Raw genomic sequence first — 144179 nt, 5'->3', positions numbered from 1 at the left:
CATAAAGTTCACAGGCTGGCTGTTGAATAAAAGCTGTACAGTTCAGTATCTGGAACAGCAACAATCTTTTAAATTTATATTCCCCAAAGCTCAAAGTTGGTGCAAGACATTTTGCTTACTCAAAACGCAGTGACAAAGGGTGCCACTCTCCCCAAGTCAAGCCATAGTACCCATGAGCAGTGCCCGAGGCAAGAAAATCTCACAACCACCTCCCCCTTTCTGGCAGGAAAAATCCAAGAACAATACATTTGCTCCTCTTTCATGACACCCAAAATCAACTGCCCGAGGCAATTGCCTCACGCTACCTAATGATAGAGCCGATCCTAGTATTCTTTAATAGAGGATGATATTGAAGAACAAAGATACTGGAGAAGGTTAAGTTGAGGAAGCAGAGTGAAGAATGGCATGGAAATTTAGACATTGGCATGATAGCTACCGAAGCATTGTATGCTCTGGCATTTGTTTCCCAGTAAAAGCTGCTGCCTTTTGCAGTTATCAATCCTAGTTTGTTTGGCAAGAGCTTCTTTACTGCAGCCTTCCTCAACCTGTTGCCGTCAAGATAATGTTGGACCTCAACTCTCATCAGCCCCAGCCAGCATGCTTAGTAAAATATCTGTGTAGCTAGTTTATAGCAGCAGTGGGGAATATTTTTCCACTCATAGGACCATATTCATTAATGGGGAGTGCATGCCAGGGGTTGCTCAGGGCCAGAGGTAAAAGTGAGCAGGGCAATGGTTGAGACTCTTGCATCTGTGCAGTTGACTAATTTCCAAATATATGAATGATAAGGGTTCCTGGGCATAGCCTGGGGGTGGGCCTAGAGTGAGTCCTGGGGCCAGATATAAAGGCCTGGGGGCCACATCCAACCCCAGGTCTTAGGTTCCCTACTCCTGGTTTATTAGTAAGGAAATACACAGAGAAATGTAGCTAGGTGATTTCAGTGCACTCCTCTCGAAGGCAACGACAGAAGGTTTGGGTTGCCTGAATTTCAGCTCAGTACCCAGGGTAGCCATTTTGTGCTGGCATCCATGACTCTTTTATCAATGTATGTGTACCGGCACCTCATTTTCTACCCAAAAAGGGGGGGAAGCACTGTCAGTACCTGACACATTGTATTGTTCTGACTTCTTTTATGTGACAATAGTGCATTTGCCATATATTGGTGGGGTAAAATTTCACCAAAGCAGGATGCACTGCACTTAAATAATCAAGACAACATTACCTCTCTTGCCTCACCGTTGCCACCATCAGGTTCTGCATTGCCTAACAATGTGAGAAAAAACATTATTGATTAGAAATCCACTCTACCTCTAGCAGAGACTGTAACCTCGGCTGGTTGTGTTATAGCTGCATCAAATCAGTCTAATTTTTTTAAACAACAACAACATTTAAACATTTAACAAAAATACATTCATTTGACAAGGGTGCATATTTCAAAGGTGGATCTAGGGGAACGTGACCTGTTCGGTCACCCTGGGTGTGGAGCTTTTGGGGGGCGCTGCAGCAGATGCCATGATATGAAGTCCAATGCAAAGCGAGAGGCAAGGTTCAGATTTTGGCTTCACACAGGGTGCCATGGAAATTTGAGGTGTCAAGGTCTGCTGCTGCATATTTAGACCTTAAAAATAGAATAATCTTTAAATCTTGGATTTTTAAAAGAGAACATTTAATTTTGACTAACATATATGTTTTGGTGAAGCAATTTCCTGTAATATAATGCATTTTTGTATGTTATTTTCACTAATGCGCTTCCTTTAATGGAAACTACCATAGTATATGAATTTTACACACATTACCTGACTGCAGAACTGCAATACAAAATCTGGAGAAGATCTAAAACGTAGATCTGGTTCCTTTTTAGTTCTCATCAAAGTCACTCAAACACCTTTCCTCTCTGTTCTTTTTTCCCCTCAGCCCCAAAATAAAACTCTATCCCATCATAGAGGTGCATGTTTTCCTATACTCTCCTTTGTCAGGAGCATATAGGAAATTGACTGAACAATTATACTGGGAATTTTAGCATCTGCAAGGAAAAAGACGTGAATTCTATGTAGCCCTTACCTGAGGAACAGAAGATCCCCACTGCAAGGAGAAGGAATATGCTAGTTACTCTCATTGTAGAGCTGCTTATTCACATTAAAAGAATAATCCTTTTGAAGAAGCTATGTCTCAAGATTCCAAAAGAAACTTTTTTATATGACCTGTTTGTGGCACCTCAGACTCCCCCTCCTCCTTGACGTCATTGTCCAAACAAGCGTGTGCTATGGGAAAGGTATTTTTGAAGGGAAAGAGGGCGGTGAAGTAATAGCCAACACAGCACAAACCATATGAGATAATTTGTCCGGGTGGGTTCAAAGATCTGTGTTATCACAGAACTAGACGCTAGAAATCATGAATGCCAGGACACTTTAAGGAGCATATTCATATACAAGCTGCCACTTTTGAATGCCACAATAAGTAATTCAGACTATTATCTGTTGACTCTGCTTCATATCTCTAGCCTTGCTATAAACACATGCTGTAAGATTGAAAGGAACTATATTTTATTGCTCTATTTTTTATTGTCAACAGTTTATATGGCAGCTTTCTATTGACTCACCCAAGGCCATATTAAAACAGAAGCAAATGACTAACAGCATTGGCAAGATTAAATATTAAAAGTTCTGATAACTGTGACAAGCCAAGGTGTTCTTTGACATGTTTACTGTATTTTTGTAGGCAGAGAGAATGCTCTTCTCAGGGCCAGTACCACCATGAGACAACCACCTCAGGTGGCAGGTGCAAAAGGCACAAGGAGCGAGCAGAGCTGTGTGTGAACTTTGGCCTTCTCTTTGGCCCCTAATTTAGTCTACTGCCCTCAGATGCAGTGGGAGGTGCTGTCCCATTACCAGTGTTGAAGAAAGTGTTTCTCAAACCTGGGTTCCCAGCTGTTCTTGGACTACAACTCCCATCACCCCTAGCTAGCAGGACCAGGGGCTAGGGATGATGGGAGTTGTAGTGCATGGACAGTTGGGAACCCAAGTTTGAGAAACACTGATAGGCCCCATCTTCACAATACATTTAAAGCACTATCATACTACTTTACACAGTCACAGCTTCCCCCAAAGACTCCGGGGAACTGTAGTTTGTTAAGAATGCTGCGAGTTGTTACGAAACACCTATTCCTCCCAGGGAGCTACAACTCTCAAAGTGGTTTAGCAGTCAATTCCTCTTCCCTGGGAAGTCTGTGAGGGGAATAGGGGTCTCCTAACAACTTCCACACCCTTTCTTCACTTCCCAGGATTCTTTGAGGGAAGTCATGATTATTTAAAGTGGACATAATAGTGCTTTAAATGTGTGGTGCACATGAGATCTCAGTTTCAGCTACCAGCCTGGTGGACTTTGGAACATGGGGGGGTGGGGGGTTTGCTGGGAAGGTGCCATTTTGTCCTTTGCCTCAGGCAGCAAAAGATCTTGAGCTGTCTCTTTTCAAAGCTTCAGACATTACCACAGAGGAGTGTCTGGCCTGCAAAGGGAACATAGGGTGCCATTGATCTTTTGCTGCACTGTGTGAAGCAGCCTTTGTTATCATGTGGCATTCTTCCTTGATGGAGGCAGCTTGGGATGCCTTGAGAGAGCCAAGAGGGAAGCATAGACCAAGAGGAAAATATTTTGCGTTTTCCAAAGCATGACTTGAGCATACAAATGGAGAACACGTCCAAGGCTGCTAAGGACAGGAATGATTGAATATGGTTGAACAAGTATGAGAACAACCAAGAAACATATCAAGCCAGCACAGGGCAAAAAGCCCAGAATTAAGTTTAAGATACTTACCGATTCTAAAGATAGAGGGGGGTTTGCCCTGCCGGACTTGAGACTGTACTATGAATCGGCAGCTTTCTGCTGGTTAAAAGATTGGCTACTTCTTGAGAACGCAGATATTCTAGATTTGGAAGGATTTGATAATAACTTTGGTTGGCATGCATATATCTGGTACGACAAGGTTAAAGTGTACAAGGGTTTTAAAAATCACATTGTCAGGAAAGCGCTATATAATGTTTGGATACGGTACAAAGATTTATTGGAAAATAAAACTCCCAGGTGGCTGTCACCTATGGAGGCCAAGAAGGTAAAGAAACTCAATATGAGAACTAATTGGCCGAAATATTCTGAAATTTTAGAACATGAAGGTGGTGAATTTAAATTACAAAGTTATGAGAAAATAAAGTCCAAGGTACGAGATTGGCTCCATTATTTTCAAATAATGGAGGCTTACAAACAAGACAGGAAAATTGGTTTCCAGGTGGAGAAATCGAAACTAGAAACAGAACTGTTAGAACCCAATACTAAGAATTTATGAAGAATGTATAACTTGCTGCTGAAGTGGAATACAATTGATGAGACAGTGAAGTCAGCTATGGTTAAATGGGCACAGGATATAGGTCATGACATTATGTTTGTTGACTGGGAGCAGTTATGGACCACAGGTATTAAATTTACGGCATGCAATGCCTTGCGAGAAAACATTATGAAAATGATTTACAGGTGGTACATGACCCCAGTCAAACTTGCGAAGATTTATCATTTGCCCAATAATAAATGTTGGAAATGTAAAGAGACTGAAGGTACCTTTTTCCACCTTTGGTGGACCTGCCCAAAGATTAAGGCCTTCTGGGAAATGATTTATAATGAAATTAAGAAAGTGCTTAAGTGCACCTTTAACAAGAAACCAGAGGCATTTCTCTTGGGTATGGTCGGCCAGCTGGTGCCGAAGAAGGATAAGAATTTCTTTTTGTACGCTACTACGGCAGCAAGGATTCTCCTAGCAAAGTATTGGAAGATACAAGAGTTACCCACGCTGGAGGAATGGCAGGCGAAAGTGATTGACTTTATGGGACTGGCAGAAATGACCGGCAGAATCCGCGACCAAGAGAAAGAGACTGTGGAAGAAGATTGGAAGAAGTTTAAAATATATCTTAAGAGTTACTATAAAATTGAGGAGTGCTAAAATGCAGAGGGAGAGGAAGACGTAGAATTACAGCGATAAATTGTGTTAAGTTAAGGGTGAAATCGAAAAGGAGAATGAATTTATTTTTAATTGGCTAAGAAGGGTTGCTGAACAATTGTTTAAAATAAAGGATGCAAAAAGGGGAAGGTATGGGGAAGTCCGGGAAAAGAGGCTTATGGAAATGAGGTAAAGAAAGTATGACCTTTTATGTTTGGTTTTATGTTGTTTTTGTGTTTGTTAAAAATTTGGAAACTAATAAAAATTTTTATTAAAAAAAAAAAAGAAACATATCAAGCCAGCAAATGAAAAAGAATTGAGAAACAGAAGAAGAAATAGAAGGGTTGCAAGCCAACTGCTTTGCCAAGGCCAAATGATGCAGTCCAGATAAGAAGGAGGGTCTTTGTGCTCCACTGGAAGACCCCCAAAGAAAGGGGCAAAACACACTTCCCTAGGCAAGATTTCCAAAGCTAAGCGGAAGAGAGAAAAAGATATCTCCCATTTTTCCAAACAAAGGTGGGGTTGGGACCATTAAATGGGCCTCTGCGAATGGTAATGACAAGAAGGCTTATATGGGAAGAAACAGTCCTTCAGATATCCTTGCCACCACTGGCACTTTGAATTGGGCCCAGAAACACGTGGGGAGGAGATGTGGTTGTTGCAGCAGTGGAAGTGGCACACTCCTGATACGAGCTCCATCTGAAGTTTCAGAACACTTTTCAAATACAGGACAATTGTAGTGAAGTAGTAGTTTCAATAAATAAACAAATCCATTGCTTTTTATAGGAAAAAGTCTCAAAGCAGCTTATAACAAGTTAAGAACGCAAAGATGTGGTAGAATAACCAAATAATGGCTTAGGCATCTATCACCAGGGCTAGATCTACCTTCCTCAGAAACAGGCATAACTAGACCTAGACTAAGCTAGGAAAAGGCACTTTTCGCCATGGCTATTATCCAGGGTTAAAGTTGGGTCTAGGACCCTAGACCAGGGGCCAGCAACCTTTTTCAGCCATGGGCTGGTCCACTGTCCCTCAGACCATGTGGTGGGCCAGACTATATTTTGAAAAGAAATATGAACGAATTCCTATGTGCCACAAATAACCCAGAGATGTATTTTAAATAAAAGCACATATTCTACTCATGTAAAAACACACTGATTCCTGGACCGTCCGTGGGTCGGATTGAGAAGGAGATTGGGCCACATCCGGCCTGCGGACCTTAGGTTGCCTACCTCTGCCCTAGAATATGAACCTGTGCTTTCAAAGGGGTTGCTGAGCCACCCAGCACAGGCTAAAGGACCTGTTTATAGACTGTGTATCCTGTGGAATAAGTTTCAGTTGATTAGCCCTCCTCCAGCTCCTTATTGACTCCATACACTGGCTCAGAATGCCCACAGCTTCTCTGAACTAGATGGGAAAGAAATATAGACTTGGGTGTCATTCACCTATCACAGTGATGGGGGAGAAAATGGATCCAGTGAACCTCTGAATTCACACTTTCTGAAACAAGCTTGCTTTCTCCTGCTCTAGAGGGCAGGACTCAAACCAATGGAACTGCACAGATCAATGCAGCAAGTGATAGACCCTGGCACCGGGTTCTGGAATTGCCCCTCCAAGAAACTCTGGAAGCAGCATTAAACAATGGCTCCAAGTCCCATCCTCCCAGGCAATGCAGACTCCTCCTTTCCAGTTTCTAGAGTAGGTAATTAGCTAGGGTTATCAAACCTGTCCTTGTCACCAAGGATGAAGCCAGGCTGAAATGAATCCAGATGAGCTGAGAGGCTGCAACCATCAAGAGGTAGCAAGAACCAGGGCCTCTACAAAACAGGGGTTTATGAAGTGTAATCTAGAGTGTGTCATGGTATGGAAAGGGCAAGCTAAAATTATTCACAAAGGGCAGGGGCAAACAGATCAAAAGCACACTGGGCCATATAGAATTGTCAAAGGCATTTGACTGATTTTACAACATTCAATCTTTAACTAGTTGCTATCAGACACAAATCATGCATAGACATTTGTAACGAATGCTTAACCACATAAGAACATAAGCAGATCCGAGCAAGGGCTCCTCATAGTCTGGTATCTGCTCTCACTGTGGCCAACAAAATGCCTATGGGGTGCCCACAAGCAAGACAAGACCTGAGTCCAGCAGCCCTTGCAGAGGTATTTGGCTTTGTCAACATGGCAGAGATACCACCTGCACATTTCACAGGGCAAAATTTGGAACAGGTAAGATGTAGGCAGAAGGTGGGCAGCCTGTAATCCTGGTATAACTCGATTAGTTTATTAAAGTTTGGCAAGAGATAAATGTGTCGGTTTGCAGCAGCCACCTAATAATCAAACACCCTATACAAATATTTGCCACCAGGTGTCATGTTATCAGAGGCTTAGCATCTAGAAAGGCTTCGTTCCCGTCCCTTTTTATTTACTATGCACCTGTGAAGTCCCCGTGAGTCCAATATAAGTGCAAGACTTGACAATAACACTTTGTTCTTCTTTTGAGTCTCGCCTTTCCGCATTCCCACCTGTCTTGTAGCTCTACCAGCATTTTAATCAATTTGGTTTAACTACATGGAAAAAGACATGGCAGGCATTTGTCAAGGAAATATTACAACACTTTCATTGTTGCTGTTTTTTAAAAAACCTTTTAGGTGTGAACACAAGGCGGCCAGGCCAGGGAATTAGGATTGCAAATTAGGATAAATGTCAGATTGTAGGATCAGGTCCTGGCGTCTCCAGTTAAAAGGGTCTTAGGATACAGGGGTGGGACAGATCTGAGGCTTTGAAAGATGCTGTCGCTCACAGTGTAAATATTCCTATGCTAGATGGACTAGTGACTTGACTATAAGGTATAAAACATTATAAGATAGCTTTGTATGAAAGAATAAAGTGAGGATAATAGAACACACTTATTCTGAAAATTATCGAACATAATGTTTCATATTCAAAAAGCCTTGCTTGAAAGTAATCCTATTGCTGAAATGATCTATAATGAACTAAAAAAGGTATTCAAATATACCTTCCCCAAGAAACCAGAGGCCTTCCTTCTGGGCATTGTCGGCCAAATGGTGTTAAAGAAAGATAGAACACTTTTTATGTACGCAACAACCGCAGCAAGAATACTTATCGCAAAGTATTGGAAGACACAAGACTTGCCCACTCTGGAAGAATGGCAGATGCAAGTGATAGACTATATGGAACTGGCAGAAATGACTGGCAGAATCCGAGACCTGGGAGAAGAGTCGGTGGAAGAGGACTGGAAGAAGTTCAAAGAATATCTCCAAAAACATTGTAAAATGTTTGAATGTTAAAATGATGTTGGATATAAAGATAATATGGCATCAGTGACATAGTAAAAAGAGACATGCAAAAAAGTTTTAAGAAAAAAGGGTATGACCAGAGTAAAATTATGTCGAAGCTAAATAAATGATATAAGGGATTAAGTTATAAAGAACAGGTGATAAATTGGATTTAAAAGGAAAGGAAAACCGAAGACATAATAGGTTGAAATGTATAATATTAAATAAGATTGGAAAGAGGGTAAGGAACTGCTGAATTTGATTGTGTAAAGGGGAACGCAGAAAAGGGAGATGTGAGGAAGTCAGGAAAGAGGGTTATGAAGATGGTTAGTAAAAAACTGGATTTTTATGTTTTTTTTGTTTGTTTTTTCTGTTATGCCTTTTATTGTGTTTAAATGTTTATGTTGAATATTTGTTTTATTATGTAAAATCTTAATAAATATTTCATAAAAAATGAAAGTAATCCTATTGCTATTAATAAGCACGAATATTTTCTTTTTAAAAGTTGGAAACTCCACTTTTGACTAGTTCTAAAACATTACTTGGCTAACAGTATATCTGTGCTGTCTCATCCATGCAACAGGATCATGTTGGTTGGCTAATCAGTTAATTAGCTTTCCTACAGCCCTTTGATTTCTCTCTCACGAATCCCTAGAGAAGTGGAGATCAAAGCGTTAACAACAGGTGCTTGGGAAGACAAGACAGTTATTCTTAATTAGCTAAGCACAGAGCCATAATTGCTAAATTCAATTAGTGAAAGTGTTTGCAGAAAGGGGGTGTGCTCTGAAGCACAAAACAGTGACTTAATTCTGCACTGAATTGTCACAGGGTTCAGCTTTCAGTGCTAAAATAATTGCTGTTCAGTGTTCACAGTTGCTGCTTCAATTGAATTCATTAAAAAAAAAAGTTTCCTTCCACTTGGAACTAGTGAGGTCATCACCATGTCACCAGTTTGGTTTGACTGGGTAATGTCGTCACTGAATACAAATGAATGAGGTCATTGCCCACAAGATTGGATTGCTGTCATCACCTGATCCAAACATGATTGGTTGACAGCCTTTAGCAGTCAGCAGAGGGGGCGGAGCTGCATTATTATCCTAGCTTTCCAATGCCACATCTTGTTGCAAGGTGTGGAGAGGTGGAGGAGCAAGGTGGTGGGGAGCTTGGTCTGGTGGGTTCAGCATCAGATACCACTGTGCACACACAGCACTGTGGTCTAAACCACTGAGCCTCTTGGGCTTGCTGATCAGAAGGTCAGCGGTTCAAATCCTCGCAAGGGGGTGAGCTCCCGTTGCTCAGTCCCAGTACCTGCCAACCTAGCAGTTTGAAAGCATGCCAGTGCAAGTAGATGAACAGGTACCACTACGGTGGGAAGGTAAATGGTGTTTCCGTGGGTTCTGGTTTCTGTCACGGTGTTCCGTTGCACCAGAAGCTGTTTAGTCATGCTGGCCACATGACCCGGAAAACTGTCTGTGAACAAACGCTGGCTCCCTCGGCCTGAAAGTGAGATGAGCGCCACAACCCCATAGTTGCCTTGGACTGGACTTAACTGTCCAGGAGTCCCTTATCTTTACCTTGCTTGTAGGATGGAGGAGGCTGTTTTAAAAATAAACAAATAAATGCAACCAAAGCAGGAGGTAATCGTGCTGCAAACAGGTTTTAGAAAGGGCAGCGTTCCAAAGAAAGTGTGGTCATGGGGGGAGGAGAGAGCATACTGAACCTGGAAGGATGGTGGTGCATGGCAGTACCTGGGGGGGGGGGAACATGTCATTTTAAGTGCACACCCTAGACCAGGGGTGTCAAACTCAAATTCATTGGGGGCCACGGCGCCTCTAGAGGGCAGACATTCTCAGGCTTGTAGGCTGCCGCGCATGTGCTGAAGAGGCGGCTTTCTTGTGTAAAAAAAAAAAAGCGAGAATAAAAGGTGAAGGCTGGTGGCCGGCGGCGGCTACACGGGCCACATGACGAGGTCTGGCGGGCCAGATTCGGCCCGCGGGCCTTGTGTTTGACACCCGTGCCCTAGATGCTTGACAACTGAAGCTTTCCGTAGCATTTTCAAGATCACAAATAAGTCTCTGCGGAGACTGGATTAGAAGGAACAATATTTTCTTAGCACTATGCTGCTAGTAACCTATATATAAAACAGGAACTAGTCAGAGCTTCTTCATTTCATTTCCCTGCTGGTGTCACTCAGAATTGTGTGAGGTGTATAGGGTGTTGGGGAAGTGATAGTACTTCTGGTGTTCCTTCTGGGGTAGTTCATCCACCTTTGGTCCCTACCCTGCACCTGTGGCTCCCAGAAGCTATCAGCATGTGACAGTGACCACACGGGAATGGCTTTGACTGGCCTGCTAAACCAGGTGAGGTAGCCAATGGGTCTCAAACCCTCAGTGAGATAGGAACTTCCTCTGCATGCAAAGACAGACTCCGGTGGGTTAAGCAGATGAAACCATTAGTGGTTCAATAGTCAAGAAGATGGTTTCTGCAAAGGCTATTGAGGGAAATTAGGGGCCTGCCAACCTGGGAAGTTAGCCCATGTAGGAGAAGGAAAACTCTGATCCTAAACTCCTTGGGAGAAGAAAAGGCTAGGAAGTGGAATCCCAAAGTCAGTTGGGTAACACCACCTTGTGACAACTGCTGCAGCCAATCTGGTGCCAAACATTTCACTTTCCTTTCCTTTGGACCATATCAGCAAGGCCAATTATCTGGGCAGCACAGGACCTCCATGCACACTGCCCAGTCTTTTCCTCCAGGGAGGTCACACCAGTGCTGCTGACACAGCAGTTTGACTTCACCCACCCACCCCGCCGAGGCACACTCCACTGTTTCTCAAGACAGACAGAGGCCAAAAATAATCAGATCTTCCCTATTGGTGTCACCCAGAACTAATTCTCCCCATGCTTTTAAATCGCTTTAGTTCCTGCTCACATCACATTTTACTGTTGGCATGTGATTATGCCAAGAAAGGGCTTGTGCAAGCAGGACAGAAGGAAATAATGGTGCACACTAGCTTCTCTTGTAAACAGGAGGTGGGTTTAACCACATTTCTTAAGCCTTAGTATGTATGCAAATGCTTTATACCAGGGGACACCAACCTGTCTCCTGAAGCCACCAGTGTGCTTGCCAGTACTCCCTATATCATCTCAGTAAATATATGCTAAGAAATCCACAATGCATGAGAGACTACATTGAACTCACACATCTCTTAAGCATGCCCATATTTCATCAGATGCCAGGACTGGACATCTATCCTTCCTTTTGTTCTGAGCAGAAGCAAGGTGCAAAAAGGTGCAATGAACTTATCTTCATGAGCGAGTGTGGCACTAGCTGATGTAGGCACCTCCCCAAGATGGAAGTGGCAAATGGTGGTGGCATACCTGCAACGTTTTGTGGTCCTGTCTCTGCTTTGGCTTTTTAAGATGTGGCAGATATTAGACATTATGCCACACACCTAACCTGAGGGATAGTTGGTAGAACAGCAATCATTTTGTGACTGGCACCCACGGAACTCCACAGAGGCAGTAAGTTGTGTGTGCTGTTCTACGATAATGCTGTGTATTTTCTCTCTGTGTGCATCCACTGGTATCAGCCAGCAACCAGCTGACGCATTTGCTTTATTGCAAGGAAAACAATTAAGTCATACCCTTTACTTTGAAGGGAACAGCTGTGCTGCTGCTGCTTTTGCCCTTAGTATTTCTTTGCCTGTTTGATAAATGTTAAGCCCTTGGTTTTTTTTGCAAATCTCCAGAATCTGCCATTTATCACAATGCAATTTAGATTGTACATTTAGGAGACAAGCATATTTCAGATCAGAAAGGAAGTCTAGATCATGTTTCTTTAAACTTTTAAGATGTTCAGGTATTTACTTCAGTTCCCAAACCTACAATCTTTCCATTTGTCTGGATATACAAATGGGGGGTGCGGTGGGGAATCTGAAGGTTCAGTGAAATCTGAATCATTGGCCTGCTTCTCCTGGAGTGGAATCCAGTAGTCCCACCTGGTTATATCTATCCTCATTTTATGGAAGATTAAGGTTGCAGTCCTGGCCTACACATACTTCCCCTGCGAGTAAGCCCCATTGTACTTCTTAGTAGTCAAGTATAGGATTGCCCTGCCAGAAACAAGGATTTGACCCAGACAAACTGCAGCCTATCAAATTGCATCATGGTCACTCATAGGCGAGGGGCTCCCCTTCCTTCTGCCCTTTGTGCCAAAGTGTCCTTACCCTCAGACTACAATAGTTGCTGATGGACGTATGGAGATATGGAAAGAACAGCAAAGGTATTAGCTACTGAGAATTAAGAGAGCCAGGTATTAACATCACCAGGAGATGGCAGCAGGTGAATGAAAAAGAGATTACCGTATTATATTCTGAAAATATACAATGATCCATGAAGTCAACAATGAATCATGAAACATTCATAGTAAACTGAACCCAAGCTATCACAAGTTGTGCTTGTGTTTTTGGAAGTCTTCTACTTTCTTTGTCCCTGTAAGTTTTCCTTTCCTACATGCTTATTCTGGAGGAAAGAGTGGAACCATTTAATCCAGCATCTAGTTCTCACAGTCACCAACCAGATGTCTTAAGAAACCTGCAAGCAGGATCTGAGTGCAATTGCACAGAAATATGTAAGCATTAAGGCCCTCAAATTCTTCTCCAGCCTGGATTTTACTCTGGTAATCCTGCTAATGCTGCAAAAGACAGAATCAGGATTCAAGATGACCTTAACAGATTGGAGAACTGGGCCCAAACTAACAAACTGTATTTTATTAGACACAAATATAAAATTCTACACTTACGCAGGAATAACCATCTGCACAAATATAAGATAGATTGCCAGTAGTACAAGTGAAAAGGATCTAGGAGCCTTAGTAGATCACAACAGAGTGATGCAGCACCAAAAAAGCTAATGCTATTCTAGGCTATATCAAAAGAAGTACAGTGGTACCTCGGGTTACATATGCTTCAGGTTACATACGCTTCAAGTTATAGACTCTGCTAACCCAGAAATAGTACCTTGGGTTAAGAACTTTGCTTCAGGATGAGAACAGAAATCGTGCTCCAGCGGTGCGGCGGCAGCAGGAGGCCCCATTAGCTAAAGTGGTGCTTCAGGTTAAGAACAGTTTTAGGTTAAGAACGGACCTCCAGAACGAATTAAGTTCTTAACCCAAGGTACCACTGTATAGTATACAGATCAAGTGAAGTAATAGTACCACTCTATTCTGCCTTGATCAGACCACATCTGGAGTACTGTGTCCAGTTCTGGGCATCATTTAATAAGGATGTTGACAAGCTGGAACGTGTGCAGAGGAGGGTGACCAAGTTGATCAGGGTTCTGGAAACGAAGCCTTATGAGAAATGGGTATGTTAGCCTGGAAAAGAGAAGACCGAGAGGAGATATGATAGGCATTTTCAAATATCTCAAGGGCTGTCACATGGAAGATGGAGCAAGCTTGTTTTCTCCTGCTCCGGAGGTTAAGACCCGAACCCATGGATTCAAGTTACAAGAAAGGAAATTGTGACTAAATATCAGAATACCGTCAGATCTTTTTGACAGTAAGAGCTGTTTGAAAGTGGAATGGACTCCCTCAGAAGGTGGTGGACTCCTTCCTTGGAGGTTTTAAAGCAGAGGCTGGATGGCTATTTGTCATAGATGCTTTAGATTCCTGCATTGCAAGGGGTTGGACTAGAAGACGCTTGGGTTCTCTTCCAACTCTACACTTCTATGATTCTGAACCAGAAAACAATCTCCCATCCCGCTAGTTCCCAAACCCACCCATCTCCCTTGACCCCCAGAAACTGCTTCCCCTTTTGACCCAATCTGACAGTAGCAAGCTGGAGGGAGGGGGGGTATCTCCTGCCTCATCTCTTCAGGCTCTGGCATGTTGCTGCCACTCAACACACCAAACCACAAACAGCCCATGTCAGCAGACCTTGGGCAGGGGAAAAACATTGCCCAAGGTGGACTTCTGGCCTGACATGCTGCCATGTATCATGTGAATATCGTGTGAATATTCAACATCAATATTTGCAGAAGAGAAGTGTGAGAGTTGTTGAGAGCAAGTTTGCTTCAGCGCTAAAATGTTGCTCTTATATAGCCACTTATCTTGCAAAGTGAAGGAAAGAAAATCCCCACATTTCAACAACAGATTACACATAAATTATTATTATTATTACAATTAATTTATTAATTACCCTATAAACCACCATCTGAAGGCGATTGCCACATAATATAATTTAAAACACAAATATAATAAATGGACATCTTGCATCCCTTGCATCACCCAGACCCAAAACCACGCTCACATATTGCTGCCTCATGACCCGATGGAAAATGACTAACACTGGTTTATATTATTCCCTCTGTGTGTTCCTCTGTTGCTACTTTACATCCCAGTTCCCGCCACCACCTGCCAGGAATTGCCTTGCAATCCCACCCTTTCAAGTGGTTGCTTCCCATTCCAAAAGAATCCTTTTCCAGTTTCTGCTAGTCAGCTGCAGATTCCTCCATCAAAGCAAACAAGATGGGATAAACAGGATGTGGTGAAAGCGTCAGGACCCTTGTCAAGAAGGAAGGATGTTGAATCAGCACCCCCTTGTTTGCGTTCAGCCTTCCAAGGCACACCTAAGCTGGCAGAAAATATGGAGACAATAAATTAATTCATGGCTGTGTAATATCCATGAGAAAACAAACACTGACCTACACCTACTGTCTCTATGCAAACTGCTGTTGAAATAAATGCTTTACACTGCCTTTATAAGACTAAGAAAGTGGAAGGGATTCCCCTAATGAACCCCATCCACAGAAGTCCCCCTCTCCTTCCCTTGCACCTCCTGAAATTAGCATGGGGAGCTAGGAGTGCCCCCATCAGAGCATGCAAGGGGAGAGAGATTGTTCTAGCTGGCATTTCTAGCTGAAACGCTTGCACAGGTGGAACATTTGCACCAGGGCAACATTAAATTCCACCCACTGTCCTTTAATATAGAGTAAGAGATGGTTGAGGCTTCAGGTTCTCCAGGCCATGATGGTTGCAAAGTTTTAGCACGTTGGTTTCCGTGTCTTTGATTTTCCTAACCCAACACACCCAACACCCACAGCTACAGGCAAGGATAGAAATTGCCATTCATCAGGACACAAACATTAAGACCCAAACCCACACTTTCTCAGACCCAATAGGATATTGAGCAATGCCTTTCCCAACTGCAATATGGTCGAAGCAGTTTTCATCTTTAAATATGGTTCTCTGAGCGAATGATGTGGGGTTTACTTTCCAGATATATGATATATGTTGTTCATGATCCCCACCCTTCCAGACTGGAATGGGAGGGAGTGTGGAGGGGCAGGAATGGCACTGTACATGGCACCATTGTCAGGTTTATGCATCTTTATGATATAGGAACATGGAGTTGGAGGGTGGGTGGGTGGCCTTTTCATCACGGGGGTTTCTTTGCCTGGCTAGAGACACACCAGAAGGGATGACTGATCTCAGAAAGATAAAAAGCTAATGACTTTTACACAGTCATCTAATTCCTTCCAGTAATGCAGGATAAAGGGTAATGCAGTTGCACAAGTGCATTATTTTTACTTGATTTCAAGTTCTTACGAAAAACTTAGGAAAACCCCAGTGCCAATGGGACAGGCATATGGCAAATATCTCCTGATGGATTTCTTTGAGCTTATCTGTGGAGGTTCTGGGTGGGTGGCAAATGTATGAATTAAAAAGTAAACATTAAGTAAGATTAATGAGACCTGCCAATACTGCCAGGTCACATTGGTCTGATGAAATGATAAAGTAAATAAATAGTACACCACTTGCCAGCTGTGCTCATGGTGAGGTCCTTTTGAAACACGAGAGGAAGGAAATTTATATTATTATTGCTAGTAGAAGTAGCAGTGTCTATACCACTTATATGCCAAAGCGGCTTCTAAGCAGCTGACAACTATAAAATCGAAACAGAATTAAAATGCACAATAAACAGTCCATTAGGTCATTAAAGCATCCTTTATTAAAATCTACACTAAAACAATCAATTAAAAAACATAACCATTAAAACAGTTTAAAAACAGATAAAACAGATTGTGGAGGAATGTGAAATTCAAAGGAAAACGGCATCCTGATCCATGTGTGAGTCCGTGAGTTGTGGATCAAATCAGTTTTTATCAGAATTCACCCCCAAAATATTAATAAATTAATTCCTCATGTATCCTTACCAGCTATTTGATTGCTCAAAACTCACCCTTTCCTCCAAAACATACCACCCTAAAGAGAAAAGATGTGTGGTGCCTATCTTTTCTATCAACACACTGTTGGCACATATCCCCATGGGTGCAGAAACTAAACCCTTCTAACAATGCATAGAGCATTCCCTCCAACATGTTGGTGTGAAAAACCAGGATGCGTTTCTGCGTGAATCATGTGACCCACACAAAATTGTGGCCCCCAGAAAAGTGCTTTCTTTGGGGTGAGATCACAATGCCCCAAATGACTGCCATGCTCTTGCACACAAAAAAGGAAAAAGGAATGTCCCACTTTTACTGGGCTAGCTGAGGGGTATGGTACAGAGACTTGCTAGTCCCAGATTTAGTAAGACTAGCAGAAAGGAAATGGCCTGTACTGTAGTCAAAAGAGGCAATCAGAACATTACTATTCTGTGAATGGTTGTTTTTCAATAGCAGGCACTTCCTCTCAGTCGTATGCAAATTGGTTTCCAGCTGCTTTAGCCTAAAAGGAAATACAATGAATAAAGAGTACTTAAGCAATAATACTGGGCAGCAAGGCCCACCCCACATTCCCAACCCAATCCATGATTTAATGGGTATCATTATAATTAGAGTATATTGTTTTCAGTTAAAGTCACAGAAATGTGATGCATATAATGGGTGTTTACTCTTCTTCTCTCATTTGACAAAGCAATTACAAGTGTTTTGAAGCTCAGTGGGTTAGCAATTTTCTCTTAGAATTGACTAGAATAGCTGGTGCACTTGAAAAATAGCCATTAACTCAGGCAATATTCCACCCACAAACTGGGCAGTTATTAAATACTGAGAACTGTGATCAACTGGCAGACAGGTCATAGGGACCTAAATGCCCCTCTTTCCCACAGACCACCATCACCGGAGATCTGGAAACCATTCCCTGTTTGAATGCCTCTTCAGGTATTAAGGCCCAAGTCTGGGGGAGGAGGGTGCCCTATTCCGTGCATAGCTACTTGACCTATGACTAGAAGTTGGAAGGACCAAACTACTTTTTGATAGTAGTTGGCTAAATGGCTTAAAAGCCACCTCACAATCCGGAGAGATTTCACTTAAAAGCTTCCTCACAATCAGGAATCCTGAGAGTGCAGCATTTCAAATCTTTGGGAACATTTAGCTGAATGCTCTTAGAAGTCTGCTTCTGACCTTCCCAGTCAAGTCGAGAAGGTCAGGATTGAGTGTGCCCTCTGCATATAGGTATCTTGGGTGCAGGATTGGGGTGTGAACCCCTCCTTGGAGCAACAATAGACTGTTTTTATAGGGTGAAGATAGGGCAGGGATATGGGGGACTTATGGTCCTTCAGTTGTCATTGGATTACAACAGTTGGCCATGCTCTCTGGGGTTGATAGGAGCTTGAGTCTATCAACATCTAAAGGGCCAGATGTTCTCATCCCTGAATTAATGGATAGGCACAGAAGACCAACTCAAAAGACCAGGGATGTGATTTAAGAAAGCCAGAGAGGGTTATCCAAGGACAGAGGTAGGAATGGCCACAGGGGTTATCAAGTCCATTCCTACCACCATTTAGGTAATGTATCCCAAAATAACAATGATAGATATGAATCTAGCTTCCTCTCGGCTCCTACCAGTTATCATTAAACAAGACAGGCAAGAAACTCAAGGGGAAAGCTTGAGTTTCTGGAGCAGAAGGGAGTGTGGATGAGAGGGAAACAGGGATGCAATTGCTGCATTAAAGACAGCTTCAGTTGTGCCTGATTTCAGTTTTGATGTTTTCAGGGTTGATTAGTACAGTAATGTTAATTACTTGCAAACAGCAATCATGCAAATATAAGTAGCAATTCATGACACTTAATTAAGGCCAGTCTCCTAAGTAAGGCCATCCCATTCAAGTTTGGAAAGACTGCAAGTGAAGCACAACTGGTTGCCCCCCAGCTTTTAATAAGAAATGGGAATGGGAAGGTGTAGCCCCATCTGCAGCACTCTGGCACATGCACTAAGTGATGGTGGCATCAGGCAATGAGGCTGCAGTCCTGCTACACAGGTGCTGTGCATCCTTGGAGTTCCCACCTGGATGGTATTCGAGTTAAAAGCAGCTTTAACATTCACAAGGTCCTTCAGCAGAATCGAAATTCTCCTAAGAGGTAAGATGAGGATGATCTAGGCTGCAGCTATTGCAGTTAAGAGGACAGGCTAACCCTGCTAGAAATGATGGTTGGAGGGAACCCCCCGCGAAAGAAAGTGAAGGTGAAAAAAGGCCACTTTTTTCCCCTCCGATGTACCATGCTGTGTGCAGCCTCTCTCTAGCAGTTTCCTCATCAGTGGAACTACGCTTAACTTGCCTGGGGTGTGGAAAGGATTAATTAGTTTGAGTTAGTAAATCACTTTGAAGATTTAAAAGTCTTAACTGCTAAGCATTATTGCTATTAATTATTACAGATGGGTGGTGTCTGATGACAGCACAGAGCATGCCAGGAATGCACTTCTAAGCCTTTCCTTTCTCTGAAATGTTTGAGGTGAAAAGTTTCATCACAATGAGCTGGATTGTTGCACTTCAGAGAAGCCGTGAGGCTCAAAAGAGTGGGTCCTGGTGGTTGGACGAGGGAAAGTACAAGCTTAGTGTTCCACTCAGTGGGACTGTGCCATTGGTCACTTAATGGGTCATGCCTTTGGAAGAATAGGAATGGCACAGAATTTTATTTATTGATCTTGTTTAATGCAATGAAGTGGCATGTACATTTCAAGAAAACCTCTAAGCCAGTGTTTCCCAAACCTGGGTCTCCAGCTGTTTTTGAACGATAACTTCCACCATCCCTAGCTAGCAGAACCAGTGGTCAGGGATGATGGGAATTGTAGCTCAAAAACAACTGGAGCTTGGATCTAAACCAGCGGTTCTCAACCTGTGGGTCCCCAGATGTTGTTGGACTAGACTACAACTCCCATCATCCCTGAGCTCTGGTCTTGCTAGCTAGGGGTGATGGGAGTTGTAGTTCAACAACATCTGGGGACCCACAGGTTGAGAAAGGCTGATGACGAAGTTGAATTAAAGACATGACTTGAGCCTAATTGACTTCAATGAGAATGAAGTTCAACTAACTTAGTCTGGATCCAACCCAATGACACTGAAATAGTATAATAGTATGTCTTTAAAAATGTGAGCTGTTTGTATTCATGAGCAACTAAGAAGGTAGCATTGTTTGAAATGGCATTTATAAGGCAGATACAATGCCATCTTGCACAATGAGGGATTCTCTGTCAGGGGAGGAGTATGTGAATCCATGTGCCCAAAGCTGGAATGTGTTTTGGGATGTGAGTGACACATTGCAGATGGAGGCGGTAGTAGTTAAGAGTTGCAGTTAGCATGGGTGTGTGTCTGCCCACTCGGTCTTACTTAATAGCCTACAACATTAAGCAATATGTGAAGCAGGCTCTCTAAGCAACTGAGTTGCCACCAACAGAGCTGTGGTGTCTTTTAGATAACCTAGAAATGGTCCAAGCTGTAACAAGAGAAAACAACATTTTTTTTCAAGGCATGTAGAATTCAAGGCACCACCTTGTTGCATGTGTTGATCTTGCCCATCACAGATGGCTTGATGCTCATCATCAGGTTAGCAACAAAGGAAGGATCATCCAATAATTAGATAGCAACCGCAGAGTCAGGAGACCACAGGCATTTGATGTGGACACACCCTTGAACCTTTATATATCTATAAGTCTATTGCAATGGACATGATGGTTTCACTCAGCAACTATGAGACTAGCTGTGTCCCAATGACTGCTTCATTAGTAACAAAGCTCAGACTCCTTACTTTGGAGAGGTTTCTCTTTGGGAATTAGGTGTATTCTCTGTGGCAGAACACATGTATTGTTTGCAAAGGTCCCAGGTTCAATTCCTGGTGATTCCTGGAAGGGCTGGAAAAGACTCCAGTCTGTAAACCTGAGGAGCTGAAGTCAGTGTAAACCAGTGTAGGCTACAAGTCCCATAATCCCTGACCACTGGCTGTGCTTGGTGGTGCTGGTGGGAGTTGAGCAATGTCTGGAGGGCTGCAGGTTCCCTAATTTCGTGGGATCTGTTTTGATAGCAAACATTTGTTTGGGGCATTTCTCTGAAACTCAAGGCAGCAGAGAGTCTGTCTGAAGTTGGAAGTGGTTCCAAGCATAGTATTTCCCCAATCCCTAATCCCTTGCTCTGCCCTGCCATGCAGGTTTCACTCTCACTTCTTAGCTAGTAACTCAGGAGTCTGGATTTCATCCAGTGTCAGCTGCTTGCAACACAGCAGGTATGCACCTGTGCAGCCTGCTTGCTGCTCTTTGTCATGTCAAACAGACACCTCCGTAGTGATAAACTCATGAACCTCCTAATCCCTCTCTGAAGTGTAGCTCATCTAATTTCCTACAAGTTCCTCCTCAGCTTTCCCCCCCTCATCTGTCTCAGCCACCATGGCCAATAGTCAGGAAAGATGAGCATTATATAGGGGCGTGCAGCCCACAAGATTAGTCTTGTACCTGTGCTTTAAAAACAAAACAAAACTGATCTCTTTTTGATTCACTCTATGCTGTTTCCATATGGATCTGGAATTTGGGCTCTAAACTGCTGTGTATAAAAATAAACTGTGCCCCCCCCCCGCCATTCATTACAATATGTCTGTGTCCAGAGAAAGGAATGAGGGTGATATGATAGCCATGTTCAAATATATAAAAGGATCTCACATAGAGGAGGGAGAAAGGTTGTTTTCTGCTGCTCCAGAGAAGCGGACACGGAGCAATGGTTCCAAACTACAAGAAAAAAGATTCCACCTAAACATTAGGAAGAACTTCCTGACAGTAAGAGCTGTTCGACAGTGGAATTTGCTGCCAAGGAGTGTGGTGGAGTCTCCTTCTTTGGAGGTCTTTAAGCAGAGGCTTGACAACCATATGTCAGGAGTGCTCTGATGGTGTTTCCTGCTTGGCAGGGGGTTGGACTCGATGGCCCTTGTGGTCTCTTCCAACTCTATGATTCTATGATTCTATGATTCAATAGGGAGTCTAAAAATGGCTATAATCGTCTCTCTTTTTGACCAAAGTGAATGAAATTTACAGGCATGGGAAACTCTCCAAGTGGATTAATCCTGACAAATTACAGACAAATGAACCCAGGGGCTTTTTGTGGGTAAGGTAAAAGGGATTCGCTACCCTCCATAATCTTACCTGTCTGGACCCTTCTGGACAGGAAGGGTTATAAAGGGCTTTCTTCTTGGGCCAAGCATTTGCCTGATTAGCAATGATCTTTCTGGTGCATTTCTCTTATTCCTTAACAGAACTCCTGCTTCCTTGCTTTCCTTGGGCATCTCCCTGTGGCTGAGTCCCATCAAGCTGTAACACTGGCTTTCATACCAGAGGTTAACCTAAGAAATGGGCCCTTCCTTTTCCTTTATCTGGCCCAAATCCCCCCTTTGACTCTTGTTTTCCTTAATCACAGCTTAGAGTTACATCTAAATCTAAATCTAAATCTAAATCTAAATCTAAATCTAAATCTAAATCTAAATCTAAATCTAAATCTAAATCTAAATCTAAATCTAAATCTAAATCTAAATCTAAATCATGGTTAATGTTAACTGGCTTCCCTCTTGACCAGGGTTTACAAATGCAGCTCAAACCCTCATTTGAAATTGGGGCCAGGATGAGATGCCAACAGTACCCATAGGTAGCACTGGTATGAAAATAGTGCTAAAACTACAGTTCAGGCAAATATCTGTCTGTTCTAAGTATTGACATGGGGGTGTTAAAATCAACAGAAATATAAAGATATGTAGCTGCCTTGTCCAAGTTGTTGTTTAGTCATTTAGTCGTGTCTGACTCTTCGCGACCCATGGACCAGAGCACGCCAGGCACTTCTGTCTTCCACCCTTGTCCAAGTAGGTCCCTCTAAACGATTAATGTCTGCTCTGAATGACAATGTCGTGGCAGAGTCTTTCCTTGGGATCTTTTAAAGTGCATTAAACATGAGGCTCCCTGCATCTGTTCTCCAACTGATCTGAGGTCCAACTTGCAAATTCTGTGACTTTAATATCATTTGCATCACCTAAGAAGATAAGGAGACAGACACTGACAGGTAGACGGTGAATTGTCTGGGATAAAATGGGAGCAAATTTACATAGGCGGCCTGTTCCTGCTCCCAACCCACTGGAATTTTTTAAAACTAGAACACCAGTGATTGAAATTGAGGTCTTCTGCATGCAAAGCATGTCCTCTAGCTACTGGTCTATGGTCCCACCCAAAGATTTGAACCTGGGGCTTCTCAGTTCACACTCTTAGTAATCTAAAGTAGAGTGAGTAGACAAGGGTGGAAGATTAGTAAGGTGTGGTGGAATGTGTAAGTAGGGAACTGAGATAAGTGAGCAGATGGCATGATGGGGACAGCTAGGTGGCTGGACCAAGATGACTGATGACTCCATCTCCTTGTGGCTCCTGCTCAGTGGCTTTAAAATCAGCTGCATCAGCTGGAAAATGGGGAGACAGTGACTGGGAAACAATGACTCAAGTCTGGACTAAACAAAAGGGAACAAATTTACATAGGCTGCCTACTCCTCCTCCACACCCCCTGTCTGTGTCCAGAGAAAGGAATGAGGGTGGGCGATCAATCAATTAGCTTTGTGAGCTATGCAGCAGAGACCAGGAGTCTGCACTTAATGAAAACAAGGAAGTAAAAAGGAAACAGCATAGAGTCAAGTGTAAGAGACAGACAGGTGGTGTTGTCATGGAATTTTACTTACAGTGAATTTTGAAGATTGCTGCTTGGGTAAAAGATTGATTATAAAAAGCTTAGAGGAAGCTCTCCAAGGGTTCTGCACAATCTGGAGATACCTTTAATAGTGAGATGTGGACCCAAGGGCCTGGAAGTGCAATGACCACACATGTACATACACGCAATACAGTAGATCACGGCTGTCAAACATAAGAGCTACAGGTCTTTTCAAGTCCTTTGAGGTCCCTTAATGGATGGAAGAGAGGACTCTTGGCTGCTTTCTCTTCTCTTCCACCCTAGGCATGTGGAAAGCAAATGCCAAGGCCATGTGCAAAACTAAGTGAAAGGAGAGTGTCCCAATGGCAGTGGAAATGGTAGGGCAGGTGGGGCTCCACCTCTTGCACTTTCACCGCTTCAGGCAGCTGCTTTACCCCATCACATGGATGGGCTGGCTCTGATCAAGATATTTTGCGGAGTATCAACAAACAACATACTGTACCATAAGGGAAATACTGTAAAGGACATAGAGCTGCAGCAGTTTCATGGGGGAGATCTGGGGTATGAGGAGCTATGCTAGATTTTCTGCCTGCCTCTTCTTCTATGAACTGTACAAATAGTTTATGGAAAGGACCCACCAGACAAGCCGAAGACATTTCACTGCCTAAGGTGAAATACAAGAAGGCACCTGCTTGAAGATCATAGGAATGTAAAGGGAGCCCTACTGGATCACACCAAAGACCCATCTAGTCCAGCATCCTGTTCCCACAGTAGCCAACCAGATGCCTGTGGAAAACCCACAAGCTGTATATGAACACAGCAGCAGTTGCTGCAATTCCCAGCTGGTATTCAGATGCTGGAAGGAAGTACATAGTCATTGTGACTAGTAGCTACCAACTACCTTCTCCTCCATAAATTTATCTAACCTATCTTTAAAGCCATTCAAGTTGTTGACCATCACTTGTAGCTCACGTTGTGGCAGTAAATTCCATAGTGGTGGAGATAGTCAAGCTAACTAAACTGGTAGTCAAATGGTTCATCACCACTGAAGAGGGGGAAACACCCTCTGTTGCTCCTGAGGAGAGCAGGCTAGCTTAAGGGGTGCAGAGCAGGTCACAAAGCACACACAACTCTGCCTCCCAACACCTTGCTGCCACTCTCCACCCTTCAGCAACTGCTGCCCAAGGTGGCCACCTCACTCTGCCAAACAGTAGGTTTGGCCCTGGGACCCACTTTCCTACTGAAAGTCCCAGACACTCCCACTGTCTCTCACAGAATAAAAGGCAGCTTGAGGATTGGAGAGAGTATTAGCTCTTCCACTACCACCTTCTGCCTCCACCTCTTTGGCCCCTTCATCACCAGTGTGAATGCACACAGTCTGGGGTCCCAGGTTTGTCCCGGGGTACCGTACCCAACAAAACAAAACAACAAAACAACAACAACAAAAAACAACAACAAAAAACAAAGATCATGGCCACTGGTCCCATCACCTCCTGGCAAATAGAAGGGGAAGAAATGGAGGCAGTGAGAGATTTTACTTTCTTGGGCTCCATGATCACTGCAGATGGTGACAGCAGTCACAAAATTAAAAGACGCCTGCTCCTTGGGAGAAAGGCGATGGCAAACCTAGACAGCATCTTAAAAAGCAGAGACATCACCTTACCAACAAAGGTCTGTATAGTTAAAGCCATGGTTTTCCCAGTAGTGATGTATGGAAGTGAGAGCTGGACCATAAAGAAGGCTGATCGCCGAAGAATTGATGCTTTTGAATTATGGTGCTGGAGGAGACTCTTGAGAGTCCCATGGACTGCAAAAAGATCAAACGCATCCATTCTTAAGGAAATTAGCCCTGAGTGCTCACTGGAAGGACAGATCGTGAAGTTGAGGCTCCAATACTTCGGCCACCTCATGAGAAGAGAAGACTCCCTGGAAAAGACCCTAATGTTGGGAAAGATGGAGGGCACAAGGAGAAGGGGACGACAGAGGACGAGATGGTTGGACAGTGTTCTCGAAGCTAACAACATGAGTCTGACCAAACTGCGGGAGGCAGTGGAAGACAGGAGTGCCTGGCGTGCTCTGGTTCATGGGGTCACGAAGAGCCGGACACGACTAAGTGACTAAACGACAACAACAACAACCATACCCATATGAACTGCAGGCTCTTGTCTCCGACATTGTGCGCTAGACAAACACCACTTTCTTGGGCTGCTTACAGATGTGTAAGGAGCAGCTTTGTACTGATGCAATCAAAGTCCGTCTAACATCTAACATGACCGGCAGCCATTACTGAAAGTCTCAGGAGGCAATCTGATATATACAAGTCATGTTCTTTTCCTGCTGTGCCAATGTTATACCATGCAATTGATCTTGGTTTTGTAAATGTAGATGTTTTAATTATTGTGTCACATTTTATGCTTCCCACTGTCCTGCGCTCTTTAAGGGGGAAGGACAGTATATAAAAATGATTAATTATCATCTTCACCCTTTTCCTTTCAAAATCCTTTTTCAGCCTGGTTTTCTTTGAGGAACCATATTACACATGAGATGAACACGATTCCTAATATGAAAACCACATCCTTTCCTTTCAAAGATACAACTGGCCTCTTCCAATAACAAGGAAACTGCTGAACTTCTTTTTTTCCTGCACTTACTTTCTTTCTTTAGAAGACCTACAATATGATAGCTTAAAATCCTCTATTAAGGTATATTGAAATAACTTAATTGGAATCTCTGATATAGCTGGCGTTCACATTTGACACCAGCTGAAAATTACATAAGAAAACCTTTTCTTTTTAGGAAGAAGAGGCCTGGCTAATTTCACCTGATTTCCCCATACTCAAACTCTAAAAAATTGTTATGAAATCAAAATAAAAAATAAAAAATAAAAGAATGCTCCCCTCTGTTTTCACAACACTTTCCCAAACCAAAGCTTTTTCTCCAATGGCTGGCTAACACTGTGAAGAATATTCTGGAAGGCAATGTGAAACCACAACATCTGCAACATATGGTTGCTAGCCACAAACAATATGTATTGTATTAAAATGAATGTGAAGATGAATATTTTAGTTAAACCCATATGATGACTTTCCTCCCTTCATTATTGGGCAGTCAGTGGGCTTGCACAATGGTTGCCTCAGCACTTGTGACCAAATGAGGCTGTAAAAACTCCACCCCCGAAACGCATGATCTCCATTTTATCTCAGTCATGAAGGTGACATCCTGGTTAAGCAAAGTCAGTAGGAGGTTTGGCTGTGAATGTAATTAAGTTAGGCTTTCCCCTATTGTATGTTTCTCTCTCCCCCCCCATGTGTTTTTTCACCAAAGCAATAAAGGTTCTTTCACAATGCATAAAAAGATGAGATGTGAAATTCCCATATTGCAAGGAAGCTCTGAAAATGCTTCCCTTCAATACTGGGACCATGTGACTCATGCTAGCTTCCCAGCAGGTGCATCACCGTTGCTGACCAGGAGGGGTGAGGCAGTGGGCAGGTCAGCATGGTGCAAACGCACCAGCAGAGTAACCTCCCACCACCTCACCCCTCTATCTCATGGGAAGCAACCACGAAGCTAGCGTAGCAGTTCCACCCCACCCAGTGAGCTGCTTCTGCTCACCGCTCATTCTTTTGTGAGAAGTCAGTTGCATACTCCTAATCCAGTGCAATAATAATAATAACTCAGATTCCTTCCCCTGGAAAATTAGGAGGAGAGCAACAGAGCTAGAGGAGAAGGAGGGGGGTCACAGAAGATATGGGTTGCATCCAGAAAAGTCATCCCAAGGATGTTTGTCTGCACAACTGGACTTCCTCTCCTCTCCCCTTGAACCTCCACGCCCACCCAACCTAATCAACTCTACAAGGTCTGAGGAAAACCCAGTTCAGTTCCAGCAGGCAGTGAACATAAGAGCCCATCTAGTCCAACATCATGTTCTGACAGTGGCCAACCAGATGCCTGGGGGGAACCCCACAAGCAGGCTTTGAGCACAAGAGCATTCTCCCCACCTGTGGGTTCCAGCAAATGCTATTCAGAGACATCATTGCCTCCACGACAACTGTGGTGCGTTTAGTAAATATTAGACTTAGGACTTAATGGATTCTCTTGTGTTTTAATGCCACTCAACATTGGGTCTGCTTTTCACTGCATCATTGATTGTCCGTTTCAGTTCTTGCCATTGTTTCAACAGCTTTCATTGTATCGTTTTATTGCGATTGTCTATGCAGCCTCATAAATCTGTATATATAGAACATTTTCAATAACTAATGGAATAAATCAAACTGTTGGGACTTCCCAAGGTATTAGTTTGAGAATTACTGATAGAATGTATGTGACTCACTTTGAAATTTGAATAATACTCTTTCAACCATAATAAAGGGTGAATTATTATTACTACTTATGTGAGCAAGACAAATGTTACATGAATATACTCTGCACACGGTTCAATATAAAAGTATGACCAACAGGCTGTGACGTGTTTGTTACACTGCTCATGGATTTATTAGGACCTCTTGATGAAGATTGTACCTATTCATTTCCGTAAGCCTGATCTTATTTCCTGTCCACATAAACCTTATTGTAGACTTATGATTCTGCAGGTATATTTTGGTATATTTTTCATAAAGAGTTTTGGCCAGGGCTAGCTTTTGGGGGTGGGGGTGGGGAGGGTAAGCAACTGGCCATCATTGTATATTATTTTCATAAAACCGCATTCAAGCCATGTATTTCTTCCCAAACATGTGTTATCCTGGATGTGATCTTGCCCCAGACTGCTGCAAGAGAAGTTAGTCAATAGTACATTCAGAATACAATCACAGCTGGAGAGAGTTATGCAATATGTAACTGTTGGGTATTTCTGGGTTTGAAATAAATTGGTGGCCTTAATCCAGCTTTTAAATTGAGTTACTTCCATTATATCCATTATATCTTGAGCTCTAGATGTAAGATTACATGGCAAGATGTTGTCTTCTTTCTTGAAGAAGGCAGCATCTTCCGTTGAGACTAGTTAGTCAGCCAGAGGTTAGTCCCTAAAGCCAACACAAAAAGACAATAGCCTGGGGGAATCAGAGGGCAATAGTTGTAGCTAAATTAAAATGGTTTAATCTCAGCACTTAATTGCATCTTGCACTGGAGTCAGACACTGGGGGTGAGGATGTCTCGCTTGATAATAGCTGAGGTGTGCCAAAGCTGAGTGTAAGCTGAGGTCAAATAAAGGTAAATAGATACCAGGAAGAAACAAAGGACCATTACTAAATTGTTCAGACTAGATGCAAAGGGGCTTAAGCACTAATTTTTTCCCCAAATAAATATTTACAAACATTCCAAATCTATGGTGTGATTCCTCATGTTGACATTTGGCGCTTTTAATAAAAATTCAAAACATGTTGTTTAAATGTAAAATCATTGACTCAGAAGTAGAATTAAAATGTTTTAGGCTTGTTGATATCTCTTGGTGGTTTTTATTTCGTTAGCTATGAAACTGCATAAACTGTCAGCTATCAAACACTGCTCACCATGGCATGTGATCTACTAATACAGTTAGTGGCAGATGAAGATGTTGGACTTTCTGGAGCTGGCAGACCTTACTGGAAGAATCTGCGATCAGAAGGAGGAGAAATACCAAGAAGATTGGAAGAAATTTGAAGATTATCTAGCTAATTATTATAATATTTTATAAGTAGATATACTTGTAAGTATTAAATTGGCCTAGGATTTAAGATATGTGGAATTGTATAATATTATGGATTGAGAACATGATGAAAAGTAAGGAAGTTAGTAATTTCAATTAGGTAATTATATTAGAAAATGAATATTGCAAAATTGCTAAAATGAGACTTAATGAAAATCAGTCAGGAAGGATCTGAGGAAGTCACTTAACAATGGATATTAGGTTGGACTTGGATTGGAAGAAATTTTTTATGTTTGTTTGTTTTCTATATGTTTTGTTTTTTCTGTGTTATGTTGTATCTGTTAAAAATTTGGAAAATTAATTTAAAAAAATTTGGGGGAAAAAAACTATTGTAATACAATTAGTTACATGACTGCCATCAAATATTACCTACTGCTTCATTCTGCTGCAGGTCAGTAGTCAAATATTGGCAAGTATGGTATAGCCATGGTTTTCAAGTGATGTCCTGGATAAATTATTTGGAATCTTGTCAGTGGTTCATTGAAAATAAACAGCTAAGGAAGAGCTTGCTCATAGCTACTGATTTACCTCTATAACATGAAGCCACAAGGGAATATTGGGGGTGTGAACCAGTGTGGTGTAGAGTGTGGTTAGATTGTTGGTTCAAATCCCCTCTCAGCCATGAAACTCACAGAGTGACCTTGGGCCAGTCTCAATCTCTCAGCCTAAACTGCCTCACAGGGTTGTTGTGAAGATAAAATAAGGAAGAGAAGAACCATGTATGCCTTATTGATCTCCTTAGAGGAAAGGTGGGATATAAATGTGATAAATAAATAAATAGATTCTAGGTTGAACACTCAGTTAAAACTTGGTGAGACAGTGAGACCCAACACTGATGCTCATGAAAACCACTATGATATACAACTGAAAGGCAGCTATCACAAATAGTAAATAGCAGTGTATGTTGACTACTAAGCACCATTAAGTATCAACTGTCAGATACCAAATATTGAAATAAACATCACTGGCTGTCAAATACAGGCATCAAATATTCAAAGACTTTAATTGTATGCAAACAATATCTTTTTTTGGGGGGGGTGATTTGTAAGTGTTATTTAACACTTTAAAATGCAAAGCTATACATCTCACATGCATAAAGACTAATCAACTCAACTCTTGCAACATGGCCTGTATGTTCAACACTACAATTTCTTTCTATCTAATCTGGTTCCAGTATTGTGCAGATTCAAAAGGATCTCTCCTAGCTGCAAGGATGGACATTAAAATAACAAATGCAGTTCAGTGTAAGCAAGTGTTAATTGAAGCAGAATAAGGCAGAATAAATAAACCCCAAGTTCTCATTTGCATCGAAAGTGATTCACCAGGAAAAGAATCTTGGTTTTGTGGTGGAGAAGGTGGAGAAATGAAAATGTTGACTCAATATGTGGCTGTTGTGAACAAGATGAATTCAGTGTTGGGAATCATTAGTAAAGGATCTTTACAAATCCAGGTAGTGTATGAGTGTATGGTCCTTTCCTTTGCACAGCTGCTTATAACACATGAACTCATTCCCAGACATGATTTTCCAGATTCTTCTTCCCTCCAAATTTCCATAGGTGGAAAGTGAACTGTTCTCCATGCTTCCTCCCACAAAATCCAGTTTGTTGTTAACGTATCAGTAAATAGCCATAATCACACCTATGGGGAATACTTAATGTCAAAAAGTATTAAAAACCTTTTCCAGGATGATTTTTGTTTGATTCAGCATTAATATTGGTTAGATTGCAATTTGTCTTCCGGAGGTGATGCATACAATCCCATTGACACTGACATGTGGTAAATTAATCACTGGAAAAATATGTCACACGTTACAATTTAAAGTTTACTCTCAGGTAAATTTAGGGAGGGAAATATTAAGGGAAATATAGATGGTTGCTTAGGCTGGAATTGGACACTGCTGAACATGCAGCTCAATACCTCCTCCATCTCCCCTTTCACCTCTGGCAACATCAGTTATTACAAAATGTGTGATTGATATCATTAGGTAGATAGCACTGGCAGGCAATGAAGTTGAACCAGGGGTAGAAGCAAGCTGCGCCATGTTGATTTCATGTTGCATATTCTGTAATAGTAGGTAGATGTTACAGAGCAGGGAGGGTTGCTGTTTTCGGTGGCAGACACAGAAGCTCTGGAATATCTAGGTCACCAGTACATACAAGATACATTGCCATATTTTGTAAAACCAATCATCTGAACTTCACATTAGGCAATAAAACCTGAGAAACTATTATTACTTTGACCTATTGAATACCCCACCTGTGGTGTATGATCTGATTAATACTTACTCTAATCTTGCTCTAGAGCAAGGCTGAAGCCTTACACTAGGGATAGTTAACATGGTACCTTTCAGGTATCATTGGACTCCAACTCCCATCAGCCCCAGCCAGCATGGCCTATGGCAGGGGTTGGCAGCCTAAGGCCCATGGGCCACAAGCAGCCCACTGGGGTCGTTTAACCAGCCCACTAGCTGTCCCCAAACCAAGCCGCCAGCTTGGCGAGTCCCCGCGCACTGTGCTAAACTGGCGCAGCGTGGTTCAGGGACTTGCTTCCGCAGTGCTGGAAATCGCATCTGTGCATGCACAGAGGCCGGAAATTTCATCTGTGCAGACGCAAATGCCAGAAATCACAGGCGTGTGCGCGATCCAGCCCACAGAGGGATCTCCACTGGAGTGAACCGGCCCAGGCAAGGTAAACCTTGCCAACCCCTGGCCTATGGTCAGGCATAATGGGCTTTGTGTTAACAGAGATGTTGCCTTGGCTGAATACAAAAGCACTGTGACAGAACTGAGTGTCTCTGAGGATGGGTGGGTGGTTACTTATGATTAGGAATGGCAAATACACCAATTTTTGTTTCTCTCCGTTTATCATTTTCCCAATCCTAAGCTCACTTCTCCACAGTTGCACATCAGTTTGCAAATCATGGGTGGGATTCAAGGTAGCACTAAGCGCAGGGAATGAGGTCTGCTTGCACAATGGGGCTTTCCACTTCTCCTTCCCCCACGTGTCCTCTAAAGGTGTTGCGTGGTTCACCAAGACTCCAGAGCAGATTTAGGAGTGTGAGGGCACACACAGGGAGGAGGCAGGGAAGTCCCATTGTGCAAGCAGACCTCAGTCCAAGCACACAACTTAACTGAATCCTGCCCTCAGAAAAAGTCTCATAAAATTCATACAAATTTTAGTGTGACTTCCCCCTAATATACACATATACAGTGGTGCCTCGCAAGACGAAATTAATTCGTTCCGCGAGTTTTTTCATCTTGCGATTTTTTCGTCTTGCGAAGCACGGACTTTGGAAAAGCTTCAAAAATACCAAAGTCTTCAAAAACCTCAAAAAAGGCTACCACACCACGTGCTATGAGTTGCTCCTCGAAGTGAATGCACGGTTTTAAGAAAAAGGAAACAAACTTGCAAGACAAAGGAAACAAACTTGCAAGATGTTTCCGTCTTGCGAAGCAAGCCCATAGGGAAATCTGTCTTGCGAAGCAACTCAATAAACGGAAAACTTTTTTCGTTTTTCGTCTTTCGAGGCATTCGTCTTGCGAGGTACCACTGTAGTAATTTTGCCTAATATACCCACTTACACAAAACAATTTTCCTTAGTATAGTGCACTTTCATGTGATATTTTCATTAATATATGCTTTTAATACAAGCTTTGTCCTAGCATTTTTGTACACATTACTTACATGGAAAATTGCACTTCAAAATTCAGAGACGTGCGAATTTTGAAGAAAAGGCTGTTGTGACTTGTTTTGGAAAGTGTGAATTAGATAAATTTGCTTTTAAATACAAACTGCTTTGAAGTTCTCCACCATACCTACTTGGCAAAGGGCCTTTTCAGTGGTTATGATCTTAGCATGGAGCTCCCTCTCTTGGTGCAGTCACCTAAAGAGACTATACGAGACAATATCTGTTACATCTTCCAGGGCCATTTTTTATTGTGGTTTCTACACTAGGCCAGAGGCACAGGGAGCTGCAAGTGGAAGGAAGCAAATCTGCTCTGGATGGTTGAAACAGTATCAGAAGTGGCGCTGGGGGCTGCGAAAGGAAGGTGGAATCAGCAATTTTTTTTAAAAAAAAGATCTCCCCACTTCCTCCTGTGAACATTGTTTTCCTACCCACCCTGTTCTGCCATCAGAATGTTTTGTTGGATCAGAATCCTTTCACTTTGAGGCAAGGGCTGTTGCTCAGTGGCAGAGCATTTGCTTTCCATGCAGAAGGTCCCAGGTCCAGTCTCTGGCATTTCCAGGTATGGCTGAGAGAGAACCCTGCCTGGAACTCAGGAAAGTTAGTTTGGACAATACTGAGCTAGATGAAGCAATGGTCCACCTTGATATTTGACAGCTAGTTATGTTCCATGCAAAAAAGGAGAAATATAACTCATAACCCAAGCTAATGGGTCCAGTTTAGAAACAATGTTTCTCCTCCAGTAATCTGAAGTGGGACAATCCATTCTGTCATCTCAGCACTTTATCCCTTCAGTTTTGTCTCATTCTGCTGCATGCATAGACTCTACCAAAATCTATGTCACATGGTTCTAAAATCACTTTACTACACTGTATATTTTCATGTCATTTCTGTTCTGTTCAGAAACCCAGACTCTTGGTGTGACTTTGCCATGCCTACATTTAAATGGCCCAGTTCTTTGACTAGCTTTGGGAGTTTCTATAAGTAAGTTTCAAAATGGCTGTACAGCACCCCAAGACACTAAGTAAGAATAGGGTGTGGTGGCGATACCATTTTCTGAGACTTGCTTATATACAGATTGATTATATCTTGGCTTTCTGCCACTGCTTTAGATATGGTGATTGGCAGCTCAGCCTACACACAGACCTACACACAAATGATTGTTTTGTTTAAGGAGGTTTTCCATGGATAAAGCACCAATGATTGTGTAGAGAGGCAACCAGCAAAACATTTTCATTTGCCTTAAGGAGTGAATTGATCACACATTATGTTCCACAGCAGGACATGGAAGGGGAGAGAAAGAACAGTCAGTTTATTATCTTTTAGCTTGTTATTCACAACACTTCTTCCCAACACCATGACGTGAAGTTAAGAGTCAAGGGTAGGCCATGAGAAGCAGAAGTAAAAAGGAAGAGTCATCAGCACTTCAGAAAAGTTGCACTAATTCACACACACAAAAAAACTTATCTCCTAGTCAGACTGTGCCAAGTGGCTCCAGGCTCACAAGAAATGTTCAGCTAAAATTCTCACCATTGATGAAAGCCTGTCATTTTAGCCAATAGGTGATACACTTTTCATTTCCTTGAGGGAAAGGGGATAAGATCTAAAAAGGATCAAGATCAAGAATGGCAGAATGTTTATATTCTGGCCAGTTACCACTTCCCAGAAGTGCCCTCTACCTGATGTTCTGTGCATCATGCGTAAAATACCCCAATGTGCTGGGAGGATTGTGCAATGCCATGAATGGAATGCAATCCCTTCTTAACCCCCGCAGGTGATCAGTTTACACCCTGAATTATGAGATTTTGATTACTCTTATCTAAGATAGAGATGCTGTTAGATACAATGAAATTAACCCACTCTTGCAAATGAGTCAGTAGTCTCCTGAGGCAGTGAATATTGCACACTGTCTAGATATTGCACTGATTTTTCTCAGAAACACTTATGTTTCATCCAAAGCTGTGGTTGACTTTTATTCACAGGCATGTTCCAAAATTAGAGTGCCCCTAAACATTTTTAAAGAAAAAAACCTGGTTCCTCAACAAGCTAGGAATACACACTTTATTTCTCCTTCAACAGATATTGTCTACCAGCTGGATCAGAACAATATTGTATATATATTATTTTCCTGCATGGGTTTAGAATTAGTATGGATTTCTTTGGTATCCTATAAATATGACGTAAATGTAAATCTGAAAACAAATTATTTGGGCATCTCTGTCTCATCTCCATAGAGTTTTGTGGAAGAATAGCATAGGGATGTATCATCCTAGTCTAGTTCTCACTGTTAGCCATTAGTACCTTGTAAAATATAATGTTACAGGATGTCCCTGGCATGTTTAAAGCCCATAATAATGCTGACTTACATATTTTCCTGAACATCACCCCATCTCTGTCTCCATCAAAAATTGCATCACTCTGAACCAATAAAGTTGCAAATGACTGTTGTGAATTAGAACATGACAGTAGCCAAACCAAAATTAAAGTAGCATGAATGAACACTAATTAGTGGTTTTGCCTTTATTGGAAAGCTATTTTTTGCATGAAATCTGGATAGTAGGGGGCATACTCCTTAAGGCAAACCAGATTTTGGAGTGGTTCGCCACAACTGTAAGGTTGCTCCCTAACCTGAGTTGAGCTGATATACCATATGATTTGAACTTCTGCACATGGTTGCCAATAAATCTGTGCTCATCAGATTCTCCACCACTGATGATCTCGGAGTTTGGCAGACTAGTTCAACCACATCGAAAAGGTTGTGTGATTTAGTTCTAAGAAATTATATTTTACATGTAATAAGAGGACTATCTCAGATCTGGCTAACTGGTCCACCCCCTACCCTTCAGCACAGAAAGCCCGCTCTTTATAGCTGAAGTGCAACAAATGGCAATTCAGGTTTTCCATGGGTAGCTGTTTGCTCCAATTCAGTGGCAAAGAGTACGTTTTTGCAGAGTGAAAAAAAGGAGAACTAGGATAGGGAACTTTAAAGAGGAAAGTTAAGTGTAAATAAGCCCTTACTGACAGTGGCTCTTGGGGGTTTCAGACTGCTAGAATTTGTTACAGCAGGAGCTCCTAAAACAAAGTTAAACACTTTTCAGTTTAGCTAGCTGTACTTATACAGTTTATTCAGTTTAGCTGAGTACTTATACAGCTGCAATGCCTTGGGATCCACACCTTTGCAAGGGAGGAAGAAAACCAGAACAGCTTGGCCCCACTCATGTGACTCCCCTTTGTTCCACCCCTGTGGCTTTATTGGCCCTGCCTACATGACCTCCTTGGCCACAGGCCACCCCACCAAGTCCAGGGGCTACCAGCTGCCATCGCAGGTAAAGTCTGCAACATGTTGGTTGTGTGAAACCATGGGGGCTGCTTCCCACCATGTGCTTGTTCTTTTCTTTATTATCACAAAGCATTCCAACTAGAAATTTGTGTGGCAGAACACAACCCTCCATGCAGGTGAGTTGCAGTTGATCTATAAAGCACACTGTTGTAGGTGAAACAGCTCATTGTGCAGAGCAGCTGCCCCACCAGCGCTATTTCGTTCATGCCTTCAGAATGCCATCACTTGTTTGAGCCTGTGAGGAATGAAAGAAGTAAACGGAGTGAAATCTGTTGGTGAAAGGAGTGGGCCTCCTTCCAAGCTGGGCAAAAATGCAGTATGCGCCAGGGAAGAAAAATAGAAATTCAATTAGCTCTCAGCAATCAAAGAAGAAGAAGAACAAAAATCAATGCTGGTTGCCAATCCACCTTTTAAAAATACAATTTTTAGATTGATCAGAAAGCATAGAGAGTTGCTATGGACAAAATTATGTATAAGGATTTAATAGCCTTACTACTGGCTGCAGTTTGTCTGGAATTAGCCAAGCATTGGTGGTACAAAACTCCATTTTTGTTGCAGTGGTAAACCAAGGTCTGGAACACAGCACTGGCTGAAAAACTTACAAACTGAGTGTGTAGGGGAGCCAAACATAAAGATTTGTTTGCAAATATGTGTTATCCCCTATGTCTCTGTACAACATGGACTTTTGAAATCTCCAGAGACACAAAAATCATTTTGGTATTATTTATATCTGAAGTATTTGTCGTCTTAGCCTTATTCCAAATGAACCCTGGACATTGTAATACGAGCTAGGGTGCATCTTTTTCCTATGTCAGTTTGAGCTTCCACTGGATATGTTTCATGATATAGCTGGTGTGGACTGAACTTTGAAACTCACTGAAACAGCAGTTTCTGAATATATTTCCATGCCAATGTTCTTCCACAATGGTATAACATACATTTCAGCATAACAGCCCAAATTTTCATTTTTTTCAGTTTGTTATTCGCAAGCTTGGACAGCAAAAGAAGTGAAAATTGCACAGTGACCCTCACTGGTTGTGCACTTAGCTGGTATTTCAAAACAGCAGTGATAGCTGTCAGTGTAGGAACCTGGAAGATAAGCAGATGTCATCCAGAAAATCATTTGATCTTATTTATCTGTTTTTCAAATGGGAATAATACTTGGAGAGATCCGATATAGATTAGTTAGAACTTGGAAACCAGGAAGTCTTAAGTACTATTATTATTGCTGTCATCATCCAAAGGCACTTAGACCAAACCTTGAGACATTCATCTGTCACTATTGTTCTCCTGATTCACATTTTCCCCAAACAAAATCAGCCATTCAGGAATCCTGCAAACAGCAGGCTAACTGAAGGGTAAATTGGAAGCTGGGATGAGACTAGCACTGCAATCCTGTCCTCGAGTTATGCCAGCTGGATGAAGATAGGCTTGCTCACTACTAACTCTATTGTACTGGTGGAACAAAAGGTTACAGCTGTATAATACATTCTGTTTTGTTCCACCAATAATAGGTTATGCCAGAGTAGAGATACTATTGTGCTGGCAATAGTCCTTTTTTAGCCTACCTGAAGATGCTGGGAATTGGAACCTGGGACTTTTTGTATGCAAAGCATGTAGCTGAACTCTGTGCAGAAGCAATTTGTAAAGTCTGAAAAATACTGTCATGCTACTAGACTCACTATTGTTATATTTGAGAGCTTCCAGCTAGGAATGTAATTCCTTATTAGCAACATTATTAGCTTGGAGTTGTAGCCAACTAAATTCTGCTCAGACTCGCTGAAACTAAGGGCCCCAAGTTAAATGGGTCTACTAGCATTGAATGCAGCCCACAAAGTCTAGCAATGCTGAGCTATTCAGATATTGCATCTGGGTGGCTCTGTTTGCTGGTAATAGAAGTATTTTTATACTGCCCTTCAGATATAGTCCCAGGAAGGTCTTTGATTTGAGCATACCTCTTGGATCCAGCATCCTGCAGCCAGGATGCTCTGCTGCTGATGAAAAATGAGCTGACCGATTGGTAAATGTCTCATTTTGACAAAATCCAGGGTGTGGCTCCCAGCCAGTCCCATCCTGATGAAAGTTACGTTGAAGGAATCATTAGAATTCAAACCATCCCTCATCAGACTGGTTTTCGTGGCTAATGATGGCTGTTCTGAAGGTTATGTCACAAGGAAGGCGGAGAAACCTGTCTCCTATATGTACATATGCAATCAGAGCTTCATCTGTGTGGCTTCTTGTGAGCAATGAGCTAAGAGAATCAAAACACGTTTACCACCATTATCCTTACCATGAAGGTAGCAGGGGTCTTTGTGGCCCTGGCACTTTTCAGCTACTTTGAAGGTAAGCTACATTTGTCATAACCAATGTCTGTGGTGGGGGATGTCATCTTTGCCTAAATAGTGGGCACCATGTAGTCCTTTAAAAATAATGATAACTAAGACATTACCTAACAAGAGAACTAGCTTATTTGAAGAGAAAACTCAGGAAAGCCAAGGACTAGGAAATACCAAGCACTTTTATTTCATTTATGATAATATCAATGTTTAAAATATGATTTATGGAACTGGTGGTGGGCATACCTTTGTTGTTGTCAAATACCTTGAAGGTTTGCAACTGAAGAAGGTAGAGAGCTTCCTTGTTTTGGTGAAAGCAATATCTATTTTCATCTATTTTGCCTTTTGGGTGGACAAGTCAAATGGACTGTCTGATGAAATGACATTCTTCTGTCAAAACGTGGTTGAGTGTTTGTATCCATGTATAGGGCAGACTTGGAATTCTTCAACTCATTCAACAGAGTTGACATTAAACAGGAATGAAGATAAAGATAGGGTGATTCTGCAGAGAGAGGGAGAGAGCGCAAATATGGACCAACCAATCAGGGCTCAGTATGGCTGTTATTGTATGTATATATAAATAGAATTCTGTATTCATTGTCATAAAATCTAGAGAATCCTGCCATCTGCAAGTAGTTGAACTTAATGTGTCTGGAATTTTTTTCCTTGCTCTTTTGAGTTTTTATCCCAATGCCTATCAGTGCCTCTTGGGCAAGTTATTATCAGCTGGTTGATTTGCCAGAGCAATTGCAGAAGCAGTGGCTATAAGTGGCAGGATGTAACAATGGACAGCACTGGACAAGACAAGTAGACTGATAGTGATCCAGTCTGAAGGACCTGTCACCTCCAGTGACATGCAGATTGGACATTCTGTGCTAGTTTTCAGTAAAGCTTGATTTGCTTTCAGTTCTCATTGGCATCAGGGGGTGTCTGCTGTTTGTGGCCTGTGGAGTCTCCTTATCTAGCAGACTTGCGGTGTGGGGGAGGCAGCAAATTTTTCTGTGCAACCATTGCATCTTAACCACTACAGCTTCCCAGGTGGTCCCAAAATTGTGGTAAGTGGCAAGATGTGCCCATCACAAAGTGACTTCAGAAGGAAGATGACTTGACATTATTAACCGGACCAGCATAGGTCACCTCTGCTCCATGGACCAAAGTGGAAACAAGCAGTGGCACCAAAGATTGCTTACTGAGGTGGGGTGTAAAAGAGAGGTGGTAATCTTCAGATCTGTGGTTTAGTTAGGGCAGGGATGAGAAACCTCTAGCCCTCCAGATGTGGGTAGACTTCAACTCCCATCATTCCTTATTATTAGCCACACTGGCAGGAAGGCCACAAGTTCTCTACCCCCGAGTTAGGGTATTTCGTATAGAGAGCTCCCTGCTTTATATTGACTTGTTGTTGTTGGCATCTGTCTGTCTTGAGAGACAATGGAGAGCACCTTTGAGGCTGAAGTCAAACTACTTCATTAGCAGCACCAAAGTGAATGTACAGGGTGCAAACCTGGGCAGTGTGTATAAAGGTCCTGGGCTGCCCAGATGACAAGTCGCCCCTCTTGGCCTCACTGATGTGGTTCAAAGGAAAGCAGAGTAATATGTTTGGCACCAGCTGCAGGAATTGCCAGAAGGAGGCATACAAGGCCCCATCAAACTGTCTTATGGACTCTACTTTGGATTTGTGTAGGGTTTATGCCTTAGCCTTTTCTTCTTCTGAAGATATCACACAAGGCAGCAGAGGTTTAGGATCAGAGTTTTCTTCTCCTAGATGGGCTACTTTCCCAGGCTGACAAACCCCACCTGCCCCTCACTTCCCTCTACATCATATGCAGAAACTGCCTTCTTGACCATTGGACCCACTATTGGTCTTGTCCACTCAATCCACTGGAGTCTGTCTTTTCATGTAGAGGAGTCCCTAATTCACTGAGGGTTTGAGACTCAGCAGCCACCCTCACCTGGTTTAGCCAGCCAGTCAAAGCCGTTCCTGGGGTGTGGTTCTGTCACTTGCTGACAGCTTCTAGGAACCACAGTGGAGAGCTAAGTGCAGGGTGGGGACCAAAAGTGGACTAACTACCCCAAAAGGAGCATGATGTGTCCCCCACCAGATGCAATATTCCTCCCCAAACACCCCATATATTGACTAGGCTGCTTTATATGAAATACTAGAATCAAACAGTATAAGTTCCATTAAAAAGAAATGTAAAAGAGGAGAAAGGAAGAAAAAGAAACAAAAAAAGAGGCTGTACGACATGCTGTTCTAAATATCTAAATCAGTTTAGTTAAGGACAGTATTCTAGGCTTGGATTTGGGTTGTAAGATGTTTCTGACAAATGTTACATTAACTAATCCTTGTTAAGAACTTCCTATAGCTCAGTCCCAACATTTTGGGAACCGCACAGAAATATCTGGGTGGTATGAATCAAGGAATTTGCAGTTAGTAGTAGTATTATATAATTAGTTTAGTGGGCAACCAGCCCAATGCACAATCTCATTAAATAAAAGTGCTTACATTTAACACAGCTGCCATTGAAAGACATGCTCAGGACTGTGCACCATCATCATCACTTGCAGAGAGAGGAGAGACCTATATGATCATAATGTGCACAAAGTGTCACTACAAGCCTGACAAGTAACTCAGGCAAGCATGGGCCTCAAAATTATAGAAAGCAGGACTGCAAGCCCAAACCATATTTATTGAGAAATAAGTCCCTCTGATTTCAATAAGGTTTATTTCTAATGCTTAGGATTACAGGGTAATTCAGTGTAAATAATTTTCACATCAACCCAGCAAGTGTGTTCTGTGCAAGCAGCTGGTCTGAGTTTGCATTATGAGGCTCATCTGACCCCCTTTGAAGTCCACTGGTACATCTGGTGGGGATGGCTATGCAGATCTTTATCAAGGACCACTAACCATATGCAAGAAAGGAGAAAGCTATAGGGATCAGGGAAATTCAGATTAACTGAAACCATCTCCTTTTTAAAAAGTAATTTTTATTAAAGATTTTCTTGGTTTACAAAAGTACATGCATTTGAAATGCTGAAACAAAGAAAATCACCAAACCATTAATTCTAGCATACAGCATCTCCATGATTGCTATTATTAATTGTATTATAATTTGGTATTGTTATAATGAGGCTATTATTGGATTGCTGTAACTGAAAACAAATAAAAATTACTATCAAAAGTATGTGCATTGTCTCTTTTTCAGGTTGTAAAGTCTTTTCCATAGATCAGTTACATTTGTTATGAGATGTTAGTGTTGAGTACAGTATATGGTAGGAGAAAGAGAGTGGGGGAGAGGAGGGGTGGGGTGGTGAAATTTATATTCTTTTTTATAGTGTATGTGTGGGGTTTTGTGTCAGTGTCAACTGGATACAGTAGGTTCTCTTTCTATTCACTTGTTACATTTCCTTTGTAGTGAGAGGGATTGGGGGGCAGGGTGTAGTTGGTTGTCTGTGGTTGTCTGTAGTGGGGTTTGTTTGCATTTGTGAGGGGGTAGGGTTTGTTGGGTCACGTAACTGTAACCACCTCTTTGATTGAGTCATCGTCTTTTTAAAACTTGAATTTGTACAATGACAATGCAAGAATTTACAGTCTGTGTATTTTTGTTGCAGGTGTTGCCAGTCAAATGAGATACCAGGTTAGTTCAGACTTTTCTCTTATTTTTCCTAAATCAGGCTGTGTACACACCATACATTTAAAACACCCCACCAAGAATTCTGGGAACTGTAGTTTGTTAAAGGTGCTGAGAATTTACTTGCATTTGGAAATGAATTTTCACGTGTTATCTGTGAAATGAATAACATTGTTGGAGTTTAACTGTTGCAGTTCAGCCAACATCTCTGTTGCCCAATATTTCCAAAAGGCCTGCAACCTAGGACAGGATTCTGCCCCCCACCAGGGGGGGCAAAAATGCACCTGGAAACTACATAATGGCCTGGTTGATACTGCCTCCTGGCAACCCATCTTCCCCATTGCCCAGTCATTGTGATAATGCTTTCTAATTAATGGAGATCCTTCTGGCTAGATTGCATTAAGAAATCCTGGTGGATTCTTAGTGCTACTCCCCAGTCTCTGCCCAGTATTAGTAGGTTGGAGGGGGAATCAATGCTCTATGGGGCCTCCCTGCTCTAACCAACATAGAATAGTGGTAGAAATATCCAACATGGTGGCACATGTTTTTTAAGGAGTATATGGCTTAGTAGAAGGGCATACGCTTTGCGTGAAGAAGGTCCCAGGTTCCTTCCTGGCATATTCAGGTATAGTTGAGAAAGACTGAAACCCTGGAGAACTGTTGCCAGTCATTGTAAACAACGAGCAGCAGTAGACAGTGTGGTGGGGCTATGCCATCCACTTGATCTCTATTCAGCTGAGTTGCAGCAGCAAACTGGGATGGAGAAGGGAAGAATGTGGTGGTGGTGAAGTCAGTGTGGTGTAAATGCACTGACATAGCACCAGATTGCTCCTGTTGGTGTGTTTGCAGTGCACCAGTCCCACCACTGCCATACCCCACTCCACCACAACCTTGACTGCTGGTGAAGAATAACCAATGTGATGCCCTCCGTGTGTCGTTGGACTACATCTCCAATTATCTTTGACAATTGGCCATGTGGGCTGGGGATGAAGGGAGTTGGAGTCTAACCACATTTGGAGGGCATCACTTTGGCTAGTTCTGGTGTAAACGGTACTGAGCTAGGTGGATCAATGGTCCAGCTTGGTCTAAGGTAGCTTCCAGTGTTACACTAGCATTAAACACAAGGCTTACAGAATCCCTGCCTCAGCTACCTATGACCATCATATTGAAATGCCCAGGTAACAGAGGGCTCCATCTATCTGCAAGTTCACCTTCACCCATTTTAATGAGATTGCAGTGCTAAACCTCTTGGTGGATTGTGTTCAGAGTTTGACTATCACCTGAGCTCCATTTTTGTTACCACTCCCCTCCAGAAATTTGAGTGGGATTTTCCATTCAAATCAAATAAACATTGAAATTCAGTGACAGAGCAAGCGAAAGTGAAAACTAGAAGAGGGTTACATCCCCCACCTTCATATTACTCACTTCCATTCCATATAAACATACAGAACTGAAGCAATTTAAGGATTGCAGAAGCAGAAAAAGGCAAGCAAGCCTCATTAAGCGTTCCTTTATCCCTTTAGGAGGGCATGTGCCGTGAATTCCAACCATTTTTAGAGGATGGGAATTTATACTGCAACAGAGATATAGACCCTGTTTTCGGTCCTGATGGCAGGAGACATATGAACAAGTGTGTCATGTGCCGTGAAGTCTTGTGAGTATTAGAAACAACCACTTGTTTCAGAGATGCTAATGCCATGATGAGAGCTGTTATACTGGTTGTTTTCCCTATGTCTTCTCCTCCTACAGACAATTTCCTAGTTCCATCTCTATGGCAGAAACCCCTTGGCTGAGGCAAACACTGCAACTTATAACCCCCAGAACAGAGAGGTCAGTTTCGTGCCCTGCTGTTCCCCCAGACCATCAAGATCAACACCAAAAGTGGATCCAAAAATCAAGGCAGCAGGGAAGATCTAGCACACATTAGAAAGCACACAGGGCTTTAGTTTCAATGCATGCAAGATTCCTTCCATGAAGGAGAAGCTATTTGGATTTAGTGAGCAGGAGTCTGCATCAATATTAAGATGAGACATGTGCTCATTCCCTAAGATTCATTTCAGATTTGGAAGGTGCTCAGGGATGAGTGGTTTAATCAGTCTCCATGAATATGATTCTCAGCAATACAAATGGGCTCTGAAATATCCTTTTCATACCAGTGGTTTGTGTAAATGGCCATCTAGGCAATATTTCATAGAAGGTTGGTAACATTTCAGTACCATCAAGTTGTATTCAATTCTGCCCATGTACACGTAGAACAGACTTCCTCTTTGTGCAATGGGACTTCCTTGCCTCCTGTGCACCCACAAAATCTCCTTGGGAGGACTGAGAAATACTCTGGGGCAAAATTTGGAAGTGTATGGTGGAACTGCAGAGAGAAGGAGAGGAAAACGAAGTCCTGGTACATGAGAGGAAATCCATTGGTGCAACAATGGTTTCTGTCCATTGAAATGAGTAGGATACATTAGTTACATGAGCAAGACTGATTGATTTTAATGGGATTTCTATGAATTGGGGCTATAAATGATTGAAGGCACTTGTTATCAGATCCTATTTAAATACATCATGGAAGACTCAATAGAGAAAAGTCCTTAGATTAGAGATTCTAAGCAAATAACATTCCTTACCTACTTTACGCCTTGATTTCTTCTGTTCTCTTTTATGTGAGCAGTTCTCTTGCATTCCAAGAACCTCTTGTGTGAAAAAAGATTGCGGGGTTTGTATTGAACTTTATATCACCCTACACTAATGTGTTGCACCATTTACATTTTCCATTCATAATTTCTTCTCTGTTTTTGTTTATTATCTTCATTAATAGGAGAAGGAGAGCAATTACTGGTTGGCCCAAAAATCCTTCTTCAGCAAAGGTGAGGAGAAATTTTAAAGCTATCCAATGGCATCTAATAGCGTTGATTCCATTGGTGTTACAAGGAGGAAATCAATTTTAGATTATTTCAGGAGTTTGAAGGAGATGGAGAATAACTGAAAATTACTCCTCTTCTTATGTGGCTTTACCATCACCTGAGGAACGTTGTTGGCTACAACCTGCAATTCTTGCTAACAGTGCTATCCTGTGCAAACTTCCCTGGGAGTAAGCCCCATTGAGGCTAATGGATCGTATTTTCATGCTCAGGCACAGCGAGCCCGCCACCTGGTGCCTCACAACATGTATAAAGATACACAGACCTACATTCATGGATCCAAAAAGGAAAAAAAGGCCACAACTTTATTGATTAAAGATGTAGGAGATTTGTCTCAGGCTCTGGGTGATTTCCCACTTGGTCAGCTGGTCTGCTTCCTGCTTCCTAGGGTATCCATTCCAGGAAAAGATTGCCCTATGGTTTCCATCAAATAGAAGCAGCCCATGGAAATTGCCTTGGGGAGTACTATGGTCCTCAGCCCCCCCTTCTCGATTTATGGGTAGAAACACCTCTCCTAGGATTCCTTTAATGGGATACCCCAATTCCTGGAAGGGGAAGTTGAAGCAATATACTCCCCTTATGAGTAATTACTATGAATCTGACCTAATGATTTGACCACTAAAGTTGTGATGGTTGCTGTAAGACAAAAACCGCAAGACCAGCCAATTTGTCTGGATATAAAATTTCTTCCTGCCCCAAATACAGCAACCAAAAAATTACATAGCAAAGTCATTAACAAGGGTGGGAGACCAAAAGGGTGACTGTAGTGCCAAGGGAGAAGGTGGGCCCCTTTTTATCCTGAAGAAGAGGACCCAAGTGGAAACCAGCACAAAGTTTCCACCTGACTCTGCTCCCCGCTGCTGCCACCTCCTAAAGCCCATTCACAATTGGCCAGTTATTGTGAGTGCGTAAATTTGGATTTCCCCATGGCAGAAAGGTGAGAGGAATTTCTGAGTAGACATGTGCAGGATTGCATGTGAGGCATGAAAAATGGTATACCTGAAATATGATGATATTATGTGTTTAAGCCCTGCATTTGACCCAGTGGCTTAGCAATTGGCTTTTGCTTTTGTGCTGGAAGATATCAGACTTCATTGACACTTGGATTGTAGCCCAATCTAATTTTACTAAATGAGATTAGAGTTACAATGCTGATACTATATGTAATTATAGTGAACACACTTCTGGAACAAAAATTGCACAAGTGGAGACCTGCTACATTTCATGGAAATTTGGGATGGTGTCCTCCTCCACAGCACATTGCTGGTTCACTAGAAATATGGTTCAGGAAGAGTTGATTTTCATCATACACCCTCTGGTTGCTTCTTATATGTACAAATATGCTTCATTACACCAACAGTAGCAGTTTCCATTCTCCTTCTGTTTTATCCTCACAACAACCTGGTAGATTGACCTAAGAGATTGTGATGGGTCAAAGTCATCCAGTAAAGTTAACCACTCACCAGGAATTTCAACCCAAGCATCCCTGGTCCTAGCTTAACCAAAGGGTGAGGAACCTAGGGATGGGGCCCTCCAGAAGTTGCTGGACTACAACTCCCACAATCATTTAGCCATGATGTCTAGGACTGGTGGGAAATTGAGTCCAACAATATCTAGAAGGCCACAGGCTCACCAGCCCTGCTCTAAGCATTGTACCACTCTGATTCTCCAAACCTGTTCCTGCCTGTATTAATAGCAATCCTAGTTTCCGGTTTGGCTCCAGACTTGGAGGGCAGATAGAACAGTGCCCCCCCCCAAAAAAAACCACGTTATCAGGTATGGCCTAAAAGAAGTAAAGCTCATTACTTATCTAAAGAAGGTATTCATGAGACCATTAAGTCCAGGGTCTAAAATTATCCAAGTTCACCCACTGCAGGGTCTCATTGAAAACCACAATTGAACCGTTACGAGTACTATGTGTTTTGGTTTCTGACAGGCCCAAGTTAGTGTGCCATGATGAGTTTGTATCTTTTCCTTCTTGTGTTTCTGAGACTGAAATAGTAAACTCTCCAGGGCGGGTCCTGGGCTGCCTTCCCTGTTTGGAACATTCCAAGCACGTTGTTGGCACTCAATTACTGCTTAATGGGGTAATAACACCCAAGAGCGCTCCAGCTAGGGCAAGGTGTGGGACCAGGCATAAGCAAGCCTTAATTGCACCTTGTTTATCTTGGCCAATCCATTTCTTGCACACCTCTTTCTCTAGGCAGCAAATCTTGTCATTGACAGGCTTTTCTTTCCCAAATGATATCTTTGTTTCTTGGTCAAATTGCTTGGCTTAATTCGTCATCATAATGCTTGCTTCTGTGTGACTTACACTTGTGCAGGTTAGACTTCATAAGGTTGTGTCTAGCATTCCAGCTGAGAGGGGAGTGTTCAGAGGGAGAAGCTGCTAAGAGAAAGGGTGGGAGAAGGGTAAAGCACAAACTCTGCTGCTTTTCCCATTAAGTTTGTTCCCACCCAGGAGCAGAGGAAAAGACAAACACAAGCTGGCAACATGGCAAGCAGTTCTGTTGTTAGTGTGTCTACTATGTTTTTGAAATCTAATGTGTCTAATGTATTTTTAAAAATCTTGCTTAATATAAAGTCCAAAATAGACGTTACACATCTACAAAGAAAACAGAATCTCAAGTGCTAGACATAATGTATTGGCTATTAAGCACATTTGCTGTATTGATTTATTTACATGGGAAAGAATTCTGGGTGGACAATTCCCCACTGAAACCAATGCTACCATTTGGTTGGTTTTGTGGCACCTTTAAAGACTAACACGTTTATGACAAACACAAGCTTTCATGGACTGTAGTCCACTTCATCAGATGCATCTTATAAAAGAAACATCTGATAAAGTAGAATGTAGTCTGCAAAAGCTCATAACATCATAAATTTGTTAGTCTTGAAGGTGCTACAAAACTGCTGTATTTGCTGCAACAGATGAACACAGCTACACCTCTGGAAACTTTCAGGTTTGTGCTCATTCTCTTAATTACTTCCAATGAAGATTACTTCCAGGGTGCTTCATTCCTCATAAAAGACTTATTCCATTGGGTTTGGTTCAGACAAAAGTGATTGAACATTCTGCTAATCACATGATTTTCTAAGGGACCTTAAACACTGGATATGGGCATCCTGTTGATGACTCATGATGAACTTTATCTTCAGCGAGACTTCAAGGAGGAAAATTGATCTTCTTCTTCCACTGTAGGATGACGACTGCAGTGAATATTGGCCTTATTTCAGAGATGGGTCATTTTCCTGCACCAGAGAGAATAATCCAGTTCGTGATGCTTCTGGCAAGCAGCATAGCAATAAATGCATAATGTGTCTACAGAAGTTGTGAGTATACCATAATATATTTGCTTTTTAATTAAATTGGGCCTCTCTGTCTGCAGCAAAGTAAAACTTTATCCATTGTTTCTTGCAGCAAAAATGGAGGTACGATGAATTCTGTTGGAAAGGACCAACCACAAAATGGAAAAAATGAGGTGAAATAAAGCTTTATCCAAATTTGTATCTGACCATTTAAATTCTGCATTTCTTGCCCATGGTGACCAAGAATGAGAAGAATCAGTTTTACTCCAAACAGGTTCCAACTCTGTTCATCCAAGGGTTTGTTGCATCCTGAACGTACATGCACAGTTTAGCCTCTTGTTCCATATGCAAAAAGTCATGTGTGTGGTAGAGTACCGCATTATGCACAGAATTAGGAAGTCCACCCTCATGTTCCACAGGTACCTCTTTATGCAGCACATTGTTAATTATGGAGCTCACTGCCACAGAAGGCAACAATGGCCACCGACTTGGATGGCTTTAAAAGAGGATTAGACAAAAACAAGGAGGAAAAGGCTTTCAATGGCAACTAGCCATGATGGCTATGCTGTGATTCCATGATCAGAGGCAGTAATGCTCCTGAACACTTGTTGCTGGAAATCACTGGATGGAAGAGTGTTCTTGTGCTTGGGTCCTACTTGTGGGTTTCCCACAGGCAACTGATTGGCCACTGTGAGAACGGCATGCTGGAGTAGAGGGGCCATTGGCCTGATCCAGCATGTTATTGTTATGTTCTCACTGTATATTGACCTGCATTATCTCTGCCCAAATAATAAAAAATACATTTGTCTGTAATGTCATTTTAAAAAATTGTGTTCAGCATTTCAGTCATTGGATTAGGCATTTTCACTGAAATCATTAAAAGCTAGAAAGCGGTAGACTTTAAGGTTATATTTCAGGCCTAGCCAAATTCATATCTGCATTAACTGATAATGTTCATCCCTGGATAACAGTTTTAGACCATAAAGAGGTTATCTTAATATGCATAATGTTTAAAATACTATTTCACATTTGAGCACAATGTCCATTTTAGAGATTATTTTTATCTGTAAGCTGTCTTGAGTCAGGTATAAATAATGACGATCATGATGAAGTTTTATATTGACTATAATGGAATGTGAATTATGCCCATCCTGTAATTAAGCATGTTGGGGAAAGTGAGAGAGAGAACTTTTGAGATCAGCTGCGTCCAGATCTATTGCATACTTAGAATGTACCTTTCAATGACTCATAAAGAAGAAATAGTTCAAGGAGACTTTAATGAAAGGTCCTCTACCCATCTAACTGAACAAGCAAACAAAATAGTAAAGAACCTTCCAGATAAAAGTTGGTTATTGCAGAAACTTTTTTTTAAAAAAAACCCTTATACTTACCTTCCTTTTAACCTGAAAGGTTTGCGACTCATGCCTTGTTTTGAGTTGGCAAAGTCAGTTCATCCTCATAGATTTATTTATTTATGTTTCATTCACTCACTTTACCCTTGATCCATCATGTGGACCCAGCTAGGAGAGTATACGGGTTGTTGGTGCACATGTTCACATCATTCTTTTGCCTTCATTAAAGCTAAAGAGAATCTATAGGAAAAGTTTCTCGCTGGTGAGATGTCTAAGCAACACCAGTTCATGAAATAGTATTGAGGAATCAAGGGCAGGCCCTTTCTTGCCAGCTTTCCAGCCACCTTTGTTGGCTTTATTCACTATTGATTGAAAGCATGTTGCAACTTTTTAGAAGTTTTCATCATGCTCCACAGCAATTGGTGCAGGGACCTGAGTATTCTCTGAATTGTTCTGGTGCAGTTGTCTGCCTGTGATCTGGTAAGGTGTTGACAGTATTTTAAGCACATTGTTGGGAAAAGTGGGGGAGATCGCTTTTATCATCCAGATCAATTGCATGCTTTGAATATCCCTGCTAAAGAATGATAATTAGGCCGGCCGTAGAGGGCAACACCCAACAAATGTTTCTAAGACAGAGGCACTCAGGATTCCTCTGACTAACACCTCCGTCAGACACAAGGTAGTAGGTGACATGGTTCACCCTGTCACACCCTGACACCATCTGTGTCTGTGTGATTCGTTTGCTGTGAATGAAGATCCTCCAGAGTTTCCAAAAATCAGACCAGCAAAGCAAACCATGTTCTTTCTCTGCAGAGGAATGATGGATGCGATGAATATCGATCAGAGATGGGACCCAACGGAGAACTCACTTGCACCCGTGAGAATGCTCCAGTGCGGGATGCAACTGGCTACACATACAACAACAAGTGTATCATGTGCTCAGAGAAATTGTGAGTGCTCTAACTCAAAGATGAAATGATGTGCTGTCATGAATAGCAAACTTCGGCATGTAGGGTACTCTCCAAAGTTTATGGGCAGTCATTGAACACAAGAAGAAATGCCTTGTGTTTAATGTATAAAGTTTATGTAATGTTAGCTATTTAGGCCAGGGTTTTATCCCCAGGGCCACATTCCCCAGTGGGCAGCCTTCCGGGGGCCACATGCCAGTGGTGGGTGCAGCAACTGGTGTGACATTTTCCATAGGCTGCTGACCAGCCATGCAATGTCAGAGGTTTCCACATATACTGTTTTCCATCCAGGCAAGCAAGGGGCATTAGAACAGTCAGCTAAAACCTCTTGAGGAAGATGCACATTTGAAGAAGGTGTATTAGTCCTTCCTCCCTTCACTAAATTTGCATTATAAAAAAATTGGCCAGCCAGCACGACCAATGGTCAGGGAAGATGCTTGCCGTAGTCCAGTAGCATATGGAAGGTGACAGGTCCCCCCCACCCAGGATCTAGGGAGTACCAGGTTGGTATAGGTTGCAGTATACCAGGTGTGGTAAACTTTTGTCCTTCCAGGTGTTGCTGAAGTATAACTCCCATCATTCCTGACCATGCTGGCTGGGACTGAGGGGAGTTGTAGCTCAACAACATCTGGAAGACCAAAGGTTCCACATTTCTGATATATTAAAACAAAGCAGCTTCTCACTTCTTTGTACATGCCTGTGGGTTTGTTCTCTCCTTATGTTTTCATTTTTGTTTTACTGTCCTTGGTTTTCTTTTCTTCTTTCAATCTTCTCCTGAATGTTCAAGTTCTAACAAGTGTTTGAACATAAGAACTCCAGTTTCCAATTCCTGTTACTCACGTTGTTCTGCATTCCATGCCTCTTAGCAAAAAAGAAGTCCGAGAAGGCAGGATCGTTGGAGGAGGAAGAGGAGGAGGAGGCGGTGGTGGTGCTGTGGATACTTATGGGAACAGAATTGTTCAAGGGAATTTCAACCCAGGGAACAGCAACGAGGTGAGGAAAAATGTCGGGCAAGCTGCTACCTGAGCACTACTTTCCTACTCAAGGAAAGGGATGTTTTATCCTGTCTCTGATACTGTGCTGTAATGTTCATTGCCTAGAAAGCATGATTGGGAAGAGAGATCACATTCTCATAGCAAATCAGAAACATGAACGTAAAACATCCAGGCTGAGCTCGTTCCAAAGGCTTTAACAGCCTGGGATAACATAATAGAAAGCAACATGCAAATAATTTCTGAACACAAGCCACAGCTTCTGTGTGGTGTGGGAGTTGCCTGATAGGTATTGGTAGATCAGAGCCAGGAAGACAGCAAATCCATGATTGCAACATGTCATGGAGATGGCTCAATCACAGAGAGGTCTCTGATGTTAAAGAAGAATGCCATGAGATGGAGAATGAAGGAAGCTCCAGATTTATAGGGTACGATCTAGGCTGCAGTGCCAGTCCTGAGAATCCAGCTGGGCCTCAGAGTTAGCTCCTTGGTTTGAACAACTTGTTAGTGGTCTGAGGAGGAATCTTCCCCTGAGTGCTGCCTTAGATCTAGCCCAGCTTTCAGTAATATTGCTTACAAATTAAATAGCCAAACAAGTCAAAATTATCCTTCCTTTAAGGAAAGCCATTATTAGAACAATAAAAATATTAATGAAAGGAATAACTATAAACCAAACGAGTAAAAACATCCTACAGAGATAACCACACAAGCAATGAAAACTTGCTTTCACACATGACATGTTGGCATTTAGGTTCTAATGTGCCAAATATGTGGGCCCTAGTCCAGCTTTAGTCACACAAAACTAGTGGCCTTTGTTGGGGATGTATAGCAAGAGATGCTTCTGGACAATTCGGTAATGTATTAGCTGGGCTTCCCATTGTTGGGTCAGGCTAGTGGTCTTCACATTGTTTGCTTACTAATTAATTATACTTCATTTAGAAGAGTTTATATAGTTTCCATGAGACTCCCAGTGGTTTCCTAACCAGGCTCTGATCTGGCCCACATCCAATCATGAATGAGTCATTCCCATCCATGGGGTGGGGAGCTTACGCATGTTAAACTTATCCCTAATCATGCCCATCAACAATTCATATAGATCAACCAGAGATATGATTAGGGTGGCCATGCATCTTGCTTTAAAGAGGACAACTCTCTATTTGAAATGCTAACAGAGGATAGCCCTCTATTTGAAGGAGTCCTCTGTTTGAAGGGCTGTCTGGTCCAAGCCTGGTTTAAGGATGAAGAACCCTAAGGGAAAGCAGCAGAGACCTTGAAGTTACCACCAACAGTTAGCAGCAGCTCACCTGTTCACAGCCTTCATCACTATGGTGAGATGTATTTTCATTTGAATTTGCATTAGCCAGCCTGTCTAAATTTGCATTCATACATATAAATCAGTACATGCTAATATTATTCATACCTTTGTCATATTTTGGGGTGATGCATAAGTGGCCACCCCAGAGAGGTGTCTTAAATTGTAAATAAACAGTTCTTATATTTTTAATATAAGGCTTTCATGATTTGACTAACATCAGCAACTGTTTAAGAATGAAAAGAAAAGATGCAATCTCTCCTCATGGTTTTCAATGGGAAGACCATTCATTAACCTAGCTCTGCAGTAAAAAACAAAAAACAAAACAAAACAAAACAAAACTCCTTTGTCTCAGGATAAAACTTTGCAGCCAACAGGTTTTTTCGACATGTTAAGACATGTAAGAAAATCCTTTTGAATTCACTGGGGCTTACTTGTGAATAAACAAGGTTAGGCCTGTGTTGTTGAATGGTGGCCCAGAGATTATAGCTGCGAAGCCCTTCCACATGTTAGGGGAGCCAGTACTGTGTGCTACATTAGTCCTGTTACTCTTTTCTTGTGCTAGCTGCTTTCAATATGGGAGGATTGCCAACAGTTTCGGGGGTGGGGTGGGGCTGCAATGCAGTGGCATTGCTTGGAAGGGGCCACAGAGGTAGTTGCCCTGGGAGCAAAATTCTTAGGGGCGCAAAATTTCAACACCCAGTGCTGCCTCAATACAATTGCATGCTTCCGTCTCTGGGTTCCATTGAAAATGGCTTCTCCAGGAAGTGACCTCTCCAGAGAATGGAATGACTCTTATCATTGTAGCTGTGATCTCCCAGGTGACACGGATGCCATTAGGCCAGTGGTTTTCAACCAGTATGCCGCAGCACCCTGAGATGCCTTGAATGATGGTCAGGAGTGCAGCTGGCAACACTGGCCTCTGTCCCTCTTTCCTCCCCTCCCTCCTCTGATGCCCTCTTGCATCTCTGCCTCCCCAAGGCTTGTGTGGCTGTTTGTTGCAGCAGCCCTGGCTACAAGCTCCACAGGCGAATGATGCTTCTTGGGCTAGCCAGGGGGGGGTGCTTCCCAGACCCCTGTGGGGCAGTGTGAGGAGGCACCTCTCTTTGGGGCAGGATGGGCAGTTCAGAATCCAGGGGTGACAACCCTGGCTGCCCAGAGGACTCCCAAGTGGAGGGGAGAGGAGAGGAGGCTGAGGGAACACTCTACAAAAAGTGGTGAGGGGCCACTGGTTGTGTAGGCAAGGGATGACATAGCTGGGCTCCTGAGCCCCACAGGGGTGCTGCAGAAAGAATGTACTAGGTCAAGGGAGCTGTGGGCCCCAAAAGATTGAAAACCTCTGTGTTAGGCAGTTGAATGTGCATGTGTACTCAATCCATTTCGCTTGCTCCCACCCCCTGCTCCATGCTGCCCAGAGCTCTGGCAACCCCCACTATGCCACTGGTGCAGTGCCAAAATCTCTGATGATGTAGGTTCCAATCAATTCAGTTCCAGCAAAGGTGGTTTCAAATACCGTGCCTCCTCTGGTCCAAAGAATCACGCATGGTGCCGCTTTTTGTCTTGCACCAACTGGTTCCAGTTTGACAAAATCTGGTGGTTCAAAAAATTGACCCTCTTCATGTTTTAAAGAATACATCATTATTTTGTAACACCCAAATTACAAGACATTCAAGCATAATGACCCCCCATTTTCAAAGCACCGTGTTTCATCTCATTGTGATCCTTGCCTGTCACTTAGATGTATCAAAATGTAAGAATGTAATAAGGCATCATTTCCTATTCTGCCCTGTATGGTCACACGCAGCATTGCTTCTGTCTCGCAGCAGTTTGTCTGTCACCAAATACTATGGTATTTGTATCACTGTCCACTGTGGTAAAATTATGTAATTTATGTAAATTACATGGTCATTGCATGATTCCACGCCCTTCATTTTGATATGAAGGAAACACAATGCAAATGGAGGGAAAACCTAATCATTTGTGCACTGAAAGCAACAACATCAGCAAATACTGATAGTATTTCCTGAGTGGATTTCTGTTCATATGTGGATGAGTAAATTTACATATCTCTTTTCATTTCCAACTGAATTTTCTAATATCTCTACTCAAAGGTCTGTCTCTTTCTCTGACGAGGGCTTGATCCTTTGCCTTCCACAAAGCACATTCCTGAGTACATTGATTGTTCCAGAAACTTCTCGTGGTTCCAGACACTTCTCATGGTTCAGCATTGCTGCATCTTTCCTCAGATTTGCCTGCATCACCCAGGACAGGCAATAAGTGGACTGATATCCTCATCAGTACTTGCTGTAACCTCTGCCTTAGGATTAATACTGTGTTTGATTGTTTTGCTCTCCAGTTCCCATCATTTTATTTAATACTGTAATGCTTGTGGTAATTTCTGTCACTGAGCCTTTCTTTAAAATACCACCAGAAGTGCCAGCTCCAGCTCAGCAAGAGTTTGTGAAAAGAGAAAAGAGTGTGTAAAACCAAAATATGCACACATTCTGGCTATCCCACAATAGTGATGACACTAGAAACAACTGTCATAAAGTTTATTCTCCGCTGCCTCAACGCTGTGTATAGTTCATTATCAAAAAGTGAGGTGCATTCCAGCTCAATAGCATTCTGTGACAAAGTGATCAGGCAGGCTTGACAGCTGGGCCTGGTGAGCTGCCTGTCAAGTCGGAGAGCCCTCCTCTTTAATCAAATCTAGAAAGGGATGGGGGGGGAGAGAAAAAGCACACCTTCACTGGCAGTTGGGACTTGTCAGCTGGGAGAGAAGACAGCCTGAGAGAATGGGAGGGTGGGGTGGGGTGGGGGGAAGGAGAGGAAGAGGGAGAAGCTAAGCTAGGAGATTCCTTCTAAACCTGTCCTTGTCACACTTGCAATGGATCTAACCCACTTAATGATTCTAATGATGGGAATAAGGTAGTTAGAAATGGTAACAAATCTGTTTCTATTGGACTTGAGTTTAAGTACACCATCTGAGCCATTGTTTTCCATTAGTTCCATTAGAAAGTGTTGTGCCTTCATATTGCAGAAACTTTTTCTTGTGTCCTTCCCCATGACCTTTGACCTAGCTTATTTTGTTCTGATTTATATGAGTTTAAGGGTGCATGATCACCACTCTCTTGATGGAAAAACTCTTGTGAGTTTAAGGGTCCAAGATCACCACTCTCTTGATTGAAAAGAGTAGATCTCGTCTGCACAAACCGTGGTCTCTCTCTCTCTCTCTCTCTCTCTCTCTCTCTCTCTCTCTCTCTCTTTTTGTGGTCTCTCTTTTGTGAACAAGAAAAGAAGTCACCCTCTTATCAAACTTGCTTCTTCTCCATTGACAGAAAAACTGCAATCCATATGGAAAAAATGATGTAAATAATCCTTGCCCCGCAGAATATCAGATTGCATCGGGGGATTACAGATCATATACCAATTGTGGAGGGTGAGTATGCTTGACATGCAAAGATCTGTGTGATAGCAGTTATGATGCCAAAGTGGGAGTGTATCAATGCTTTGCCACAATGAGGTAGTTGGGTTGCAAATGTCTGACCAAATATTCAGGTACCCTGGGCATGACCTGCTGGTTTCTCTTAGGGACAACGGCTTTACTATCTGAAGTGTGGAATCATCAGTCTGTTGCTAATACTCAGCTCTGCCTTTTCTTGGAAGAGATCCAGGAATTTCAGTTCTAAATGAGTGTTTGAAGGCTGTGGTGGGGTAAATGAGGTTGAACAGGTTTAGACTGGATCCACAGAAGCGATACATATAGATGCGTTCTTCCTTTGCCTCTGGGTCAAGTCCGCAGACTTTATTGTGCTCCTGGACCTGAGCTTAATGTTGAAGGCTCAAATAGTGCAGCAGTTAAGACCACATTCTGACAGAAAAAATACTTGTAGAGATGAGATGGGTCAAATTTCATATAATCATAGAATTGGAGTGGATCCTGAGGGTCATCTAGTCCAACCCTCCTGCAATGCAGGAATCTCAACTAAAGCATCCATGACAGATGGCCATCCAACTTCTTCCTGATGATTAGTAAGAATCTCCTTCTAACTTGAATCCATTGGTTCAGGTCCTAGCCTCCAGAGTAGGAGAAAACAAATTTGCTCTATCTTCCATGTGATAGCCCTTGAAATATTTGAAGATCCATGCTTCTGTAATTTGTGACCCTAACTGGCTTTGGATGTGCTCCAACCATGGTTTCCTTTTAAACTTATACTTCTAACCATGAGTTCTAGAAACATTCATTTTAAACTACTAACCTTGCAGCAAGAAAGAATTGTTGGATCAAAGAAAACGCCATGTCATCCATGTTCTTGGCAGGATCAGATCCCACAGGAGAGAAGGGCAAGGAAGACCAAGTAATACAGGCAGCAAGTAATATTTGGCGTTCTGAAAAATATGCCATTGTTTTGTATGTAGCAGGTGCTGGATGAGATTGTGCAAGAATGTCCCCAATCAGATCTAACAGAAATTTCAGATGTCTGTTCGTAGGATCGATTCCAGGGAGCTAGCAATGGAAGGAGACATTTGAGGTTAATGCAAACAGACTGGAATATCTGGGGTGGAAAAGGAGTAGAAAGTGAGATTGAGAAGGGAAGTGAGATTAGGCATATAGCAAATGTCACAGCAGCATTATATAAACCTATGATGTATTCACAATTGGGAGTAACAGCTATAGTCTGGTTATACTGTCAGAATGGATATTGCATAGTGGAAATGGTATAGAAAGAGTAAGTAAATTGATAAAGAGTAAAACATGTCAACAAAGGCTTCAAAAGAAATTGAGGCTTTTTAGTTCAGAAAAGGATAAGAGAAAATATTTTCCGTCTCTCAGAATAGTAGATCTTTGAGTTACATTGATCAGCTGACAGTTCTACACAAACTTGTTCTACACACATCTTGTGACACCTAGTAATTAAGTTGTTGAATTTGTTGCCACCGGATGTTGTGATGGCTACTGACACTTATATTTTTTTAAGGGTTAGAAAAACTTATGTGACTTTTCTTCTAGGACAGGACAGTCATCGTACTACAATGAAAATTGTAGGAAAGGGCCCTTCCGCAATAGGCAGAAGAAAATTGCTGTTGGGGACAAGAAGGTAAAAATCACCTCCTAATACAGTTCATTATTGGTTACATTACTTATTAGATTTATATACCACCTTTTCCCTGAGGAGCTCAAGGCAGTTTATATGGTTCTGACCCTTCTCAATGTAGCCCCACAACAACCCCATGAAGAATCTTAGGCTAAGAGATAATGACTGACCAAAGTCATCCAATGAGCTTCAAAGCTGAGAGGGGATTTGATCCCTGGCCTCCTTGGTCCTAGTCCAATCCTCTAACCACTACTCCACAACAACAGAATAAATCCTTGTCACAAAGCAGTAGTGGCTATGTGTGCACTCCAGCAGGGACAGAAGGAAATGGTGTCCCATGCTTGTACTGTTGCTAAATAAAAATGGTCTATGTGCCCAAGTACAAAATAAGCTGTGAGGAGTGGTTCTGCATTTAATGCATCGCTCACAACCTGGCTGTGGTACTACTCCATGCTCTGGTAAATTCCAGACTGGATTATTGCAATGCATTCTACATGGAGCTGCCCTTGAAGATGGCTTGGACACTTCAATTGGTCCAAAATGCAGTTGCCAGATTTCTGACTGCGTTCCATCTAGAACTCATATAACCCCTATTTTAAAACAGCAACAATGGTTACCAGTTCATTTCTAGGCCCAACTCAAGGTGCTCATGCTAATGTTTAAAGCTCTAAATGACTTTGGCCCCAAATATCCGAAATACTGCCTCCTTCCCTACACCCTTCTTAGGTGTAGGGGTCCTACACCTAAGCAAAGAGGCCCTCTTGAGAGCTCCACCTACTTCAGAAGTTTGGGGTGGTGGTGATGGCCTGGGAGAGGGCATTCTCTGTACAGCCCATAAATTGTGGAATTCCCTCCCCACAGAGGTGTTTCCCTCTTCTTCACTATATATTTTTCAGTGAATGTTGCAGATACATGTCTATACCCTGGTCTTTGAAAACTTATATTTTCAAATATATATATTTTAGAACCCACTAAAATTTGTTTTTAATTGTTTTTAATGCTGTACTTTATTTTTCTGCAGCCCACACCAGGACCTTCAGGTGAAGCAAAGGTAATAAATATAATAAATGTTGTTGTTGATGATGATATGTGAACTTCAGTGTTTGCATATATTTGTGTATTTATACATCACATTTCTAATACTTCAAATCCCATATATATATATATATATATATATATATATATATATATATATAATTAGAACCCACTAAAAATTATTTTTAAATTATTTTTAATGCTGTACCTTATTTTTCTGCAGCCCACCCCAGGACCTTCAGGTGAACCGAAGGTAATAAATATAAGGATGCTGTTGTTGATGATGATGATGATATGTGAACACCAGTGTTTGTATATATTTGTACAACACTTCTAATGTTTCAATTCCCACAGTGGCTTGGAACTTAAAGCCAGCTGATTCAGTACGAAGCCAGTGATTTAGAAGCCGCAGATCTTCCCATTATAGCAATATAATTCTGAGAAGTTGCGAGTCCTGAAATCATTTCTATTCGCCTTAAAAAACAAACAAATGCTAATCTCTACCGAATCTGGAAAGTCCAGTGTTTTCTGAGGTCAAGCCAGAAGACTCTAAAGTCCCTTTGAATTCTTTGTAGAAAGGATACACATAAACGTATATTTCTCCTTGCATCATGCTATATGCAAATAGCTATATGAGTTTCTTTCTTGTACAGTAAATGTAGAAAGACCAAACTCACGTTTGCTCTGCTTGTCTGTTCATAATAATAAAAAAAATCCTTCCAGTAGCACACTTCTTCAGATTCTTCATGCACACGAAAACTCATACCAATAACAAACTTAGTTGGTCTCTAAGGTGCTACTGGAAGGAATTTTTTTATTTTGTTTCGACTACAGAAGACCAACACGGCTACCTACCTGTCTGTTCATAATTACTCACATACCTTCAGGCCTGCACATATAAACACACCTCCATGAATATCAGGAAAGTATGTTAATTTGTTGGAATGAGACATTGCCCTCTAGTGACTGGAAACAAACAAACATTAGCTACTGTTTAATAAATCCCTTGTTACAAGAAAGGGCTCCTGCGGCTGTTCCTAAATATATGGTTGTGTAAATGAAAAGAACAGATGGATGAGCCTTTCATGTGGTATGCTCACATATGTATACACTCACAGTGATCAACCCAGGTATTGTTTTTATTATTATTATGTAGTAGATGAACAGGAAGGGTGATCTCTTATAACAGAACTGATCCTTCATTCTGACAAACTGACTCGGGAATGCACAGGGTGCTCTTGGATGAGGTGGCAGGTAGATGCGTTGATTCTCCTGCCTTGGGCAAGGAACCTGTCAATAATAATAATAATAATAATAATAATAATAATAATAATAATAATAATAATAATTTATTATTTATACTCCGCCCATCTGGCTGGGTTTCCCCAGCCACTCTGGGTGGCTCCCAACAGAATATTAAAATTACGATAAAACATCAAACATTAAAAACTTCCCTAAGCAGGGTTGCCTTCAGATGTTCTAGAATGCCTTGCATGTGTCCTTTTATTGTGCAGTTCTTAGCTAGCTGGCACTACACATCAGATCAGTTCCAGCTTTTTCTTTTCTTTTCTGCTGTTTGTACAGTGCAAGACTTATATTCAGTTTCTTTCTGTATTGTTCATCATACCAATCCCTTTGGGAGTGATGGTGTGGAGGGAAGATCCGAGCAAAGGCTATCAAAGAGGCCCCAAAAATTATTGAGAAGAAATTTGACCATGAAACACCTCACTATAAGAGCTGTGAGCCGATGGAACAATTGTTGTTGTTGTTGTTGTTGTTGTTTGTACCCTGCCCATCTGACTAGGTTACCCCAGCCACTATGAGTGGCTTCCAACATATATAAAGACATAATAAAACATTAAACATTAAAAGCTCTATGTATTTTGTCAGTCCTAAAACATTTATGATTAAGTAAGTTACCTTATACTCTAGTATGTTATCTAATTTACTTATATCTATTTTCTCCTTCCAGCTGGACTGTGATCAAATTCTAGCCTATATAAAGAAGGAAGGGACTTCTTGCAATGCTCTGTGGTCTCCTGTTTGTGGCACTGATGAGAAAACATATAGCAATAAATGTTTCCTGTGTTCCGCAATTGTGTGAGTATTAGCAGTTGCTCTGGGGGCATTGCAAATGCACTCTGACTTCACTGTGGGATCCTAATTGTGTTTACTTCATAGCAAACTACCCAACATCTTGGTGATTTTCCAATGACATACACAGAGATCAACAAGATCCCAATTAAAAGAATGACAGATAATTCGGGATAATGGCAATGCTTATATGGATGCCATCTTTGTCATCATTCATTGGAAACCCTAGCCGTGTTTAATGATCACCTAGCCAAGAATTAAGATAGGATTTAATTCATAATGGGATGAGTGAATGAGGGTGTGTGTGAAAGAAAGGGAGAGAATTCCTCATAATCCTAAAACATCTTGAAAGACCTGTCTTCAAAAAACAGTGAGGCCAAACTGTGACAGCAGGTATGAAAAGCGACTGCCTCGTGTTCTGCATTAATTGATCAGGATTTCATCATAAAAAGCATATATATCAGCAACCAGGTTCCCCAAGAGTGTCCGAAGCTGTTGTGTATAGATTCTGCTTCCTCCACAAGAGCTGGTTCACACAACCATTGTGAGGTGCATGTTGGTGGGCATTTAAAAAGTCCACACATTCAGCTTTGACGTGCTGGACTTACCACACAACACCCAGGATTCAGCTTTTGGAACGTGATTTGTGTGTGTGTGATTTTAAAAAAACATTGGCAGTGTAGCCCAAAATTGAAACCTGCACTTACTAACAATTTCTTGAGTGACTTGCCCTAGTCTGAGTTTAGGGATTTCAGGCACCTTTCCTATGAGTGTTGTGCCCTTGATAGTCATGTGAAAAGATCCTCAAGCAGTTCTCTCAATACTTGGAAGCAGCATATTAATTAGGTAGCATGACACACTGAGTAATGCTGAGGATGGTTTTGCTTGTTGTTTTGCTGATTTTAATGTTGTTCAATTATTGTTTGCATGCGACTAGAGGAGCAGCTGAAAACAACACACAATAAATACAATATATCACATAATGTAACATAAAGCAGGGTGGGTGCAGTTGGGGGGGGGCTTGGGGTGGTTAGGTCTGGCACCAGCAGTCAGCCAGGCTGGGCCGTTGTTAATGGTTCCATCTTCAACTCAAACATATCCTAAATCAACAGTGTATAGCCCTGCTTTGGAATGCCTTGGCTAAGCCATCATGTGATTCCTTTCCCTAAGCACGACCATTTTGTACCTTCTGTCTATATGTTGTCTTATATCTGTTCTGTACATAGTCTACCATAACTTCACCATAGGGTTTACTCACTTTAGGGGAGTAATAGGGGAGCACCATATAACATTTATTCTACTATTTCTAGGAAAGCTGAAGATACCCTTGCGCTAAAGAACAAAGGTGAATGTCAAGCTGGTCATATAAAGGTGAGAGACTGAATAATTTGAGGGCAGGGCTAGCATTAAATGATCTGTTGAGTCAAATGGAACTACTAAAGCAGGGATGTCCAACAGGTCGATCGTGATCTACTGGTCGATTGTGGGGCATCCCTGGTCGATCCTGATTGATTGCCCCCCCAAAAAAGCTCAACAATTTTGGTCAATACAATGGGTAGATCACTGCCAGCGTTTTTTAAGTGGGAGTAGATCGCAGTCTCTTGGAAGTTGCACATCCCAGTACTAAAGGAATGGTATCTGACTAAGTGATTCTCAGAGTAAGCCCATTGAAATCAATGGAGTTAAGTTAGTCAAGACTAACTGGGTTCGTTCTGAGTATGACTTTGTCAGATGCCACCTTAGGTTTCCAGATATGCCAAATATCAGTTTATCATTGTCTCTTCCAAACTTTAACAAAATATAAGGTTAATCAGTGATGGCGACCGGGAGGTGATGACTGAGTATAGTTGTCTTCTCCAAGTGTCCATTCTAGTATTTTTGCTGCTGTTTCATTAGGCTGACTGCAGCCAATACCCGCAAACCAGAGGGAAAGTCCTTTGCAAGAGGAGAAGCCAGGAGGTGTGTGGAACAGATGGCGAGACATACGGCAGTGAGTGCATGCTCTGTGACAGAATCTTGTGAGTAAACCAAGCCTGCCTTGCCCATAATAATATTGAAAGGCATACAACTTTTTCATTAATTAAACCGAAATGCATATTCCCACCAGGGGTTCTCATGCACTGAAGTGGCCAGCAGCGAAGGATCGTCTTAACTCGGCACACACATTCATAGTGGAACCATTCCATTTTTACTTTCAACAGAATTGTGGGGATTACAATAAACTCAAAGTGGGCTATTTTAATCAGAACTGTTGCATTTTCCAGGTGTGTGTGGTGCTTCTTAAAGTATCCTGATTCATAAAAGATGTTTCTGCGCAATGCTTAAAAAGGAGCTAAGAGAACCATCAGCAACAGATTTAATGGCAATGTTTGTACTGAGACAGAAAACAAACTCTTTCTCAACCTTTGCAGCAGATTATATTCTGAATTCTTTTTAGCATCACATCTAATCTGTGAAATGTTCTGTGACCTTACTATGAAGGCCTTTCCACCAGTGAAGTTATTAGGGCTGTATGTGTGTTCACACTAATCTATTCTCTTTCCCTTTTTTTAGGAAAACGAAATCTGAAATTGGTATAAAAAATATCGGACCATGCCCTAAGGTTTGTTCTGCTCTTACTATATATAGATTGACAATGGACACCAGAAGTTTATAATAATAACTCTTCACCATCCCATTTATTGTAGCCATAAAACTGAAGGGGGAAAAAGAGCTTAGCAATTGTGTAAAATGTGAACTGGTCCTCTCAGCACTGGGTCAGTTTCTGTCCCACCCCTTCCGCCCTTGTGTCAGGACTCTTGCTTTGACACCCCCCCCCCCCCCCAGTTAATGTCATTTTGACGCACATGGGCCTTCAGATGTGTAACACCACCCTCTCACTATGACTCTCTTCCCAGATATAAAGGCGTTCAGGTTGCCAGAAAGCTTTAGGAAGAAAGCGTGACAAAGGTAAGAAGAAGAAGAAGCCAAAGTCACATGGCTGTAATGAGGGAGATGAGGGCTATTACAACAACCAAACACTTCAGAAAAACCTGTAGCAATTTTATGGTGACTCGCAGTCTAAGGAAGGAACCAGATGTACACCCAGTATATACATGTCTCTAAACTCACAGTTGCTCAAATAATGGGAATGTAGAGTAAAGGCATGCAGGCCCAGGAGAGGATTGAGAATGATGAGGAGAGCTTAACCTTGTTGCTGTGTGGTGGTTAAGAGACTGTCCAGTCAGGAGGTCCTTGCCATGAACTCATTAGATGGTCTTAGGCATGTGAAACTCTCTTGGCTTCACTCCCTTTCACCCATCAGTACTACCCAGCAAATGTGGCTCCTGTATTAGTGTCACCAGGAGAGCAGTGGCTTTGAAACTACATGTTGTTCTAGCTCAGCCATAATACAAAACAAGAAATTTCACATTGGCTTTTTGTTATAGCTTGATCCAAAGCACCAAGTCTGCAATCACTTGTCTCTTTACTTAGGAGTAAGCCTCAGTCAAACATCATTTCAGATGCTTCCAGAATCAAATTCACAGAGTCAGAGAACCCAAGCACTCTGTTCCACATGCAAGAATTTAGGAACTTATGAGGGGGCTCCTTTTTCCACATACAGAAATGATGACTGCTTTGGAAATAACTGTGGCAGTTCCATGTTTCTCCCAGAGAATATCCCTCTCTCTGCAGACAATATTAGAAATTTCTGTGTACTGATAACTGAAAATTTGCCATTTTATTGACTTTCAGATAACAAATTGATCCACCTCATTCCAAGCCTTGCGTTTTTGGTGTATGTGTTTTTAGAGCCACTAGGTTGTCACAGTATTAAATATGTGTTCCTATTGCCCCAGAGAATTTCGGAATGCGGCTTACTTTTGTAGCACCCTGCTTGTGGTTAACGCTTAGCTGGAATGAAATATTCAACGCAGCAATAGAGAAATTAAAATAATAATTTATTTGTCAGACAAATAAATATGAGGCACAGTGGTATATGGTTACCAAGCTCTGGCCTGGCCTCCTGCCATTCTGGCCAGCACTTATATTTCCTTAATCCAGCCCCCTTGCTCCTCCTGTGGCTGCCTCTGTCCAATCAGCCTAGTTGAAATTCCCATTGGCTGTTTGCTAGAACCAATCACAAAAGATACACCCATTTCCTCATGTCCTTTTATGGGAATCAAAAAGCTATATATTCTTCTATCTATAAATGACAAATAAGTAGTAATATATCTTACATATGTCTCAACAAGGAACCTTAATTACCAGCTCACCTCGCCCTATTGCCCTCCAAAACAAATGGTTTAATCTCAAATTTTTATCTTAAACAGATGTCAAGGATCATCATTGAAAGATCTCCTTCCTTTGGAGGTCTCTAAACAAAAGCTTGACAAATGCTCTAATGATGTTTCCTGCTTGGCAAGGGGGGCTGGGCTGGTGGCTGATGGCCCCTGTGATCTCTTCCAACTATATGAAATAAGAATCTAGCATAAGGATTTAACATTTCTTAGCTTCTAATTCCTTTGCATAATTACATTTAAGCCAATATATTTAATACATAACATAAATAACCTTTTAAAAGGAAAAGAAATCTTAAAAGGATCTCAGTTTAAGAAAGAAACAACTTTAGAAAAAGACTTCCCAAAATACTCTCTTCCTTTCTGCCAGCTAGATGCTTTTCCATTGCTCTTGACCTTTGAACCTTAGAAAAATATGGCTCAAGTTGAACGGGAGGCACATGGTTTTATTTTACTATTTACCCACTCTTAATTATGTTTATCTCTTTTTTTTATCTTCTGTAATATGTAGGGTCAGTGTAACCTTGGCTGTCAGCCTGTAATTCCCTTTTTACGACTTTGAGAATTGTTTTCTGCTATAAATCAGGGGGCCCCCTTGTCTAGGAGGAAAAACATCTTGCCAAGGTTCTTAGGCAGCTGCTCTTCTGCCTGGCATGAACATTTGAAGATCTTTAAGCTCATTTTAAAATACAGGCCCTGATCAAAATATAAGCTTGATAAAAATGCAGGCTTATGATTAGATGCCTCACTTTCATTTTTTACAAATAATTTTTAATTATTTTATTTAAATTTCTCTGAGAACAATTGTGAACTGTCAATATACTTTGCAGGGAAAAAAAATATTATTAGAAAATAAAGCTGTTTAAAGTTCAAAGATCATTGGCATGTTTCAACCGGCAACCTTCAGCCTCTTGAAATTGTGAAACCTTTGCAAGACAATCTGCTCCACAATGCAAGCAACAGATAGCATAGATTTCATATCAAAGTGATTTACCCAGTGCTTTTTTTCTGGGGGTATGCAGGGGTACCCCTAAGCATTTTGTGAATCTTTGTACTTTTGTCCATTTACTGTTTTTATTTTTCCCGATTTGAACTATAAAATAGTGATTGTCTTGAGTCAAAATGAGAGTACCCCTAAACATTTTTTTTAACGCACTGGATTTACCTAAGTACATACCTAGTATAATTTGTTATCCTAGTAGTAAACTTCATAAAGTTTTATTTAGATAGATTTTGTCCTCTCCGAACCTCAGACTAAATTCATTCTGTTTTCCCCAGAGCAAGTGATGGAAGAATTGGCATTCAGAATCAAGGAAACTGCTGCATTCCCAAGTATTGCAAAGCCTGCCTTCATACTATATTCAAGGAGCTATCCCATGTCTATAGTACATGGGCAACAACTCTGCACTGTTCTGCATGGGGACAGGCTAACAGACCTTGATGACCTAGTCATCAGACGGACTCTTCCATTTGCTTCCTTATTGAGTTTCATTCTTCCAACTTCCATGGACGCTCCAGAACATTTTCTCACCTCCACCAATCTCACTGAGTTTCTTCAATAAAAAAAATCCTAAGAAGATCTCTGTAAAATGGCATATAACACTTTTTGTCCAGTCATTTATGCGCATGTAGCCATTGACACTATGGTGGTCTTTGCCAACCTCGTGCCCTCCAGATACTGGCTGCATCTGACAGGACTTGTAGTCCAAAACATCTGGAAAGTACCAGATTGGCAAAGGCTGCTCTATAGTCATTAGACTAACATACAGCTTATGGTTTATTCTTCATTATTATTCTCCATTCCCCTCTAGCTCTGTAATCTCAATATTATATGTAGATATTTTCTTCCAAAATATGTGTATGTAAAATAATATTTGTTTTTTGATGTTTCTAGAGCTAGATTTTTAATAATAATAATAATATTTACCACTGTAATATAAAAACACTGATCTGATATATTTTAGGTAGAAAAACAAGTCCTTGCTTGGTCCTTAAAAGACCCAAGGCACAAGCCCATGACACAAACATGTGTAAAATGTGCATAAACTCATTTCTATATGTAGATGCAAATTTCAGCTGACTCTTAGAGAGAAAGATCCTTTAAAAGTAAATCCTTCAGAAAAAAAAAGATTTAAAAAAGAGCAGGATAGCCAAAACCCAGGTCTGAGGCCCCTACTCTCTAACAATGGCAGGTTGATCACTATTAACAGCTTTAGGGCATTTTTGGATCTAGATTCCAAAAAACATCGGAGGCAGGAAATAATCCCCCCTCCCCTATTTTGCTCCCTTTCGCTTTTCTTTTTTTATCCTTTTGGTCCCTGCTCCAGCTTTGTCAACCACAGTAGTAGAAACCTCCAAGGAGGTGGAGAAGGGGTGTTAGAGAGGAGGGAAGATACATCACTCATACCATTGGATAAGCAAAATTGACTGGCAAGCAGGAGTTACTGCTGTACAGAATACTGAGCAGTTGTATCTCTTCTTGCCTCCACAGTCTAAGTCTCCATTTAAAGACTTGTATGGAACATTGCATCTAACACACTACTGATATTTTCAAGACTGTACAGTTCAGTTTCTGAGCTGGATATGTTGGGAAATTGTGGTGAAAGCCGTGAGATTTAGGCATGCTGTTGTTTAATTTATGGCGGTGCCTCAAAGCAAATATTCCCTTAGTTCATACTGAATCGGGGTGTGTGTGTGATATGAAGTTATATTGGCAGAACATTGTGATTTAATTTTCTTTTAACTGTGATGGGGACTGTAAATAATCCCTCTTGTGACAGCCTTCTTTGTATATTTTGGCAGAGATCTTGTGTATCCTCTATATTTCTCAGCTGAATTTTATAAATGTGATGAACGTGGCTGCTGGTCTCCAGCTAAGGCACTGGCAGTCAAAGTAGCGCTCTAAGTAGTTTTCTTATCTTATTGGTGTATGTGTTCAAACACTTTTAAGTGTTCTTGTTCAGATGCTTATTGAAGTTGTGTATTGTGTCATTAACTGTTCAATTGCTTTAAGTGCATGGATACCAAGTATTCATGAAGACATAGTATGCTGCCTTAAAATTATATATGAAGAGTCAGGATATAAATGTAGGAAATAAACCCCAAACCTAAAAATAGATAAAACTGTTGCTGAGTGGAAAGAAGATATGAAAAGTATCATAATGGAGGAACACTGTTACAAACCATTTATTTTAGAAGACTCTGTGCAGCTCAGGTTTGTTACTGGCATACACTAAGATAAATTAAGGGGGGAAGGAAGTCATGCTTTCCCTCTTGGTTATCATACTCATTAATGTAACCAGCAGATCTATATTTAGACTCTATATTTGCCTAGATCTAGGGAATGGGGAGAAATTTGGTTTTGTTTGCATTTTAATGAGAAACAACCCAATTCCCATTCTCAAACTAAAAGGCAGCTATCCTTTGAAATTCTCACTTCTCCAAACTTTGTGACACAGCTCTCCAACCAAAAAAATGGGCATGAACATGCATATATTCATGAAAAATGTACATGAAAATAAATATCTTCATAAACAGAATGAAGTGCTTGCAAAGATACGTATATTAGTCAAAACTTTAAAATAAAGTAGGTGCAAATCTCACAAAAGTGTTGGCAAATCTTCATAAGGATTAATAAATATATAAATTAGCAAACTGCTATAGAAATGTGGAGAGTTGTATGTAAAAAGGAACTGAAATTGAGAGATTCTTCCACTCTGTAGAATCTATAATTGTTATTTATTACTGGGACCCTCAGATCCACTAACTGGAGCCAGGTGCAAAAGACATACACTTAAAGTGGAAGAATCCTGCACCCAGCAGTTTGTTTTGAGCCCCAGAAATGAACTGCATTCACAGTCCTTTCTGGTTCCTTCCCACACTCTCAGCTTCCTTCACTTCAGCAATATAGTCTGGGCTGTGGGGGAAGTCATTTTATTGCAATTGTTAAAACAACTGGAAGTCAGAAATCCTTCCTGTTGCACTTGGATATCAACTAGAACAGGCACCCCCAAACTCGGCCCTCCAGATGTTTTGGGACAACTCCCATCATCCCTAGCTAACAGGACCAGTGGTCAGGGAGGATGGGAATTGTAGCCCCAAAACATCTGGAGGGCTGAGTTTGGGGATACCTGAACTAGCATATCAGCAGATCCCAAACTCTCCACATTCCTGGTCTAGACTGGCTGTGGTTGGCATCCAACTGTCTCAAGAGACAATGGAGTGTGCCTCTAGGGCTGAAGTCAAACCGCTGCATTAGCAGCACCAACATGACCCATGCAGTCCTGTTATGGAAGTCCTGGACTGCATAGACGACAAGACCCTCAGGCTCACTGATGTGGTCCAAAGGAAAGCAGATAAATATGTTTGGCACCAGCTTGGCTGCAGGAGTTGCTGATTGAGGTGTACAAGGCACCATCCAACCATTTTAGGGACTCCACTCCGGATTTGTGCAGGGCATAGTCCTTAGCCCTTTCTTCTCCCAAAGATATCCTACAAAGGAACAGAGGTTTAAGATCAAAGTTTTCCTTCTCCTAGATGGACAACCTTCCCAGGTGGACAAGCACCATCTGCCCCTCATTTACCTTTGCAGTACATGCAGAGACATCCTTCTTAATGGTTGGATCCACTATTAGTCTCATCTGCTCAATCCGCTGGAGCCTGTCTTCGCATGCAGGGGAAGCTCCTAGCTCACCAAGTGTTTGAGACCCATTGGCTACCCTCACCTGGTTTAGCCAGCCAGTCAAAGCTGTTTCCCAGGGTGTGGCCACTGTTGCATGTTGACAGCTTCTAGGAGCCGCAGGTGAGAGCTAGTTCTCCAAACGTGTCCCCCCACAAGAGGTAGTACCCCTCCCCTAACACCCAATACACCCCAAGGTTAGGTAACAGACTCATAGATCAGGGATGGAAAGGTGGTAAATTGGGATCTACTGGTTTATCTCCACAGTGGTGGTCATAACTACAACAACTGTGCAATTGCTGCTTCCTAGCTCTGGTCATCAGATCATTTGTTTAAGAAAAAGAAAGAACACGGGGAGGGGGGTCTGAAAGAAGGAAAACCCATCTGTATGCCTATGGTCTCCCAAGCACCTCATCTCCCAAATTTCAGTTATCCCCAGGTCTCTGGAGCCCACTAGATACTGTTTGACTCCAGCTCCCTTCAACCTCAGTTAGCATGGGCTGTGGTTTGAGATAATGGGAGTTGTAATACAGCAACATGGGATGTTATTGGCAATGAAGATTACTTCTAAGTGGAGTGTGTTAGATCAGGGATGGGGAACCCATGGACCTCTAAATGTTGTTGGATTCCTTTTCCCATCAATCTCAGCCATCATGGCCAATGATAGGAGCTTATGGGATTTGTACCAGGTCGAGGAAGACTGATATAATATGTGTTTATCTGGTTCAGCAGTCTAATTTCCTTTTTCATGATCATCAAAGAGCTATGTGTTCCAGTGTTTTGCTCAGGATAACTCCAAATGACCTTTGAAACCAATTCAGAAGATTTATTATAATCTAACCTACAAGCAATCCATTTTCTTTCCTAGTTGAAAGTTCAGAATTTATGACAATAAGAAGTAATGTGGCAGATGCTCATGACATACCCTTGGCAAATATCTAAACCAAATAATTGTTTTACCTTCAAACCACACCATCTGATTTCAGTTCCTCCAGGAGAACCACTTGAAGGAGATCATTGTTATATCTCTTATACCACAACCGTGTTGACCTGAGAACATCAAATAAAGCACTGCTTTTTTTTTTTAGCTAAGACTGAACAAATCTGGAGGAAGATGATAACTGATGTCACCAAAGCTTAGAGACTGTCCAGACCAAATGAATCCTTTAGTTCTTTAACTGACAGATGACAGATGTCTGCTTCTGTGCTTGCTTGCTATGCCATGGCCATTCATGGTTTGAATTCATGGCCATAAGGAGGAGCGAGGGAAGATGACAGATCCTTTCTGGAGGACAGGATAGCTAATTGTTTAGTTTGGAGTGGCCAGATCTTCTGGATAGACAAACTTGTTTCCTTCAGAATGTGAACTCACCAATGAGCTTCTCTATGATCTGTTATATTTATTTATTTCGTAAAATGTATATATTGATTGATTGTCGAAAACCTCAAGGCAGTTGACAAAAAAGGGAAAACAATAAAATTATCACTAAATTATACATTTTTTACAAATGTAGTATAAAACATACAAAAGGTTAAAACTGCAGTAAAGTAAACAAATTAAAATTAAAATTCCTACAAACTTTCTAAACATCTGAGTAGGCTTGTCTAACCTTGACAAAAAAGGGAAAACAATAAAATTATCACTAAATTATACATTTTTTACAAATGTAGTATAAAACATACAAAAGGTTAAAGCTGCAGTAAAGTAAACAAATTAAAATTAAAATTCCTACAAACTTTCTAAACATCTGAGTAGGCTTGTCTAACCATCCACAGTTGGTAAAAGGCAATTCTAGTCACTGAGGCTATGTGAGCGTCCCGTGACAGAGCTGGATGCAGAAGCAACACCCAAACTCCAGGCCATAGCTGTCAACTTTTCCCTTTTCTTGTGAGGAATCCTATTCGGAATAAGGGAATTTCCCTTAAAAGGGGGAAAACGTTGACAGCTATGCTCCAGGCCTGCTCCTTCATGGGGAGTGTTCCAAAGGACATGACAACTACTTAGCCACAGTGCCTCTGTCTTGCCAGGATTCAAGCTCAGCTTGATTTTATCCATCCATTTCATCATAGTATCCAGAAAATTGCCCAGATTCAGATCTTATGGAGATCTTATGGAAAATTGCACAGCTTCTCCAGATTCAGATCTTATGGAGAAGTAGAGCTGAGTGTCATCGGCATACTGATGGCACCCGGCCTTGAAAATCCTAATGTGGATTGATATTAAATAGCACTGGAAATAAGATCCATTCCAGCACCCCATAACATAGCCCCCAAGAGGCTCAAAAACAGTATCAGTGCTATTCTCTGGGACTAGGTATTGAAGACAGAATTGGAGCCACTATAATACAGTTTCCCCAATCCAGGAGGATACCATGATTGATGGTATCAATGTAATTGGTATCACATTGAAATAAATGATGGTGCTGCATTGGGCAATCCGCACGTAATAACACAGTGCCCATTTCTGATTTGCACTGGAGCTCCACTGAAGTTATTTAATTTAACTCAAAGATAAATGCAGTAAGCAAGCAGGAGCAAACTTTTTGCACTGCAACATCCCCCTTAGTATGCAGCATGGTCAGTTTGCAGAGGCAGCACATATGTACCAATACATGAAGGGTGGGTGGTGTGCAAGGATGGTCACTTCATCCAGCAGGCAGCCAAGGCCAGTGACAGGGGGATTCGGCAGAGGGACATCAGAGAAGGGCTTCTTTGCAGGACTCTAAGAGCTGCCTGCGGGGACGCAGGTGGCGCTGTGGGTTAAAGCCTCAGCGCCTAGGGCTTGCCAATCGAAAGGTCAGCAGTTCGAATCCCTGCGGCGGGGTGCGCTCCCGCTGCTCGGTCCCAGCGCCTGCCAACCTAGCAGTTCGAAAGCACCTCCGGGTGCAAGTAGATAAATAGGGACCGCTTACCAGCGGGAAGGTAAACGGCGTTTCCGTGTGCGGCTCTGGCTCGCCAGAGCAGCGATGTCACGCTGGCCACGTGACCCGGAAGTGTCTCCGGACAGCGCTGGCCCCTGGCCTCTTAAGTGAGATGGGCGCACAACCCCAGAGTCTGTCAAGACTGGCCCATACGGGCAGGGGTACCTTTACCTTTACCTTTTAAGAGCTGCCTGCAGACCGCAATCTTCAAATTACTGAATTCTGAATTTTTTTTAAAAAGCTTATAAGCATCCTCTTTTTAATTAATGTTTCAGAGGTAGAGACGAATAAATATGTCCATTTTGTTCCCCTCATCTTCTTCTTTTTCCCACTCTTAAAATCAGTTGTCCACATTGCCACATACGTTTCAAAGAAAATGTCTGCACGAAAAATCACCAGCATTTTAGTGTGAATCTGTCCTAAAATGCATACTTTCATATGCAGTTGCCCCAGCTATAATGCATTTTCATGACCATGTGATTTTAGATGTGCACTTTACCCTGACATGGATTTTTATACGCATTACTTGGCTGCAGAACTGCCCTGAAAAATCCTGAGAAGGGTGAATTTCCAAAGATGCCTGTTTTTCGGCTCAAATCTTGCTTTACAAAGTGTGGTTTAGGTGTGCTTGCCTTTACATGCAAACTGAATGGAACATCTCCCTCAACCCTAGTTGGAGGTTTCACTTGATGAATTGCTATTGCCTCCTAGACCTACAGATACCGGAAGCTTGCAGTTTGATTAACAAAACCATTGGAGCAGCTCGAATGTTTTTTCTGTTTTCATGCCTTTTCATTCTTACTGACAGAGAATTTCAACCTGTGGGTTACTGCCGACCTCAACAAATATTCCCATTTGTTTGCAACAACAAAAGACTGGGAGGGTTGCTTTAGATTAGAATCTGCATTCTGGATCTGCACACACGCATATAAATACCCAGTTGCCTTACTGGAACTATCTCTTTTACTGGGACTGGATGTACAGTTGAATAACTGCCTCCATCATGAAGACAGTAGGTGTTTTTGTGGTGCTCTCGCTGGCTCTTTCTTTCCTCTCAGGTAAGCACCTTTTGGTAGATCAGAAGTTGCATTTCAGGCCCACACAATGGGTGCAAAAACATCTCTCATTCATCAACTGAAAAGAGGGAGAGAAATCAATGGGATTGGACATTGTTATGCAATATTCAATGAGATTGCAAGCCAGAAATCACTGGATTGTGTCTACTGGCTCCCTAGAATCTTCTTAAAAGCCTATGGTTGAGCCTTGGCAATGTAAATCGTGTTAGGAGTGGGGATTATGAAATGGGATGAATATTCCATCTCCCACCAAGAGTTTATAAAATTTAGATGTGACAATTTCTTTTCACCCGTAGAAAGAAAACTAGCTGTGAGGGACAATGATTTTGAGAGAATGGGATTCTTTCCACCTACCTTTCTCTGCCATTCCTTTTTTTTTGTGGGGGGCAATAATTTTATTAGTTTTCAATTACAATCCAATAATAGCCTCACTATAACAATATAATTTGGTATTTGAACTTTCTCTGCCATTACTAATGGTCATCTCCAGGGATGCCTTTTCGTTTAAAAAAAAAAGGATGGGAAAATGTTGCAGAAAACTCTGTGCGATGTAAACTTTAGCCCACAAATGTGACTTTTCCTTCTTTCCTGCTTCATCCTATTTAGTGCTAACATCCCCCTAGCCTATTATGTGCCATGTGATGCCGCTTTTGTGTTAGCTAATGGCACCAGAAGCCGATAAAGACATTCTGATTTGGAAGCACTATTTGTCTGTGACTTTGCATCCTTTCCTTTACAACATGAAAACACACTACTGGGCCAGAGAGAAATGTGATCTGCCTAGGACAATGGTAATACAAAAAAACAAACAAAACCAAAGTTAGTTTTGCCATTCCCTTTTGCCTTAGGCTGTGATCGCGAATGGAATTAAAGTCCACAGAAGACAGTGTAGTATACTGTGCTTAGGATCTTAATACAAAATACTCTGGCAGAAGTGCAGGCATATTCATTCATTCATTCATTCATAAGCATTAATAACTCACTTAATATTTTTAAAAACTCCAAGCAATTATACAAGCTGCTACAATTCTGCAAAAGTGTAAAACAGATGTGGCAGCACACGGTGCAGGGTGCAGAAATAATTTTTTTCCAGGAAACTTCAGCTACCTTTACAGTGAAATCTTTTCCATATCTACTCAGAAGGAAGTTTGACTGAGCTCAGTGGGGCTTATTCTCCTTCATTTATAAGACTGCAGACTTGGTAATTAACAACTTGAACTCAGTTTCCTTCAATGACTGCTTTGATCTTAACTGTGTATTTTTTGTGTTCATGTGTGATTTTTTTTATCTTAGGTGTTGACAGTGACAGTGGAAGTGAGGTGCGTTCCTTTTCCCTTTTATTGTGCTTTACATGTTTTGTGGCAGTTGTATGAATGCCTTGCTCTGTAAACAAATGCTTTCCAGACCAGGGTTCTTTACAAGGCTTTTCAACAAGCCCACCCCCACCCCCTGCTCCCAGTGCTCCTCCAGTCAGTAGCATAGCATGGGGTGGGGCACAGCAGCAGTTGCCCCAGACACAAAATTTGTTAGGGGCGCATCATTGCAACACTTGGTGCTGCCTCAATACAGCTACGGGCTTCTGTTGTAAACAGCTTCTCCATGCGAGCCAGGAAGTGACCTCTCCAGACAATGACTCTTCTTTTCTTATTATATATCTATAATTTTCTCCAAAAACCTAAACATGCTTGGATGAATTTATTATAGCTAAAATGGGGAAAGAGGTAGGAGGATGAGGGAATATCGCACAGATATTAGCACAGAACAAAGAGCTGCACACACTTTGAAAAAATAATAGTTCATGTTTCTGACACTCATGCTTAGTACAGAGGTTCATTTCACTGTGATATCTTTGTAGAAATTGTGAGTAGACCAAAAACTACCTAATTCACACTTCTTGCAGCAGTAAGTGAACCAAAAACACAGCTAGCATTAGAAATTCACACTTCCCCCAGTTTTGCAATGCAGTTCTGCAACCCAAACTGTGTACAAGAATGCATTTTTTTTTAAAAAAATGTGCATTAAAATGTATATAGGAGTGGAAACAACATGAAGGTGCATTATATTACGGAAAGCTGCTTGCAAAAACTGAAGGAAAAAATGGTCTATTGTGAAAAATTTGCATGAAAATAAAAAAATATATTGTGAGGATAAACCCGTAAATTGATGCAGAAATGTGGATTACTTAATTTAAGTTTGGGGGAAAATGAGACAGGAACTGAAATAAGCAAATATGTATATGCCTAGTCCTCCTAATTCACAGATGTATAAAATGAGGCAGCTCTCTTCTGTGGTGGCCTCTGTCCTGGACCACCAAGTAGAACCACCGAAAACCAGCCTGCAACAAAGGCACATCAAACTGTTCCATTGAATCATATGCATCTTGCCATGGAAGAGCTAGGCAATATTGCTGAACATCATAGTTATGTATAAATGGAAAGGATCAGATACAACCCTTGTTTTTCTCAGAGGCTCCAGATTTAACAGGGGTCAGCAAACTTTTTCAGCAGGGGGCCAGTCCACTGTCCCTCAGACCTTGTGGGGGGCTGGACTATATTGGGGGGGAGGGGAATGAACGAATTCCTATGCCTCACAAATAACCCAGAGAAGCATTTTAAATAAAAGGACACATTCTACTCATGTAAAAACATGCTGATTCCCTGACCGTCCGCGGGCCGGATTGAGAAAGCGATTGGGCCGCATCCGGTCCCCAGGCCTTAGTTTGCCTACCCGTGCTCCAGAAGATGAAAGAATGAAGCTGATAGGATAAAAAAAAGATCAGCTGATGAAATATTTCTTTTACAGGTCAATTGTGAAAGATATCTAAGGGTTCCGAGACCTGGTGGTATAACACTAGCTTGCCCAAGCATCTTTCTCCAAATCTGTGGCACAGATGGCAGAACTTATACCAGTGAATGCAAGATTTGCCAACACAACCTGTAAGTGTAATAGATATATAGAATGCTCATCTTTGGGTAACAAATAATATGGAGGAGGAATAATAAAATGCAATAAAATTGCCTCCTCCTCTCTTTTTATCCCCTTCTGGACTGCATGGTGGCAGTATGTATACTGGAAGACTTAAGAGGGTTCAGCAGGGTAAAAATGATAGGGTATAGCAGGAGACAACATTGTGAAATCCTAGAGGAAACATTGGAAGCAGATTATTCATGGGTAAACTGAGAAACAACATGATAATGTCTTAGGATCAGAAAATAAATATGGGAAAGGTTCTATTGCGGCCTTAGTTGCCCCAGGCTAGGCAAAAGATTGATTAGGATCTACTGATGAATCTCTGAGTGACTTGTAATACATCAATAAGGATTTGGAGTCCCAATTGTTTAGCAATAGAACAACACAAATGCTCCCCCTGTTCTTAGACTTCTCGAAGACGAGGAAAGCTTGGGGAGGGGAATACTAGGAGTGGATTTCTGTGAAACAGGACTGCTTCCCCCACATACACTGTTTTACACTTGGTTCTCATAGGTGTAGGATGTATTTTAAAAAGAAAGTACAACACTACCTCACCCCACCACAGCATTCATGTGTAAAGTCTTTTTCTACCAGCAGAATGTAAAAAATGTGTTTACTTGTTGAGTTCCACATTCCTTCTCTCTTGTTTTTTCAGAGAAGCTGATGACAATGTTGGCAGGATGCATTATGGAGCTTGCAAGAGGGTAAGCAAAAATGTTTAAAAGATTATGGGTAAAAAATAAAAATAAAAAAATTCAAAATAGCTGCTTTATCATGATGGTAGAATTACCATTTTGTGAATTCAAAGAGAAGACTTCTTTGATTTGTACAGAGCAAAGTTTCAGCAAGTTTAATTAACACACCCCATACTTTCTTCCTTGCATCTTTTGTTATATAAAAAACCCAGTGCAATCCATCTAGATAGCTCTGGTAGAAAAACCTTTCTCTTCTACCAGTGAAATGAAGAAAGTGATTAATGATGAGCTTTTCTTTCTTTCTTTGCAGAAATAATGAGGAGACTCTTACCTTCCAGCATTTCAGAGAATGTTAAGTGCTGATTGATTATCCAGGAATCATATAATCATATAACAATGAATGGGACTTCCTAGTCTAATCTCCCTGCTACATCTCAGGACCATTCACCCACTAGACCCTCATAGATCAACTATGCAAGCAGCAATAATGAAAGAAGACTAGAATCCAAGGATTCATGTGTCATCTTACATCTGTATATGGGGGCTTTTCAGACTCTCAACCAACGACAGTCTCCCCAGCTCCCCAAAAAGATGATTGAAGGTCATTATAATCTCATTAGGGTATAAAAATCTACTTCCAGAAAAGACCATCAGGAATATCATGTACACACATAAAAATGCTTTGCGTATGCATGCTGACCTCTTTGGATCCTAGTCAAAGATACTTGTTCAAAATATTGGTTTCCAAATGTTAACTTGTGTACTTTCTGATCATCCAACATTACAATTTGAGTTGTATTTAATAGTTTCTTTCCAATGACAGAAGGCTCTTTAACCCAGTAGAGGCTTCCATCAGCAAAACAGGAAATGAATGCCAATTTTTTCAACCTCCCACCTCACCCTGCAACTCCCATCACACACACACTCACACAAGTATCTGCTCCAGGAGGTTAGGAGAGGTAGCAAAAAGGCTGCAAGGTGGAGTCTGAATCTTAAAATATCTCCTCCCCTCCCATTCCACAATGTTGGATCAAAGAGTCTTCCATCAGCAGAGAAACAACATTGGATACGCACCTTTACATTTTGTTTTGTGTGAACAATGATCTCATATTCAGATTTTGCTCCAAGATTTTGCTACTGATCTGCTGTCATTTACAGATAACCCACAATATTACCTTAATGGTTTTTGACAGTTCTTTACTTTCCCCTATGTTTGCTCGTTCCTTAATAAAATTTCTTGAAGCAAATTCAATGGCTGTTTTTCATGAATCTGGTTGTATTTCAGAAGTTATTACCCCAGATGGGTCATAACTTCTTTGGATTAATTAGCAATTGATTATATTGAGCTTCATGAAGAAAGGTGATTTGTAACCCCATCAAATCCACAACATGAATTAAGGAAAGGACTCGGGGAAATTATTCAAATAGGACACCTGAAAGCCACTGAAAATGAGGGAAGGGAATCATTGGATAGGCTACAGGCTCAGACCCCTTTCACCCCGAAACATATCCTATAATCCAATTTTTCCCATGGTGATCACAGTCATTCCATCATTGGCTTCAGCTTTTCTGTTTGCATGCTGAACCTCCCAGTTCTAACCTTTTCAACACATGCAGGCAATATGAAACATTTTAGGCCTTAGTGTGTGTGGCACACATGGACCCTGCCCAAGTTGAACAATGCCTGTTAGCTGTGTGTGCTTGGGCTTCACAATCTGCTTGTTTCTGAAGTCCCAGATAACCAGGTAAACTAGGAATTTGGATGAGCCACAGGTGGGCTTCCATGCATGACTGGCAGACTGTTTTGGCAAGGTGAGCATAGGTGAAGAAGAAGATACAGGTTAACTCCAAAGGTGTCTGAAATTCACTGCTCTCCATTTTTAGGAGAACTGCCAGCATTATCAGATCCTTAGAGATGTTGTTTCCAGCGACCTCTTTTTTCCAGCCTGACTCCAGAAACCTCAGGCATAGCTTGCGCCTCTCCCCACTGGCCAAGAGGTTGGGGGTAGAGAGAAGATCTATTCTTTCTGCATTGCTGGCTTACTCACAAAGGTAGCATAGATAAATTAAATTTCTTCCTACGTAATAAGCTGATAGGAATGATTTTTTCAATATTATTTTAAAGATTTCTAATCACAAAATCAAATGTGATCTATACTCTTCCTTGTCCCTGTAAATTTAGCTTCATTCCAAGGTGACTCTTGGAAGAACAAAGGTTTAACTGGTATTTGACAAATACATGATCTCATTTTATTTATACAGTTCATTAATGAAACATTTTGTAGACTTTGGCACCAGAGAGCTGGCATACGGACCGGTTGGTTCAGGTGTGTTTCCTTTGCGTGTTCCCATCATTGTATATGTTGTGTAATTCCTTTGTATTTCAGGCTCGGCTGCCTCTGTATCCTTAGAGCTACTGTGCTTTTCAATTGGAGGAAATCATGACAGCTTCCAGAATCAATCACCATGCAGCAAATTCTTTCCCACACACGTTCACAAACACACCCCTATGGTCAGCCACGTTTTCCCCCCAGCCTCCACCCATTTCCATAAAGTCAACACTTTCTTACCCTTCCTCCTCCTCCTTCACATAAGAGCTTCTGCCAATATTGTTATGAGTTTGGAGTGTTAAGCTGGTTGCCAGACTCCTCGAATCCCTGAATCTAGCAAGTGCTAAAAACTAATCAAGCTAGCTTTTAATGAGCCATTAAAAGGGATCAAGGGGTTTGGTGGGAAATGGCAGGTGGGTGGGGCCTCTCCCTCAACTCACAAATAGTGAGAAGGAGAAAAGCTGGGGTTGAGAGTTTTGGGGGACTGTGAAACCAAGAAACCAAGCAGTTTTGCAATTACAGTGGATATAGAACTTTGTTTTGAAACAAAACAAAAACAAAAAACAACCCCCTGGACTTCTTGCAGTATAGAAAATGATGAAAAATACATGGGAAAGTGTGAAATAACCAGTGCATTTTTTCTAGAAATGTAGTTAATTAAGAGTGCTGGGAACTGTATCTCTTTGAGGGATTAACTATGCTTTCCCAGGATTCCTTGGGGGAAGCCAACTCCTAGGGGCCGATAAAATATTGGAGGGGCCAGGGCCCCCCCAATATTTCATTCAAGTTGGCACCCCTTTATGGTGCGGATGTGACTTGTGCAGGATGAATGCTCAGCAAAAAAAAGTCACCTGGAAGTAACCTATCAATTGTTTTTCTTGAGAAACTGTTACAAGCTGTCTGGCCATTGTACGGGCCAGCCATTTGCTAACAAGCTGGGCACATCTGCCGTGTTAATAACAATCTCCTGGGGCAGTGCATATGTGGACACTTTTTTAAACACCTACATCAAAATCTGAAGGTTTCCTAAGCCAATAGCAACATGAGGGAGAAGATTTGGTGTGCAAAACAAACCAATGTATATACGCGTGTGTGCATGCATGTGACTGAAGTGTTTGAAACACTTGTGGTCAATGGAGTACTCACAAGGATTCATCTGGAACCCAAATTCTCAACCTGATCAAGGCAAAAACACTGGGCTTTAGGCAGGATTCATCCAAGGGCTTGTGCTTGCAGAATGTGGCCTCCTGCTCCTCCTGCACACCCTCTGCACCTGTGAAACTTGCCAGGGAGTAGGTTGGGGGGGGCCTGCAAAGTGTGCAGGGGGAAAGAGGAGGGATCATTTTGTCTGTTAGGTTCACTAACAGGAAAACTTAAGAATATGTGTGTGTGTGTGTGTGTGTGTGTGTGTGTGTGTGTACACATATATATCAAAAGTAATCACTTTGATCCAGCAACAGCACCCACCATCTTTAAGATTTGCCCTCCAGATGAAGCTTCTTTGTGCAAAAGAAAGAAAGAAAGAAAGAAAGAAAGAAAGAAAGAAAGAAAGAAAGAAAAACTAAAGAGCTTTGAAAAACTAAAAGACAAAGTGTGAGATTGGCTTCACTATTATCAAAAAATGGAGGCATACAAATTGGACAAGAAAATTGGCTTCAAGGTGGAAAAATCAAAATTGGAAACAGAACTGTTAGATCCCAAAACTAAGACTCTGTCAAGAATGTATAACTTGCTGTTGAAATGGAATACTCAGGACGAAATGGTGAAATCTGCTATGATAAAATGGGCACAAGATGTGGGACACAATATTATGCTGGCTGACAGGGAACAGTTATGGACCACAGGTATGAAATTTATGGCATGTAATGCCATAAGAGAAAACTTAATGAAAATGATTTACAGGTGGTACATGACACCAGTCAAACTTGCAAAAATTTACCATTTGCCCGATAATAAATGTTGGAAATGTAAAGAAACTGAAGGTACATTCTTTCACCTTTGGTGGACGTGCCCAAGGATTAAGGCTTTCTGGGAGATGATCTATAATGAAATGAAAAAGGTATTTAAATATACCTTCCTGAAGAAACCAGAGGCCTTTCTCCTGGGCATGGTCGGCCAATTGGTGTTAAAGAAGGATATAACTTTTTTTATGTATGCGACAACAGCTGCAAGAATACTCATCGCGAGGTATTGGAAGACACAAGATTTACCCACCCGGGAAGAATGGCAGATGAAGGTGATGGAGTACATGGAGCTGGCGGAAATGACTGGCAGAATCTGAGACCAGGGAGAAGAGTCGGTAGAAGAAGATTGGAAGAAATTTAAAGACTATCTACAGAAATATTGTAAAATTAAGGAATGTTAGAAGGATGTTGGAATGAAGTTATGTGGTTTTAGCAGTAATGGTATAAAGGAGTATTTAAAGATGGATTATTAACAGGTGAGAATGTAAAGTGATAATATATTAAGATAAATTATTAAGATAAAAGTAAAAATGGAAAGGATTTGCTGAAATAACTAATTGAACTAGAATACAAAAAAGGGAGGTGTGAGGAGGTCAGGGAAACAAGTAAATGAAAATTAAGACATGGAAAGGTTGACTTCTTTTTAATTGTTTTTACTTTTTTGTATTTTGTATTTTTTGTTTCTTTTTCTTTTCTTTGTTTTTATTCTTGTAACTTTTTTTTGAAACTTTAATAAATATTATTTAAAAAGAAAGAAAGAAAGAAAGAAAGAAAGAAAGAAAGAAAGAAAGAAAGAAGACAAACAGGTGCAATCTTGCAGATCTGGGATCCCACATGCAACACCACCTGATTGCCCAAAGTTTCAGAAGCTATGCATACTTTTGCCACGTGCATCTTTTGCTGAGAATGTTGCAGCTCATGGTGCAATGATGACATTGCTGTTGCAAGTCACAAGAAAAGAGGTACAAACAGAACTGTTTTACAAATGATGAGACCCTTTTGACCACAGGGCAATACGAAAGAACAGCTTTCCCAACATCTTAGTATGGGGGTGGGTGGGGAGGAAGAGCCTTATTGGTTCAGCATGTAAGATATAAAATAGATATGGTAAAGGTTGTCCTAGGAAGCAATCCAAGCACATTATATACATCAAACACACTTATTCTATCCAATAGTTTTGAAACCACAGGTGTGAAAAGCATGCACCGAGAAAGCAAGATCTGATTGACAGGAGAAAACAAACCATGAATGTGTGGCAGGGGCATATTGGATTTACGTTGTTTGAGGCAATTTGCTTCTGAATACAAGTTACTGGGGAAAAAGCAATTGCTGTTGCCCTCAGGTCCTGCTTACAGGCTCCCATAGGCATCTGTAGGTACACTGTGAGAACAGGATGCTGGGACAGATAGGCCACAGGGACAATCCAACAGGCCTATTCTTATGTTCTTAATAAACCATATTTATTATGATGAAAGTATTGCCCCAGCATATTCGCCTCATTTTTCCTTGGAGATTCTATCTGAAGCTGCATATTCATTCTATTGAGAGCACAGTAGTATGCAAAGATCTTGCAAAACAACTGATACTTTTCAAAAGAAGGAAAATGCAACCAGCATGCTCCAGAAATACAGATCAGATGAGTCTTTTTTACAGTTGTAAGGCAGTCTGTAAACATGAATTCTACCTCATCTCCTTCCCAACCATCCCAGCACCTCTCTCCATCCCACATGCCTTTGCTTATTAGTCACCCATGAATAGTCCACACCAACATGGCATCTCCATCCAGCATACTAGCAGTGGTGTTGCAACGGGGGGGGGGGGGGGCAGTGTTAGTTTCTGTTTGCCACTGAGCAGCTGCTTAGAGTCACAGGACTCTGTTTGCATTCAAGGGACCTTCCAGACTGTTGGAAGTCTCGTGGGAGAAGGGAGACGGATGTGCCCTACTGGTTTCTCTGTTTCCTTTGTTCCTTTGTTTCAGTTGCTCTCTGCTTTCATAGAGAGAGGATGTATATTTCTTTGCTGTCTGCGTAGTAAGAAATAAAGCATAGCGATGTAGCCATAAATCTCATCACTTCCGTGTGCTGCTTTGATTCTCTGCGCAATCGGAACGTGCCTGGAAGCCTCATCAAAGGCTCAGGTCATTAATTATTCATCGGAGGTGATTTTGAAGGCTCAGCCAGAAGATGAGCTTTATCAGCTTGGCCGAGTGGAGATTCTGACAGGCGGCTCGCCCTGGGTTCCACATCTGGGAGGGTGACAAGGGTGCTTGCCCTGCCACCCCAGCCCGGGCAGGGTGGTGCAAGCAGCCATCGCACCGCCTCAGCCGCATGTGTACGGGCCAGCCGCAAACTGCTATGTACAGGGCATGTGCGGTGTCACTACGTACAGCACATGCGTCATACGTAGTGACATCGCACATGCACCCAATGTAGCGACACCCTGCCCTGGGTGTCACAGCGCCTTCGTTCGCCCCTGCATACTAGCAGCTCTCTAGTCAATTTCCCTCTAGGTTTGTGTTTGTTTTAGATTATACCTCTTGACAGGGCTCTTCTTCTCAAAACCCTCTCCAGTTTTGAACAGTACAAATGGTATGTCCAGAGCCTGTAAATGTTGAGGTGTGTGCATATGAGCCCATGGGCAGAAGTGGAAACTAGTACAGTACATGGTAGCTGGAAGTGGGGCCTGTGGGTATGATCTCAATAGTTCCTCCATGCCTCCTTTTTTGATCCCATTTCAAAATCTACACACAGCTACTTCATTTGTGGCATTGAAAATAAACACTTCTCAAGGAACCAAGTACCAAGTATCCAGCTCACTTTTTAAAGTGGAACAGTTGTGTGTGCTTTTTAATTTAAAAAAGTTCCAATAAACAAAAAGCAGAGTTGTTGATTGGCATGAAGAAGGGGGCTCTATTTACTTCTGAAGCAGTGAAATTATATCATTCATCTCTGGAAACCAAAGCAATGGATTGTTATAAAGTGAACTAAGAATGTTATTGTATTTTAGCTCATTTTTATTCAATTTCTTTCTGTGTTTAATATTTTATCTTTGCTATGTCTTATGGTTTAGAAAGTAAACTACCAAGCTGGTTTCCAAATGTCTCTTGCATAATCCTGGATTGCGCACTGAAAGGAAAGTGTGAAAGTTGGTACAGGACACCACAGTCCTTTGTAATAATACATTTCCAAATGTAAAAAATCCTTGAAACTGGGAGATTTCATCATCAAGGCCACTGATACTTCTTTATATGCACGGGAGAGAGGTTAGATCTCACATGAGAAGCCTCTGCTGCTTGGAAGAGAACTAAGAGGTCAACAGATCCAAACCCACCAGCATCATCATGAAGCCAGGCAGCTTTTTCCTCCTCACTTTGATGGTCTTCTTTTTGTACTCAGGTGAGTCATATTTCATATTGTAAAGGTTCCCCTTCTGGAGAGATTTGCATTTTGAGGCTCCCATTATATGTTCCATCTCAGAAAGAAACATAGAATCATAGAATCATAGAGTTGGAAGAGACCACAAGGGCCATCGAGTCCAACCCCCTGCCAAGCAGGAAACACCATCAGAGCACTCCTGACATATGGTTGTCAAGCCTCTGCTTAAAGACCTCCAAAGAAGGAGACTCCACCACACTTCTTGGCAGCAAATTCCACTGTCGAACAGCTCTTACTGTCAGGAAGTTCTTCCTAATGTTTAGGTGGAATCTTTTTTCTTGTAGTTTGGAACCATTGCTCCGTGTCCGCTTCTCTGGAGCAGCAGAAAACAACCTTTCTCCCTCCTCTATGTGACATCCTTTTATATATTTGAACATGGCTATCATATCACCCCTTAACCTCCTCTTCTCCAGGCTAAACATGCCCAGCTCCCTTAGCCGTTCTTCATAAGGCATTGTTTCCAGGCCTTTGACCATTTTGGTTGCCCTCCTCTGGACACGTTCCAGTTTCTCAGTGTCCTTCTTGAACTGTGGTGCCCAGAACTGGACACAGTACTCCAGGTGAGGTCTGACCACAGCAGAATACAGTGGCACTATTACTTCCCTTGATCTAGATGCTATACTTGTCTTGCTGTGTCTCCTTACTGTTTTTTTCCTCTCAGGAGAGAAAGGAACAATGAATTTGCATTAGATTAGCCCAGAATGAATGCTAAAAGGGAAACCAGGTATGACTGGAAGAGTTAAATTATTGGGATGCACAAGAAGGAGGTTTGGAATATCTTGTCAACTCTAGGGAAACATAGTTGAGAAAAGACCTTTTTTTAAAAAAACAACACGACTGTAGCTTTAAACACTCAAAGTAGATATATTATCTACCCATCCTAAAACACTGTCATGACGTAGGTCAGGCATAGCTGCTACCATATCCCAATAGACACACATATATGGAAGCACAGAGTTGGGTTGGAAGTACATCAAATGTTTTTCTCTTCCCATTCTCTTCTCCCTCTTTAATGCTATAAATGTATAAATCCATATACACACTTATAATTTCCTGTCCTTACGTGTGATAGCCTCTGTAAAAAGCCTCTACTGCTTATTACAATACTATAATACATAAATTTGGTAATAACTAACGCAGTTAGCAGAGTGAAAAAGAAAAACCATCTTAAGACCACATTACAGCCTTACTTCCTCCTAAAAGTCTCTAGATAAAGCAGCTGATAATGTAAAGTTCAGCTATCAAAAATGGCTTCATTAAGAACTTTAATGAAGCACATGGGAGCCATTTATTGACTCCTCAACTATTAAGATGTAACATTATTAGTGCTTTAATAGTATCTCCATTTTCATTTAGGAAATAACCAATCAAGGGATCAATGTACCAAAGACTTTATTTTCTGTCCCTTGGCTCAATGAAAGCACTTTAAAAAAGTTTTAAAATACTAAAGGTAACTGCCCCCCTCCCCTCCCCACAGGTACCACATTGTACAGGCAATTTAAAGAAATAACAGGGAATTATAAAGGTCAATGGCTGCTGATCTACAGCATGCTGAAAAATTAGAAAAAGAAGAAAAGAAAATAAGTGAAAATTGTTAATGGTAATTTCTACCTGCTCTGTTCGGAGTAAGAGATCGCTTTCACATCAAAGAAACCTACCTCCAAAGTATGCAAACCACCCCCCACCCAACCTGCTGTCAACCTGTGAGACATTTCTATTTCTCAGACGCCTTTAGAATGCAAACTACTGTTTTCTAGTAGTTCTCACAGCTCCACTTCCTTTGAGGTACAGATGTGTAGCCAAAGAGTCCAATCAGATAACACCCATTTACATATTTATAAAGACTCCTGTAAAATCTCGTATCAATTGTTGCTACTATATATAGTGCTTTTCAAAGTATCTTGTGGGCACAAGCGCTCCACTGCACCTTTCCCTTCAGGAGTCCTGATATATCGTAAAATGTGATTTCAATGTAAATGTGGCCCACATCACACAATCATACCACTTCACAAACTCTTTTCTGCTGGGGTAGCTTAAATCTAAACACACTCAAGCAGCTTGCTGCACTGGAGCAAGATTTCTTCCATATTTTTTAAAAAAGTAAAAAAAAAAAATCCCCAAGACAACAATGCCAAGTGGAAAAAAAAATCTGAACGTTTTCTGCAGAAAGATGGGCCGTCTCCAAATCCTTGTGCCCTATCAGACAAATTAAAGTAAATCAAGCATGAAATGAAGCAGAAGAGCCCCGAGATAAGACTCCTTTAAGTCGTTTACAGATTAGGATAGAGAGAGGTGCATCTGGTCTCTGGCAGTGAAGGAGGCCAGTTTCTCATCTCACAATAGCAGCCTGTGTATAGGATTACCTTACCTTGTCACTGACAAGGGAAAAAGCGCCTGCAGAATGTCTCTAACTAACTTCCTAATGTTCCCAGTTAAGTTCCCTTATTAAAGTATTAACTGTTGCAATGATAGAAATAAATTTTGATAAAAACAAAATAAAAACAGACGCTACTCTGATTTATGAACTGGCCAAGCACTGATTAAACTGGAGTGGGGGGGGTGCTAGCAAGCAGACGAGCCTCTTTGCTTATCTGTCAAGATTTTGCTGCTGGAGAGGTACAAAGACAACTTCCCAACTGGAATCTCTGCCAGAGCCAACCGACTGGTTAAACTGGTATTGTAGCTGGAGCAATTTTTTTTTAAAGGCCTGTTTGTGTCGTTGAGATGGGATTTCATGGATATAAACAGATCGTTTTCTGCAAGAACGAATAGTTCCTAACAGAGACCTATACAGACAATGCTTAACAACTGATGTGCTTCTATCTGCTGTGATTCTGCTGCTACAAACTGAAGAAGCCTCTTCATTGGGAAGTAGGCTTTTACTGGGAGGCGCTGGCTAGCTCACTGTTTATTTCCCCCCTTGGAAATATCCACAACCAAGCCCTCCCCCTTGCCACACCACGCTCAGAAACATAAAGCACAGCTGGCAAGGAGGGACAGAACCTTGCAAATGTGTATTCATGTCATGCTGTGCTTGAACAATGAAAACAATTCATTCTCTGCAGATGGTCAGGCACACCTCTCATGCGACAGTATTCCTCAAGACGACTGGGCCTAAGCTTGCTATCATGTGGGGACAGCATGGTTCAGCAGGTGTCTCTTCCTGTGTGTGCCAGCAAGGAGTTAATAATGCTCCACTAAGGCATGTAGCTGAATGTGCTGGGCTTAGGTCCTTTAAAAATAAAGATGTAAAACTATCTTGGATCTGCTGGTGCTTCTTGTGAAAATAAGCATTAGTCCTGTGTCCTGGCGAAATTCCAATGTGTGTTGCTATAGAATCATAGAATCATAGAGTTGGAAGAGACCACAAGGGCCATCGAGTCCAACCCCCTGCCAAGCAGGAAACACCATCAGAGCACTCCTGACATATGGTTGTCAAGCCTCTGCTTAAAGACCTCCAAAGAAGGAGACTCCACCACACTCCTTGGCAGCAAATTCCACTGTCAAACAGCTCTTACTGTCAGAAAGTTCTTCCTAATGTTTAGGTGGAATCTTCTTTCTTGTAGTTTGGAACCATTGCTCCGTGTCCGCTTCTTTGGAGCAGCAGAAAACAACCTTTCTCCCTCCTCTATGTGACATCCTTTTATATATTTGAACATGGCTATCATATCACCCCTTAACCTCCTCTTCTCCGGGCTAAACATGCCCAGCTCCCTTAGCCGTTCCTCATAAGGCATTGTTTCCAGGCCTTTGACCATTTTGGTTGCCCTCCTCTGGACACGTTCCAGTTTCTCAGTGTCCTTCTTGAACTGTGGTGCCCAGAACTGGACACAGTACTCCAGGTGAGGTCTGACCACAGCAGAATACAGTGGCACTATTACTTCCCTTGATCTAGATGCTATACTCCTATTGATGCAGCCCAGAATTGCATTGGCTTTTTTAGCTGCCGCGTCACACTGTTGGCTCATGTCAAGTTTGTGGTCAACCAAGACTCCTAGATCCTTTTCACTTGTACTGCTCTCAAGCCAGGTGTCACCCATCTTGTATTTGTGCCTCTCATTTTTTTTGCCCAAATGCAATACTTTACATTTCTCCCTATTAAAATTCATCTTGTTTGTTTTGGCCCAGTTCTCTAATCTGTCAAGGTCATTTTGAAGTGTGATCCTGTCCTCTGGGGTGTTAGCCACCCCTCCCAGTTTGGTGTCATCTGCAAATTTGATCAGGATGCCCTTGAGTCCATCATCCAAGTCGTTGATAAAGATGTTGAATAAGACCGGGCCCAAGACAGAACCCTGTGGCACCCCACTAGTCACTCTTCTCCAGGATGAAGAGGAATCATTGATGAGCACCCTTTGGGTTCGGTCAGTCAGCCAGTTACAAATCCACTGAGTGGTAGCATAGTCAAGACTGCATTTTACCAGCTTCTTTACAAGAATATCATGGGGCACCTTGTCAAATGCCTTGCTGAAATCAAGGTAGGCTACATCCACTGCATTCCCTTCATCTACCAGGCTTGTAATTCTGTCAAAAAATGACATCAGGTTAGTCTGACACGACTTATTTTTCAGAAATCCATGCTGACTATTGGTGATCCAGAATCTTCCCTGGTATTGATGTCAGACTGACTGGGCGGTAATTATTTGGGTCCTCTCTTTTCCCCTTTTTGAAAATAGGGACAACATTTGCCCTCCTCCAGTCTGCCGGGACTTCGCCTGTTCTCCAGGAATTCTCAAAGATGACTGCCAGTGGTTCTGAGATCACACCTGCCAGTTCTTTTAATACTCTTGGATGCAGTTCATCTGGCCCTGGAGACTTGAATACATCTAAACTAGCCAAGTATTCTTGTACTATCTCCTTAGTTATTCTGGGCTGTGTTTCCTCTGCTGAATCATTTGCACCAAATTCTTCAGGTCGGGCATTGTTTTCTTTATCGGAGAAGACTGAGGCAAAGAAGGCATTGAGGAGTTCAGCCCTTTCTGTGTCCCCTGTTTGCATTTCACCATCTTCTCCTCTGAGTGACCCCACTGTTTCTTTGTTCTTCCTTTTGCTACGAACATACCCATAAAAGCCTTTTTTGTTGCTTTTAACCTCTCTAGCAAGCCTGAGTTCATTCTGTGCTTTAGCTTTTCTGACTTTGTGTCTACACGTGCTGGCTATTTGTTTGAATTCCTCTTTGGTGGTTTCCCCCCTTTTCCATTTTTTGTACACATCCTTTTTTAATCTTAACTCAGTTAAAAGTTCTTTAGATAGCCACCCTGGCTTCTTTAGGCACCTTCCATGTTTCCGTCTCATTGGTAATGCCTGAAGTTGTGCTTTTACTATCTCCCTCTTAACAAACTCCCAGCCATCATGAACTCCCTTTCCTTTTAGTATTACTGTCCATGGGATCTCACCCAGCACTTCCCTAAGTTTTATGAAGTCGGCTTTCTTAAAGTCAAGAAATTGAGTCCTAGTATGCTTGGCTGCTCCTTTCCGCTGTATAGTAAACTTCAGAAGAGCATGATCACTCGCGCCTAATGATCCTTCCACTTCTACCCCACTAACCAGGTCATCAACATTGGTTAGGACCAGATCTAAAATGGCTGTTCCTCTTGTTGCTTCTCCCACTTTCTGGACAATGAAGTTGTCTGCAAGGCCAGTGAGGAATCTGTTTGACCTTATGCTCTTGGCTGAGTTTGACATCCAGCAAATATCCGGGTAATTGAAGTCCCCCATTACTACTATCTCCCTTCCTTTTGCATGCTTGGCCATCTGTTCCAGGAAGGCATCATCTATGTCCTCCGTTTGGCTTGGGGATCTATAGTAAACTCCCACAATGAGGTCCCTGTTATTCATCTCTCCCTTAATTTTGACCCAAATGCTCTCACTTTGGCTTTGAGGTTCTAAATCTTGGATCTCTTCACAGGTATACACATCCCTGACATATAACGCCACTCCTCCTCCTTTCTTGTCTGGTCTGTTTCTCTGAAATAGATTGTAACCCTCCATTATTACATTCCAGTCGTGGGACTTATCCCACCAGGTTTCAGTGATGCCTATTATGTCATATTTAGTTTGCTGTACCAAGAGCTCAAGCTCATCTTGTTTATTACCCATGCTTTGCGCATTAGTGTACAGACATTGAAGTCCATTAATCATTCCCCCGTGTCTCTTATTTAAGGATTTTTTCCTCCCACCACTAGGTCTGCGTGCTGTTTGCTCCATTTGGTCTATGACATTTGGATGATCATGTTCATCAATTGATAGACTCCTACCTTCAGGAGCACTGTCTTCCTCCCCCACATTAGTCAGTTTAAAACCCTCCTGATGAGGTTTCTGAGATTTTTGGCAAAAACATTCCTCCCAACCGTTGTGAGGTGCAGCCCATCGCTTGTCAGAAGTCCATCTTCAAGAAACTGCAGTCCGTGATCTAAGAATCCAAACCGTTCCTGTTTACACCATTTGCGAAGCCAGCTGTTCACTTCCACTATTTTTCTCTCTCTCCCTGGGCCACGTCGTTCAACTGGGAGGACAGATGAGATTACAATTTGTGCATTTAATTGCTTCAATTTCCTGCCCAGAGCCTCATAGTCTCTTTTGATCTTCTGGAGGCTATTGCTTGCAGTGTCATTGGTTCCCACATGAACCAAGAGGAAGGGGTATTTGTCAGTGGGTTTTATGATTCCTTGTAGTCGTTCAGTTACATCTTGGATCTTAGCCCCGGGGAAACAGCACACTTCCCGAGACATCTTGTCAGGCCCACAGATCACTGCTTCTGTTCCCCTCAGTAGGGAATCCCCTATCACCACTACACGCCTCCTCTTAGGTTTGGTCGGGGTTCTTCCATGATCTGTCCGTTCCAAGGTCGCCTGCACATTCCCTGAGGACTGACTTTGCTGCTCGTCTTCATATACCTGATCGACTGTAATGAGGGAGAGGTCCTCAAATGGAGTCTGCTCTTCATCTTCCATTCTAGGGGATGCATGATGCATGGTTGTTTTTGAGGTTGCTTCCTCGTGCTACTACTACTACTACTACTACTACTACTACTAATTTATTTATTTATACCCCGCCCATCTGGCTGGGCTTCCCCAGCCACTCTGGGTGGCTTCCAACAAAATATTAAAATACAGTAATGCATCAAACATTAAAAGCTTCCCTAAACAGGGCTGCCTTCAGATGTCTTCTAAAAGTCTGGTAGTTGTTGTTCTCTTTGTCATCTGGTGGGAGGGTGTTCCACAGGGCAGGTGCCACTACCGAGAAGGCCTTCTGCCTGGTTCCCTGTAACTTGGCTTCTCGCAGGGAGGGAACCACCAGAAGGCCCTCGGCGCTGGACCTCAGTTTCCGGGTAGAATGATGGGGGTGGAGCCGCTCCTTCAGATATACTGCACCAAGGCTGTTTAAGGCTTTAAAGGTCAGCACCAACACTTTGAATTGTGCTCAGAAACGTACTGGGAGACAATGTAGGTCTTTCAAGACCGGTGTTATGTGGTCTCGGTGGCGGCTCCCAGTCACCAGTCTAGCTGCCGCATTCTGGATTAGTTGTAGTTTCCGGGTTCTGGATTAGTTGTAGTTACCTTCAAAGGTAGCCCCACATAGAGCACATTGCACTAGTCCAAGCGAGAGATAACCAGAGCATGCACCACTTTGGCGAGACAGTCCGCGGGCAGGTAGGGTCTCAACCTGCGTACCAGATGGAGCTGGTAGACAGCTGCCCTGGACACAGAATTGATTTCAGGAAAGGTCCCTGAAATCCCTAAACACAGTATTCTCAGTCATACAAACAAATAATAAATAAATATGGATTGACTTTATAATGTTTATGTTCTTGGTGTTTTGGTTCTAGGTGCTGCCACTGAAGCAATAAATGAACGAGTGAGTGCTAGTTATCTATTTTTATGCTATTTCTCTTTAGTTATTTAGAGTTAAGCTTTGTGATACTGCAGTCCTCATGGATTTTTATTTTATTTTGATAAAGAGTTAAAAAATACAGGTAATGCGCATACATAACACAAAGCAATCACTAAAAGAATAAAGACACATTGCATTGGTCACAGCTTTTAAAACAAAGGAAGTGTTTAAGCGACTTGTGTTCTACTCTGTTATAATTTTTGCAGGTGGAGCTCAAGGCAGTTAACAAATAATTGAATAATAATTGGAGTTAAAGTGTATTAGCTAAAACAGGCTTCCTCAGCCTCGGCCCTCCAGATGTTTAGAGACTACAATTCCCATCATCCCTGACCACTGGTCCTGCTAGCTAGGGATCATGTGAGTTGTAGGCCAAAAACATCTGGAGGGCCAAGGTTGAGGAAGTCTGAGCTAAAACATGAAATAAGATGCAAAGAAACTTACAAATGTCACATTGTTCACTATGGAATTCCCCTTGCAGTCTAAATGTCAAGGAGGGAATAATTCAACAGTGTCATTTACTTTTTCTGCAGGAATATTGTCGTGGGTATCCCAAAGGAGCATGCACCAAGGAGTTTAATCCCCACTGTGGCTCTGATGGCATCACCTATGACAACAAGTGTATTTTCTGCAATGCATATATGTGAGTGTACATTTCACTTATAAAGTACAAATTGAAAAGAGTGAGCAGAGCTACTTTGTAGGCAGCTCAAAATTTGTAAAATATTTGAAGGAAATGCTACAATGAATAAATCCCTGGTGTGGCAATAATACAGTTATTGCAAAGGTAATAATGACCTAATACAGGTGTTGCCCTAGTTGTGGATTTTGGAAGTGTCAACTCAATTTTAAAAAAATGACATAAAATGACATTTTTAAAAGGAGAATATTTCACAAAGTGGTGCTGCAGCAAATATATACAGCAAGAATTAACTTGCCTTATTTAGCTATCATGGTGCCAGGTGGGGGTGGTATTTCATTTTTTTTTAATAAGATATTTATTAAAGTTTTCAAAAATGATACAATATAAAACAAAAAACCCCTGGTATTTCAGGTTAGTTCACATTTTAATGCAAAATTACCTAATTTACATTTCACAAACCAATACACAAACGGAAACAAAGCTATCCTTTAAAATTCACGTCTGTAAATTTTGTGATGCAGGTTTCCAGCTTAAGAAAACTGCAAAAATGTGTAAATTGGGAAAACAATACAAACTTTTGAGGGGGCAGGAGTTTGCACAAAAATGCTCTCAATTTTTATGAAAATGACAGATTGATTCAGTAACATGAGGCACTAGATTTAAGACTTCAGAAATAAGAAAATGAGAGAAACCCAAACTGGCATATTGGTCCATCTCTACTCATCATTGTATTATTTCTGTTTACGGAGTAATGATGAAGCATGCATCTTTTGGATTATCTCACTGAGTTCCTGGTTTTGTCTTTCCTTCATCAGCGCAAGTGGAAGAGTACTGAGACTGAAGCACCTTGGAAAATGCTAAAGACTAAGGAACATCTATTGAGGGAAATGTCCCTTTCTCTTCATGCCGCACTCATACCATGACCACAAAGAAATATATTCTTCCTTCTGCTTATACTTTGCATTGCTAGCTAGTGAATATCTTGCAAGATCTTAATTTGATTAATCAGTAAATAAGCTAAGCAGCATTATAAGTCTTGTATTGTTCCCTTGGGACAAACATCTCTCAGTATATTTATTTATGTTCTGTTTGTTTAGCCTATTATCTAATTTTTTTTAAAAAAATTAGCCCCCCACTTTTCAGCACCATGCAGAAAGGTAATATATTTATGGAATTTCAGGGACAATATAATATTTGGAAGTTTGTTAATAATTACACACACACACAAAGCGTAAAGCTAAATGCTCAGCTGAATTTACTCAACATGAACTATAACACTTCAGAGTGTTAGATTGCCTGTTGATATGATTTATGCTCATGCAAGCATGCATGCATGCGCATGCGTGCGCACACACACGCACACACACACACACACAAACACACACACACACACACACACACACACACACACACACACAAACTCTACCTCCCTGCTGGTAGAAAGCCAGCTCATTAGGGAGACATCTAGGGTAGACCCCTTCTCCCTAGTATTCATTGACCACCGATTCATTAGGGCGAATGGTGCCAACTTTAGCCTCCTTTCCCCTGTCTGGCTTCTTATTTACAACCATCCAGCAGATGGTTCCACTTGTGATTGGCTCCAGATCCATCAATTGTTGGTTTCCCTGTTTTCTGCCTCATCAGTTCCAATGGGAACCAGTTCCCACTGCTGGCATGCTGCTACACACCTATGAGCAAGAAGCATTCTTCATGGGAAGACACTGATGCTGATAGGCTTCCCCCTTTGAATGGGGGTTGGACTCAATCACATATAAAGTTGGGACAGTAGTGTGTGCTCTTCTACCCTGTTCTGATTGGTGGATAACCCTCCAGGTGGACCTCACCCTGAGTCAACTTGGAACTGGGAGGGGTGAGAGTAAATGTGTCCCCCTGTGCTACTTGCAGGAACAACATTTTTAGAACAGTCCTTCCATGTGCACCAGGGGGACTATCCATCTTTTATTGCTAATATTACTGCCTATCATTGTGTAGCCAAAATGGCAGCACACATATGCAACGAGCAGATTTGGGGGCATCCTGAGTTTTTCGGACGTACAGAACATCTGAGGTGAAGGGGAACCCCCTAAGGTGAAGACAAATGGCCCAAGCATCCCAGTGAGCAATGGAGGCTGGTCTATTCCGGAAAGCAGGGCACGGCCTCACCAACCTCAGTCTGCACTCACAGCCCCCATCTTCCCACCTTCTAACTTACAGTCAGCCCAGGGTTGTTATTATTATTATTTATTCAACTTATACAGTGCCCTATACCCAGAGGTCTCAGGGTGGTTCACAACAAGACCACAACATATAAAATCAAACCAAAAGCAATAACCCAATTAACACCCCCCCCAAAAAAACCCACAGGCTGAAAGGGTGTTGGATGTCAATAAGCTCAAACAAAGGCCTGTTTAAAAAGGAACATTTTTGCCTGGCACCTAAAGGTGTCTAAATGAAGGGGCCAGGCGAACTTCCCTGGAGAGAGTATTCCATGGACGGGGAGCCACCGCAGAGAAGACAGCTGCTCACGCCGCCATGAGCCTCCGCGGGGTGACTTCTTGTCACGCCTGCAGGCATGGAACCGGGGTGTACCGCCCTCACCCCCACCCTGTTACGACGCCACTGGTCTGAAATGCACACACTTCAGCTTAACCACAGCTTGCTTTTCAAATCAGGTGGAAGCCTATTTCAAGAGAAAGAGCCTTATGTCTCAAGATATTACAGGATACATATGGATTGGACTAATGTCATGCATACTCAGCTTCACGCACCAGTCATGAAACACACTGGAGCCATAGTAAACAGTAATGTGTACACAGCCTCAATTTCCTGGACAGAGAGAGACTTTCTGAGGTCTCTCTGAGAGCTGTATGGAATTGGGAATATAGAACTTCCTGTTACGTTGGTCTCAATTTTTCCAGGCCAAATTGCCCACCCCAGTGCTATGTCTACCTCATGCTAGGCCTCATCCTACTATCCCAAATACATCATCGTCTTGTTTCTCTGAAGAAACAGTCTCCCAAAAAGTATTTGTTCTATGTCTGTTGTCCACATTTGTTGTTCACATTTGCCTGGCAGTAACTCCTGAATTATTGTTCTCAACATCCATGGCCGTGTGTTATCTCTTTCTCTCCCTCTCTGCTTTCCCTCACTTGCTCAAATCTCCTGACATGTATGCTACTGTGAGTGACACTTTCTAGGAAAGAATAGAATATTACACTGGACAAAAATGCTTTTCTTCCTGAGGTTAAAGCCCTAAACCCTACACAGACCCTCAAATATACATGAGCCTAGTATTGAATGAGAGAACAACCAAAATAGCAATACATTCCATGGCGTAAAACAAGACATTATAGGAGAGATCAGAACAATACATCGTTGCAGGTTAGAAATCTTTAATGGCAAATCAGACCTTATTTTGCAACATTTGCTATTAGAGTATAAGGCAAAGAGGTCTCTTGGAAATCTGTCAAGTTCTCAGCACATTCCAAAATTTTGGAGCAACAGAATCCCTTTGCTCTTCCTGGAAAGAAAACGGTAACATATATTGAAATTATTATTGTGGATAACTAGAATCATAAAACAAAGTTATATAAGGTTTTGGGGTTTTGTTTAAGAACAGCTCTTAGTTTGAGAAATGCAATGACTTGCAGTCCATCTTATCCCCTAGAACTGCTTCCCACTATGCTAAAAAGGAACATTTTGGTTCCTAATCTAAGCCACATTCACCACAGAAAATCAATCAGAATTCTGACTAGTAAAATCATCCCATTTAAATAAACACAACAGACATTGCAACTGGAACTGTCAATATGAGCAGCGTTGTTTCGGAATACCTTACTTCAGCAACATCTGCACTATGCAGAAGTGTACTTTGTTAAAGGTCCTGAGAAAACCCCTATTCCCTTCAGAGAGCTACAATTCCCAGTGAATTCCTTATTCCATGGAACTCTGGGAATTTTAGTTCTGTAAGGGGAATAGAGTTTCCTAACAACTCTCAGCTGCAAACAGCAGACTACACTTCCCAGGATTCCTTAGGAGAAACCACAGTTTAAAGTGGTATGGGTGATGTCATAGTTGCTTGACAGGAAAAAACTTCAAAGTATAGTCTGGATGGAAGCATGATTATGAGACCATATGTGTAACCCTTTCAACTGACAAAAGTGAATCAAGGAATCTGGATATGTGACTATCCCAGCTCTGGAGAATTCTTGGCATTGTTGTTACCATTGTTGTTACCTTGCACATCTGGGTTGGTTACCCCAGCCCCTCTGGGAAGCTTCCAACAAAATGCAAAAACACAGTAAGGATATATGTAGGATGGCTTACTTCTCATCCTACCAAAACATTCCCAGTGTCATCATAAGTAGATACGGAACAGCTTAGAGGTTTTGAATACAGTCATACCTTGGGTTACAGCCACTTCAGGTTGCCTTTTTTTGGGTCACAGACCGCTGAAACTCAGAAGTACCAGAACGGGTTACTTCCGGGTTTCGGTGGTCGCGCATGCACAGAAGCTCCAAATCACAACTCACGCGTGCGCAGACGCGGGTTGCGAATGCTGCGGGTTGCGAACGTGCATCCCACATGGATCACATTCACAACCTGAGCGGCACTGTATATCTTTCTCTTCTATCATGTTATCATCACTTTAGTTATTTTTCTATTAAAAAAAATTATTATTTCTATACGTACAGGGCATGAATGCAGAAATCACACTGGTTGCTATAGTTCTTTCCATCGGAACCGCAGTGAGGCATATAATTCATTGGGCACATGAGATCATTTGGGCTAAAGTTCTTACAATAGTCCTGCAAAAAGAAAGGGATTCTTAATCTGTCACCTATTAAATAAAACTAAGTTCCACTTTACAAAAGAAGTAGTGATATACCCATCAAACTTTTACATTTGCTCACCAGTTCAACATAACTTCTTTTTTAAAGTGCAATTTGTATTCAGTTTTGTAAATTTGCAATAAAGAAACAAAAACCAAAAAATGAAGAAATAGGAAACACAACAGTCATAATTTCATATGCATTATTGTCAGGGGCTCAGGAGCAGAGGCACAGGGAAGAGAGGAGATGGAGAGCGAAGGGGAAGAATCCGAGGGGAGCGTAGGAGAAGAGGACAGTGGACCGAGGGATTCCATGAGCCTCTCCAGCGAATCGGAAGATTCACAGAAGGGGGCGCCAGTGGCCAGGGGTAGGGGGTTCCCAAGGGGAATGCCCCAGGAGCAAGGGGGCAGCAGGGACTCCCAGAGCAGTAGCTGGAAATCAGGACCAGCTTCCCCACCAGAGCAGAGTGGGGGGGAAGAGTCCCAAGGATTGGGGCCAGTGCATTCCCCACCAGGGAGAGAAGATAAGGCAGGGCTGACCACGCCTCCATCAGAAAGTCAGACAATGGAGGAGAGGTCAGATCCGGCCAGTGTCCCGGAAGAGGGAAGCAGTGACCGAAGTACTGTAACGGTTAGGAGAAAGGTCACTGGGCTGGCGCGAGAGGCAAGTTCAAATGTACAGGAGCGCGGGACAGCAGAGAATGAGGATTGGGAACCGGGTCCTAAAGCCCGCCGGAGGGAGGGGGAGGAGCTAAGCGACTCAGCGTCGGAAGAGTCCAGAAAGGGCAATGCCCCAGTGGGCAGGAGGACCCAGAGGAGGAGAGAGCAGCGTAAAAGGTGGAGCAGGGCTAGGATCTTAAACTGGTGTCATAGGGGAGGAGACTCAGACGGGACTTCGCCGATCTAGGGTTTAAGACATAGGGCTGCACGCTGTGGCTTTGAAATGGAAACTGAACTTCAATAAAGACTTTTGTACATTACTACAGCCTAGCGTTGGTCCTCTGTGAGCTGGGACCTAGAGGCAGCTTTGACAATTATATTATCTCAAATAAATATTTTGGTTCAAATGAAGCATGCGCTTTGTTATTTAAGTATTCAATAAACTTTGCCCAATTCTGTCTAAACATACTAAGTTTATGCCTTCTTTCACTCTTGATACCTTATAAAAAATTCCACAACTGCAAAAATGAAGGTTTTTTTTGCTTCCAATTCTGTTAAGAGAGGGATTGATACCCGCCACTCCCAATATCTAGAATAACACAGTCATGCTGCTTACCTGAATCTGAATACATTGACCTCCATACTTCACAGCCACATTCTTGTTGGATTCCCTGGGTAAGAAAGAGAGAAAAGTTGACAAATTCTTTCCTGTAGTTCACATTATTAAAACAAACTATGTTTAGCTCTTCAGAACTGCTACAGACAAAGCTTGACTGAGCTGGCTCTACAATTTGTATCCTTGAGCTCCCTGCTACACAAAGTTATTGGGACTCCTATGATTCCGCTAACCAGAAATAAAATAGACTTGAAATAAAAATAGACTCTGTAGGTACATAAGGAACCAGTTTCACTTTATCTACAGCATGCAGGACTGGTTTCACATCCCTGATCAGTGCTGATGCTTATTGGATTGCATTGTGCCAATCATCATTTATCATTCTCTAGATAACCAATCATTGGACAGTGAGGTTGGTCTCATGTAAGCCACTATGGAAGCTTGGAAAGAAGGTAGGGTGGCAAAGGACCAAATACAATAAGTATAATGAGATATCATTATAAAGAATGATAGTCATTATCCGTTGCCTGGGGGGAAATGTTCAGTATCCACATTACTTACAGGTTTTGACGACAAAGATCACATTTACTGACATAAGTGTTGTCATCTGTTCCGCAGACTGGTTTAGCCATTTTGTTGCAGAGCATGAGTCCTTTCGCATTCATGAATTCACTGCAATCCATCTATAAAATAAACATGTAGCATTTTATTGTACTCAGCAATCTTCCATATAATTACCTCTGACATTCATTTTTCCAGTTTTGTTTTGTTTTTTTAAAAAATTCTAAGCATGGAAAAAGAAGCTATTTAGCTGTATTTTCTTCTCTGTATAAAGGTGGCTTGTGGTTGTCCCTAGAATCATAGGGGCAGGGGTTTTGGGGGGGCAGGGGAAATCCAGGGCTCGAGCATCCTCAACCTGTCTGGCTTCTTCTTGAAGGCCTCCAGCCTTCCAGCCTTCTCAGTAATTCATTCATTTTTGCGCTGCCATTACCATAAAGTAGTTTCTTCCAATTTCCCACTAAAACCTATCTTCCTGTAACTTGAGCACATTTAGTCTAGTGCTGCCCTAGTTCTCTGGGGCAGCAAATTGTAAATGAGGCTTGATCCCATTATTCCTAGAAGCTAATAGCCATTTATTCTCAGGCCCATTTCAAGGTGCTGGTTTTAACCTATGAAGACTTATATAGCTCAGGGCCCTAATATGGTACACGTTATGGTATACCTTTCCCCATATTAGCCTGCCCATGCCCTGAGGTCAGCATCAAGACTCTTCTCTATGTGCCCCTCTGGCAGTTATCAGGAAGAGGGTGGCAACAGGGGTAAAACTAGGCTTTATTTCTCCCAAGTCAAAGACCCAGTTTGGCAAAAACAAAAACAAAAAACCCCATGCACATTTTGCACACCCACAGGCTGGGAGCCTCAGTGCTGCTCCTCTGGGGGCTTCACCCAGGGCAAAAAAAAAAAAAAAAAAAAAAAAAATGGCTCCCCACACAAACACCGTAGCTATGGCTCTGGGTGGCAACAAGGGAGGCTCATGTTGAACAAGTACATTTCCTTTCCTCAACGTGTTTGGAGTGTTGTTTTTCTTTGCAGACGGGTGTGTGTGTGTGTGTCTGTTTCTGTCTTTGGTGGTTAAGGACTGGAGGGGTTGTCTTTATATGATTACCTTGTACAGTGGCACCTCAGTTTTTGAATGTCTCCAGTGACGAACGTTTTGGTTTTCGAATGCTGAAAACCTGGAAGTAAATGCTTCCGTTTCTGAACGTGCCTCAGAAGTCGAACAGCTTGCACTGAGGTACCATGTATTTTTCTCAATTTTCTCTATTAAATTTGGAGACCGCCCTCGGTTTTTTAACATTTCGAAACTCGAACTGTCTTCAGGAATGGATAACATTCGAAAAAGAGGTACCACTGTACCAGGAGTTGCTTTTAATTATTTCGTTTTGATATGTATTATATTTTGCAGTTATCTATAGATTATTTTGAGATGAAAAGTGATTCATAAGCTTAAGACATTTCAATTCCCTCCAAATCACATGACAATTTTGCCCGTTTGGTTCTGCAGGTTCAATTTCTCACCACAAAACTCTTTATACCTACCTTTGGACATTCTCCAACATGCTTCTTACCAACAAGTTTGTTTTTTTCCCTGAATAAGAGAAGAATTTAGGGAACGTTAGCAATCAATTTCCTGTATCCTGGGCTAATAATACTAATAATAAACATTGGTTGCCTCTAATAGACCTTGCAAGTCACAGGCAAATGCCCCATTGAGCTAGTTCTGCTATGTACCCTGCTGACAGTCAAAGCGATGAAGTAAAATATATGTGGCATGTGGATGGATAAATCCAGTGCTTTCTTCTTCAGTTCCTCATCTTTCCAGTCTTATGCTTAATTCACCCCATTTCCACATCTGTTTGAGTTTTTAAAAAACTAACTAAATAAAAAATCTTATGGAATTCCTTCTTGCGTGCATTTTATCCTAATACATTTTTGTATGCCATGTTGCCCAATGTGCATTTGTATATGTTATTTTTAGCAATATTCATATTTTTATGTACATTATTTTTAATATACAGATTTTTGTACGTATGTTTTGAACAATATCTGTGTTTTGGATCACATATTTTTTGGGGATGTACAAATTAGCTGGAAGTACATTAAAATATGAACTGAATTGCAGAGAGTAAGTTTAATGTCATGTTGTAAGCACACTGGATTTACACAGAGATCACTGAGGACTGAAGCCCAGCTGGTTACCTTGGCCCAGAAATAATCTCTCAGTCTCTGGCTAACCACAGGGGAATAGTGGTAAAATGGGAATGTCCCCATCTTGGAAGTGGGGTGGGATGGGAAAGGGACAGATAAAACAAATTGGATGAGACATCATTATAACTAATTGTAGCCACGGTCTGTTGCCCAGCAAAGAATCTTCTGCATCTGCGCTACTTACTGGTTATGGCGACACAGTTCACATTCATTGGCATAAGTGTTGCCATCTGTACCACAGATTGGAAAATAGATCCTTGTGCAGCTTATTGGTCCGTTACCAGCTGCCTGGAGGTGTTGGCTGCAATCCAACTATAAAAAGAAAACAACAACAAACATTATATGTCTACACAACGGTTTTCCTTTATATAACTTTTCAATGCTTTCATCCTTTAAAGTTTATAACGGATACATAGGAGAAAAGAGGGTACCTTATGAATCTACTTTTCCTTTTTACATTCCCCATTATTCACAAGGAAGCAGCATGCAGAAGACTGAACCAAGGAAAAATTGTTGAATAAATTTCTCAAGTGTGGACTTGCCTAGGGCATCATTGTACAAAAGGCACAATATAAAAACTGAAACTTGGAATATATAGAATAGCCAGACAATTCTGTGGTGGAATCTAGACACATGTTTAAAAAAACGCAGTGAAAATGCTTTTTAAAAAAAATGTTTTGAAAAATATATTGAATTTGCCATAACTCACCATCACCATCTAGTATCACATTTGTATAATGCACCTTACAATGCTGTTGGCAGCTGTATAGCCGAGTCCTGTGTGTAAATAAAATGTCTTCCCTGTTCCAAAAGCAGTGTGAATGGGGGAGAGCAATGGATTGGTCTTGCTAGTGCATTTGAAGGACCTGGACCTTCCTCCTGCCCTTCCCCAACCCCAGCAATCACAAAAATGAAGCATTATTCAAAGAGAAGGTCTCACATCCCACTTAAATGAGTTGTCATATCGCTGCTAATAACTGTGCTCTTCCACAGCTCTCCTTCACTATAATTGCACTGGAGAACTGCTGTGTGTGTGTTTATGTGTCTGCTTTGTTGTTGACAAGGAGCAGTGAGAACACCATCATTTCCCACTTACACTTGAGGAACACAATTCAAATTCTTCTCCATCTGCCAACTTGCAATTACAGTTTTATCTGTATTACACAACCAACTGCAGAAGCTGTAAGGATAATACGGCATTACTCACCGTGTTTGCCTGAATGTCTTCGTCCCCGAAGACTCCTGAAAGGAGACCAAAAACACATGGATGCCATATCTGAGCTCTCAAAAATTCAGAAGGAAATCTCTAAAGAGATTAAGAGCTGCACAATGGCTTCAAAAGATTATAAACAGATGGGAGAATGATCAGCAGTTGGTATACTGAGCGCCAGCCATTTCATATGATTATAAATGTGTGCCTCTAATCAGGTCTATAATATTTTTCCTGTTCTGGGGATGGGTAGATTTGTCCATGTTGCTTCTATTAAGAAGTGTGAATTAAGTTGGCGCACTTCAAAATGCAAACCAAACCAAACCTCTCTTCCATCCTTCCTTATGGCCATACCTAAGGGGATCACATGACAGGGTCCCAGTACTTTTTATGGATTTGTAAGTAAGGGAATTTCAGTGGGACAGCTTAGCTTTCTTCTGCCCTTTCATGGCAGGCTGCACCTGCCAAAATTCCCTCTTAAACTAAATATTTTCTTCCATATCAGGCCAGTCATCTGAGCAATATAGAAGACTTTTTTCAGAATGTCAGCAGTAATACTGTCTGTCTGTCTGTCTGTCTGTCTGTCTGTCTGTCTGTCTCTCTCACTCACTCTTTCTGCGTGACTCACCTGTGAAGCACCAAAGTGCCAGAGCAACAACCACAAATGCACCCATTCTTCACTGAGCACTGAATGCACCAATGTTCAGATGAGAAGATTGTCTTGTAGAGCAACTTTACCAGCAGGATATCAGATGGACACGTGCAAGCACCTCTATATATATGCACAGGAGTTTACTTTAGATTTCTTCATTGTGAAAGACTTGGCATTCTAAGGACAGTTTCATAACATAAGTAGTTGACATTCTGGAGGGATTCTTTCCACACCCAAAGGATCAGGACAAGATGAAGGCAGAAGGTAGAATGGTCTTCTCACCTAATTTACTGTTCATATTTGCTTTTCCTGCCACCAAGATAAGATGTACAGTTCCTTTATTTACTTTATCTTTTAAGAGAAAAGCAACTGGAGAGGGGCATTTGTTCTGAAGCCATTCATAAGTCTTTTCCCAGTGAAATGAAATCTTCTGGGAGCAGGGAGAATTCACTGTTAGAAAAATGGTTTCTGAGGTAAACTTTTCTCTTTATCAGTGCAATGAGCACAACAGTTATAAGAACATATTGTCTAATGCTATTACAATCTTGGTTGCCAGGGCTGCTGATGTCTCCTCTCCTGCCCAAAGTTCAGCAAAGTATTACAGCTGACTAGAGGTTTTTATAAGGAGAAAGAAGAAAATTGTAATCGATAGTTAAAAGAACCAGGCTTTTGGTAAGAACTCATTGCTCAGTTGTTGAAGGAATCCAGATATGAATGTGTGTCCAAGGGTTGTATTCACACAAGGATTTCCATGTGATCTATGGAACTTTCTCCCACCTTCCTCTTCCTCTGTGCCCCTCCAAAATCATCACTGGAAGGTGGGTTGAAACACAGAAAAAAGATTTTTGGATTTGGAGGGAATGGGAAAGGAGAGGAAATCCCGCAAACAGAAATACTTGAGCTAATGGGACCACTTTGTTGGATACAACTCAGTCTCAATGATGGGCCATAGCTCCCTCATAGCAGAGGACTTGTTTTGAATGCCAGAGGTCCCCATTTCAATTCATGACATCTCCAGGTAGGAAAAGACTCTAGATTTAAACACACAAGAGGCATTGCCACACAAAGAGCACAGTACTGAGCTAGATGGACCAGCAGTCTGACTGGATAAGGGAGCTTCCTAGCAAACGCAAGTAAGTGCTGCTTTTGTGAGGGAAAGACATTTTTCAAGGACTCAAAATGCATAGTAACACAGGAAGCTGCCTTACGCTCAGGGCGAGCTGAGGTAGCTGCCTTGGGTGCAGGAAGCCTAAACAGTGGTGCTGCTAGTGGTGAAATGATGGCAATATGTCACAGATATCTCATGAGATCTCATGGAGCACATTGTGAGATGTCCACAGCAGTTTTGGGACCACAGTAAGGGAGGCTTTGGTGAGGATGGCACTGCGGCGGCAGGGCAGGGTGACACCTTCCCACTTTGCCTCAGGTAGCAAAACCAGTCCACAGAGGGTCCATAGCCTGTCAACTTTCTCCTCCTTAGGCTCAGTGTCACCCTTTTAGAACTCAGCAGGAAGGATCAGTGGACCAGACTTAGTTGGCTTTGGCTCTCATTGGCTCTTCCTCTGCCTACTGCTGGTCTTCCACCAAACACCTTTGCCTCTTCTCCTCTGCAAGGCTACACCACTGCAGCAAAACTAACAGTTGCTCTTTCACACGTTGCTATCCTGAAAAAGCAAACATGCAGTTTAGGCATGTGGTTTCACTCATTTTTCTCTGGGTCTACCTGCCATTTCATCAATAGGACTTCAGTGAGTAGAAGTACCGGTACCTGCCAGAGACATATAAAATACACTTAACCAACCATATTGACCAAAGCTAGTTTTCTCATGCGAAGGAGTAGGAGAAAGGACAAGGAAGTGTTGGAAGTATGGAAGTGAGTGGCGGCTGGAAAGAAGGTGTCTGACAATAGTGGTCTGTTTGAGAATATGTGGGAGAAAGGATTTGATATTTATGCTGATTGATTCTGGAAGCTGTTGTGTTTTCTTTCAACAAAAAAATAATGTAGCTCTAAGGATGCAGAGGCAGCCCAACCTGAAATACAAGGGAATTACACAGCATATACAATGATGGAAAAAAGGAGAGGAAACGTATCTGAACTAACCTGTCAGAGTGACAATTATCCGGTGCCAAACAAAACAATATGATGCAAAGAAGCTTACAAATGTCACATTGGTCACTATGGAATTCCCCTTGCAGTCTAAATGTCAAGGAGGGAATAATTCAACAGTGTCATTTACTTTTTCTGCAGGAATATTGTCGTGGGTATCCCAAAGGAGCATGCACCAAGGAGCTTAATCCCCACTGTGGCTCTGATGGCATCACCTATGACAACAAGTGTCTTTTCTGCGATGCATATATGTGAGTATACATTTCACTTATAAAGTACAAATGGAAAAGGGTGAGCACAGCTACTTTGTAGGCAGCTCAAAATTAGTAAAATGTTTGAAGGAAATGCTACAATGAATCCATCTTCCATTTTCACAAATATTAACAGTAGCCATATTGGCCCATAAGAAAAATAAATAATTCCCTGGTGGGGCAATAATACAGTAATTCCCTGGTGGGGCAATAATATTGGCCCATAAGAAAAATAAATAAATCCCTGGTGGGGCAATAATACAGTTATTGCAAAGGTAATAATGACCTAATACAGGTGTTGCCCTAATGTGAATTTTGGAATTGCTAAGTCTCAACTCAACTTAAAAAATAAATAAATCTGACATAAAATGACATTTTAAAAAGGAGAATATTTTACAAAGTTGTGCTGCAGCAAAGATATACAGCAATAATTAACTTGCCTTATTCACCTATCATGGTGCCAGGTGGGGGTGGAATTTCAGGTTAGTTCACATTTTAATGCAAAATTACCTAATTCACACTTCACAAACCAATACACAAACAAAGCTATCCTTCTAATTTCACATCTTTAACTTTTGTGATGCAGTTTTGCAGCTTAAAAAAACTGTGCAAAAATGTTTATATTAGAAAAACAATGCAATCAAAGTTGGGGGGGGGGAGTCTGCAAAAAAAGGTTGGAATTTTTTTATGAAAATGACAGATTGATTAAGTAATATGAGGCACTAAATTTAAGACTGCAGAAATAAGAAAATAAGAGAAACCCAAACTGACATATTGATCCATCTCTACTCATCTTTGTATTATTTCTGTTTACGGAGTAACGGTGAAGCATGCATCTTTTGAATTATCTCACTGAGTTCCTGGTTTTGTTTTTCCTTCATCAGCGCAAGTGGAAGAGTACTGAGACTGAGACACCTTGGGGAATGTGCTAAAGACTAAGGAACATCCATTGAGGGAAATGTCCCTTTCTCTTCATACCTCACTCATACCATGACCACAAAGAAATATATTCTTCCTTCTGCTTATACTTTGCATTGCCAGCTAGGGAATATCTGGCAAGATCTTTATTTGATTAGATTGCCTGTCAATATGATTTGCACTCATGCATACATACACACACACACACAACATCCCTGCTTGTAGAAAGGCAGCTTATTAGGGAGACATCTAAGGTAGACCCCTTCTAGTATGCATTGACCACGGATTCATTAGGGCAAATGCAGCCAACTTCAGCCTCCTTCCCCCTGACTGGCTTCTTACTTACAACCACCCAGCAGATGTGCTTGGCTCCAAATCCATCAATTGTTGGTTTCCCTGTTTTCTGCTCTACCAGTCCCAATGGGCACCAGTTCCTACTGCTGGCCTGCTACCTATGAGCAGGAAGCATTCTTCATGAGAAGACACTGATGATGGTAGGCTTTCCCCTTTGAATGGGGGTTGGACCCAATCACATATAAAGTTGGGACAGTATAGTGTGTTTGTGTCTAATTTTAAGAGACCACACAGATAGAACCCATTCACACACACACACACACACACACACACACACACACACATTTGTTTAGCACACAAAATATTCCCCCTCATGTTACTATTGGATTAGGAAACCTTCAGATTTTGATGTAGGTGTTTAAAAACTATCCACATCAACACAGCCCCAGGAGATTGCTATCAACATGGCAGATGTACCCAGCTTGTTAGCCAACAGACTTAGGGGAAAGGCTGGCTTATAAAGTGAAGCTCCCACTCTCTTCTGGTTGGTGGTTAACCCACCAGGTGGACCTCCCCTCTCCCCCTCACCCTCCCTTCATGAGCTGCAAGCACTCCTGAGTCGTCTTGGAACTGGGAGGGGTGAGATAAAATGTGTCCCCCTGAGCTACCTGCAGGAACAACATTTTTGGAACACTTTCCATGTGCACCAGGGGGACTATCCAACTTTATTGCTAAATTTACTGCCTATCATTGTGTAGCCAAAATGGCAACACACATACACAACCAGCAGATTTGGGGGCATCCTGAGGTTTTCAGAAGTACAGAACATCTGAGGTGGAGGGGAACCCCTTAAGGTGAAGGCAAATGGCCCAAGCATCCCAGTGAGCAATGGAGGATGGTCTATTGGGAAAGCAGGGCACGGCCTCGCCAACCTCAGTCTGCTCTCACAGCCCCCACCCTCCCAGGTGTCAGGAGGTTGTGCAGGTGCCAGGCCCTGTGACTGGTAGGGTCTCACAGGACTGGGGCCTTCTTGAGTTTGGCCTGGAAGGGCAAGGCACGGCTGCACAGGTGAGGCTTGACAGAAGACTCGTAGCACCTGGTGGCAAGGGCCAGGAGGGGTATATAAGACCAGCAGTTTCCTCTGGCTCTTTGCCACAGCAACACGCTACCCACCTAACTGTGCTTCGGCTTCCTGACTCCTGGTATCCTGACTCTTGGAGCCTTGGCTTCCTGACTCCTGGTTTCCTGACCCTCAGACTCATGGCTTCCTGACTCTTGGCTTCCGGACCCCTGGACTGCTGACCCTGGACTGCTGATTCCTGCTTCCCGACCTCTACCCCGGTCCCGACGTACCAAGACAGGTCACTGACTGCCTGTAACCCGGACCCGGACACCAGGACACCCACCAAACTTTTACATTTGCTCACCAGTTCAACATAACTTCTTTTTTAAAGTGCAATTTGTATTCAATTTTGTAGAGTCATACATATTTGCAACAAAGAAACAAAAACCAAAAAAATGAAGAAATAGGAAATACAACAGTCATAATTTCATATGCATTATATTATCTCAAATAAGTATTTTGGTTCATGTGAAGCATGTGCTTTGTTATGTCAGTATTCAATAGACTTTACCCAATTCTGTCTAAACATACTAAGTTTATGCCTTCTTTCACTCTTGATACCTTATTTAAAAATTCCATAATTGCAAAAATGTAGGGGTTTTTTTGCTTCTGATTCTGTTATGAGAGAGATTGATACCTGCCACTCCCAATATCTACAATAACACAATCATGCTGTTTACCTGAATCTGAATACATTGACCTTCATACTTCACAGCCACATTCTTGTTGGATTCCCTGGGTAAGAAAGAGAGAAAAGTTGACAAATTCTTTCCTGTAGTTCACATTACTAAAACAAACTATGTTTAGCTCTTCAGAACTGCTACAGGCAAAGCTTGACTGAGCTGGTTCTATAATTTGTATCCTTGAGCTCCTTCATCTGTTACAGATCCTTTGTCCTCCTGCTACACAAAGTTATTGGGACTCCTATGATTCTGCTAAGGAGCCAGTTTCACTTTATCCACAGCATATAGGCCTGGTTTCACATCCCTGATTAGCGTTGGTGGTTGGATTTCATTGCGCCAATCATCATTTATCATTCTCTTGATAACCAATCATTGGATTGTGAGAATACAATGGGATTGGTCTCATGGAAGCCACTGTGTAAGCTTGGAAAGAAGGTGGGAGTGGAAAAGGGCCAAATATAAAAAATATAATGAGATTTCATTATAAAGAATCATAGTCATTATCCGTTGCCTGGGGGGAGATGTTCAGTATCCACTTACAGGTTTTGACAACAAAGATCACATTTACTGACATAAGTGTTGTCATCTGTTCCACAGACTGGTTTAGCCATTTTGGGGCAGAGCACGAGTCCTTCCGCTTGCCTGAATTCACTGCAATCCATCTATAAAAGAAACATGTAGCATTTTATTGTACCCAGCAGTCCACTATATAATGTCCTTTGCACATTCATGTTTCCAGTTTGTTTGTTTTTTAATTCTAAACATGGAAAAAGAAGAGTGAACTTTCAATCTACCATTTCCTTTTACATGCCTTTTTATTTCACAAGAGGAGGAAGGAACATATGAATCACTAGACCACATAACAATGATAGGACAAAATTATCCAGTGTGGCTTTTTTTTACTGAAAAGCACAGGCATCCTGATTTCTTGACATTAGTATATTTTCTGACAATCTAATTCAAGCCTGTTTTTATTTATTACTTGCGTATATTATAAAAAAAGTAAAGTGTACCAGGAATAAAACTTACACCTTGGGCCTTTGCTGTTGTTTACATATTGTTTCCCAGTACTGCACATGGGGAAATGTCTATCACATTCTTCATATGTGCAAAGCAAACATTTTGCACCCCACACAGATTGGGTTGGTGTGGGATGCAGTTCTGTGCGCTTACACAGAGAGCTCTTAATGCCCACCCCCAAATTCTCTCTTTATGTAGTAATGGCAACCTCCAGCACATTCGTACCCCTAATGTCCATGTTTGATGTACTGACAAGTTGAGTTTTCAAACTTCTACAATGTGGAAGGCATAAATGTTTGGTCATAATGAATCACACTATTATCCACCATCAGTAATGCATTTGATCTGGATAGCTATTTAGCTGTATTTTCTTCAGTGTATTAAGGGGACTTGTGGCTGTCCTTAGAATCATAGGGTTTTTTGAGGGGGGGGGGAATCCAGGACTAAGGCATCCTTAACAGATGACTGTCTAGCTTCTCCTTTAAGGCCTCCAACCTACCATCCTTCTCAGTAATTCATTCATTGTTGAACTGCTATGACCACCAAGTAGTTTCCCACTAAAACCTATCCTCCTGTAACTTGAGCACATTCAGTCGAGTTTTGCCCTAGTTCTCTGGGGCAGCAAAGAACAATATTTACCCTCTTCTACGCCACAGTTCTTCAAGGATCTGGAGTGCTATCACATCCCTCATCATCTCCAAGCTAAACCTATCCAGTATTCTTTCCATTTGTCCTTCTAGGACCTGTTTTCCATAGTGCTGATGTTATTAATTGCCACCCTCTGAACCTGTACCAATTGAGCTACAATATTCTTAAAATGCAGGCACAGTATTCCAGATGAGGTCTATGTGGAACTGACAAAGCTAACAGCAAAAATAACGGATCAAAATGATGGACAATTTATGGTAAAGTTACCAGATTTTTTTCAATGAATCCGGGGATACTTTTCAACTTCAGTAGGAATGATAGGATTTTGTCAGGGGACTGATTTGTAAATCTGGGTACTGTCCCCGGGAAACGGGGATGTCTGGTTACCTTAATTTATGGAAGAGTGGAAGCCTTTTGGGGATTATTTGAAAAAAAATATCATAACTAAATGAAATCGGGGCCAGGATTTGAAATTTGAGCAACAGGAAGAAAATGATTACGTGAAATAGAGGAATATGTATTAGATGCAATGTGAGATATAATAAGGGAATATGTATTAGATGGAGCATGTGATATTTTGCAGTATGTGGGAGGAAGGCTTTAAAAACAGCTTGAAAGCAAAGGTGGGAAGTCAAATTATAAGAGAAATGTATAACAAATTTGAAATTAATTGGTTAAAGTTATGAAAATTTAATAAAGATCTTAAGGAAAATAAAAGTATTCCAGATGAAGTCTGATTAGTGCTGAATAATGTGAAACTATTACTTCCAGTTGCTCAGAAATTATGAGAAATTATAATTCTATTAAAGTAGCCTAAAACACATTAGTTTTTTGGGGCACTACATCACACTATGTGCTACAGTTCTAGCATGGGTTTGCTCAGAATCATACATTAGGGGTACAAATGTGCTGGAGGCTGCCATTACTACATAAAGAGAGAATTTGCATCCCTACTGGGGAATCAAGGCAAATGGACTTGCATGCAGTTTATGGGAAGCCAAATACCTTTTAGGAAATTGTAAATGAGGTTTGTTCCCATTATTCACAGAAGCTAATAGCCATTATTCTCAGGCCCATTTCAAGGGCTAATTTTCACCTATGAAGGCTCAGGGCCCTAATATGGTACACGTTATGGAACACCTTTCCCCATATTAGCCTGCCCATGCCCTGAGGTCAGCATCAAGACTCTTCTCTATGTGCCCCTCTGGCAGTTATCAGGAAGAGGGTGGCAACAGGGGTAAAACTAGGCTTTATTTCTCCCAGGTCAAAGACCCAGTTTGGCAAAAACAAAAACAAAAAACCCCATGCACATTTTGCACACACATAGGCTGGGAGCCTCAGTGATGCTCCTCTGGAGGCTTCATCCAGGGCAAATAAAAAAGGCTCCCCCCCCCCCACACACCATAGCTATGGCTCTGGGTGGCAACAAGGGAGGCTCATGTTGCACAAGCACATTTCCTTCACCCCAGGTGTTTGGAGTGTTATTTTTCTTCTTCTTTGCAGACATGTTTGTGTGTGTGTGTGTGTGTGTGTGTGTGTGTGTGTGTGTGTGTGTGTTTCTGTCTTTGGTGGTTAAGGAATGGAGGGGTTGTCTTTATGGTCTGATTACCTTGTACAGCGGTACCTCAGTTTTGGAATGTCTCCGGTGACGAATGTTTCGGTTTTCGAATGCTGAAAACCTGGAAGTAAATGCTTCTGTTTCTGAACTTGCCTCAGAAGTTGAATGGCTTGCACTGAGGTACCACTGTATTTTTCTCAATTTTCTCTATTAAATTTGCAGACCGCCCTTGGTTTCCAAACATTTTGAAACTCAAACTGTCTTCAGGAGTGGATAACATTCGAAAAATGAGGTACCACTGTACCAGGAGTTGCTTTTAATTATTTTGTTTTGAGAGATATATTGTATCTTGCAGTTATCTATAGATTACTTTGTGATGAAAAGCAATTAATAAGTTTAAGACATTTCAATTCCCTCCAAATCACACGACAATTTTGCCCATTTGGTTCTGCAGGTTCAATTTCTCACCACAAAACTCTTTATACCTACCTTTGCACATTCTCCAACATCCTTCTTACCAACAAGTTTGTTTTCTTTGCTGCGTAAGAGAAGAATTTAGGGAACTTTAACAAACAATTTCCTGTATTCTGGGCTAATAATACTAATAATAAACATTGGTCGGAACTAATAGACCTTGCAAGTCACAGGCAAATGCCCATTGAACTGTCAGGAGGAGCATCCTACTCACATGTAGGACCCTGGCAGAGACACATTGCTCTCTCCCTCCTGGTGGTCGTTCGGGAGACTCAAAATCTTTCTCCAGCCCGGACATCACAGTGACTGATGCCAAGAAGCATCAGCACACTTCAGGAACTGCAGAATGTTGGCAGTTCGTGTTACAGACTCAGCAGCACAGCAGTTTGGCTAAACTGCATTTTTCTCCATCACTTCCCAATATGTGGAATGAAAACACCATCATGTGATAAAAAACAATCCCATGACTGCAAGCATGGGACAAGAACTAGTTCCGCTATGTACCCTGCTGAGAGTCAGAGCCATGGAGTAAAAAATATGTGCTATAGTGATGGATAAATCCAGTGCGTTCTCTCTCTTTTTTTAAGAAAGAAAGTGCTGGTACTCACCACAAAATTGTAACATTTGGGTACTGCTTACCCTTGAGTACCCCCAGAAAAAACCACTGGCTAAATATGTCCATTTCAGTTCCACATATTTCCAGTCTTAAGTTTAATTCACCCCATTTCCATATCTGTTTGTGTTTTTAAGAAACTAACTAAATAAAAGATCTTATGGTATTCCTTTTTGCGTGCATTTTATCCTAATACATTTTTGTATGCCATGTTGCCTAATGTGCATCTGTATATATTATTTTCAGCAATATACATACTTTTATGTACATTATTTTTAATATACAGATTTTTGTACATATGTTTTGAACAATATCTGTGTTTTGGATCACATATTTTTGGGGGATGTACAAATTAGCTGGAAGTACATTAAAATATCAACTGAACTGCAGAGAGTAGAGAGTAAGTTTAATGTCATGTTGTAAGCACACTGGATTTACACAGAGATCACTGAGGACTGAAGCCCAGCTGGTTACCTAGCCCAGTACTTTTTATGGATTTGTAGAAAATCCATAGCCATAGCTCCCTCATAGCAGAGGACTTGTTTTGAATGCCAGAGGTCCCCAGTTCAATTCATGGCATCTCCAGGCAGGAAAAGACTCTAGATTTAAACACACAAGAGGCATTGCCACACAAAGAGCACAGTACTGAGCTAGATGGACCAGCAGTATGACTGAATGAGGGAGCTTCCTAGCAAACGCAAGTAAGTGCTGCTTTTGTGAGGGAAAGACATTTTTCAAGGACTCAAAATGCATAGTAACACAGGAAGCTGCCTTACGCTCAGGGCCGGCCCACCCATGAGGCGAGCTGAGGTAGCTGCCTTGGGTGCAGGAAGCCTAAACGGTGGTGCTGCTAGTGGTGAAATGGTGGCAGTATCTCACAGATATCTCATGAGATCTCATGGAGTGCATTGTGAGATTTCAGCAGCAGTTTTGGGACCACAATAGGGGAGGCTTTGGTGGGGATGGCACTGCAGCAGCAGGGCAGGGTGACACCTTCCCACTTTGCCTCAGGTAGCAAAACCAGTCCACAGAGGGTCCATAGCCTGTCAACTTTCTCCTCCTTAGGCTCAGTGTCACCCTTTGAAAACTCAGCAGGAAGGATCAGTGGACCAGACTTAGTTGGCTTTGGCTCTTCCTCTGTCTACTGCTGGTCTTCTGCCAAACACCTTTGCCTCTTCTCCTCTGCAAGGCTACACCACTGCAGCAAAACTAACCCTTGCTCTTTCACACATGGCTATCCTGAAAAAGCAAACATGCAGTTCAGGCATGTGGTTTCACTCATTGTTCTCTGGGTCTACTGCCATTTCATCAATAGGATTACTTCAGTGAGTAGAAGCACTTGCCAGAGGCCTGATAAAAAAATACACTGAATTTGATATTTATGCTGATTGATTCTGGAAGCTGTTATGTTTTCTTTCACCAAAAAAAGTACAGTAACTCTAAGGATACAGAAGCAGCCCAACCTGAAATACAAGGGAATTACACAGCATATACACTGATGGAAAAATGGAGAGGAAACATATCTGAACTAACCTGTCAGAGTGCCAATTCCCCAGTGCCAAACAAAACGGTTCATTTCTGAACTCTATAAATAAAATAAGATTATTTATTTGTCATATCATAGTTAAACCTTTGTTCTTCCAAGAATCACATTAGAATGAAAGTACATTGCACAAAGCATAGGAAGAAATTTAATTTCTCATTGCCTGAATCAGAAGGTACAGGGATCAGAAGATATGGAACTGGATGTGAATTATTGGATATACAATAAGTAAATAATGATGGACTATTGTTGTAACACATGACTGCAGTGGAGAGGCTCTTGTGTGAACAAAGGCAAAAGGATTTATTCAACCCTTTTCTTTTACAAAGTCTTAAAAATTGATTTTTATTCCTTAAATCATGTCATTCTTTGGAACTGAATTTTTAGAAGATGCTGTTTTCCAGCATACAACTGTCATTTGCCAATGCATTGTAAAAGGCTGAAAAGTCACATGGATGGGTTGATAGGAAATGATATTTTCAAAATATCAAGCTACTGTGCATTCTGAGGAACTTGAAGTGAATATTAATCTGTGTTTGGATTAACATGTATACTGCATAGGTATTTGGGGGGTGAGTGGGTGCTGCTGTGTATCTTCCTTATGCTTGTCTCCTTTAATACTATAATGAAGAAGGAGAAGAGTTAGTCTGAATGTTCTTTCAACGATTCCCACTTCTCAACCCTGTGAATGCATAGTTTGGTCAGATGTTCACACAAACATGATCCAGTATGACATTATGGTTCTCAGCTCAGCTGCTGCCTTTGTGAATGGGTCTGCAAGACCTAAAGATTGTATCCTTTTGTCCTCCCCTTGGCCAGGTGGGAGCAGGGCAAGCTATGCCTGAGCTTTTTTTGGAGTCAAGCTGACAGGAAGAGGAGGCTGAGGGCATCTTCTGGTGCTGGGGGTTCTCCTAAAAAATTCCCTGCAAGTGGAGAGCAGTGAATTTGGGAAACCTTTAGAGTTAACCTGTATCTTCTTTACCTATACTCACTTTGCCAACACAATCTGCCAGGCCTGCATGGAAGCCCACCAGTGGCTCATTAAAATCCCTAGTTTAGCTGCTTGGCTGGGACTTCAGAAACAAGCAGCCTGTGAAGCCCAAACCCACACAGTTAACAGGTAGTGTTCAGCTTGGTCAGGATCCAATGTATAAGCCTGTGCCTGTTGCTCTGTCCCAGCTTCTGCCAACCTAGCAGTTTGAAAGCATGCCAGGTCAAGTAGATAAATATGTACTGTTGCGGTGGGAAAGTAAACAGCATTTCTGTGTGCTCTGGCTTCCATCATGGTATTCCGTTGTGCCAGAAGCAGTTTAGTCATGCTGGCCACATGACCTGGAAAGCTGTCTGTGGACAAACGCCAGCTCCCTCAACCTGAAGCAAAATGAGCTCCGCACACCATAGTCACCTTTGACTGGACTTAACTGTCTAGGAGTCCTTTACCTTTTTACCTTTACCTTTTTATAAGTCTGTGCCACACTCACTAAAGCCTAAAATGTTTCACATTGCCTGCATGTGTTGAAAAGGCTAGAATTGGGAGGTTCAGTATGGAACAGAAAAGATGAATCCTATGATGGGATCACTGTGATCACCATGGGGAAAATTGGATTATATGGTGCGTTTGGGGGTGAGAAGAGTCTGAGACTGTAGCCTATCCAATGATTTCCTCCCCTCATTTTCAGGGGCTTTTTTTTATAATATCAATTTTTATTCATATTGCACATATACACAGAAAAAACATAAACAAACAAACAAAACAAAAATCCACCGCATACCTTATACAAATTATATCCACTTCACAAATCATAAATAAAATATATAACTGAGTTAGTCTCAACTGAGCCTTGGACTTCCCTCCACTCCTTTGGTAAGTATCGAATATAGTTATATAGTCGCATACTTTTTAACTCTTTTACGTAGGCCTTTCCCACTGTTAGAGTTATTTCAACCCCGCCAGTGTCACCTGAGATTTAGATTCCATATACATTAAGTATTTCCTCCAATTATCATGAAATTTCTGTTCGTCTTGGTCCCTTACTCTTCCTGATATTCTATCAAGCTCAGCATAATTTATCATTTTAACCTGCCAATCACTTATGTTGGGTATTACTTCTAATTTCCAATTTTGTGCTAACATAATTCTTGCAGCTGTCGTAGCATATAAAAATAAGATCTTATCTTCTTTTTTAATTTCTTTACTGACCATTCCTAACAAAAAAGCTTCTGGCTTTTTGGGGAATGTATATTTCAAGATTTTTTTTAAGTTCATTATAAAACATTTCCCAAAAACCTCTCACTTTATAACACGACCACCACATATGGTAGAGGTCACCTTCTACCTCTCTACATTTCCAGCATCTTTTATCCTTCAACTTATAAATCTTCGCTAGTTTCACTGGTGTGTGATACCACCTGTAGATCATTTTCCACAGGTTTTCCTTTAGTGCTGTGCATGCCGTAAATCTCATATTCTTGTTCCATAGTTCCAACCACCTCTCAAAATCGATGTTATATTCCATGTATATCGCCCACTTAGTCATGGCCTCCTTCACCTCATCTTTTGTATACCACTCCAGCAAAATATCATACATCCTTGACAGTGTTTTGTTCTTACCTTCTATAACTTCTACATTAAATTTAGATTTTTTATCTTCAAATCCTACTTTCTTTTTGTCTTCTTTTAGCAGGTCATTTACTTGGTGGTATTGCAACCACCCTGTAAATAAATTTTTGATCTCTTCATATGGTCTAAGTTTAATCCCTTGATCTGTCTTCCAAGTTAATTCTTCATAGGTGGCATTCTTCCCTTCCATGTTTATTTTTTTTATAGTTAACACCTCTATTGGTGAAATCCACCAAGGTGTCTTCCTTTCCAATATATTTTTATTTCTTTCCCATACTTGGAATAGTGGTCCCCTAAAAATATGATTTAGAAAGCCTCTATGAACTTTCACCTTTTCGTACCACAGGTCCGAGTGCCACCCGTACCTGTTATCGAAACCTTCCAAATCCAAGATGTCCCTATTTTCCAATCTTATCCAATCCTTCGGCCACAATAAACACGCCGCTTCATAATATAAACTTAGATCCGGTAGAGAGAATTCCCCTCTTTCTTTTTTGTCCACCAATATTTTCATTTTTATTCGTGGTCTTTTGCCTTGCCAGATGTATCTCGCTAAGGCTCTTTGCCACTCTTTACACTGCTTTAGACCTTTTAGTACCGGTATGGTTTGGAACAAAAATAACATTCTGGGGAGGACGTTCATTTTCATAACTGCTATCCTCCCCAGAAAAGATAACCTCAGTCTCTCCCAGATTTCAAGATCTTTCTTAATATTCTTCCAAGTGACTTCGTAATTATCCTTATATAGTGTCAGGGAACTGCCATCGGAGAGGCAGGTGGTGGAAGGGCTCAAGGAGGCTAGGAGACCCTCGGATGCTGAGGAAGGAACCAGCAGGGGGAGAGGGAGAGTTCCTGCAGAAACTCAGTCGGAGGAACGGCTCCAAGATGCTTCCAGTGAGAACAGCGGGGAGGGCTCAGGACCTCCGCTGGGGATGCCTACTCCGCGCAGGAAACTGTCACGTAGAGAATCCAGAAGGAGAGTTTCCATCAAGGAACTCTTATGTTGGCGTAAATTCCGGAAGCGCCCACTGACGGATTCTGCCAGCGATTGAGGTAGCCATGCACCCATGGCTCCGCGGACTGGGAGAGTTTAGAAACTGATTGCGAAGCTTTGAGGGCTTAAACGCTTACGCACGAGCAGCCCCCTTATCCCATTACATATAGGTTAATATTTTTCGCTGATATCCACACTCCAAGGTATTTCACTTTCTTTGCTGTCATAATTCCCGTCTTTTGTTCTAATTCTACAATATCTTCCTTAGTTAAATTTTTAGTCAACATTTTAGTCTTATTTTTATTAATCTTGAGGCCTGACACCGCTCCAAACTCTTCAAATATTTGCAAGGCTTCTTTCATACTATTTTTCGGGTCTTCTAGAGTTAATACAATATCATCCGCGAAAGCTTTTATCTTATGTTCTTTAGTCCCTACCTTAATCCCTTTCACTTCCGCTGCCTCTCTCAGTCTCTTAGTAAGTACTTCAAGTACTGTTATAAATAACAGAGGAGACAGGGGGCAGCCTTGTCTAGTCCCTTTAGATATATCAAAAAATTCTGATGTCGAGTTATTTATTATTAGCTTAGCTTTTTGTTCATTATAGATAGCTTCTATACCGTTTCTAAATCTTTCACCCAGCCCCATCGTTTTTAGATTTTCTGTCAGGAAGCACCAAGAAACGTTATCAAAGGCCTTTTCGGCATCAATGAAAATCAAAGCGGCTTGTTTGTCTATTCTGGTTTCTAAATATTCAATGATATCTATCACATTTCTTACATTGTCCTTCAATTGTCTCCCTGGAAGGAAGCCCGTTTGATCTTTATGGATTCTGTTATTTAATACTTTTTTTAATCTCTCTGCCATTACATCCGCAAACAGTTTATAGTTGTTATTTAATAATGAAATCGGCCTATAATTTTTCACCTCTAAAGCATCCACATCTTTTTTAGGAATTAATGTAATATAGGCTTCCTTCCAGGTGTTCGGGGTCTTCCCTTCCATTTTCAGGGGCTTTCAGGTGTCCTAGTTGAATAAATTCCACGAGTCCTTTCCTTAATTCATGTTGTTGACTTGATGGGGTTGCAAATCACCTTTCTTCATGAAGCTCAATATAATCAATTGTTATTAATCATAAGAATGGGATCATCTTGGGTAATCACTTCTGAACTCAGTGGTGGACTTTGGTCTTTAAAATTTCAGGCCAAAATTTGGCACTCCCACCCCCACCTCTTGCCTTCCATTCTGCTCAATTCAGTACAATATAGTTGTGAACCTCTGCAGCTCCCTCTAGTGTCAGCATCCAGTGCAGTGGAACCACCTACACTGTCCAAAATCCGCCTCTAAATTAGGATGAAAAATCACGGACAATGGGAAATGGATTCAGAAGATATGGAGCTGGATGTGGATTAATGAATATACAATACGTAAATAACTATGGAATATTGTTTTAACATATGACCACAGCGGAGAGGCTCTTGTGTGAACAAGGACAAAAGGATTTATTTTTCAACATGGCAGAATCGTCGATGACATTTATTGAAATTAATAATTGGAGAACCCCTTTTGAACTTTTTATGTGGAAGAGAAAATGAATGAATTTGAGATGTCTGGGTCTGAAGATGGGGACAATATAACTTGGCAGAAGGAGGAGCAGCTGGATGTCACACTGGAGTAAATACTTTGAATGTTCTCTTTAAATGTAACTAACAGAGAATCGGATGTCATTTTTTTACTTCTCTTTCTTTTTTTCATTCTTTTTTCCTTCCTTCTTTCACTCTTTTATTTTTAACTTTCTTTCTTCTCTTTCTTCTCTCTCTCTCTCTATCCCCCCCCCCATTTCCCCTTTATTCTTTTTATTTGATGTTCTCTACTCTAAGTCACTATTGGAATTATAGTGACATGAAGGTGATGGATGGTTGGTGAAGGCAGGGAAGGGTAGAGTTTTACTGTTCAGTCTACCAATGCTTGCAACCCCATTGAAATAACTGATATTTCAAATATTGTATTAACAGTGTGAAATCCCATTGATTTCTCTCTCTTTTTCCCCCAGTTGATTAACAAGAGAGGTTTTTTTGCACCATTGAGCGGGTTAGAAATAAAACTTCTGAAATACTGAAAGATGCTTATCTGAGAAGAAACAAAGAACCAGAGAGAACACCACAAATACACCTACGTATTATCTACATGGCAGAGGTAGTTATTCAACTGTAAATACAGCTCCAGACAGGCAAGCAGTTCCAGTAGGGCTGTTGGGTATTTACAGTGGTACCTCGGGTTAAGCACTTAATTCGTTCTGGAGGTCCGTTCTTAACCTGAAACTGTTCTTAACCTGAGGTACCACTTTAGCTAATGGGCCCTCCCGCTGCTGCCGCACGATTTCTGTTCTCATCCTGAAGCAAAGTTCTTAACCCGAGGTACTATTTCTGGGTTAGCGGAGTCTGTAACCTGAAGCGTCTGTAACCTGAAGCGTCTGTAACCTGAGGTACCACTGTATACGTGGATGTGCAGATCCGTATCACAGGTCCTAATCTAAACATTCCTGTTGTTGCAAAGTAACCCACAGGTTGAAATTCTCTCTCAGCAAGAATGAAAAGGCATGAAAAAAAAGAGAAAAACACTTGAGCTGCACCAGTGGTTTTGCTAACCAGCTTCTGGTGTCAGTCTTTCTTATAGAAGGTCTTGGAAGCGACAACTCTGCAAGCAAAACCCCCAAGTGGGGATGAGAGAGACATTCCATTCAGTTGGCATGTAATGGCAAGCGGACCTGTTTGACGCTTTCCACAGCAAGATGTGAACCAAAAAAACAGCCATCTTTTGAAATTCACACTTCTCTGAATTTTTCAGCTTGGTTCTCCTGCCAAGTAATGTGCATTTAAAAAATATTTTAGAGTAAAGTACACATGTAAATTCACATATTCATGAAAGTAACAGTAAAAATGCATTATAGCTGGAGCAACGGCATGCAAAAAATGGGCCTTTGGGGAGAAATTCACACTAAAATGCTGGTGAAATTTTGTGCAGATTTATTTATTTCTTTATTTGCAAACTTATGGGAAATGTGGGAAACTGATCTTAAGAGTGGGAAAACGGAGGTGAGGGCGCTGATGCCCCCTGCCAAATCCCTCTGCCTGCAGATCCCTGCACACCAGTCATCCTGCATGTATTGGCACATATATGCACCCTCTGCAAAATAACCATGCCTAGTACTAAGGGGATATTGAAAAAAAAACTGTTCCTGCTTTTAAAATGCATTCATTTTTTTAATTAAAATAAGTAACTTCAATGGAGCTCCAATGCGAATCAGAAATGGGCAGCGTGGTATTAGGTGCAGATTGCCCACTGTAGAAGCAACAGCAGCACTGACATAATTTTGATGCCATTTATTCTGATACCATCAACCATGGTATCCTCCTGGACCAGCTCCAGGCAGTGGAAGGCCTTGGAGTCCCAAATTTTGAGGCCCCCGCCTACCTTTCACCTTCCATTCTATATCCCAGTTGCAGCGACTCCTGAGGCACCCCAGAGACTCCCTGCCCAGTGCAACCAAACTGGTCACGCTCCTCTAAGTCTGCCTCTGCTCCAGGCAATGGGAATTGGGGGCACTGTATTACAGTGGTCCTGATCCTATCTTCAGGACCAAGTCTTGAGAATAGCTTTGGGACACTGTTTGGGGGGCCATCTTGTGGCTACATTATGGAGTGCTTATTTCCAATGCTATTTAATATCTACATGATTCCATTGGGAGAGGTCAATAGGAGTAGAAGGTGTGAGGTGCCATCAGTATGCTGACGACACTCAGTTCTACTTTGCCACAACATCTGAATCCAGAGAGGCTGTACAGTACCTGGGCCAGTGCCTGGAAGCAGTGGTGAAATGGATGAATAAAATCAAGCTGAGCTTGAAACCTAGCAAGATGGATGCACTGTGGGTAAGTAGTCCCCATGTCCAAGAAATTGGTCAATTGCCTATCCTGGATGAGGAACCAGGCAGAGTTCAAGGTGTTCCCATTAGCATATAAAGACCTTAACAACTTGGGACCAGTTTACCTACAAGATCGCCTAACCCCCAGAGTCAGCCTATCCAGATTGGAGAAATGAAACAGACATCACCCCCTACTGGCACCTCGTTTGTCCGACCACTGCCAGAGAAGCAAACCCAGGCAACTTCATGATTGTAATGTTGGATTTGTCAGCCTCTTAGTGCTCTTCCAAGCAGTTAGATCTAACCTCTCTCCCATGCATATAAGGAAGTCTATGTGGCCTTGATGACAAACTCTCCCAGTTTCAAGAAATATTTGCATATGGAAATGGAATATTACAGAGGACTGCAGTGTCCTGTACCAATTTCAACAGTTTCCTTTTAGTGCACAATTCAAGAAACATTTGGCAACCAGCCAGTTAGCAAATAGGACATGGAACAGCTTATTGTCTCAAACATAAGTCATAGATAACAAAGATAACAAGATATTTTCAAAGTGAATCAATAAAAAGGAATTAAAAGACAGTAACATTCTCAGTTAACTTTATTGCAATGTATCACGTGGGTTTCTAGAGAAGGGTGATATCATTTCATTGCTGCTGAAGTAAATACAGCTCCATATCTGCTGGACCCACTGCCAGCATCCAGAAGTAGCACACTGGGTGGGCCAGAGCTGTGGGGCTGCCCTCCTGCCACTGCAGCCACTGGAACTTACCTGAAGTAAGCATTATTATGTTCTGATGCAAAGATCGGACAAAATACCTGACACTTTTAAAAAGAAGGGCAATGCAACCAGCACTCTCCAAAATCACCGAACTGTTGAGTCCCATTTACAATTGTGAGACAGCCGAGAAATGTGACGTCTGTCCTTAAAAGTATCAAGGATTTGGTTTAATCAGAACATAAGAATACCCCTGCTGGATCGTGCCCATGTCTCATCTGTCCCAGGATCCTGTTCTCACAGCTGACAACCAGATGCCTATGGGATGCCTGCAAGCAGGACCTGAGGGCAAAAACACTGGACCCACCTCCTGTTTTCCCAGTAACTTGTATTCAGAAGAAAATGGCCTCAAACAATGGAAATCCAAGATGCTCACGCCATACATTCATGGCTTGTTTTCTCCTATCAAGCAAATCTTGTTTTCTCCATGCTTGTTTTCCACTTTGTGGTTTCCAAACAATTAAAGATAATAAGTGTGTTTGACGTATATAACGTGTTTGTATTACTTTCTGGGACAACAATACCTCTTTTATTTTGTGGCTTACATGCTGAATGAGTAAGGCTCCTTTGTTTTTCTTTATACTAAAACAATTGCCTATGATCAAAAGAATCCCAACATTTCTAAAACTGTTTTGTTTGTACCTCATTTCTTGTGACCTGCAACAGCAATGTCATCATCACACCAGAAGGCCGTATTTCTTAAGGAACCGGTTGCCAAATGTTTATTGCATGCACGTGGAATGTGCATTGAAAGGGACAATGGACTTAAGGGTTGCTAAAGAATTTTTAAACAAGGATGCAGGGATGGGGAGGTATGGGGAAGTCAAAGAAAAAAGGCTATGAAACGATGAGTATGAAGTTATATTGTGTTACACTGTTCTTTATTTTATGTGTGGAAAATTAATAAAAATTATTATAAAAAAAAAAAAAACAGAAGGCCGTATTTCTTAAGGAACCGGTTGCCAAATGTTTATTGCATGCACGTGGAATGTGCATTGAAAGGGAAACCATTAAAATTGGTACAAGACATTGCAGTCCTCTGTAATCACATTTTCATGTGTAAATATTTCTCAAAAATTGGGAGATTTCATCATCAAGGCTGCAGAAACTTCCATAAATACATGGAAGAGATACGAGACCTCATCCGTAACCAGTGGAATCTGAAAAGCGTCTACTGCTTGGAAAAGCACTAAGAGGCCAACAGATCCAAACCCACCAGCAAAATCATGAAGCCAAGCAGATTTCTCCTCCTCACTCTGATGGTCTTCTTTTTGTACTCAGGTGAGTCATATTTCATATTGAAAAAGTTCTCTTTCTCGGAGAGGTGTAGGGACCAAAGAATCCATGGACTATTCATGTCTTCAGATGAGTGTAGGAAGGCTCCACCTGTGTTGACTGAATCCAGTTAAAATCTCCTCGCAAACCATTGTGTTTGCTGCTTTAAACCTTACGGAAGGAGGGGACATTGTTTTTAAGCATAGGGACCCTGGGGGCAGGGACAAACATCTCCCCAAAACACATACACACTTGAGCCTTCCCACATTCTTTTGGGCACTGAAACATGTCTGTTCTCAAGGTTCCTCATATATGAAATGATACATGACAGGAAGAACCAGAATGAATGTCTTGCTATGTTAAATTTACTCTATCTAATAAAGATGCTGTACTTCAGGGCTCTACATTGCACACAGCGCCAACCACTTTTCACACAATAGGAGCCTTTTTGAAAGCTGAGGCTCGAAATACTAATGCCCCCTAAAGTTACCATGTACCCTCTTTTCTTCATGGTTTCCTCGTGGCACTTGTGACATAAAAAGTGGACCCAGCCATGATTCTAAACATGCAAAGCACCACTGCCAGGCATTCAAGGGAAATCAACAGAACTGTGTCCCAGTTAGATATGGACTAAACCAGTATATACAGTTATTTGTATTTAGTGTAGTTAACGGACTGAACCATTTCCCATTGATTTGATTGTCTTCCTATCCATGCTCTGGACGCAGGTGGCGCTGTGGGTTAAAGCCTCAGCGCCTAGGACTTGCCGATCGAAAGGTCGGCGGTTCGAATCCCTGCGGCGGGGTGCGCTCCCGCTGCTCGGTCCCAGCGCCTGCCAACCTAGCAGTTCAAAAGCACCTCCAGGTGCAAGTAGATAAATAGGGACCGCTTACCAGCGGGAAGGTAAACGGCGTTTCCGTGTGCGGCTCTGGCTCGCCAGAGCAGCGATGTCACGCTGGCCACATGACCCGGAAGTGTCTCCGGACAGCGCTGGCCCCTGGCCTCTTAAGTGAGATGGGCGCACAACCCCAGAGTCTGTCAAGACTGGCCCGTACGGGCAGGGGTACCTTTACCTTTACCTTTTTATCCATGCTCAGTGACATTTAAAGGAAATTGCATATTGCCAAGGCACTTTTTAGGATAACATAGGATGTGCAAGATACAATGCACCCCACTTTTCAGTTCCTAGAAATAAATGTTATCAAATGGACTATTATGCAGCATATGGATTTGCAAAATAATTTTCACATTTTCTGTGTTTTGCATCTAGATGTTGTTGTGAAAGCAACATGGGAAGCGGTAAGTGGGAAATCATTTATTCTTATGATAGAACATGGAAGTAGCATGGAGTTAAGATAAGTGAATTTTATATTTCTCTTAAAGAAGTATTTTTTTGCAAAAACCACTGTTAAATGTGTCAAGCATGAAAACCCTGGAGCTGGCTACTCGCAATTTGGCAGGATTTCCTCATCAGCGAAAGTGGAAGAAAGCTGAAACTGGAAAACTTAGGAAACTGCATATGAGTATGAAACATCTACAAAAGAAATCCCTTTTCTCATCGCATCACCACAAAAATAAACCCATTCTTCTCTTTGCTTATCCTCTGTGAGCCAGTGAATATCTTGCAACATCTTGATTTGGTTTATCAATAAATAAGCTCAGCAACATTATCAAACTCTCCATACATTTATTTGTGTATTATCTATTCTTAAAATTATTATATGATTTGGGCAAGAGATTGGTCTTGAAGTTTGTTACTAATAACGTACAATCAGGGAACTGAGTCAAACAATCAGGAGAATCTTCTCCCTTTCGACTATGACATTTCTGAGTTCTGGCAATTGAGTTCTGCAGATTAAACCCCCACCCCCCCAAAAAAACACCTGTACACAGCCAGGTGATTAGTTAGACACTGAGACTAGGACCCACCCCCCTGTCATAATACCTTTCTTTTCTTTTCTATTGATTTTTAATAGAAGAAAATAAAAAACAGACAGAGAAATAAGAGTACACATTGAAAATTCAGTTGCCATCATATGAATTGATATAGGCAATTCAAGTGGGTACCCAGCTACATCATTGTGCCAGCGCAAGAATTAATGTTAATGCAATGGGATTTCTCTCCTCCTTTCTTTCCTCACCTGGGTGTCTCACTGTGTCACCTATGTTGCTCTGCTGGATTTGGGAAATCCCTAGGGCAGGTTAGGCTATTCAGAGGAGGAGGAAGGAGGGGGAGGAGAGAGAAGGGGAACCGGTTCTGCTGCACAAGGGGAACGTAAGAAGCAGCTGCTGGATCAGGCCAATGGCCCACCAGATCCATTTCTGCATATGCCCAGTTGCCAAGTTCATTCAGGACTTCTCTGAGAGGCAGCAGCCATCTTGTTTTAGTGAGAGAGAAAAGCAGAAGAGCTCCTCACTTTCACAGGTATTGTTCCACAAGGAAATCTCAACAGAGCAGAGAAAATAGTGTCCGCCCATCAGCCTTTTCCACTGGAAGGCAACTCAACTGCTCATCAGAATATCTGCTTATGGCAGGGAAAGACAGTACCCTCGTGTTGTGCAAATGTCTGATAAAGTGTCAGGCTTCAATCCTATTCGCTCTTCCTTGAAAGAGAATCCTTACTTCATAAGGCTTAATGCTTAGGATCAGGAGAAGTGCCTCTGAGGGAAAAAGTGGGACATAGCTCTGCCAAGATTTGGAACCCTCCAAACTCTCTGAACCCAAGGTCCAGACTTTCTCCTGCGAGCTTCTTGTTTCCAATATTGGCCAAGATGTATCATGTAAAACACATACAGACATATAAGGGAAATTGGGCAGAGAACTGCTGGTCTGGTGAATGGAGAGGGGATGTTGGTGTGGACTATACATGGGTGGCTAATAAGCAAAGGCATAAGGGTTGGAGAGAGATGCTGCGGTGGTTAGGAAGGAGATGAGACAGAATTAATGCCTCACAATTGTAGGTGCGACTCCTTAGTTCTATAGTTTTGCTGAATGATGGTTGCATCATCCTTCTTTTTAGAAGTATCAAGATCTTTCCAAACCACTATGATCTCAATAGAATGAATATTGTTACCAAAGTCGAGTGCCTGCCCCTTTCTCTGCCAAGTGGTAGCAACACTTCTGTGGTTTTCAAATAATTAAAGATAATAGGTGTGTTTGACGTATATAACGTATTTGTACTGCTTTCTTGGACAACCTTTACAATACCTCTTTTATTTTATAGCTTACATGTTGAACCAGTAAGGCTCTTTCCATGGGTTTTCCTGATAGCTACCTCTAAACTCCCTACCCCCATAATATTTATATCTGAAATCAGTGTTGCCTAGGAGTACATGTAATAAATTATTTTTTGGCAAATACTATATGACATGCAATTTATCACCAGAGTTTTTTCAGCCTTGTTTGGGCTTATTGTCAAGACAAGCTACTTTGCATGCAACTTCCTAAGCTACTGGTTACCACATATCTCTTGCATGTCCCTAGTTTCTGCAGAGGAAGGGAATTGTTATGCATGGTATATTACATTGCTGCCCTCTGTAATGTCCTATTTCCACATGTAAATATTTCTTGAGACTGGGAGATTGCATCATTGGTGCCACAATGACGTCTATATATTTAGGGAAGGAGTCCAGACCTCACTGCAGCCAGAGAAATCTGAGAAGCATCTACTGCTTGGAAAAACACTAAGGCGCAGACAGAACTAAACTCACCAGCATCATCATGAAGCCAGGCAGCTTTTTCCTCCTCACTCTGATGGTCTTCTTTTTGTACTCAGGTGAGTCGTATTTCATATTGCAAAATTTCTCTTTCTCAGAGAGGTGTAGGGACCATACAATTCATGGACTATTCATGCCTTCAAATGAGTGTAGGAAGGCTCCACCTGTGGTGGCTAAATCCAGTTAAAATCTCCTTGCAAACCATGGTGTTCGCTGTCTGAAAGCAAAAGGCAGGAGGAGACATTGTGGTCAAACATAGGGACATGAAGGACAGGGACACACATCCCCCCAAAACACACACACACTTGTACCTTTCTCTCATTCTTTTGAACACTGAAACATGTCTGTTCTCAAGGTTCCTCCTATATGAAATTATACATGGCAGGAAGAGCCAGAATGAATGTCTTCCTATGTGAGATTTACTCTATCAAATAAAGATACTCTACATCAGGGCTCTACATTTCTCAAGGCACCCACCACTATTCACACAATAGGAGCCTTTTTGAAAACGGAGGCTTGAAATATTAATGCCCCCTGAAGCTACCATGTACCCTCCTTTCTTCATGGTCTCCACGTGGCTCTTGTGACATAAAAAGTGGACCTAGCCATGATTCTAAACACGCAAAGCACCACAGCCACGCATTCAAGGGAAATCAACAGAACTGGGTCCCAATTAGATATGGACTAAACCAGTATATACAGTTATTTGTAATTATTATAGTTAACAGACTGAACCATTTCCCATTGATTTGATTGTCTTCCTATCCATGCTCAGTGACATTTAAAGGAAATTGCATATTGCCAAGGCACTTTTAGGATAACATAGGATGTACAAGATGCAATGCATCCCACTTTTCGGTTACTAGAAATAATTGTTATCAAATGGACTATTATGCAGCATATGGATTTGCTAAATCATTTTCACATTATCTATGTTTTGTATCTAGATGTTGTTGTGAAAGCAACATGGGAAGCGGTAAGTGGGAAATCATTTATTCTTATGATAGAACATGGAAGTAGCATGGAGTTAAGATAAGTGAATTTATATTTCTTGTGGAATTTTAAATTATTCTCTCTCTCTGTGTGTGTGTATGTGTCAATTTTTAAAATAGAATTTATAATACAGGTTACAAAAACACATCAACACAAATATAACATACAAGTGCTGGATTTTCCCCATGATTTCACATCTCTAGTCCCATCCCTTTTTTTAAAAAAAGGCGGTGGAATTATTATTAATTCCAGTTGCTACCCAAATTTGTAAGAAAGTCTCAGCTTGTGTTCTGTAGTAGCCTTGTGGGGTTATTCTGTTATTACTAGACAGACCGCCCAACCTTGCAGGCATATTATTTAGCCACTGTCTTATGAATTCAGGCACTCGCTGTGTGTTTTTTAAAAGTATTTATTTGCAAAAACAACTGTTAAATGTGTCTAGCAGGAAACCCCTTATGCTGCCCACTCACAATCTGGCAGGATTACCGTATTTTTCGCCCTATAGGACGCAATTTTCCCCTCCAAAAATGAAGGGGAAATCTGTGTGCGTCCTATGGGGCGAATGCAGGCTTTCGCTGAAGCTTGGAGTTCCCGCAGGGCTCCCTAGGCTGTGAATAGCAGCCTGCTGCACGGAGCGTGGGGAGCGCTGAAGCAGAGCGCCCCGCACTTCGGGCAGACATCAGGCAGCCCCACAAGCTCAGGGGACTGCGGGGAGGTACAGCGCCGCCATCCCGCTGTTCCCCGACCTGGTTTGGATTCCCCGACCTGGTTTTGGGGGGGAAATAAAGGGAATTTTTTTCCCCTTTATTTCCCCCCCAATAAACTAGGTGCGTCCTATGGGCCGGTGCGTCCTATGGGACGAAAAATACGGTAATCTTCCCTGAAGGGACTACCATGTCTGCAAATTTTGTTTGGCAGTGTGAAAAACTTTGTACCTGTTCTAACCCTGTAATATTTTAAACTTTAAAGGTGTCTTGCATGAAATCCCTGGCACCGACAATCTATAATTTGACAAGTTTAAGCACCCACAATGGGGCCTTACCATGTCACCGAATCACATCCCCCAAGAGGGAACTTGGGATGAATAGAGAACAACATTATCACACAATTCCCTGCTTGCCAGGACGATGAATCAGCATTTCCTGTGCTTGAATGCATAACTGAATATAACACTTGGTGTATTCCTCATTTGTGCCTCATTATTAGGCATGTCATAATCAGAAAGGCCTTGCAGTCCAAAGGTTAAGTGGGGAGGACCTCTAAAAGTGTTGTATCCTTCGTCTTCAGGAATATTGCAAAGGGCATCCAAACCCAGCATGCATCTTCGAGAAACGTCCCCACTGCGGTTCTGATGGCGAGACCTATGGCAACCAGTGTGACTTCTGCAATGCATATTTGTGAGTATATCATAGAATAATGCAGTTGGAAGGGACCCCGAGAGTCATGTAGTCCAACCTCCTGGAGTGCAGGAATCTTTTTTTCCCTCTCAGACACCTTTGTTGGAAGTTAAAAAGTACATGATTATATTTTCACTAAGCATGGTGAGATGTAAATAAACGAAATAAAAAGAAATTGAGAATAATAATAATAATAATAATAATAATAATAATAATAATAATAATTTATTATTTGTACCCCGCCCATCTGGCTGGGTTTCCCCAGCCACTCTGGGCGGCTTCCAACAGAGATGAAAAATACACTAAAATGTGATTTTTTTTCTTAAAGTTTAAGTCTTCACTTTAAAAAAGGAACAGTAAATAGGTGTATTGTTTTCTTAGTGTTGCAGTTCAGCCCTCTGCATTTTCTTTAATGTGCAAGTTTATGCATTTCTGCTTGATCCTATGTACAAATATTTCAAGCCCGGTTTTCTCACTGATCATTAGAATAACAAGGCCTGCAGTTCCCCCAACTGTAAACAGGTATAAAGCTATTTAACAATATTTAAATTAGCAAAGCTTTATAGTTACTACCCCTTTTCAAATTAATAATAATCTGGTCCATTCCATAGAACAACAAAAAGTCATGGTCTTTCAGGCTTGTAGTTGCATATCAATAAATACTGCTTTGTATCATTACATGACAACAGCCCAACAGAATCAGCACCCATGTAGAAGTCAAGCGGGGGGACAACCCCCGGGCAGTGCTGGAATCATTTTGCACAATGTGGGGTTCTAGCCCATGGCCCTGAGTTTTGTCTTGTTTATGAGGCCCAAAGGAACATGGTGAGCAGAGCTAATCTGTAGGTAGCCCTGAATTTGAAGATGGAGTGGCTTGGGAGGGCTAGTCACATGCACCACCCTCCTGACACTCTTGTTGCTGCTGCTAAGAGCGATCCAGGGGGATGGGGAGGGGAAAGAGGCCCAAATGGGCTCCATCTGTTAGAACATTCCATTCCATCTTAAGAGGAACAGGCATGACTGTTGTGTGTCACATGCCTGTTTACACTCCAGCGCAGCTTGCTGCGAACTTCCGTGTGCTGGTCCAGGGAGGAGGTTACCGTGGGGCGAGGTCCAGGACCTGAGTTGAGGGTCACCAGACAGTCTTCCTTGGGCAAAGCGGGGTCCACAGCGAGAAGCCGGGCAAGGACAGGAACTCTGGGGGAACAGGACTGGATGCTGGCCGAAACAGCTCATCAACGACGTTGCTCCTGCAACCTGGGACCGGGCTGACTGGCCTTTATCTTCTCTGAGGCCAGGGGCGGTCCCGGCCCCCAGGAGACCCGCCTCTCCTGGCCTTAAGGCGAGCACTCCTCCTGGGAGAAACCAGTTCCCTTCGCCTCTCTGCCCTGAGCCTCTGTAGTTCAGGAGAGGCTGAAGGGTTACTGGACCCAGGGGGAGACTCACCTGTAGGCACTGAGTCCTCAACCACCTCCGGAGCCAGAGTGGATTCACCTGGTGCCTGCTCCTGAGGATCCGGCACAAGTGCAGGCGCTTCAGAATCAAGGCCCTGCCCCAGTTCAGCCGGCCCTGGAGGCGGGGACTCCTGTGCAGGCTGGGATTCCTCCGGTTCAGCCTCTGAATCGGATTCCCAGGCCATCACATTCCGTTTATGTGTAGCTATTGCTTAAGCTGCTTGCTTTTGGACATGAAGGGGAGAAGACATGTTTTTCCTTTTGTCCTGATGTATGCTTAATAAACTGCTTGTAAATATGCTTTACAAAGCCTCTCCCTCCCGCTTCTGTTGTGCGTTTACTCTGCTGAGTTGCGTGCCCAGCTTCTGAACTTCTGAAGCTCTGGGTCACAGATTCATGCTGCACAAAGGACTGGAGTTCGACCGGCATGTTGGCCCATGGGCTAGGGCCAGCTGGGTGCTTGCCAATTGTCCCCGATTCCTTAGGAGCATCCCAACACTCTCGCCATCCCACAAGGCCAGACACAACGCAAAAGGTAGTAGGGTGACCCAGAAGCAAAATAACAAAAATCCTCATCATTGGGTAATAAGAACATTATTCTGAAGGTAAGGAAACATTAAGGTGTTTCCTTAATGTGGATCTTGAAATTGCACTAGGTAAAAGTCTGAACATTTGCTGCTAGAGAGGTTTGACACAGATGTATGATGAAGGCGGGAGAAGGGGAATCTTCCATAAATGGTAGACCTGAAAAGAGCATTAGTCCCTCTTGCTCAATATTGGCTAGGTTGACGGGAAGTAGTTTTCCAGGGTCTCTGACAGGATTCTTCCTCAGCCCTTTCCCGTCCGCAAGACACATAGCAATTATGGCATAAGCTTACCCACCTATATAATATTTCTCTTTAAGGAGTTATGATGAAAGTTGCACCTTACGAATTCTCATACTTATTGACTTCTTTTTCTCCTCATCAGCAAAAGTGGAAGAAAGCTGAAACTGACATACTTCGGAAAATGCATAGCAGCTTAAGGTGCAAAAAATCATATAATATTTATTTTTAATAATGAAGGTAACAAAGGCCTACACTAGGTGTTTCCTTAATGTGGATCTTGGAATTGCTCTAGGTAAATGTCTGAACGTTTACCCCTGGAGTAGTTTGACTCAGATTTACAATGAAGACGGGCAAAGGGGAATCTTCCACAAAGGGTAGACCTGAAAAGAATATTGGTCCCTCTTGCTCAATATTGGCTAGGCTGACAGGAAGCTGTTTTCCAGGGTCTCTGACAGGATTCTTCCTCAGCCCTTTCCCATCCCCAAGACACAGAGCAATGATGGCCTAAGCTTTCCCACCTATATAGTATTTCTCTTTCAGGAGTTATAATGAAAGCTGCATCTTATGAATTCTCATATTTATTTACTTCTTTTTTCTCATTAGCAAAAGTGGAAGAAAGCTGGAACTGAAATACTTAGGAAGATGCACAAGACTATGAAACACCTGCAAAAGAAGTCCCATTACTCTTTAAGATTCACTCATCGCATCACCACAAAAAAATAAATCCATTCTTCTCTTTGCTTATCCTCTGTGAGCCAGTGAATATCTTGCAACATCTTAATTCGGTTTATCAATAAATAAGCTCAGCAACATTATCAAACTCTCCATACATTTATTTGTGTATTATCTATTCTTAAAATTATTATATGATTTGGGCAAGAGATTGGTCTTGAAGTTTGTTACTAATAATGCACAATCAGGGAACTGAGTCAAACAATCAGGAGAATCTTCTCCCTTTCGAGTATGACATTTCTGAGTTCTGGCAATTGAGTTCTGCAGATTAAACCCCCACCCCCCCCCAAAAAAAACACCTGTACACAGCCAGGTGATTAGTTAGACACCGAGACTAGGACCCACCCCCCCTGTCATAATACCTTTCTTTTCTTTTCTATTGATTTTTAATAGAAGAAAATAAAAAACAGACAGAGAAATAAGAGAAAAGTACACATTGAAAATTCAGTTGCCATTATATGAATTGATATAGGCCATTCAAGTGGGTACCCAGCTACATCATTATGCCAGCGCAAGAATTAATGTTAATGCAATGGGATTTCTCTCCTCCTTGTTTTCCCCACCTGGATGTCTCACTGTGTCACCTATGTTGCTCTGCTGGATTTGGGAAATCCCTAGGGCAGGTTAGGTTATGCAGAGGAGGAGGAGGAGGAGGAGGAGGAGGAGGAGGAGGAGGAGGAGGAGGAGAGGAGAGAAGGGGAGAGCATTCTGCTGCACAAGGGGAACATAAGAAGCAGCTGCTGGATCAGGCCAATGGCACACCAGATCCATCATCCTGTTCTGCATATGCCCAGTTGCCAAGTTCATTCAGGATATCTCTGAGAGGCAGCAGCCATCTTGTTTTAGTGAGAGAGAAAAGTAGAAGAGCTCCTCACTTTCACAGGTATTGTTCCACAAGGAAATCTCAACAGAGCAGAGAAAATAGTGTCCGCCCATCAGTCTTTTCCACTGAAAGGCAACTCAACTGCTCATCAGAATATCTGCTTATGGCAGGGAATGGCAGGAAGTACCCTCGTGTTGTGCAAACATATGATAAAGTGTCAGGCTTCAATCCTATTCACTCTTCTTTGAAGGCAAATCCTTACTTCATAAGGCTTACTGCGGAGTAAAAATGCATAGGATCAGGAGAAGTGCCTCTGAGGGACAAAGTGGGGCATAGCTCTGCCAAGATTTGGAACCCTCAATACTCTCCGAACCCAAGGTCCAGATTTCTTCAGTATCATGTAAAACACACCCAAACATATAAGGGAAATTGGGCAGAGAACTGCTAGTGTGGTGAATGGAGAGGTGATGCTGGTGTGGACTATACATGGGTGGCTAATAAGCAAAGGCATAAGGGCTGGAGAGAGATGCTGTGGTGATTAGGAAGGAGATGAAGCAGAATTCACGCCTCAAAATTGTAGGTGCGACTCCTTAGTTCTATATTTTTGCTGAATGATGGTTGCATCATCCTTCTTTTTAGAAGTATCAAGATCTTTCCAAACCACTATGATCTCAATAGAATGAATATTGTTACCAAAGTCGAGTGCCTGCCCCTTTCTCAGCCAAGTGGTGGCAACAGGCCATGGTGTCCCAGGCGCCCACACAGGGTCTGTGTTTCTTTGGAGAATTGAGGATGCGACGGAGACTGTTGTGGCTTTAAGAAACAAATTTCTTAAGCTATATACACCTTCAATCTGCATGGAGGGAGTCCAGATCTTACAATTATGGCCATTTCAAGAGGCACTTGCACCCTACAGCAGCGAAGGCAGCCTTCAGTCAGCCTTTAGACAGCCTTCCCAAGATGGATTCCAGCTCTTCCTCCTGCTTCTTCTTCCCAGCATCCTTTGCTTCCAGACTCCCTTTTCCTGTCACCTTAAACATACACTCCATCACCTTGTTAACATCCCTATCGTGGATTCCTCCATGATGGCCCATCAACACTTTTTCTCATGTTAACAGGTTTGCTCTGTGCTAAGCCAACCAGGCTGGTTTGGATAAGACAGTCCAGGAATTCTCTGTCTGGCACAGCCCTGCAGCTTGTATTTTAATCCATATCCCAATTAATCAAAATCCTAGCATATATTCATTTCTAGGGTTTTTTGGGGGGTGTCCCCCTTCAAATCTATGGCAATATGCTACTTCAAAGAGAATCAGAAAAATGGGGAAGGTGACCTTGTGTGAATACTCTGAGCATCAGAAGAACATAAAAATATCGCTGGTGGATCATGCCCATGTCTCTTCTGTCCCATTTAAAGGAAACTGCATATTACCAAGGCACATTATAGATGCACTTTTAGGATAACAAAGGATGTACAAGATACAATGCACCTCACTTTTCAGTTCCTAGAAATAAATGTTATCAAATGGACTATTATGCAGCATATGGATTTGCGAAATAATTTTCACATTTTCTGTGTTTTGCATCTAGATGTTGTTGTTAAAGCATCATTTGAAGAGGTAAGTAGGAAATCATTTATTCTTATGATAGAACATGGAAGTAGCATGGAGTTAAGATAAGTGAATTTATATTTCTTGTGGAATTTTTAATTATTCTCTCTCTCCCTGTGTGTGTGTGTGTGTGTGTGTGTGAGAGAGAGAGAGAGAGAGAGAGAGAGAGAGAGAGAGAGAAAGTTGGGTTTTCCCCATGGTTTCACATCTCTAGTCCCATCCCTTTTTTAAAAAGTCGGTGGTATTCTTATTAGTTCCAGTTGCTACCCACAATTTGTAAGAAAGTCTCAGCTTGTGTTTTGTCGTACTACTAGAAAAATGCAACCTGTGTCATTAATAAAATAGTGCAACTCATACAGCACGTTGGCGACAAATATTCACACAGTTGTTCAAAAATCATTTTACACCATTTATCAAATATGTGAGAAAGAGACAATTACTTATAAAGTGCCATGAAAACTTACAAACTACCTAAAATAAAGTGAACTTGCAATATCAGATTTTACTAGGTTCTTACAAATTCTTGACTCTGTTTTTTGTATTTTCTTGTTTTTCAAATAAGTTCAAGAAGATTCAAGAAAAGGGCAAGTTCAGCATTGTTCCCAGTAGCTGTGAGGTCCTGATGAAGCAGCGTATAATAAAGAAGACAGGGCCAATTCATTGGGGTTGGTGGATAGCACACTCCCTGAATATTAAAACATTACAGCCAGTAGGGTTAAATTCCGAATTAGATCTTTCAGTTTTCATTTAATTACAGCAATGGGTATTGAAATGTGTATCTGGATGTGAAATGTATGAGATGTAAGTATTAATAGTATCATGTCCAGCCTCTACTTCACAACCTCACCTCTCTACTAATGTAAAACACCTGTTCAAAAACCTAGAATGAGAGAATGTATATATATATCTGTAATCAAACAGGGCTACCTTGCTAAGCTATTCAGTCTTGTATGCTTAAGCCAAGAAATTGTCTCTTCAGAGATATGTAAGTACATGATTATGAACTTTTGCATGAAAATTGATTCTTTCTATATAGTGGGAGAAATTATATTTACTTTGTATCTAATTTAACACCTAGAAGTGTATTATGTTGATTCTGATAAGATTCCGTTTGGATTATTATCAGTTAGCACTAATAGACACATGGCATGAGACAACTGAAGAAGCCCAGAAAACTGTGCTCAGGGAGTGTGCTATCTGCCAACCCCAACAAATTGGCCCCACTGGGGGCGAAACAGCAGCCTCTCAACTGCATGGACTGCTAAGGCAAAACGGGGATAGAACGCTGGAACCCTGTCTTCGTTCTTATACGCTGCTTCATCAGCACCTCACAGCTACTGGGAACAATGTTGAACTTGCCCTTTTCTTGAATCTTCTTGAACTTATTTGAAAAACAAGAAAAAACGAAAAACTGAGTCAAGAATTTGTAAGAACGTAGAAAATCTGATATTGCAAGTTCACTTTATTTTAGGTAGTTTGTAAGTGTTCGTGGCACTTTGTAAGTAATTGTCTCACATATTTGATAAATGGTGTAAAATTATTTTTGAACACCTGTGTGAATATTTGTTGCCAATGTGCTGTACGAGTTGCACTACCACTGTGTTCTGTAGTAGCCTAGTGGGGTTTTCTGTTATTACTAGACAGACCACCCAACCTTGCAGGCATATTACTTAGCCACTGTCTTATGAATCTAGGCACTCATTGTGTTTTTCTCTTAAAGAAGTATTTATTTGCAAAAACCACTCTTAAATGTGTCAAGCATGAAACCCCTGGAGCTGCCCACTCGCAATTTGACAGGATTAATTTTCTCATGTTTGCAATTTTTGTTTTGCAGCGTGAAAAACTTTGTACCTGTTCTAACCCTGCAATATTTTAAACTTTAAGGTATCTTGCATGAAATCCCTGGCACTGATGATCTATAATTTGGCAGGTTTCAGCCCCCGCAATGGGGCCTTACCATGTCACCAAATCACATGCCCCAAGAACAACTTTATCACACAATTCACTGCTTGCCAGAATGATAAATCAGCATTTCATGTGCTTGAATGTACACCTTAATATAATACTTGGTGTACTGTCATTTGCATTCCTCATCTTTGCCTCATTCTTAATCATGTCACATTCAGAAAGGCCTTGCAGTCCAAAAGTTAAGTTGGGAGGACATTTAAAAGTGTTGTGTCCTTCATCTTCAGAAATATTGCAAAGGGTATCCAAAACCAGTATGCACCAGGGAGCTTAATCCCCACTGTGGCTCTGATGGCAAGACCTATGGAAACCAGTGTCTCTTCTGCAATGCATATATGTGAGTATATCAAAGAATCATGCAGTTGGAAGGAACCCCGAGAGTCATGTAGTCCAACCTCCTGGAGTGCAGGAATCATTCCCCCCCCCAGACATCTTTGTTGGAAGTTAAAAAGTACATGATTATATTTTCACTAAGCATGGTGAGATGTAAATAAAAGAACTGAAAAGAAAAAGAGAATCAGCACCCATGTAGAAGGGAAAGTCAAGCGGAGGGAAACCCCTCTCCTGAGTTATGTGTTGCTTATGGAGCCCAAAGGAACATGGTGAGCAGAGCTAATTTGTTGGTAGCCCTGAATTTGAAGATGGAGTGGCTTGGGAGGGCTATTCACATGCACCACCCTCCTGACACTCTTGTTACTGCTTCTAAGAGTGATCCAGGGGCACGGGGAGGGGAAATATGCCCAAATGGGCTCTATCGCCATCCCACCAGGCCAGACTCAACGCAAAAAGTAGTAGGGTTGGCCCAGAAGAAAAATAACCAAAAAAGCCATCAGGGAATTAGGGGATAGTAAGAACATTATTCTGAAGGTAACAAAGGCCTATACTAGGTGTTTCCTTAATGTGGATCTTGGAATTGCTCTAGGTAAATGTCTGAACGTTTACCCCTGGAGTAGTTTGACTCAGATTTACAATGAAGACGGGCAAAGGGGAATCTTCCACAAAGGGTAGACCTGAAAAGAATATTGGTCCCTCTTGCTCAATATTGGCTAGGCTGACAGGAAGCTGTTTTCCAGGGTCTCTGACAGGATTCTTCCTCAGCCCTTTCCCATCCCCAAGACACAGAGCAATGATGGCCTAAGCTTTCCCACCTATATAGTATTTCTCTTTCAGGAGTTATAATGAAAGCTGCATCTTATGAATTCTCATATTTATTTACTTCTTTTTTCTCATTAGCAAAAGTGGAAGAAAGCTGAAACTGAAATACTTAGGAAGATGCACAAGACTATGAAACACCTGCAAAAGAAGTCCCATTACTCTTTAAGATTCACTCATCGCATCACCACAAAAAAATAAATCCATTCTTCTCTTTGCTTATCCTCTGTGAGCCAGTGAATATCTTGCAACATCTTAATTCGGTTTATCAATAAATAAGCTCAGCAACATTATCAAACTCTCCATACATTTATTTGTGTATTATCTATTCTTAAAATTATTATATGATTTGGGCAAGAGATTGGTCTTGAAGTTTGTTACTAATAACGCACAATCAGGGAACTGAGTCAAACAATCAGGAGAATCTTCTCCCTTTCGTGTATGACATTTCTGAGTTCTGGCAATTGAGTTCTGCTGATTAAACCCCCACCCCCCAAAAAAAACACCTGTACACAGCCAGGTGATTAGTTAGACACCGAGACTAGGACCCACCCCCCTGTCATAATACCTTTCTTTTCTTTTCTATTGATTTTTAATAGAAGAAAATAAAAAACAGACAGAGAAATAAGAGAAAAGTACACATTGAAAATTCAGTTGCCATTATATGAATTGATATAGGCCATTCAAGTGGGTACCCAGCTACATCATTATGCCAGCGCAAGAATTAATGTTAATGCAATGGGATTTCTCTCCTCCTTGTTTTCCCCACCTGGATGTCTCACTGTGTCACCTATGTTGCTCTGCTGGATTTGGGAAATCCCTAGGGCAGGTTAGGTTATGCAGAGGAGGAGGAGGAGGAGGAGGAGGAGGAGAGAGAAGGGGAGAGCATTCTGCTGCACAAGGGGAACGTAAGAAGCAGCTGCTGGATCAGGCCAATGGCCCACCAGATCCATCATCCTGTTCTGCATATGCCCAGTTGCCAAGTTCATTCAGGATATCTCTGAGAGGCAGCAGCCATCTTGTTTTAGTGAGAGAGAAAAGCAGAAGAGCTCCTCACTTTCACAGGTATTGTTCCACAAGGAAATCTCAACAGAGCAGAGAAAATAGTGTCCGCCCATCAGCCTTTTCCACTGAAAGGCAACTCAACTGCTCATCAGAATATCTGCTTATGGCAGGGAAAGACAGTACCCTCGTGTTGTGCAAATGTCTGATAAAGTGTCAGGCTTCAATCCTATTCGCTCTTCCTTGAAAGAGAATCCTTACTTCATAAGGCTTACTGCGGAGTAAAAATGCATAGGATCAGGAGAAGTGCCTCTGAGGGACAAAGTGGGACATAGCTCTGCCAAGATTTGGAACCCTCAATACTCTCCGAACCCAAGGTCCAGATTTCTTCAGTATCATGTAAAACACACCCAAACATATAAGGGAAATTGGGCAGAGAACTGCTAGTGTGGTGAATGGAGAGGTGATGCTGGTGTGGACTATACATGGGTGGCTAATAAGCAAAGGCATAAGGGCTGGAGAGAGATGCTGTGGTGATTAGGAAGGAGATGAAGCAGAATTCACGCCTCAAAATTGTAGGTGCGACTCCTTAGTTCTATATTTTTGCTGAATGATGGTTGCATCATCCTTCTTTTTAGAAGTATCAAGATCTTTCCAAACCACTATGATCTCAATAGAATTAATATTGTTACCAAAGTCGAGTGTCTGCCCCTTTCTCAGCCAAGTGGTGGCAACAGGCCATGGTGTCCCAGGCGCCCACACAGGGTCTGTGTTTCTTTGGAGAATTGAGGATGCGACGGAGACTGTTGTGGCTTTAAGAAACAAATTTCTTAAGCTATATACACCTTCAATCTGCATGGAGGGAGTCCAGATCTTACAATTATGGCCATTTCAAGAGGCACTTGCACCCTACAGCAGCGAAGGCAGCCTTCAGTCAGCCTTTAGACAGCCTTCCCAAGATGGATTCCAGCTCTTCCTCCTGCTTCTTCTTCCCAGCATCCTTTGCTTCCAGACTCCCTTTTCCTGTCACCTTAAACATACACTCCATCACCTTGTTAACATCCCTATCGTGGATTCCTCCATGATGGCCCATCAACACTTTTTCTCATGTTAACAGGTTTGCTCTGTGCTAAGCCAACCAGGCTGGTTTGGATAAGACAGTCCAGGAATTCTCTGTCTGGCACAGCCCTGCAGCTTGTATTTTAATCCATAACCCAATTAATCAAAATCCTAGCATATATTCATTTCTAGGGTTTTTTGGGGGGTTTCCCCCTTTAAATCTATGGCAAAATGCTACTTCAAAGAGAATCAGAAAAATGGGGAAGGTGACCTTGTGTGAATACTCTGAGCATCAGAAGAACATAAAAATATCGCTGGTGGATCATGCCCATGTCTCTTCTGTCCCATTTAAAGGAAATTGCATATTACCAAGGCACATTATAGATGCACTTTTAGGATAACAAAGGATGTACAAGATACAATGCACCTCACTTTTCAGTTCCTAGAAATAAATGTTATCAAATGGACTATTATGCAGCATATGGATTTGCAAAATAATTTTCACATTTTCTGTGTTTTGCATCTAGATGTTGTTGTTAAAGCATCATTTGAAGAGGTAAGTAGGAAATCATTTATTCTTATGATAGAACATGGAAGTAGCATGGAGTTAAGATAAGTGAATTTATATTTCTTGTGGAATTTTTAATTATTCTCTGTGTGTGTGTGTGTGTGTGTGTGTGTGAGAGAGAGAGAGAGAGAGAGAGAGAGAGAGAGAGAGTTGGGTTTTCCCCATGGTTTCACATCTCTAGTCCCATCCCTTTTTTTAAAAAAAGGCGGTGGAATTATTATTAGTTCCAGTTGCTACCCACAATTTGTAAGAAAGTCTCAGCTTGTGTTTTGTCGTACTACTAGAAAAATGCAACCTGTGTCATTAACAAAATAGTGCAACTCATACAGCACGTTGGCGACAAATATTCACACAGTTGTTCAAAAATCATTTTACACCATTTATCAAATATGTGAGAAAGAGACAATTACTTATAAAGTGCCATGAAAACTTACAAACTACCTAAAATAAAGTGAACTTGCAATATCAGATTTTACTAGGTTCTTACAAATTCTTGACTCTGTTTTTTGTATTTTCTTGTTTTTCAAATAAGTTCAAGAAGATTCAAGAAAAGGGCAAGTTCAGCATTGTTCCCAGTAGCTGTGAGGTCCTGATGAAGCAGCGTATAATAAAGAAGACAGGGCCAATTCATTGGGGTTGGTGGATAGCACACTCCCTGAATATTAAAACATTACAGCCAGTAGGATTAAATTCCGAATTAGATCTTTCAGTTTTCATTTAATTACAGCAATGGGTATTGAAATGTGTATCTGGATGTGAAATGTATGAGATGTAAGTATTAATAGTATCATGTCCAGCCTCTACTTCACAACCTCACCTCTCTACTAATGTAAAACACCTGTTCAAAAACCTAGAATGAGAGAATGTATATATATATCTGTAATCAAACAGGGCTACCTTGCTAAGCTATTCAGTCTTGTATGCTTAAGCCAAGAAATTGTCTCTTCAGAGATATGTAAGTACATAATTATGAACTTTTGCATGAAAATTGATTCTTTCTATATAGTGGGAGAAATTATATTTACTTTGTATCTAATTTAACACCTAGAAGTGTATTATGTTGATTCTGATAAGATTCCGTTTGGATTATTATCAGTTAGCACTAATAGACACATGGCATGAGACAACTGAAGAAGCCCAGAAAACTGTGCTCAGGGAGTGTGCTATCTGCCAACCCCAACAAATTGGCCCCACTGGGGGCGAAACAGCAGCCTCTCAATTGCATGGACTGCTAAGGCAAAACGGGGATAGAACGCTGGAACCCTGTCTTCGTTCTTATACGCTGCTTCATCAGCACCTCACAGCTACTGGGAACAATGTTGAACTTGCCCTTTTCTTGAATCTCCTTGAACTTATTTGAAAAACAAGAAAAAACGAAAAACTGAGTCAAGAATTTGTAAGAACGTAGAAAATCTGATATTGCAAGTTCACTTTATTTTAGGTAGTTTGTAAGTGTTCATGGCACTTTGTAAGTAATTGTC

General features: G+C 41.7%; 6 protein-coding genes and 1 long non-coding RNA gene across 7 annotated transcripts in view; 4 read left to right on the top strand and 3 right to left on the bottom strand.

The window, feature by feature from the left end:
• The window catches only part of LOC307209878 (trypsin inhibitor ClTI-1-like), a 5093-nt gene extending 2844 nt beyond the window's left edge, over window positions 1-2249 (bottom strand). The window contains exons 1-3 of the mRNA XM_079965247.1: window positions 2062-2249; window positions 1223-1263; window positions 1-19 (exon numbers count right to left, since the gene is read on the bottom strand). The exon at window positions 1-19 is cut by the window's left edge and continues 91 nt beyond it. Of these exons, the coding sequence (XP_079821373.1) occupies window positions 1-19; window positions 1223-1263; window positions 2062-2116 (115 nt within the window). The 5' untranslated portion in view covers window positions 2117-2249. The remainder of the gene's footprint in view (window positions 20-1222; window positions 1264-2061) is intronic.
• Window positions 2250-38122: 35873 nt separating this feature from the next.
• On the top strand, window positions 38123-68783 carry LOC307211251 (serine protease inhibitor Kazal-type 5-like). Its single transcript, XM_079967728.1, has 17 exons — window positions 38123-38266; window positions 41869-41894; window positions 43412-43542; window positions 44704-44752; window positions 48009-48139; window positions 48228-48288; window positions 50281-50417; window positions 51302-51428; window positions 56078-56178; window positions 57751-57838; window positions 59094-59123; window positions 60843-60970; window positions 62275-62335; window positions 62861-62982; window positions 63518-63566; window positions 63862-63913; window positions 66523-68783. The coding sequence occupies exons 1-16, from the start codon at window positions 38215-38217 to the stop codon at window positions 63865-63867; spliced, it is 1299 nt and encodes a 432-aa protein (XP_079823854.1). The 5' UTR covers window positions 38123-38214; the 3' UTR covers window positions 63868-63913; window positions 66523-68783.
• Window positions 68784-73791: 5008 nt separating this feature from the next.
• LOC307209555 (trypsin inhibitor ClTI-1-like) lies at window positions 73792-78817 on the top strand. The gene is made up of 5 exons (XM_079964730.1): window positions 73792-73901; window positions 75213-75238; window positions 76722-76855; window positions 77545-77593; window positions 77895-78817. Exons 1-5 carry the CDS (start codon window positions 73847-73849, stop codon window positions 77898-77900), a joined length of 270 nt encoding a protein of 89 aa, XP_079820856.1. The 5' UTR covers window positions 73792-73846; the 3' UTR covers window positions 77901-78817.
• Window positions 78818-85031: 6214 nt separating this feature from the next.
• On the top strand, window positions 85032-94869 carry LOC307211603 (ovomucoid-like). Its single transcript, XM_079968353.1, has 4 exons — window positions 85032-85273; window positions 93138-93166; window positions 93733-93842; window positions 94658-94869. Exons 1-4 carry the CDS (start codon window positions 85219-85221, stop codon window positions 94701-94703), a joined length of 240 nt encoding a protein of 79 aa, XP_079824479.1. The 5' UTR covers window positions 85032-85218; the 3' UTR covers window positions 94704-94869.
• Window positions 94870-97212: 2343 nt separating this feature from the next.
• On the bottom strand, window positions 97213-104684 carry LOC307211593 (double-headed protease inhibitor, submandibular gland-like). Its single transcript, XM_079968339.1, has 8 exons — window positions 104557-104684; window positions 103926-103960; window positions 102903-103030; window positions 102050-102098; window positions 100511-100632; window positions 99950-100004; window positions 98535-98650; window positions 97213-97362 (listed from the first exon to the last, which is right to left on the bottom strand). Exons 1-8 carry the CDS (start codon window positions 104600-104602, stop codon window positions 97317-97319), a joined length of 597 nt encoding a protein of 198 aa, XP_079824465.1. The 5' UTR covers window positions 104603-104684; the 3' UTR covers window positions 97213-97316.
• Window positions 104685-109952: 5268 nt separating this feature from the next.
• Window positions 109953-114018, bottom strand: LOC307211610. Its single transcript, XR_013836530.1, has 4 exons — window positions 113871-114018; window positions 113672-113720; window positions 110497-110618; window positions 109953-110008 (listed from the first exon to the last, which is right to left on the bottom strand). It is a non-coding gene; the product is annotated as an uncharacterized lncRNA (long non-coding RNA).
• Window positions 114019-129056: 15038 nt separating this feature from the next.
• On the top strand, window positions 129057-134596 carry LOC307211602 (ovomucoid-like). Its single transcript, XM_079968352.1, has 5 exons — window positions 129057-129178; window positions 130067-130095; window positions 131400-131509; window positions 133933-133988; window positions 134433-134596. Exons 1-4 carry the CDS (start codon window positions 129124-129126, stop codon window positions 133985-133987), a joined length of 249 nt encoding a protein of 82 aa, XP_079824478.1. The 5' UTR covers window positions 129057-129123; the 3' UTR covers window position 133988; window positions 134433-134596.
• Window positions 134597-144179: the final 9583 nt, after the last annotated feature.

Source organism: Podarcis cretensis, assembly GCF_951804945.1.
Source record: "Podarcis cretensis genome assembly, chromosome: 2".
Classification (NCBI taxonomy): Eukaryota; Metazoa; Chordata; class Lepidosauria; order Squamata; family Lacertidae; genus Podarcis; species Podarcis cretensis.
The sequence above is the reverse complement of the archived record's forward strand: the minus strand, read 5'-3'. Positions and strand labels throughout refer to the sequence as shown.

Excerpts from the sequence above, each read along its gene's own strand:
- LOC307211602 (XM_079968352.1), top strand. The coding sequence starts at position 129,124 with ATGAAGCCAGGCAGCTTTTTCCTCCTCACTCTGATGGTCTTCTTTTTG. Across the intron at positions 130,096-131,399 it reads TGAAAGCAACATGGGAAGCG|GAATATTGCAAAGGGCATCC; the intron begins GTAAGTGGGAAA and ends CTTCGTCTTCAG. Across the intron at positions 131,510-133,932 it reads GACTTCTGCAATGCATATTT|CAAAAGTGGAAGAAAGCTGA; the intron begins GTGAGTATATCA and ends TCTCCTCATCAG.
- LOC307211593 (XM_079968339.1), bottom strand. The coding sequence starts at position 104,602 with ATGGGTGCATTTGTGGTTGTTGCTCTGGCACTTTGGTGCTTCACAG. Across the intron at positions 100,633-102,049 it reads ATGTTGGAGAATGTCCAAAG|ATGGATTGCAGTGAATTCAT; the intron begins GTAGGTATAAAG and ends TTTATTTTATAG. Across the intron at positions 97,363-98,534 it reads GATTTCTGCATTCATGCCCT|GAAGAGCAAAGGGATTCTGT; the intron begins GTACGTATAGAA and ends TTTTCTTTCCAG.
- LOC307211251 (XM_079967728.1), top strand. The coding sequence starts at position 38,215 with ATGAAGGTAGCAGGGGTCTTTGTGGCCCTGGCACTTTTCAGCTACTTT. Across the intron at positions 51,429-56,077 it reads ACCCAGGGAACAGCAACGAG|AAAAACTGCAATCCATATGG; the intron begins GTGAGGAAAAAT and ends CTCCATTGACAG. Across the intron at positions 57,839-59,093 it reads TTGCTGTTGGGGACAAGAAG|CCCACCCCAGGACCTTCAGG; the intron begins GTAAAAATCACC and ends ATTTTTCTGCAG.
- LOC307209555 (XM_079964730.1), top strand. The coding sequence starts at position 73,847 with ATGAAGACAGTAGGTGTTTTTGTGGTGCTCTCGCTGGCTCTTTCTTTC. Across the intron at positions 75,239-76,721 it reads ACAGTGACAGTGGAAGTGAG|GTCAATTGTGAAAGATATCT; the intron begins GTGCGTTCCTTT and ends TTTCTTTTACAG. Across the intron at positions 76,856-77,544 it reads AAGATTTGCCAACACAACCT|AGAAGCTGATGACAATGTTG; the intron begins GTAAGTGTAATA and ends TTGTTTTTTCAG.
- LOC307211603 (XM_079968353.1), top strand. The coding sequence starts at position 85,219 with ATGAAGCCAGGCAGCTTTTTCCTCCTCACTTTGATGGTCTTCTTTTTG. Across the intron at positions 93,167-93,732 it reads CTGAAGCAATAAATGAACGA|GAATATTGTCGTGGGTATCC; the intron begins GTGAGTGCTAGT and ends CTTTTTCTGCAG. Across the intron at positions 93,843-94,657 it reads ATTTTCTGCAATGCATATAT|CGCAAGTGGAAGAGTACTGA; the intron begins GTGAGTGTACAT and ends TTCCTTCATCAG.